The 118,490-nt window shown below is 43.8% G+C and overlaps 1 protein-coding gene across 2 annotated transcripts; it reads right to left on the bottom strand.

Annotated features, from left to right (window-relative positions):
• Positions 1-3,781: 3,781 nt before the first annotated feature.
• On the bottom strand, positions 3,782-115,834 carry slc1a7b (solute carrier family 1 member 7b). 2 transcript variants are annotated; one of them, XM_071346141.1, is made up of 12 exons: positions 115,473-115,834; positions 82,754-82,833; positions 37,965-38,180; positions 26,461-26,503; positions 26,034-26,268; positions 25,603-25,702; positions 25,039-25,272; positions 16,487-16,681; positions 10,056-10,190; positions 6,291-6,388; positions 5,911-5,918; positions 3,782-5,313 (listed from the first exon to the last, which is right to left on the bottom strand). In XM_071346141.1, exons 1-12 carry the CDS (start codon positions 115,611-115,613, stop codon positions 5,041-5,043), a joined length of 1,758 nt encoding a protein of 585 aa, XP_071202242.1. In that variant the 5' UTR covers positions 115,614-115,834; the 3' UTR covers positions 3,782-5,040. The 2 variants fall into 2 exon arrangements, with proteins under 2 accessions (XP_071202242.1, XP_071202243.1); XM_071346142.1 differs by lacking the exon at positions 5,911-5,918 and having other exon boundaries at positions 6,289-6,388.
• Between the last annotated feature and the right edge of the window lie 2,656 nt (positions 115,835-118,490).

Genomic DNA, 118,490 nt, shown 5'->3' with positions numbered 1-118,490 from the left:
GAAAGACCCAGCCACGTTTCATCTTCAATGCCCTTGCTGATGGAAGGAGGTTTTCACTCAAAATCTCACGATACATGGCCCCATTCATTATTTCCTTTACACGGATCAGTCGTCCTGGTCCCTTTGCAGAGAAGCAGCCCCAAAGCATGATGTTTCCACGCCCATGCTTCACAGTAGGTATGGTGTTCTTTGGATGCAACTCAGCATTCTTTGTCCTCCAAACACGACGAGTTGAGTTTTTACCAAAAAGTAATATTTTGGTTTCATCTGACCATATGACATTCTCCCAATCTTCTTCTGGATCATCCAAATGCTCTCTAGCAAACTTCAGACGGGCCTGAACATGTACTGGCTTAAGCAGGGGGACATGTCTGGCACTGCAGGATTTGAGTCCCTGGCGGCGTAGTGTGTTACTGATGGTAGGCTTTGTTACTTTGGTCCCAGCTCTCTGCAGGTCATTCACTAGGTCCCCCCGTGTGGTTCTGGGATTTTTGCTCACCGTTCTTGTGATAATTTTGACCCCACGGGGTGAGATCTTGCGTGGAGCCCCAGATCGAGGAAGATTATCAGTGGTCTTGTATGTCTTCCATTTCCTAATAATTGTTCCCACAGTTGATTTCTTCAAACCAAGCTGCTTACCTATTGCAGATTCAGTCTTCCCAGCCTGGTGCAGGTCTACAATTTTGTTTCTGGTGTCCTTTGACAGCTCTTTGGTCTTGGCCATAGTGGAGTTTGGAGTGTGACTGTTTGAGGTTGTGGACAGGTGTCTTTTATACTGATAACAAGTTCAAACAGGTGCCATTAATACAGGTAACGAGTGGAGGACAGAGGAGCCTCTTAAAGAAGAAGTTACAGGTCTGTGAGAGCCAGAAATCTTGCTTGTTTGTAGGTGACCAAATACTCATTTTCCACCATAATTTGCAAATAAATTCATTAAAAATCCTTCAATGTGATTTTCTGGATTTTTTTTCCTCATTTTGTCTGTCATAGTTGAAGTGTACCTATGATGAAAATTACAGGCCTCTCTCATCTTTTTAAGTGGGAGAACTTGCACAATTGGTGGCTGACTAAATACTTTTTTGCCCCACTGTAAGTGTATGTAAACTTCCGACTTCAACTGTATCCTATGGGACCCTGGTCAAAAGTGGTGCACTATATGGCAGAACAGTAGATCAAATAACATAGGTATGCCTCCGGTCTGCCTGTCTGCCCAGCAGGGAAATCTATCCTCCTGCTATTTACCCTTTGTCCAACTCTACTACTACATTCAATCTAAAAGAGAGCAAAAGAAAAGTCCGGGATGTATGGAGGCAGGAAAGTCATTGAGTACAAAACAGGGTAATAAAACAGAATAGAGATAAACAACTGTGAGTGAGTGTAACGGTCTTCTTCATCTTCCTCCTCCTCGGACGAGGAGGAGCATGGATTGAACCAAAATGCAGCGTTGTAGTTCGACATATTATTTATTTACAACAAACAGACGAAGACGAAAAACTCTTGAATAAAATACAAAACAACAAACGAAGTAGACAGACCTGGACTACGAACTTACATGTAACGAAGAACGAACGAACAAGTACTGACTACAAACAAACGAACGAACGAACGAACGAACGAACGAACGAACGAACGAACGAACGAACGAACGAACGATACAGTCCCGTATGGTGCAACAAACACAGACACAGGAAACAACCACCCACAACACCCAATGTGAAAACCCCTACCTTAATATGATTCTCAATCAGAGGAGATGAAAACCACCTGCCTCTAATTGAGAACCATATCAGGTACCCATAAACCAACATAGAAACACAAAACATAGACTACCCACCCAAACTCACGTCCTGACCAACTAACACATACAAAAACTAACAGAAAACAGGTCAGGAACGTGACAGTGAGTGAGGTGGAGATACATTTCACCAAAAATGCCTGACATTTACTGCTCCCCGAGACAAATCCAATATTTTACTCAGTGGGTAAAATTGTCTCATTCACTTGGGCCAGTTTGATCTTCCTTGTCAAAGCAGTTTGGAGAAACATAATAATTTTCGATTGAATTACACCATCATTGATCTCTCTAAGAAGTGTGGATATACTGTATGTTCAGGACTGGGCTGATGGAATGTAAAGGCGTCGTCCCTCAACACACCGTGAACAGCGGAGAATTACTCAATTGGTGTGCTAATCATAGAGTGATGAGAAACATGCGAGCAGAGCAAAATCCTGAGCCCAATGCTGCACGACACACTTAGAATGTCACAGCCTCTTAGTTCCATAGTTCCTATGATTCCACAGTTCTATATTCCAAACAACATCCTCTGTGACGACAGGCCAACGGATGCTCTACAAAGTTTCTGTACCTGAGCGGAATAAAACGCTGGATGTTGCGCTTGTTTTTTTCAAGACTGCCAATTATAGAAGGGCTGAGTTAGTTCTAGGAAATATATATAATGGAAAGAAACACATGATAATCTAGTGTAGTTGTGTGTGACATAAGAGACCAGCATTGACATAATTGTAATTGATGGCCACTTTGCACAGAACATGATGACTACCATTTAGTACGAAACAACAGGTAACCCAACCAACCAACTAATTCACAGTGGTGGAAAAAGTACCCAATTGTCATACTTGAGTAAAAGTAAAAATACATCAATAGAAAATGACTCAAGTCAAAAGTAAATGTAATTGATCAAATATACTTAAGTATTAAAAGTAAAAGTATAAAACATTTCAAAGTCCCTAAATTAACCAAACCAGTCGGCATCATTTTCTTGTTTTTTATTTATTTACGGATAGCAATGGGCACACTCCAACACTCAGACATCATTTACAAACAAAGCATGTGTTTAGTGAGTCCACCAGATAAGAGACTGTAGGGATGACCAGGGATGTTCTTTTAAAAAGTGTGTGAATTAGACCATTTTATTGTCCTGCTATGCATTCAAAATGTAATGAGTACTTTTGGGTGTCAGGGAAAATGTATGGAGTAAGTACATCATTTTCTTTAGGAATGTAGTGAAGTAAAAGTTGTCCAAAATATAAATAGCAAAGTAAAGTAGAGATACCCCGAAAAACTACTTAAGTAGTACCTTTAAGTATTTTTACTTAAGTACTTCACACCACTTTTAATGAATCATGTCTCGTGTAAGCATCACCTCTATTCACATGTAATTTAAACGTTATATCTTCCAAAAAAGAAAAAAAATGAAATGGGCAAAGCATTAAAAATAATGTAACCTTTGTATATCAGTGCACAAAAAGATTGAGAAGCCTTGATCTATAGGGTAACATCAATGGTATTTCATGATCAGTAGCAAGGTGGTTAAACCTTGAAAATTCCTCTTTCCCCCGCTCAGCACCACCGGCTTCGTTAAGGCAAAACATTTAAATAAATAAAAGAGAAGAAGAAAATGAAAGAAGGGGGCAGTTTTTTGAAAGATCAATGTCTCTCAGATTTTAGCCAGCAGATCCGACCCACTTGCTTACAGCTGCACCAGGGTTGGACAGCATTGCTGTGTGAAAAAAGACACTTCGGAGCCGCCGTGACATATGGCTTGGAAAACGTACCTCAATCCAGGGATGAGAAATGCATTATACTCCGAATTGTCCCATTATCCCAACTGTTACGCCGAGAAGATTGAATGACTGCTTATCACAGGCCCTAAACTTAGCAGTTGTTCAATCTTATCGGTGTAACAGTTTGGATAATGAGACAATTCAGAGTACAAAGCATTTCTCATCCCTGGATTGAGGTACGTTTTCCGAGCCATATCTTGCGCCGGCTCTACGGTGTCAATGTACACAGGAATGCTCTCTGACCCTAGTGCAGCTGTAAGCAAGCGGGTCGGATCTGCTGGCTAATTAGACTTCTGACATCTTGTCGTCCTCTCTCTTTTCTGCTCGGTTTCATGACAAAGAGAGCTGTCTGATTCACTTATTTTATGTTGCAGACAGTGACAGTAGCGAGAGCCACAAAACTTACTCATATGGCCCATTTGCGCTCTTTAGCAGAAATGTTGCTCAGGATGACAATAGAATTATCAAGAAATAAATATTATAAAATTGAAATATCAAAGACAATATCTACGTACCTCAAGCAATGCAAATAGTATTACAAGTATGTACACATTTCTAAGAGTGGAGAAAGTTCTTCCACCTTGCAGAGTGTTCACAGGCCCACACACATACAGTAAGTGCACACAGACTGAGCATCTCCTGCTATGCAGCTATGGGATGTACAGGTAGGTGGGCATGTGTGTACAGGTGGTCTGGAAAGTGAACAGTGTGTACTGTATAGGTAGTCTGGAAAGTGAACAGTGTGTATAGGTGGTCTGGAACGTGAACAGTGTGTATAGGTGGTCTGGAAAGTGAACAGTGTGTACTGTATATGTAGTCTGGAAAGTGAACAGTGTGTACTGTATAGGTAGTCTGGAAAGTGAACAGTGTGTACATGTGATATGGAAAGTGAACAGTGTGTATAGGTGGTCTGGAAAGTGAACAGTGTGTATAGGTGGTCTGGAAAGTGAACAGCATATACAGAACGTCCTCCTTTTGGCCATAAAAATCCACTGTCACGGTGCTTCAGTTATCCCAGCTAGTGTTGTGTCCACTGTAGAGAAGGAGTCTTTGAAGGAATCCTGGAAAATTATTATTTCCCAGTACATCACTGTCAGGTTTCAGAGAATCCTGTACTTCCCCCATCCCGATGCTCCCTACCTATATCCACCATCCATGAAAGCACAGGACAAAGTCTTGTCACAAATCTCACGTTTCTCACAAACAAAACAGAAAATGAAAATGAGTGACTCGATCAGTCAACAATAACAATAAAAAATAAGATGGGATCCATCATTGCTCTCTCTGTTCATCTGTTCATCCATCTTCACCTCTATAAGTTCCAGTGGCGTTGGCCTTTCATTCCGACGTACTGAACCACGAGACTCAGTTGAAAAAGAGCGCCTCCAACTGGTGATGGACTGTGGAGCTTTCCACATCAGTCCTGCTGGGATGAGTGGTGGTGAGGTTTGGGACCTATACGTTGGTCTCCAGGCCATTCATGTCAATGGCACAGTGATCCTTATCCTTCTTCAGCTGCCTGGGAGGCACAGGGGGCTTTTTCCTCTCCGGAGGGGGCGGGGGCCGCACCCCTTCCTCCAGCTGCATGAGGCGGGCCACGTCGGGGGGGAAGGCGTCTGGTTTGACACCTGAGCCCTGGGGAGGTGGCTGGAAGCTACCGTTGTTGTTCTCACAGTTCATATGCTGCTGGATGTTTATCATGGGCTTGGTCTCACAGATCAGAGGTACCTAGGAGAGAGGGGGGGGGGGGGGGTGGAAAAAGAGAAGGAGAGAAAGAAGGAGCAATGGAAATAGAGGGAGAGAGAGAGAGAGCAAGAGACAGGTAGGATGGGGAGAGATTGGAAGAAATGGAAAGAAAGCGAGAGAGGGAGAAAGGGAAAGGGTGAGAGGAAGATGGATTAAGGTACAGATGGGGAAAAATGTAGAGGCATATAGATAGACATTATCAGTCAAACGTTTCCAGACATGCCTCATACAAAACATAGTGAGTGAGTCTCTAGCTTATCCATTTGTGTTGAAAAATAATGTACATCATGATAAGCCCACCACAGTCTATTTTTGTAGATGAAAAAGGTTTGCAAGGTTTTCAACTATAACACAACAAGAACCTTGTCCTTGTCAAAATGTCTCCCTGAATTCAAAATGAAAAAATTAACCGTTTTTTTACATAAAAAATCTCGATTCCTGATAAAGCACTAGTCAGATATTCACACTATTGTTGTTGACAGACTACAGTCATGTCGCTCTGAGCTCTGAGCCATAGCATTAACATCCAGCAGAGTGGGACAATTGGATATAGCAGCCAGGTTACTCAGTGTGTCTTGCCCTCAGCTCTCTTCCTGAGGAAGCTGAATATGACAGGAGTTTGACTCTGTGGGGAACTAGCTAAGTTCCATGATGGCAAAAGTAACACTAATGAGCCAAGCCAAGCCGAGCCGTACTGTGCTGGCTATTGTTGCTGGAACCATGCTGGAAAAGAAAATATCCAAAGCACAGTACGCCTCGGCATGACAGTGTGATTTAAAAAAAATCAGAGCCTCAGCACAGTAGGTCTCGGTTCAGCACAGTACGGCTCTGCTCAGCACAGTACAGCTTGGCTCAGCACAGTACGGCTCTGCTCAGCACAGTACGGCTCTGCTCAGCACAGTACGGCTTGGCTCAGCACAATAGTGTGAAAAGGGTATAAGACAGGCAGATACTCACACCATCTCCTTCCTTGATAAAGTCTTTTCTGCAGATATGGGCCATGATACCTGTGGCCAACGCATCCCCCATAACATTCACCATGGTCCGGAATCTGTCTCTGGAAGCAGGAGAGGAGCAGGAAAGACAGGTTTAGAATAAGAGGAGTGTGAGTGAGTGTGAGTGTGAGTGTGAGTGTGTGTGTGTGTGTGTGTGTGTGTGTGTGTGTGTGTGTGTGTGTGTGTGTGTGTGTGTGTGTGTGTGTGTGTGTGTGTGTGTGTGTGTGTGTGTGTGTGTGTGTGAGAGAGAGAGAGAGAGAGTGAGGACATTTTGTTAGTCCCCACGAGGTCAAATGCTATTTTTTTAGGGGGGTTAGGGTTAAATTTAGAATTAATCTTAGGGTTAAAATTACGTTTAGGGTTAGGAGCTAGGGATAGTTTTAGGGTTAGGAGTTAGGGTTAGGTTTGAGGTTAGGTTTAAGGTTAGGGTTAAGGTTAGGTTTTTGGGTTAAGGTTGGGATTAGGGTTAAGGTTAGGGTAAGGGTAAGAGTATGGGTTAGGGTTAGGGATTAGGGAAAATAGGATTTAATAATATATATATATATATTTTTTAATTTAATCCCCTTTTCTCCCCAATTTTCGTGGTATCCAATCGCTAGTAATTACTATCTTGTCTCATCGCTACAACTCCCGTAAGGTGCTCGGGAGAGAAGAAGGTCGAAAGCCACGCGTCCTCCGAAGCACAACCCAACCAAGCCGCACTGCTTCTTAACACAGGGCACCTCCAACCCGGAAGCCAGCCGCACCAATGTGTCGGAGGAAACACCGTGCACCTGGCCCCCTTGGTTAGCGCGCACTGCGCCCGGCCCGCCACAGGAGTCGCTGGAGCGCGATGAGACAAGGATATCCCTACCGGCCAAACCCTCCCTAACCCGGATGACGCTAGGCCAATTGTGCGTCGCCCCACGGACCTCCCGGTCGCGGCCGGCTGCGACAGAGCCTGGGCGCGAACCCATAGATTCTGGTGGCGCAGCTAGCACTGCGATGCAGTGCCCTAGACCACTGCGCCACCGGAAAATAGGATTTTGAATGGGACTGAATTGTGGTAACCACAAGGTAAGCTGTACAAGACTGTGTGTGTGTTTGTGTTAGTTTATATGAAGAAGTTCACAAACAAAGATGGGAACTGTATCATAATTCGATACAGAAATGAAATGTATTGGGGTAAAAAAGACATCTACTCATTTATAGTTTCACTGTTTAAAAAATATATATCATGAAGAACTGCAAAAGTGTTGCTAATGCTCTGCACTTTCTGGAGGACCAAGTTTTGAAATCAGTGGAATGCCCGGTGGAAGGAGAGTAGGAAAGCTAAGGGCAACCATGGCATCCATGACAGAGAGGGAGAAGTGTTCATCCATGTATACGGACGGGTAAGAGAGTCTAGCTAACTACATTTTCAGATTTTCTAATTTTGTCAGAAAGTTGTTTTTATTACTTATATCTAGCTAGCTAACATTAGCAGGCTGGCTCGCTAGCTAACGTTACGTGTATGATCTGTGTACTGTAGTAATATTATTCGTATCTCAGAGCCATTTGCATTGCTAGTTAAAGCCTACAGTTAGCTAGCTCACGAACATTGAACCTAGTTGGTTAGCTTTAGCTGCCTTCAGATTCATGCAGGGTAGTAAAGTTATGTTGTTGGGATTATGGTTAATTGTTTAGCTAGCTAGCTACATGTCTAAACAAAAGACTCCACTATGCAAGTAACCATTTCACTGTACAGTTTACACCTTCTGTATCCTGTGCATGTGACAAATAAACGTTGATTTTATTTGATATAACGCTTGTTTACAAGAGATGGTAATGTGAAGAACAACATGACTTGCACTAAAGTCAAATTAGAATATAAAGTGTCCAAGTTCTAAAATTCTCTGGTAGGATGACCTGCTATTATTTAGTCACAGTCACAACAGTAAGCTATTTTCCATAATTAGCTTGCCATTTACTTGTATATAATGATCTTCTTGTGATTTTATTATAATTCATAGAAATTAGCTAAAGTTAAGATGTTGTCAGCTATGATATGGTCAATATTTGAACTGGCTAGCCAGCTAACGTAACATTAGCTAGCCAGCTAACAAGATAGAAACTAACCAAAACATTGTATCGAAAGTTGCTTTTAGTTACCTGATTTGCTAGACTGACATATACTAAATTTGTGTTTACACGGATGGGTCTATTGGTGTTAAAATACATGAGTTATGCTATTTTGGACCACCAGGCTGAGGACGCAGCCTGTCGTTTTTGTGTTTATATTTTTTCATAATGACAACGACAAGTTTGATGTCGGTCGACAATAAAATGTTTAGGATGTCACTGCGACAACTGTCTACAGACATGTCGATAGAGGTATTATAAACCAGCCTTTAGTCTTGAAATCTTTGGTTGTTTAGAACTCACTCTGTTTAGCACATGGCCTCAAATGTGAATCCTTAAAGAGATGGGTGGGGCTAAGACTTAAGAGGGTGTGCACAATGCTGAATGAGTGTAGACAAAGAAGAGCTCTCCAGTAGGTGTACCAAAATATTCAAGGGCCATTTTCTCAAAAAGTGGGGATACATGTGTATCAACTTTCAAAGCAGAATTATTTTCCCATTGTTCCTCACCTGTAGTGTATGATATACCATTTTCTAGCTCTGATTTTCTACTTTTATCCAATGTAAAAAACACCACAGATGTGTTCGAATACTCATACTAACCGCACTATTTGTGATGTAAATTGAGTGTGTGGTGTGCTTATTGTTCATAGTATGGATATAGTTAGTACTTCAAAAGTTCCCGGATGTTGTACTAGATTCACCAAAATTTGAAGTATACAAGCAGCCCATAATGTAATTCTTCCGAAAATTTACGTGGCTTCACAACATTTTCAGATTGGAAGAAAATGGCAGAAAATATGCAGTTGAAGTCCGATGAGAGCGGTTACAAATGTAAGTACAAAAAGTAAATATTAATTGCTTTAATTAATTATGACAAATGTTAAGAGAATGTTGAGCAAAGTAATACAAATAAGTTTCAAATAAGTTATGTTGGCTGACAATTTGTTAGCTATGCTAGCCTTACGAACCGCATAGCATATCATTACAGCAGTTGCTTGTATGCACCGGTATGTTAGCAAGCTACCTAACCTTAGTTGGCTAGTAATACATTCAACTTTACAGTATGTTAACTATATGCTATCCAACTAACTACCCAATGTTTATTGACTTGATTATTCACGTCATTCTTAGCTTCGCTAAGTGGTATATTCGTTGGGCGTTCTTAATGGACATTGTTAATGAAGTCGTAACATGTCTAGCTAGTAATTTGTTATGCTAACAAGCTAGCAAGAAATTGCATAGCAACAGCATCAACTTTCGGTAGACAGGCGAAGCGCTAGTACACTCAACTGAAAAGATAGTGTTTGTTTACAGTATACTAAAATGAACTAAACGTATATAGTATATACTCATTAAGTATTTAGTATACAGTATGTTAGTATGGGTATTCGAACACAGCTAATTTCAAGATTTGCTACATAAGACCGAATCGAGCCAGTCAGTCAGATGTTTCCACATGACCATAATTAGGTAGCATCTGAATAATGCTACATAAACAAACTCTCTCTCACACCACTTCAGAAATAATCATAGATGCATCCCACGCACACAAAATGTCACATAACATGGAATGGGAAAACAATTATAAGACTGACAGTAGAGGAAGTGGATCCCATATGGTACTCACAATGCCCAATCCACTGCAATAATGAGAGTGATGTCATCAGTTGGCAACCCAACAGACGTTAGCACGATCACCATAGTGACCAGACCAGCCTGTGGAATTCCTGCAGCACCGATGCTGGCTGCTGTGGCAGTGATGCTGGAAGACAGAGGGAGGTGGGATAAACACCATTATACCATACTCTATACAATAACTGATGTAGCATAAAGAGTTCACTACTAGTTTCTCCATACTTAACAACACCACTTAGCTATGTTCCCTCTGGTTGTATGTATACTAGCATACCACCATAAATGCATGCCCAATACAGTGCTTCTAAGCAGGATCCTCACCTGGATATTGGAAAAGAGCCCATATCTATAAGTTCATATTGTACTTTGTTACTTATTGTCAATGTGGCATAATGTTGCTATATTTTGCATTGGCTGACATGAACCATAATATTTGAATGAACCGTTGTTACATTTGAAGCACATAGAAAGTAGCCCTTTGAAATAAAAGCACGAAGGGACTAAACTGCATCTTCTTGTCTAAAGCTACATAACATACGTGACACACAGTCTCCATTTTGAAAGCAGGTTGTCTTTATGTGTGATATAATATTAATGGAAATCATCAACTGCTTTCCTGGTTGGTACTGTGGTACTGTTGAAGTAAAGTTATACGATTTCAAAGGGATTAGCGCTATTTTCTGATTCACATTGATATTATGAAACACACTTAAAGACAACCAAGACAATCCTGCTTTGAAAATGGAGTCTGTGTGAGTTGTGCATGTTATGTGCTGTAGCTTTAGACAGGAAGATGGAGTTTAGTTTAGTTCCTTCATGCTTTTAGCCTTGTTTGTTGAAAATAGAGACGCAATTCCATCTACTATAATAGCATTAAGCTGGGGTCCCTATGGCAGGGAGGGGATTCAAGGCCAAAACACGACCGGGCTGAAAAACACAGGGACATTCTATTTTGATCCCCAATTACTTTGCACTATCCTGCTTTCCTCTGCCATCACTGAGCACTTTACTCTCTCTGTCCATCTCCCTCGTTCTCTCTCTCTATTTCTCTCTGTCCATCTCTCTCTGTCTATCTCTCTGTCCATCTCTCTCTCTCTCTCTCTCTCTCTCTCTCTCTCTCTCTCTCTCTTTCTGTCTATCGTTCTCTCTTTCTCTCTCTCTCTGTCCATCGCTCTCTCTCTGTCCATCTCTGTCTCTCTCTCTCTGTCCATCGCTCTCTCTCTGTCCATCTCTGTCCATCTCTCTCTCTCTGTCCGTCTTTCTCTACCCCCCCCCCCCCCCCTGCCCTCAGTGTATTTGGAACAGTAGTTCCTCACCCTTATCCCCCCGTTCTTTCTACCCCTACCATGCTCCCTTTCACATCCAGTGTACTTTATGCATAGTCCATCTGTTCATCTAATTCAGGGATGGGCAACTTTGATGGGGGATAGCCACAAAAAATCTGAACTCCCACCCTCCCCAACGTGTTGCGAGCAAAACATTTTTGAAACATGTGGCTTATATTAATGCCATTATACATTAGACATCAGTGTACAGTGTGCCACTGTAAGAGACAGATCATTTTAGATAACTGTTGCCTGGCAGAACATCTAAAAGTATATTCTACTCAGCTGATGATCACCCTTTAAAACCAATGTAGCGTATCACCATCACCTCCCTGCCAGTAGGAGACACCCAGTATGCTATAGGCAAGGATGGGTAACTCCAGTCCTCGGAAGCCAGTTTAGAATACAGTTAGTTTAAATCAGCTGTGTTTCCTCGGGATGGGTGAAAACTGTGACACAACTCTGGCACCCCAACTCCGGCCCCTTGTAGTTGCCCATCCCAAATATAGTTAATTTATGATGGTGACTGGAATCAGTGACTAACATTTTTATATTTCTCGTAACAGATAAATACTCTCAATGTGGGCTAACCGCAGACACCTGTGTGTTTCATTGCGTGTTGCTGGGCTGGAAACACAAAGAGGACCCCTGCATTAAATGCATCTATTCTTGTTTATACAGTATGTTCAAATACAGTGGAATTATGAAGCATTTTACTTCAAACCTGCATCATACAGTACCAGTCAAAAGTTTGGACACACCTACTCATTCAAGGGTTTTTCTTCATTTTTACTATTTTCTTCATTGTAGAATAATAGTGAAGACATCAAAACTATGAAATAACACATATGGAATGATGTACATTTACATTTAAGTCATTTAGCAGACGCTCTTATCCAGAGCGACTAGTAACCAAAAAAGTGTTAAACAAATCAAAACATATTTTATATTTGAGATTCTTCAATGCAGCCAACCTTTGCCTTGATGACAGCTTTGCACACTCTTGGCATTCTCTCAACCAGCTTCATGAGGTAGTAACCTGGAATGCATTTCAATTAACAGGTGTGCCTTGTTAAAAGTTAATTTGTGGAATTTCTTTCCTTCTTAATGCGTTTGAGCCAATCAGTTATTTGGTAAAAGACCAAGTCCATATTATGGCAAGAACAGCTCAAATAAGCAAAGAGAAACAGCAGTCCATCATTACTTTAAGACATGGAGGTCAGTCAATATGGAACATTTTAAGAACTTTGAAAGTTTCTTCAAGTGCAGTTGCAAAAACCATCAAGCGCTATGATGAAAGTAGCTCTCATGAGGACCGCCACAGGAAAGGAAGACCCAGAGTTACCTCTGCTGCAGAGGATAAGTTCATTAGAGTTACCAGCCTCAGAAATTGCAGCCCAAGTAAATGCTTCACAGAGTTCAAGTAACAGACACATCTCAACATCAACTGTTCAGAGGAGAATCAGGCCTTCATGATTGAATTGATGCAAAGAAACCACTACTAAAGGACACCAATAATAAGAAGAGACTTGCTTGGGCCAAGAAGCACGAGCAAGGGACATTAGACCGGTGGAAATCTGTCCTTTGGTCTGATGAATCAAAATTTTAGATTTTTTTCCCAACCGCCGTGTCTTTGTGAGACGCAGAGTAGATGAAGGGTTGATCTCCGCATTTGTGGTTCCCACCGTGAAGCATGGAGGAGGAGGTGTGGTGGTGTGGGGGTGCTTTGCTGGTGACACTGTGTGTGATTTATTTAGATTTCAAGGCACACTTAACCAGCATGGCTACCACAGCATTCTGCAGTGATACGCCCTCCCATCTGGTTTGCACTTAGTGGGACTATCATTTGTTTTTCAACAGGAAAATGACCCAACACACCTCCAGCCTGCATCAGATGACCTGTTCTCCACAATCACCCGATCTCAACCAAATTGAAATGGTTTGGGATGAGTTGGACTGCAGAGTGAAGGAAAAGCAGCCCACAAGTGTTCAGCATATGTGGGAACTCCTTCAAGACTGTTGGAAAAGCATTCCAGGTGAAGCTGCTTGAGATAATTCCAAGAGTGTGCAAGGCAAAGCGTGGCTACTTGAAAGAATTTCAAATATAAAATATATTTGGAGTTGTTTAACACTTTTTTGGTTACTACATGATTCCATATCAAATAAAATTTTATTTGTCACATACACATGGTTAGCAGACTACCTTATACACACAAGTGTAAAAGAATGAATAATAATATGTACATAAAAATATATGAATGAGTGATGGCTGAACGACATAGGCAAGATGCAGTAGATGGTATAGAGTACAGTATATACATATGAGATGAGTAATGTAGGGTATGTAAACATTATATAAAGTGGCATTGTTTAAAGTAGCTAGTGATACATTTTTTACATACATTTTTCCATTATTAAAGTGGCTAGAGTTGAGTCACTATGTTGGTAGCAACCACTCAATGTTAGTGATGGCTGTTTGATGTCTCAGTCTGATGGCCTTGAGATAGAAGCTGTTTTTCAGTCTCTCGGTCCCCGCTTTGATGCACCTGTACTGACCTCGCCTTCTGGATGATAGCGGGGTGAACAGGCAGTGGCTCGGGTGGTTGTTGTCCTTGATGATCTTTTTGGCCTTCCTGTGACATCGGGTGGTGTAGGTGTCCTGGAGGGCAGGTAATTTGCACCCGGGGATGCGTTGTGCAGACCTCACTACCCTCTGGAGAGCCTTACGGTTATGGGCGGAGCAGTTGCCGTACCAGGCCGTGATACAGCCCGACAGGATGCTCTCGATTGTGCATCTGTAAAAGTGTGTGAGGGTTTTAGGTGCCAAGCCAAATTTCTTCAGCCTCCTGAGGTTGAAGAGGCGCTGCTGCGCCTTCTTCACCACGCTGTCTGTGTGGGTGGATCTTTTCAGTTTGTCCGTGATGTGTACGCCGGGGAACTTAAAACTTTACACCCTCTCCACTACTGTCCCGTCGATGTGGATAGGGGGCTGCTCCCTCTGCTGTTTCCTGAAGTCCACGATCATCTCCTTTGTTTTGTTGACATTGAGTGTGAGGTTATTTTCCTGACACCACACTCAGAGGGCCCTCACCTCCTCCCTGTAGGCCATCTCGTCGTTGTTGGTATTCAAGCCTACCACTGTAGTGTCGTCTGCAAACTTGATGATTGAGTTGGATGCGTGCATGGCCACGCAGTCGTGGGTGAACAGGGAGTACAGGAGAGGGCTGAGAACGCACTCGTGGGGCCCCATTGTTGAGGATCAGCGGGGTGGAGATGTTGTTACCTACCCTCACCACCTGGGGGTGACCCGTCAGGAAGTCCAGGACCCAGTTGCACAGGGCGGGGTCGAGACCCAGAGTCTCGAGCTTAATGATGAGTTTGGAGGGTACTATGGTGTCAAATGCTGAGCTATAGTCGATGAACATACCTTACATAGGTATTCCTCTAGATTGGTTAGGGCAGTGTGCAGTGTGATTGCAATTGCGTCGTCTGTGGACCTATTGGGGCGGTAAGCAAATTGGAGTGGGTCTAGGGTGTCAGGTAGGGTGGAGGTGATATGGTCCTTGACTAGTCTCTCAAAGCACTTCATGATGACGGAAGTGAGTGCTACGGGGCGGTAGTCATTTAGCTCAGTTACCTTAGCTTTCTTGGGAACAGGAACAATGGTGGCCCTCTTGAAGCATGTGGGAACAGCAGACTGGGATAAGGATTGATTGAATATGTCCGTAAACCCACCAGCCAGCTGGTCTGCGCGTGCTCTGAGGACGCGGCTTGGGATGCCGCCTGGGCCGGCAGGCTTGCGAGGATTAACTCGTTTAAATGCTTTACTCACATTGGCTGCAGTGAGGGAGAATCCGCAGGTTTTGGTAGCGGGCCGTGTCAGTGGCACTGTATTGTCCTCAAAGCGAGCAAAGAAGTTGTTTAGTCTCTCTGGGTACGCGATGGGGCTGGTTTTTCTTTTGTTGTCCGTGATTGACTATAGACCCTGCCCCATACCTTTCGTGTCTGAGCCGTTGAATTGCGATTCTACTTTGTCTCTATACTGACGCTTAGCTTGTTGGATTGCCTTGCGGAGGGAATAGCTACACTGTTTGTATTTGGTCATGTTTCCGGTCACCTTGCCCTGATTAAAAGCAGTGGTTCGAGCTTTCAGTGTTGCGTGAATGCTGCCATCAATCCACGGTTTCTGGTTGGGGAAGGTTTTAGACGCTGTGGGTACATCACCGATGCACTTGCTTACCGAGTCAGCGTATTCATCAATGTTGTTGTTCGACGCTATGCGGAACATATCCCAGTCCACGTGATCTAAACAATCTTGGAGCGTGGAATCCGATTGGTCGGACCAGCGTTGAACAGACCTGAGCGCGGATGCTTCCTGTTTTAGTTTCTGTCTATAGGCTGGGAGCAACAAAATGGAGTCGTGGTCAGCTTTTCCCGAAAGGAGGGCGGGGGAGGGCCTTATATGCGTCGCAGAAGTTAGAATAACAATGATCCAGGGTTTTGCCAGCCCGGGTTGCGCAATCGATATGCTGCTAGAATTTAGGGAGCCTTGTTTTCAGATTAGCCTTGTTAAAATCCCTAGCTACAATAAATGCAGCCTCAAGATATGTGGATTCCAGTTTACATAGAGTCGAAGGAAGTTCTTTCAGGGCCGTCGATGTGTCTGCTTGGGGCGGAATATACACGACTGTGATTATGATCAAAGAGAATTTTCTTGGTAGATAATGTGGTCGGCATTTGATTGTGAGGAATTCTAAATCAGGTGAACAAAAGGACTTGAGTTTCTGTATCTTGTTATGATCACGCCACGTCTCGTTAATCATAAGGCATACACCCCCGCCCTTCTTCTTACCAGAGAGATGCTTGTTTCTGTTGGCGTGTTATTTCATAGTTTTGATGTAGTTTCTTATTCTACAATGTAGAAAATAGTAAAAATAAAGAAAAACCCATGAATGAGTAGGTGTGTCCAAACTTTTGACTGGTACTGTATATTAAACCAGAGTGATCTACAGAGCGACTGCGCTTCAAATCATTTCATTTAAAAGGGTTCTGTAAAAGAGGGCCTATACTATAAAAGCTGTCCATTTCTCCCTGTTACCTGATGGTAATGATCTGTCCAAAGTCCAGCTCGTAATTATTGACCTGGGCGATGAAGATGGCAGCCACGGCCTCGTAGAGCGCCGTCCCGTCCATGTTGATGGTGGCGCCCACGGGGAGCACGAAGCGGATAATGCGTCGGTCGATGTGGTTGTTCTCCAGGAGGCACTTGAAGGTGATAGGCAGCGTTGCAGAGCTGGGGAGAAATAGAGCGACCGAGGGGGACAACATTACAGCTGGGGAGAGATGGAGGAAGACAACACAGAGTTGAAGGTGGCAGAGCTGTAGAGAGACAAAGGAAGACATCACAGAGCTAAAGGTGATGCCAGTGTGGCAGAGCTGTAGAGAGACAAAGGAAGACATCACAGAGCTAAAGGTGATGCCAGTGTGGCAGAGCTGTAGAGAGATAAAGGAAGACATCATAGAGCTAAAGATGATGGCAGTGTGGCAGAGCTGTAGAGAGATAAAGGGAGACATCATAGAGCTAAAGGTGATGGCAGTGTGGCAGAGCTGTAGAGAGATAAAGGAAGACATCATAGAGCTAAAGGTGATGGCAGTGTGGCAGAGCTATAGAGAGATAAAGGAAGACATCATAGAGCTAAAGGTGATGGCAGTGTGGCAGAGCTATAGAGAGATAAAGGAAGACATCATAGAGCTAAAGGTGATGGCAGTGTGGCAGAGCTATAGAGAGATAAAGGAAGACATCATAGAGCTAAAGGTGATTGCAGAGCTGTAGAGAGATAAAGGAAGACATCATAGAGCTAAAGGTGATGGCAGTGTGGCAGAGCTGTAGAGAGATAAAGGAAGACATCATAGAGCTAAAGGTGATGGCAGTGTGGCAGAGCTGTAGAGAGATAAAGGAAGACATCATAGAGCTAAAGGTGATGGCAGTGTGGCAGAGCTGTAGAGAGATAAAGGAAGACATCATAGAGCTAAAGGTGATGGCAGTGTGGCAGAGCTGTAGAGAGATAAAGACATCATAGAGCTAAAGGTGATTCAAGTGTGGCAGAGCTGTAGAGAGATAAAGGAAGACATCATAGAGCTAAAGGTGATGGCAGTGTGGCAGAGCTGTAGAGAGATAAAGGAAGACATCATAGAGCTAAAGGTGATGGCAGTGTGGCAGAGCTGTAGAGAGATAAAGACATCATAGAGCTAAAGGTGATTCAAGTGTGGCAGAGCTGTAGAGAGATAAAGGAAGACATCATAGAGCTAAAGGTGATGGCAGTGTGGCAGAGCTGTAGAGAGATAAAGGAAGACATCATAGAGCTAAAGGTGATGGCAGTGTGGCAGAGCTGTAGAGAGATGGAGGCGGATGACACATTAAAGGTCAACAGGAAATTAAGTCATGAGACAGGTTATTTGTGCATTTTATTGCCATACGACATAACCACCTGTTCTTTTTATTTCAATATATAAAGAGAAGTGTACTTCATTATGTTAAAAGAGCTTAGAAGAGCAAACAATTACAATGAACCTTTATTCTGCTTTGGGGAGAACAGATGGTGCATTTACAGCAGCTGTTAAGTTTCATGATTAACTCCAAAATAACCCCCTTATGAAACTTAGGATGTACAATCTCAAAGCACAGAGCAAGTTGAGATGTAATGTTTGTTTCTTCTTTGGATGTCTGTCTGCTCAACCTGTCAGTGGACAGACATGAAGGTTACACACACACACACTTCCGCAGCCAACCTTTTGGGGACATACAGTTCAGTCCCATTCAAAATCCTATTTTCCCTAAACCTAACCCTAACCCTAACCTGTACCTAACCCTAACCTTGGTGAACAGCCCACACTTACAGTTGAAGTCAGAAGTTTACATACACTTAGGTTGGAGTAATTAGAACTCTTTTTTCGACCACTCCACAAATTTCTTGTTAACAAACTAAACAAAATTTCACTGTATTACAATTCCTGTGGGTCAGAAGTTTACATACACTAAGTTGACTGTGCCTTTAAACAGCTTGGAAAATTCCACAAAATTATGTCATGGCTTTAGAAGCTTCTGATAGGCTAATTGACATAATTTGAGTCAATTGAAGGTGTACCTGTGGGTATATTTCAAGGCCTACCTTCAAACTCAGTGCCTCTTTGCTTGACATCATGGGGAAATCAAAAGAAATCAGCCAAAACCTCAGAAAAAAAATTGTAGACCTCCTTACTTCATTTTCTCACGCTGTATACAGATATTTCTATAGTGTTATTGACTGTACGTTTGTTAATCCCATGTGCAACTCTGTGTTGTTGTTTTTGTCCCACTGCTTTGCTTTGTAAAAACAATAGTACGCAAGTATAAACACCATGGGACCACGCAGCCATCATACCCCTCAGGAAGGAGACGCGTTCTGTCTCCTAGAGATGAACGTACTTTGGTGCGAAAAGTGCAAATCAATCCCAGAACAACAGCAAAGGACCTTGTGAAGATGCTGGAGGAAACAGGTACAAAAGTATCTACATTCACAATAAAACAAGTCCAATATCGACATAACCTGAAAGGCCGCTCAGCAAGGATGAAGCCACTGCTCCAAAACCGCCATAAAGCCAGACTATGGTTTGCAACTGCACATGAGGACAAAGATCGTACTTTTTGGAGAAATGTCCTCTGGTCTGATGAAACAAAATAGAACTGTTTGGCCATAATGACCATCATTATGTTAGGAGGAATAAGGGGGAGGCTTGCAAGCCGAAGAACACCATCCCAACTGTGAAGCACGGGGGTGGCAGCATTAAGTTGTGGGGGTGCTTTGCTGCAGGGGGTACTAGTGCACTTCACAAAACAGATGGCATCATGAGGAATGACAATGATGTGGATATTTTGAAGCAACATCTCAAGACATCAGTCAGGAAGTTAAAGCTTGGTCGCAAATGGGTCTTCCAAATGGACAATGACCCCAAGCATACTTCCAAAGTTGTGGAAAAATGGCTTATGGACAAAGTCAAGGTATTGGAGAGGCCATCACAAAGCCTTGACTTCAATCCTGTAGAAAATGTGTGGGCAGAACTGAAAAAGCGGGTGCGAGCAAGGAAGCCTAAAAACCTGACTCAGTTACAGCAGCTCTGCCAGGAGGAATGGGCCGAAATTCACCCAATTTATTGACGGAAGCTCGTGGAAGGCTACCCAAAACTTTTGACCCCTATTATTCTGTCATTTCACATTCTTAAAATAAAGTGGTGATCCTAACTGACCTAAGACAGGGATTTTTACTAGGATTAAATGTCAGGAATTGTGAAAACTGAGTTTAAATGTATTTGGCTAAGGTGTATGTAAACTTCCGACTTCAACTGTATTCTTAACCCTTTCCCGATTCTGGGTCCGTATCCCTGTCCCCCCATCCTATCCCTGCACTCCACCCTCATACCTTTCCCAGACCCTCTGTTCCTATCCCTCCAACAGATACAGAACCTCAGATTATACCCCTCATCAGCACCTTCTCAGACAAACAGAATCCTTCATTCCAGACTTAAAGCCCCATTCACCCAAACACAATATACATTTCCCCCACTCCCGGAATTCAGACCTATATCAAACCCAACCTAAGGGATCTCTTAGTCTATGCAACATGTTCCAATAAACCCACTCCTACACTACCTATTGAACAACAGTACTATAGACAACTCCCACTCATTCAAAATCCACATGCACAATCCTCCAGTCCTGTCCCACAACTCATGACCATTCAGAGCACCAACATTGTCTATGCCATAACATGCACATTATGCCACAACATTTCTATAGGAGAAACCAGTCACACATTCTTGACACGCCTCAAACAGCACCACTACACAATTGAAAAAAATAACATATTACAAACACACCTGGTAAAACACTTTCAAAACCACCCTACAACCTCCCTCTGCATCACCAGTCTGGAGATGAAAGCCTCCTGGACCATAAGCCATAGAAGAGCAGCTGTATCCAGTTGGATAGCAAAACTTAAGACCTTGGCTCCACTTGTTATGAATGGTAAAGAGCATTGACGGTGGGAGTTAGTGAGGGCCTAATTAAGAGAGCCAGAGGGGCCACCGACACGAGGAGGAAGTTCAATTAAAAATAATGTATTTATTTGCTCTCTGCCTTTCATGTTCTCTCACCCTCTCCAGACCGGTCGGATGTACAATATAGAAACAGGGCAGAAAGTTGAAATAGGCCCGTGCAACCCATGGTTTGATACCAGCATAAACAGAAAGCTTCTTAAACCTAACCCTAACCTTAACCCTCGGCAGGTAGCCTAGTGGTTAGAGTGTTGGACTAGTAACTGAACGGTTGCAAGATTGAATCCCTGAGCTGACAAGGTAAAAATCTGTTGTTCTGCCCTGAACAAGGCAGTTAACCCACTGTTCTTAGGCCATCATTGAAAATAAGAATTTGTTCTTAACTGACTTGCCTAGTTAAGGTAAAAAAAACTAACCCACTATCCCTAATCCCCCTAGAAATAGCATTTGACCTTGTGTGGACCAACAAAATGTCCCCAATTGGTCAAGTGTTTGTTGGTTTACTATTCTTGTGGGGAATTCTGGTCCCCACAAGTATATTCACACACACACACACACCTCCCGTTTCCTCCAACACTCACCTCTCACCCCTTCTACCTATCCTTAATAAAGAGATACTCTTCTTTTTCGACACCACACTCCAAAAAGCAAGTCCTGCTGGCTCTAGTTTAGTGACCGCATAACTTATTTTTATAATAAACATTAATGTGTTGAAATTGTTTGCCTAGTCAACTTACACACAGATCTGACACACACCCCTACCATACCAGACATGCCACCATGGGGTCTTTTTACCCAGGTCCCCAGGTCCAGAACAAATTCATAAAAGCATGCAGTACTATATAGAGCCATTATTACATGAAACTCCCTTCCATCTCATATTGCTCAAATGAACAGCAAACCTGGTTTCAAAAACAGATAAAGCAACACCTCACAGCACAATGCCTCTCCCCTATTTAACCTAGATATGTTGTGTGTATGTATTGATATGGAGGCTATGTGTGCTGTTTTTAAATGTCCTTGAGCTGTTCTTGTCTATTAATGTTCTGTATTACGTCATGTTTCATCCTAATAAAATACCAAATACCTCCTTTCACCCCCCTCTTCCGTTCTCTCACCTCCCTCTCCCCTCCCCCGTCTCCCCTCCCTCCTCTCCTCCCTCCTCCCTCTTCTCTCCTTTCACCTCACTCTTCTCTCCTCCCTCTTCTCTCCTTTCACATCTCATCCCCCTCCTTTCACCTCCCTCCTCTAACCTCCCTCCTTCCTCATCTCACCTCCTCTCACCTCCCTCTCCCCTCCCCCGTCTCACCTCCCTCCTCTCCTCCCTTCTCCCTCTTCTCTCCTTTCACCTCCCTCCTCTAACCTCCCTCCTTCCTCATCTCACCTCCTCTCACCTCCCTCTCCCCTCCCCCATCTCCCCTCCCTCCTCTCCTCCCTCCTCCCTCTTCTCTACTTTCACCTCACTCTTCTCTCCTCCCTCTTCTCTCCTTTCACATCTCATCCCCCTCCTTTCACCTCCCTCCTCTCACCTACCTCCTTCCTCATCTCACCTCCTCTCACCTCTCACCTCCCTCTTCTCTCCTTCCTCCTCCTCACTCTTGTCTTCTCCCTGCTCTCTCCTTCCTCCTCTCACCTCCCTCTTCCCTCCCACCTCCCTCTTCACTCCTGTCTTCTCCCTGCTCTCTCCTTCCTCCCAGTCTGACACACGTTTCAACTCTGGAAACATACAATGTGTGGCATCTGAAATATCTGGGATGGTGTGTGTGTGTGGTATGTGTGTAATTAATTACATGAATAGGATCTTAACCTTGGAGTTAAACACATTATAGCCTCTAGCCTATTCATGAATGCTCCAAGGCCTTTTACCTCATTGTCATGTTTTACCATGCTTTGATTAGCAGGCTCTTTATTTTTAGAGAAGGGCATATTTGAAGGCTGTTGCTAGGTTATGATTATGTACCTATGAAATGTTAACACGGCAATGGGTACTGTACTTGACTATTGTTCCGGTTTGGTGCCTTTCTTACATATGTTTTTAAGCCTTTCTTACGTCAAACACACTACAGAAACCCACCCCTTTTGTGACATAAAAGGAAGCTCTAGTGCATACACTGGGAGAAAAAAAAGATGGTGATTCAACTTACAATTGTAAGGCAACCAGCTGAAATAGGATTGTGAGTTTACTCAACATTTGGGACTATATAGCTGAACAAACATACATTCTCAAGTTGAATGTTAGGTTGAGTGAACATACACTGAGTGTACAAAACATTAAGGACACCTTCCTAATATTGAGTTGCACCCCCCTCTTTTGCCCTAAGAATAGCCTCAATTAGTCGGGGCATGGACTCTGCAAGGTGTCGAAAGTGTTCCACAGGGATGCTGGCCCATGTTGACTCCAATGCTTCCCACAGTTTTGTCAAGTTGGTTGGATGTCCTTTGGGTGGTGGACCATTCGTGATACATACTGGAAACTGTTGAGCGTGAAAAACCAGCAGCTTTGCAGTTCTCGACACCAACCGGTGTACCTGACACCTACTACCATACCCTGTTCAAAGGGGGCTCCCGAGTGGCGCAGCGATCTAAGGTACTGCATCTCAGTGCAAGAGGCGTCACTAATCCAGGCTCTATCCCATCCAACCGTCATTGTAAATAAGAATTTGTTCTTAACTGACTTACCTAGTTAAATAAAAACATAAAAAGGCACTTAAATCTTTTATCTTGCCCATTCACCCTCTAAATGGCACATATACACAATCCACGTCTCAATTGTCTCAAGGCTGAACAATCCTTCTTGAACCTGTGTCCTCCCCTTCTTCTACACTAATTGAAGTGGATTTAACAAGTGACATCAATAAGGGATCATAGCTTTCACCTCGTCAGTCTGTCATGGAAAGAGCAGGTGTCCTTAATGTTTTATACACTCAGTGACCAATCTAAATTGAGAATTTATTCTACCTTTATTTGCATATTTACCAGTGTGCCTTTCAAGTAAATTGTAGTTACTTACCACCCATGACTGCATTTGTTAGTGAAACATACATGTTGTATTCAGTCCTCTAGCCTTCACCAAGTAAGTCTCAAAGTGAATATGTTATCTTAAAAAAACTATTTATGACAATATATTACATACAGTGTCACGGCTGTTGAAGGAACTGGACCAAGGTGCAGCGTGGTGAGCGTACATTTCCCTTTTATTTATAAAAATGACGCCGAACAAAATAATAAACACTACAAAAACAAACCGTGAAGCTGAAGTCTATGTGCCCTAAACAAAGTCAACTTCCCACAAAGACAGGTGGAAAAAAGGGCTACCTAAGTATGGTTCTCAATCAGAGACAACGATAGACAGCTGCCTCTGATTGAGAACCACACCCGGCCAAACACAAAGAAATAGAAAACATAGAAATAAAGAAACTAGAATGCCCACCCTAGTCACGCCCTGGCCTAACCAAAATAGAGAATAAAAGCCTCTCTATGGCCAGGGCGTGACATACAGTAATAAGGCCTTTCTTTGAGGGCCTACTTTCACCCTAACAAAGGGGTCTGAAGCTCCTGGTTTACATGCCACATCAAGCCTGCAAGTCACAAAGTGATCCAACAATTTGAACTTTTTAATCACCCGCAAACTGCATTGAGAATGATTGCCGGGTAGGGAAGATCACTTATTGAGACTACCTAAATCAAATAAACTGGAACTGCCATATCAGTAATGGGTGCAATAAGTCCAATAACTAACAGATTGTATTAATTTAGGAAAATGCTTATTATTTATGTTTGTGTAGCGTAAGATTAATCAACCAATCAATGTACATGCAAAAACACAGGTATTAAACAAACAATTATGAAAATCAACCTGGTATAGAGCATGCCTGGAAATATGGTAATGATGGGCATGGTTTTCAGTGGTTTTGAGCAAACGTGGATTTGTCATTTTACTTAACATGCTTCTTCAAATTCAACTCACTTCGAGCAGAGTTTGTTGAGTAAACAAACTAACATATATTAAGCTAAAATTCTTGTATTTTTGAAGTCTACTCAACTCACAAAATAACACTGATTAAGCAATTAGTTAAGTTGGCTTTTTTACACTGCACATGCCCTGAGTCTGATGTCAATGTGTTGCTTAGCAGTACCATTTTCTCCTACTCACACCAAGACTAGAACCCAGGACCTCTGCCTCCCAAACACACACAATGACCCTCCTGAAACAGTCTTAGCCAGTCACACCACCAAAAAGCTGGAGACATTTCAGGCTGAGGAGTGAGGTTATAGATGCCCATCTGTTACATGTTCATGAGGAGGCTGTTGCCCCAGCAATGTGCCTTACCTGGAGGATGATGCCAGGGCGATGAGAAGCGCCTGCAGGATGCCTCAGATGTAGACAACGGGTTAGGGTAAGAGCTAAGGTTAGGTCTAGGATCAGAGTAGGTTTGTTGTTGTTATTTACCTGGATGAGGTTTCCAGGGCGGTATGCAGGGCCTGCAGGATTCCACTGATGCGCATGATGGGTTAAGGGTCAAGGCTAGTGTTAATGTTCGGGTTAGAGTTGTTGTTTACCTAGAGGATGTTGCCAGGGCGATGAGCAGGGCCTGCAGGATGCCCCTGATGTAGACGATGGGGCTCTTCTTGGTGATGAAGAAGTACATGGCCGGGAGGATGAAGAGCCCGTGGAGGATCAGACCGAAGACCACCGTGACAGCGTAGAAACCCAGCTTCTTACCCATGGCCGACGGATCGCTCATCTCCAGGATCTTACCGGCCACCAGGAACACGATGCCGAATGGGAAGTACCTAGTCAGGAAAGGAGGAGCAGGGTCAGAGGTCATACACACAGCCATACAGAATTTGTAACAAGGATCCTAGACACTATTCCATGGACACTATTCCATATTTACTGCACTCATTTTGGCAGTAGCGCACTACGTAGAGAAATAGGTTGCCATTTCAGATGTAACCCTAGGGTGATGGGCTGTTTGTGATGAATGCAGGTAGAAATGTCTGTGCTGTCTCCACATCTATGTGTTACGGTTAGGACCTGGAGTTTTTCCTGATAAGGATCACTTCATATGGTCTGGAAAAACTCCATGTCCTAGTTGCTGTATAGTGTAGTCAAATCTTTACCAGATGACGATAGCAACGATCTTCAGGACAGCCTCGTTCAGGCTCTGGCAGAAGTTGACCAAGGCGCTGCCGTTAGGCCCCATCCTGCCCAGCATTATACCTGTCGAAATAAACAGCATGTCAGTGATGCAGGACAGGACGCTGCTCACATAGTACACATCACTAGACATCAACTGAGAAAAGTGTTAATTTCTCCTGACAGTGATTTAGGCCTTGCTTGACATCCGTACTTGGTCAAATACAAAAACAACAACGTAATGTAAGCAAAAGATTTCAGGAAATGTCACAAGTAATAGCGATGAAGACAGAGTGGCTCAGTTGGTAGAGCATGGCGCTTATAATGCCAGGGTTGTGGGTTTGATTCCCATGGCGGACCAGTATGGATGAAAAACAATGAATTAAATGTAAAATAATGTGTGTTTGTTTATTACCCATAGTGGCTGAGAAGATGACGATTCCAAGGACGTTCATTCCGTCACTGGTTCCCGGTAATGTTTTGAAGTATACGTCTGGGGGAGGAGTCAGGTCCAAGGAGAAGTTCTGGAGCTCTGTTCCGTTGTCGTCCTGGATACCGTATATGAGTGCTCGCCGTGTGGTGGACTCTGATAGGCTCTGACTCACTGTGGCCTTCGGCGTTTTCATAATGGGAACACTTCTCGTCCGGTACTGTTCATATGAAGTAGAGCAGAGAACAGGGACGATTAAAGATTATTCATGGTTTACTTCCTTAATTAGAAGACAGAGAAAGAAACTTGAACTCAATAGAGGTCAAATAATCAAAACACTGAGAACTGAATCCAACTGGAACACATGGAGCGTGAAGTCCTACAGGAAAGCGTATGATTTAAAGGGGCTCACCTGTTGAAATGTGGCTTGAACTAAGTTGGCTGGAAACATGTTGCTGGAAGGGAAAGAGAACAAAAATATACAGTACCAGTCAAAAGTTTGGACACACCTTCTCATTCAAGGGTTTCTTTATTTTTATTATTTTTTACTATTTAGAGAAATCAAATCAAATCAAATGTTACTGGTCACATACACATACTTAGAAGACGTTATTGCGGGTGTAGCGAAATGCGTATGTTCCTAGCTCCAACAGTGCAGTAGTATCTAACAATTCACAACAATACACACACTGGGATGGCGTATCACTTCAGAATGCTGTTGTAGCAATGCTGGTTAAGTGTTTCTTGAATTCGAAATAAATCACAGACAGTGTCACCAGCAAAACACACCCCAATTCATCACACTTCCTCCTTCACGCTTTACGGTGGGAACCACACATGCGAAGATCATCCGTTCACCTACTCTGCGTCTCACAAAGACACGGCTGTTGGAACTGAAAATCTCAAATTTGGACTCATCAGACCAAAGGACAGATTTCCACCGGTCTAATGTCCATTGCTCGTGCTTCTTGGCCCAAGCAAGTCTCTTCTTATTATTGTTGTCCTTTAGTAGTGGTTTCTTTGCAGCATTTCGAACATGAAGGCCTGATTCACACAGTCTCTGAACAGTTGATGTTGAGATGTGTCTGTTACTTGAACTCTGTGAAGCATTTATTTGGGCTGCAATTTCTGAGGCTGGTAACTCTAATGAACTTATCCTCTGCAGCAGAGGTAACTCTGGGTCTTCCTTTCCTGTGGCGGTCCTCATGAGAGCCAGTTTCATCATAGCGCTTGATAGTTTTTGCGACTGCACTTGAAGAAACGTTCAAAGTTCTTGAAATTTTCCGCATTGACTGACCTTTATGTCTTAAAGTAATGATGGACTGTCATTTCTCTTTGCTTATTTGAGCTGTTCTTGCCATAATATGGACTTGGTCTTTTACCAAATAGGACTATCTTCTGTATACCACCCCTACCTTGTCACAACACAAATGGTTGGCTCAGAAAAATCCACAAATTAACTTCTAACAAGGCACACCTGTTAATTGAAATGCATTCCAGGTGACTACCTCATGAAGCTGGTTGAGAGAATGCCAAGAGTGTGCAAAGCTGTAATCAAGGCAAAGGGTGGCTACTTTGAAGAATCTCAAATATAAAATATATTTAAATTTGTTTAACACTTTCTTGGTTACTACATCATTCCATATGTGTTATTTCACAGTTTGGATGTCTTCATTATTATTCTACAATGTAGAAAATAGTGAAAATAAAGAAAAACCCTCGAATGAGTAGGCGTGTCCAAACTTTTGACTGGTACTGTATACATATAGAAATATATAACAAACTCTAATAAGTCATTTTGTTTTATCTGTTCAATGTCAATCGCAAAACTACATGATATTGCACAGTTATTTTTGTAAAGATTTATTCTGTCCATACATGTGACTCTTTAAAACCTCATGCACTTTTCACAGAAGCCAGACTTTGCTGTGTGAAAAACAGCCATAAGAATTGTCATGCAATTACATTACATGAACTCCAGGAACTGTTTTATTTGTGATTATCTACAGCACAGCCATTACTTAAAAAACCAAATGGGGAAGGGTCAACATCCAACACATGTACTGTAGTTTCTTCTGAGTAGGAGCAATAGGCCTTCATCTTCTGTACAGCTCCTGTTCTGTTGTGTTGGATGAACAAAAAGCCTACGGTATAACCTTGTGGTTATATAAATGTTTCTTTCAAAATAAAATGTACTGCATTGTGAAAGTAAACTCTGAAGAAAGTTTTCAGATAATATTTTGTCATGTCATTGAAAGTCAGGATGTTCAGTTAAAAATTGTTGACCCTTTGAATTATTGTAAAGAACATTTAGCTTTCCTCAGCTTTTGTTGTTGTGTCTGTCTTAACAATGACGTTTTCATTGAAATAGTTGAAGTGGTCGAACTGATATCATTAAAACATACCATTATTTTATTATGTTGACATAAAATAGTCTCTTGCCTACAAACTATCTTAACTTTCTGTTAACTACCCACCGGCCAAAACCTGGTTAAATCCACGTAATTTCAAGAAAAAAATTAAATGCGATGACGTTGAATCAACGTGGAAAACTCATTGGATTTGCAAAAAATAATTAACATAAGGGAATTTAGTATTTTAACATGACATGGTAACATTTTTTGTTGATTTCATGTTGAATTCACGTTAGTTGATAACTCAACCACATGTAAATTAAAACGTTGAACGTTAGACGTTGAAATGACGTCTGTTCCCGTTGGGTAAGTAATTCTAACTTCTCACTGAGCAGGGCAACAGATCAACTTTCTGGAAACTTCACAAACAGAGACAGAGAGAGAATACAAATATCACAATGAAATACCATTCAAATATTTGTTCATTTTCCTGTCAAAAGCCCAGAAGGACACAAAAATGGGACAGAGGCTCCAGTTGCTTTAGTGTGAATAGAATGTCCATGATTCATACTGTATCTTTCAGCTCCACTCGTGTGTGTGTGTGTGTGTGTGTGTGTGTGTGTGTGTGTGTGTGTGTGTGTGTGTGTGTGTGTGTGTGTGTGTGTGTGTGTGTGTGTGTGTGTGTGTGTGTGTGTGTGTGTGAGAGAGAGAGAGAAAGAGAGAGAGAGAGATAGAGAGTGTGCGTGCATGTCTGTGTGTGTGCATGCATGTCTATGTGTGTGTGTGTGTGTGTCTGTGTGTGTGTGTGTGTGTGAGAGAGAGATAGAGAGTCTGTGTGCATGTGTGTGTGCGTGTGCATGTGTGTGTGTGTGTGTGTGTGTGTGTGTGTGTGTGTGTGTGTGTGTGTGTGTGTGTGTGTGTGTGTGTGTGTGTGTGTGTGTGTGTGTGTGTGTGTGTGTGTGTGTGTGTGTATGAGTGACTGCCTGTCCAAACAGTCAGGCAGTGTATCTGGGACCTCTCAGCCCTCTCAGCTCAAACACTAAAACACACATGAATGTGTACACTCTTTCTGCAGCTTCCAATCAGTCAGATGGAATGTTCAGACATGATGGCGCTCACATAAAGCACACATACAAAGGCAAACAATAGCAAACACAGGGGCTAAAGGAGGTCCATTTGAAAAGCCTACATCTTCCACGCCAGGATTCTGAAAGTGACAAATGTGAGGTGCAACTAACAGGGACATGTTATGAAAGTGAATCATTCCCATACTTCAAAGAGATGTTTACCATGACATGTAATGTAGCTGCTCTATTCAGTGTGGGACAGACAGCTGTTGGGATTAACATTAAGTGGACAGTACTGGACACTATGTGGCCGCTACAGTATATGTGAACATTACAGATGTAGGATCTTCATTTTATCACCTGTTGCAACACAACTTTGCTGCAATGCACGACCATAGCCATGAGAAGTAGGGGTGCTGAGAGTGCTGCAGCACCCCCTGAAAAATCGGAATCAAATAAATAAATATGTATTTACAATATATAGAGATATTTTTTTTTAAAGTTTCACAAAAGGTGTGCGTGCACTGGGCCTTTAATAGTATTGTATTAGCGGACCCATATAGCAGTCTGCAGCGCAGGGAAATACTATTCCCCCTTTGAAGAAAGAAATAACCCTCACCCCCAAACTACTTCAGGCGGCTATGTGCAGGACATTTCAAACTCGTAGTGTATTTGACGTTTAAAAAGGCTTCTGAAGTGTATAAATTCCACTTTGAAATGTGATTTTCTCTTATGAAAGTATCATCGACATAATAATTCACATATCCTGTTACCTCAGGATTATATTACTACTGTAGCAAAATGGCTCAAATTAAAATCCTACATCTGCAGGTCAACAACTGTAACGATCGTCTGGGGTGGTAGAAGGATCGGATCAAAGCGCAGCGTGGTAAGTGTTCATGATGTTGTTTAATAAACCAAAACTGAACACTGGAACAAAACAATAAACGATGAACAAACGAAACAGTACCGTGTGGCGACAAACACTGACACGGAAGACAAACACCCACAAACCAAAAAGACAAAACAGGCTACCTAAATATGGTTCCCAATCAGAAACAATGACAAACACCTGCCTCTGATTGAGAACCATATCAGGCCAAACGACAAACCCAACATAGAAACACAAAACATAGATAACCCACCCAACTCACGCCCTGACCACACTAAAACAAAGAAAATACAAAAGATCTATGGCCAGAACGTGACAACAACATCCCTGTCTTATGTGTCGGACGCGAAGGATTTACTTCAGACACTGGACAAGCCCCAAATCCCTGTCATTCGCATGAAGAAGAGACTGAGATATTGGGGATGTACACAAACCGATGCTGGCACTAAGACCACACTCAACAAGCTGTATGAGGACTAAAGCAAATGAGAAAATACTCATCCAGAGGCGGTGCTCCTAGTGGCCGGCGACTTTAATGCAGGGAAACTTAAATGTGTTTTACCTCATTTCTACCAGCATGTTACATGTGCAACCAGAGGAAAAAACCCTCTAGACCACCTCTACTTCACACACAGAGATGGTACAAAGCTCTCCCTCGCCCTCCACAAAGCTCCCCCTCGCCCTCCTAGCCGTGTCTGAATCCTGGCTTAGGAAGGCCACCAAAAACCCTGAAATGTCCATCCCTAACTATAACATTTTCCGACAAGATAGAACTGCCAAAGGGTGCGGAGTTTCAATTTACTGCAGAGACAGCCTGCCGAGTTCTGTCTTACTATCCAGGTCTGTACAAAACAATTTGAGCTTCTACTTTTAAAAATCCACCTTTCCAGAAACAAGTCTCTCACCGTTGCCGCTTGCTATTGACCACCTTCTGCCCCCAGCTGTGCCCTGGACACCATATGTGAATTGATTGCCCCCTATCTATCTACAGAGCTCGTGCTGTTAGGTGACCTAAACTGGGACATGCTTAACACCCCGGCCATCCTACAATCTAAGCTTGATGCTCTCAATCTCACACAAATTATCAATGAACCCACCAGGTACAACTCCAAATCCATAAACACAGGCACCCTTATAGATATTATCCTAACCAACCTGCCCTCCAAATACACCTCTGCTGTCTTCAACCAGGATCTCAGCGATAACTGCCTCATTGCTTGCGTCCTTAATGGGTCTGCGGTCAAACGACCACACCTCATCACTGTCAAACGCTCCCTAAAACACTTCAGCGAGCAGGCCTTTCTAATCGACCTGGCCCGGGTATCCTGGAAGGATATTGACCTCATTCCGTCAGTAGAAGATGCCTGGTTATTCTTTAAAAGTGCTTTCCTCACCATCTTAAATAAGCGTGCCCCATTCAAAAAATGTAGACCACTCCAGACCTGACTGCCCTTGACCAGCACAAAAACATCCTGTGGCATACTGCATTAGCATCAAATAGCCCCCGCAATATGCAACTTTCAGGGAAGTTAGGAACCAATATACACAGGCAGTTAGGAAAGCAAAGGCTAGCTTTTTCAAACAGAAATTTGCATCCTGCAGCACAAAAAGTTGTGGGACACTGTAAAGTCCATGGAGAATAAGAGCACCTCCTCCCAGCTGCCCAATGCACTGAGGCTAGGAAACACTGTCACCACCGATAAATCAACGATAATTGAGAATTTCAATAAGCATTTTTCTACGGCTGGCCATGCTTTGCACCTGGCCACCCCTACCCTGGTCAACAGCCCTGCACCCCTCACAGCAACTTGCCCAAGCCTCCCTCATATCTCCTTCACCCAAATCCAGATAGCTGATGTTCTGAAAGAGCTGTAAAATCTGGAACCCTACAAATCAGCAGGTCTAGACAATCTGGACCCTCTCTTCTAAAATTATCAGCTGTCATTGTTGCAACCCGTATTACTAACCTGTTCAACCTCTCTTTCGTATCGTCTGAGATCCCCAATGATTGGAAAGCTGCCGCGGTCATCCCCCTCTTCAAAGGGGGAGACACTCTAGACACAAACTGCTACAGACCTATATCTATCCTACCCTGCCTTTCCAAGGTCTTCGAAAGCCGAGTTAACAAACAGATCACCGACCATTTCAAATCCCACTACACCTTCTCCCCTACGCAATCTGGTTTCCGAGCTGGTCATGGGTGCACCTCAGCCGCGCTCAAGGTTCTAAACGATATCATAACCTCCATCGATAAGAGACAATACTGTGCAGCTGTATTCATAGACCTGGTCAAGGCTTTCGACTCTGTCAATCACCACATTCTTATCGGCAGACTCAACAGCCTTGGTTTCTCAAATCACTGCCTCGCCTGGTTCACCAACTACTTCTCAGACAGAGTTCAGTGTGTCAAATCGGAGGGCCTGTTGTCCGGACCTCTGGCAGTCTCTATGGGGGTGCCACAGGGTTGAATTCTCGGGCTGACTCTTTTCTCAGTATACAGCAATGACGTCGCTCTTGCTGCTGGTGATTCTCTGATCCACCTCTACGCAGACGACACCATTCTGTATACTTCTGGCCCTTCTTTGGACACTGTGTTAACTAACCTCCAGACGAGCTGCAATACCATACAACTCTCTTTCCGTGGCCTCCAACTGCTCTTAAATGCAAGTTAAACTAAATGCCTGCTCTTCAACCGTTCGCTACCAGCACCTGCCCGCCCGTCCAGCATCACTACTCTGGACGGTTCTGACTTAGAATATGTGGACATCTACAAATACCTAGGTGTCTGGTTAGACTGTAAACTCTCCTTCAAGACTCACATTAAGCATCTCCAATCCAAAATTAAATATAGAATCGGCTTCCTATTTTGCAACAAAACATCCTTCACTCATGCTGCCAAACATACCCTTGTAAAACTGACTATCCTACTGATCCTTGACTTCGGCGATATCATTTACAAAATAGCCTCCAACACTCTACTCAGCAAATTGGATGCAGTCTATCACAGTGCCATCCATTTTGTTACCAAAGCCCCATATACTACCCACCACTGTGACCTGTATGCTCTCGTTGGCTGGCCCTTGCTTCATATTCGTCGCCAAACCCACTGGCTACAGGTCATCCATAATTCTTTGCTAGATAAAGCCCCGCCTTATCTCAGCTCACTGGTCACCATTGCAGCACCCACCCGCAGCACGCGTTCCAGCAGGCATATTTCACTGGTCACCCCCAAAGCCAATTCCTCCTTTGGCTGCCTTTCATTCCAGTTCTCTGCTGCCACTGACTGGAATGAACTGCAAAAATCACTGAAGCTGGAGACTCATATCTCCCTCACTAACTTTAAGCACCAGCTGTCAGAGCAGCTGACAGATCACTGCACCTGTACATAGCCCATCTGTAAATAGCCCAATCAACTACCTCATTTTTTTTTCTCCTTTGCTCCCCAGTATCTCTACTTGCACATTCATCTTCTGCACATCTATCACTCCAGTGTTTAGTTGCTAAATTGTAATTATTTTGCCACTATGGCCTATTTATTGCCTTACCTCCCTTATCTTACCTCATTTGCACACACTGTATATAGACTTTTTCTATTGTGTTATTGACTGTATATTTGTTTATTCCATGTGTAACTCTGTGTTGTTGTTTGTGTCGCACTGCTTTGCTTTATCTTGGCCAGGTCGCAGTTGTAAATGAGAACTTGTTCTCAACTAGCCTACCTGGTGAAATAAAGGTGAAATAAATAAAAAAAATTTTTTTAAATGGGCAAATCTGACCATAATTCTATCCTCCTGATTCCTGTTTACAAGCAAACACTAAAGCAGGAAGTACCAGTGACTCGCTCAATACGGAAGTGGTCAGATGACATAGATGCTAAGCTACAGGACTGTTTTGCTAGCACCGACTGGAATATGTTCCGGGATTCTTCCCGATTGCATTGAGGAGTACACCACATCAGTCACTGGCTTCAACAAAAAGTGCATTGATGACGTCGTCCCTACAGTGACCATACGTACATACCCCAACCAGAAGCCATGAACTACAGGCAACTTCTGCACTGAGCTAAACGGTATAGCTGCCGCTTTCAAAAAGCCGGACGGTTATAAGAAATCCCGCTATGCCCTCCGACAAACCATCAAACAGGCAAAGCATCAATACAGGACTAAGATCGAATCGTACTACACCGGTTACGACGCTGGTTGGATGTGGCAGGGCTTGCAAACTATTGTGGACTACAAAGGGAATCACAGCTGTGAGCTGCCCAGTGACACGAGCCTACCAGATGAGCTAAATTACTTCTATGCTCGCTTCGAGGCAAGCAACACTGAAGCATGCATGAGAGCCCCAGCTGTTCCGGACAACTGTGTGATCACGCTCTCCATTGACGATGGAGAGCGGTCAACATTCATAAGGCCGCCTGGCCAGACGGATTACCAGGACGTGTACTCTGAGCATGCGCTGACAAACTGGCAAATTACTTCACTGACATTTTCAACCTCTCCCTGACCGAGTCTGTAATACCAACATGTTTCAAGCAGACCACCATAGTCCCTGTGCCCAAGAACACCAAGGTAACCTGCCTAAATGGCTACCGACCCGTAGCAGTCACGTCTGTAGCTATGAAGTGCTTTGAAAGGCTGGTCATGGGTCACATCAACACCATCAACCCGGAAACCCTAGACAGAGGTCAGAGACCTAACAGTGTGGTGCCAGGATAACAACCTCTCCCTCAAAGTGATCAAGACAAAGGAGAGGATTGTGGACTACAGAAAAAGGAGGGCCGAGCACGCCCCCATTCTCATTGATGGGGCTGCAGTGGAGGAGGTTGAGAGCTTCAAGGACCTTGGTGTCCACATCATCAACAAACTATCATGGTCCAAGCACACCAAGACAGTCGTGAAGAGGGCACGACAAAACCTATTCCCCCTCAGGAGATTGAAATGATTTGACATGGGTCCTCAGATCCTCAAAACGGTCTACAGCTGCACCATCTAGCGCATCCTGGCTGGTTGCATCCCCGCCTGATATGACAACTGCTCGGCCTCCGATGGCAAGGCACTACAGAGGGTAATGCGTACGGCCCAGTACATCACTGGGGCCAAGCTTCCTTTCATCCAGGACCTCTATTCCAGGCGGTGTCAGAGGAAGGCCCTAGTCATAGAAGGCCAACCTAGTCATAGACTGTTCTCTGTGCTACGGCACGGCAAGCGTTACCGGAGCGCCAAGTCTAGGTCCAAGAGGCTTCTTAACAGCTTCTACCCCCATGCCATAAGACTCCTGAACAGCTAATCAAATGACTACCCAGGCTTTTTGCATTGACCCCCCCACCCCCCATTTTTACACTGTTTTACCTCGACTAACCTGTGCCCCCGCACATTGACTCTGTACCGGTACCCCTGTATATAGCCTTGCTACTGTTATTTTATTGTTGCTCTTTAATTACTTTTTACTTCAGTTAATTTGAGCAAATACTTTCTCAACACTTATTTTTCTTAAAACTGCATTGTTTGGTTCAGGGATTGTAAGTAAGCATTTCACTGTAAGGTCTACCTGTTGTATTCGCCGCATGTGACAAATACAATTTGATTTGATGTGACAAATCTCATTAAAACTCCTCAATAAACGCAGGAGACCCAAACAGACCGATTTCTATTTCTGAGCTGTGTGGTGGTGTGGTAATATAATGAGTCAGAGTCTTAAGTAATATAACACTTATTTTAAGCGTGTACCTCCAACTGCTGCTCAGCTGCTCCCCACTGACACTATGTACTGTAACCCTGACCCATCAGGCTAGTCATCTACTTTTTTCCTCTCTCAAGGTTCACCCCAAAAGCCACTTAGTCTCTCAGATATACACTCCCCTACGTATTTATTTGGACAGTGAAGCTAAAATGTTTAATACTCCAGCATTTTGGATTTGAGATCAAATGTTTTATACTGTGAGGCGACAGTACAGAATGTCTCCTTTTATTTGAGGGTATTTTCATACGTATCCGTCTTACCTTTTTGAGTGAGAAAGTTACGGAGGCATAAATATCATACCCTCCCCCCCAAAATGCTAACTTCCTCTGTTATTGGTAATGCACTATAAATGCATTTGACACCTTCAAACAGTGGTGGAAAAAGTACACAATTGTCATACATGAGTAAAAGTAAAGATACATTAATAGAAAATGACTCAAGTAAAAGTGAAAGTCACTCAGTAAAATCCTACTTGAGTAAAAGTCTAAAAGTATTTGGTTTTAAATATATTTAAGTATCAAAAGTAAATGTTATTGCAAAAGTAAAAGTATAAATAATTTCAAATTCCTTATATTAAGCTAACCAGACGGCAACATTTTCTTGTTTTTTTTATTTACGGGTAGCTAGGGGCACGCTCCAACACTCAGACATAATTTACAAATGAAGCATGTGTTTAGTGAGTCTGCCAGATCAGAGACAGTAGGGATGATCAGGTATGTTATCTTGATAAGTGTGTGAATTAGACAACTTTCCTGTCCTGCTAAGCATTCAAAATGTAACGAGTACTTTTTGGTGTCAGGGAAATGTATGGAGTAAAAAGTACATCATTTTCTTTAGGAATGTAGTGAAGTAAATGTAAAAGTTGTCAAAAATATAAATTGTAAAGTACATATACCCCAAAAAACTACTTAAGTAGTATTTTCAAGTATTTTTACTTAAGTTCTTTACACCACTGCCTTCAAATTGGGGGTCTAGATACATAAAGTGCTTTAATTTCTAAACAGTAAAACAGATATGCATGAAAATACCCTCAAATAAAAGGTGACATTCTGTTTTGTCATGTTTTTGACATCATATCCAAAATGCTGGAGTATAGAGCCAAATTAAATGTTTTACCTTCACTGTCCAAATAAATACATAGGGGAGTGTAGCACTAATTGTCTTGGTGCTGTGCATGCTGTTTTTCTAACACCATGACATAATGATTGCATCCCAAATGGCACCCTATTCCGTTTATAGTGCACTACTTTTGACCAGGGCCCATAGGGCACTATTTTGGGAATATGGTGCCATGTCTTTAATATTCCACAGACAGAGATAGCCTAGCTGTTGAGATATATCATTAATCTCATCTGCGATTCAATCACTAGGTTCAGTTCTGAACGTGAGAATATGTAGTACAGTGAATCAACACCATCTTGTGGGGTCCTGGCCCATCGTCTCTATCCGTAGTGTTAATAAGGTTGGCTGGTGATACTATGTACATGTACTGTATGAGCATGTTCAGCAGCAGACCTGGGTTAAAATACTATTTGAAATATTTCAAATTCTCAGGCCACGCACATGATTGCTCGCTAGTACAGTACAAATTACTCTATTTACTTTCTACACGTTTTCTTCAGGCGAACATCCAAAGGAAGTGCATTGGTCTACACAGACGTAAAATGTGTGAATGAGTAAGTGCTAAAGTGTGCGTGGTGAGTGGGCGGGTGCGTGGAGGGTGATTGTGTTGTGAGTGGGTGGTGGGTGGGTGGTGAGTGGGTGGGTGGATGGGTGGGTGGGTAGGTGGTGTGTGTGTGTGTGTGTGGATCGGTGTGTGGGTGGGTTTGTGTGTGGGTGGTGAGCGGGTGGGCCATCTTACCGGATGAGGTCAAGCAGGGCGTCGGCAGAGCTCATGATGGCCTTGCCGCTGTCCTCGGAGTCCTCCTTCTGGGCCGCTCCTCCAGGGTGGATGACGGACACCATGATGATGCCCACCACCACTGCTACAAAGGTGGTCCACAGGTAGTAAGACACGGTGATAAGGCCCAGTCTGCTGGAACACTTAGCATCCAGGGCTGCTAGCCCTGACATCAGACTGGAGAAAGGGAGGGGGGAGAAGAGAGAGAGAGGGAGAGAAAGAGGGGGGAAGAGAAAGAGAGAGAGAGGAGGAGAAAGTGAGAGAGGGGGAGGAGAGAGAGAAGGAGATAGAAGTGGGAGAGAGAAAGAGGGGGAGGAGAGAGTGAGGAGGGAAGAGAGAGATGGGTGAGATAGAGAGAGGGGGGAGAGAGAGAGTTAGGGAGTGAGAGGGAAGAAGAGAGAGCAGGGGGAGGAGAGAGAGGATGAGAGAGGGGGAGAGAGAGAGTGAGAGAGGGGTGGACGAGGGAGAGGGAGAGAGAGAGAGAGAGGGAGGAGAGAGTGGGCGAGAGAGAGAGAGAGAGGGAGGAGAGAGTGGATGAGAGAAAGAGAGAGAGAGGGGGGGAGGAGAGAGTGGATGAAAGAAAGAGTGAGCGAGAGAGAGAGAGAGAGAGAGAGAGAGAGAGAGAGAGAGAGAGAGAGAGAGAGAGAGAGAGAGAGAGAGAGAGAGGGGGAGGAGAGAGTGGATGAGAGAAAAAGAGAGAGAGAGAGAGAGAGAAAGAGAGAGAGTGGTTGAGAGAGAGAAAGAGAGAGAGAGAGGGAGAGACAGAGACACACACACACACACACTGATTAGGCTTGAGGCAGGTCTTCGTACGTTAAGTGACATTTGTCAATACTTGGCAGGTCTTTATGACGTATTCCACTTCAGGTCCACATATTGCATTCATTATATAGTGATAATTGGATACGATACGCACTTCCGGTTTGGTTTGGAGCGAGTAGTTGCATTCCGCTTTGCTCCACAGGTAGTATTACAGGTAGTATTACATTTCATTTCATTACAGTACAACAGTTTGATTTGTTTGATCTTAGCTGGCTACATAGCCGTCTTTGTATCCAAGATAATTGTGTAGTCTAGAGTAATTGTCGAGGTTACCTAGCCAGTTAGAGGTTACCTAGCCAGCTACACTTTCAAACAAAGTCAACAACGCAGCCACTGCTAGCTAGCCTATTTCACCAGCCAGCAGTACTATATCATTTTAGTCAATAAGATTTTTTGCAACGTAAGCTTAACTTTCTGAACATTCGAGACGTGTAGTCCACTTGTCATTCCAATCTCCTTTGCATTAGCGTAGCCTCTTCTGTAGCCTGTCAACTATGTGTCTGTCTATCCCTGTTCTCTCCTCTCTGCACAGACCATACAAACGCTTCACACCGCGTGGCCGCTGCTACTCTAACCTGGTGGTCCCAGCGCGCAAGACCCACGTGGAGTTCCAGGTCTCAGGCAGCCTCTGGAACTGCCGATCTGCGGCCAACAAGGCAGAGTTCATCTCAGCCTATGCTTCCCTCCAGTCCCTCGACTTCTTGGCACTGACGGAAACATGGATTACCACTGATAACACTGCTACTCCTACTGCTCTCTCCTCGTCTGCCCACGTGTTCTCGCACACCCCGAGAGCTTCTGGTCAGCGGGGTGGTGGCACTGGGATCCTCATCTCTCCCAAGTGGACATTCTCTCTTTCTCCCCTGACCCATCTGTCTATCGCCTCCTTTGAATTCCATGCTGTCACAGTTACCAGCCCTTTCAAGCTTAACATCCTTATCATTTATCGCCCTCCAGGTTCCCTTGGAGAGTTCATCAATGAGCTTGACGCCCTGATAAGTTCCTTTCCTGAGGATGGCTCACCTCTCACAGTTCTGGGTGACTTTAACCTCCCCACGTCTACCTTTGACTCATTCCTCTCTGCCTCCTTCTTTCCACTCCTCTCCTCTTTTGACCTCACCCTCTCACCTTCCCCCCCTACTCACAAGGCAGGCAATACGCTTGACCTCATCTTTACTAGATGCTGTTCTTCCACTAATCTCATTGCAACTCCCCTCCAAGTCTCCGACCACTACCTTGTATCCTTTTCCCTCTCGCTCTCATCCAACACTTCCCACACTGCCCCTACTCGGATGGTATCGCGCCGTCCCAACCTTCGCTCTCTCTCCCCCGCTACTCTCTCCTCTTCCATCCTATCATCTCTTCCCTCTGCTCAAACCTTCTCCAACCTATCTCCTGATTCTGCCTCCTCAACCCTCCTCTCCTCCCTTTCTGCATCCTTTGACTCTCTATGTCCCCTATCCTCCAGGCCGGCTCGGTCCTCCCCTCCTGCTCCGTGGCTCGACGACTCATTGCGAGCTCACAGAACAGGGCTCCGGGCAGCCGAGCGGAAATGGAGGAAAACTCGCCTCCCTGCGGACCTGGCATCCTTTCACTCCCTCCTCTCTACATTCTCCTCTTCTGTCTCTGCTGCTAAAGCCAATTTCTACCACTCTAAATTCCAAGCATCTGCCTCTAACCCTAGGAAGCTCTTTGCCACCTTCTCCTCCCTCCTGAATCCTCCTCCCCCTCCTCCCCCCTCCTCCCTCTCTGCTGATGACTTTGTCAACCATTTTGAAAAGAAGGTCGACGACATCCGATCCTCGTTTGCTAAGTCAAACGACACCGCTGGTTCTGCTCACACTGCCCTACCCTGTGCTTTGACCTCTTTCTCCCCTCTCTCTCCAGATGAAATCTCGCGTCTTGTGACGGCCGGCCGCCCAACAACCTGCCCGCTTGACCCTATCCCCTGCTCTCTTCTCCAGACCATTTCCGGAGACCTTCTCCCTTACCTCACCTCGCTCATCAACTCATCCTTGACCGCTGGCTACGTCCCTTCCGTCTTCAAGAGAGCGAGAGTTGCACCCCTTCTGAAAAAACCTACACTCGATCCCTCCGATGTCAACAACTACAGACCAGTATCCCTTCTTTCTTTTCTCTCCAAAACTCTTGAACGTGCCGTCCTTGGCCAGCTCTCCTGCTATCTCTCTCAGAATGACCTTCTTGATCCAAATCAGTCAGGTTTCAAGACTAGTCATTCAACTGAGACTGCTCTTCTCTGTGTCACGGAGGCGCTCCGCACTGCTAAAGCTAACTCTCTCTCCTCTGCTCTCATCCTTCTAGACCTATCGGCTGCCTTTGATACTGTGAACCATCAGATCCTCCTCTCCACCCTCTCCGAGCTGGGCATCTCCGGCGCGGCCCACGCTTGGATTGCGTCCTACCTGACAGGTCGCTCCTACCAGGTGGCGTGGCGAGAATCTGTCTCCGCACCACGTGCTCTCACCACTGGTGTCCCCCAGGGCTCTGTTCTAGGCCCTCTCCTATTCTCGCTATACACCAAGTCACTTGGCTCTGTCATATCCTCACATGGTCTCTCCTATCATTGCTATGCAGACGACACACAATTAATCTTCTCCTTTCCCCCCTCTGATAACCAGGTGGTGAATCGCATCTCTGCATGTCTGGCAGACATATCAGTGTGGATGACGGATCACCACCTCAAGCTGAACCTCGGCAAGACGGAGCTGCTCTTCCTCCCGGGGAAGGACTGCCCGTTCCATGATCTCGCCATCACGGTTGACAACTCCATTGTGTCCTCCTCCCAGAGTGCTAAGAACCTTGGCGTGATCCTGGACAACACCCTGTCGTTCTCAACTAACATCAAGGCGGTGACCCGTTCCTGTAGGTTCATGCTCTACAACATTCGCAGAGTACGACCCTGCCTCACGCAGGAAGCGGCGCAGGTCCTAATCCAGGCACTTGTCATCTCCCGTCTGGATTACTGCAACTCGCTGTTGGCTGGGCTCCCTGCCTGTGCCATTAAACCCCTACAACTCATCCAGAACGCCGCAGCCCGTCTGGTGTTCAACTTTCCCAAGTTCTCTCACGTCACCCCGCTCCTCCGCTCTCTCCACTGGCTTCCAGTTGAAGCTCGCATCCGCTACAAGACCATGGTGCTTGCCTACGGAGCTGTGAGGGGAACGGCACCCCCGTACCTTCAGGCTCTGATCAGGCCCTACACCCAAACAAGGGCACTGCGTTCATCCACCTCTGGCCTGCTCGCCTCCCTACCTCTGAGGAAGTACAGTTCCCGCTCAGCCCAGTCAAAACTGTTCGCTGCTCTGGCACCCCAATGGTGGAACAAACTCCCTCACGACGCCAGGTCAGCGGAGTCAATCACCACCTTCCGGAGACACCTGAAACCCCACCTCTTTAAGGAATACCTAGGATAGGATAAAGTAATCCTTCTAACCCCCCCCCCCCTTAAAAGAGTTAGATGCACTATTGTAAAGTGGTTGTTCCACTGGATATCATAAGGTGAATGCACCAATTTGTAAGTCGCTCTGGATAAGAGCGTCTGCTAAATGACTTAAATGTAATGTAAATGTAAATGTAAATAATTGACAGAGAGAGTGACACCATTTTTACAACAATCTATCCAGCTTTCAAAGTTCATAAATATATTATAAGCTAACAGTACCTATGATCACAGTATGGCTTTGACAGATTGAAGACAATGTGACCTTTTGAAATGCTACAGTTATTGCAGAACATCTGGATACTACACAGCAACACCATGGATGTTGCATGCAAATTCCGACTTAAATTAACACTTTATTAGAGTTGATGCTGTTACACTTTTTTTGTTTTAGGGAGGGGGTGCGTTAACATTGTAGGTTGTAAAGCCGTATTTGCATATTTCCCAGCACGCCATTCAAGTAAATGTGAGAGACACCCACCCAATGACCGTGTTTGTTAGTGACATGGTTGTTGCATTCAGTAACTTCTAGTCCAGAAACCTTCACCAAGTGACTGCCAAAGTGAAAGTGCTCTCTACACGCAGAGAGTGCAATGGGAGAGAGACTCTAAACAAAGACATACACGCTCACTGCAGCAATAGATGGATGTTGGTCCGGTCCAAATGCACCCCTTTGATGAACGCGTTTGACTGGTTCATTCGAGTCCAGTAGCCAAGAATGTTAAAACACCCTGCCACACTTTATAGCATGACATTTGCTTCTGAATCATTTCTGAAGCATCTTTATAGCCTTCTAGGCCTTAGCTCAATTGGATGGTTCAGTTGTGTGGCCCTTGTAACTCCAGGAATGTGGATTTGATTGCCCCCAAGAATGTATGCACACATGACTTTAAGTTGCTTTGGATAAAAGTGTCTGCTAAATGGCATACAGTACATTATATTATCAAGGGATAATGAAGGCTTAATTTCAACTTATTGTGTCCTAAGAGTTATTCTCCTTTTATTACCAGGCCATGCTCTGGCCCCTGTTCAAATTCTGTCCAATATCCTTTTCATGAGTCAATGTTCTGTATGAAATATGTCATTATAACCAATCGATTGAGAAAATATAGTCATTTACTCAACATTCCATTCTTTCAACTGAGAGGCATATAGCCCTGTACCATGACCTGCTAAAAGAAGCTTCAGTTAATGTCCTCTCTAATAACCTGTAGACAGCTATTCAATTAGCTGTTCATTGGTTTCTAAAAGACTGCAGTTAGGTAATGACAGAGAGTGAGTCAGTCGTGTTGTCAGTGTGCTGGTTTGGTTTGGTTCAGAGAGTGAGTCAGTCGTGTTGTCAGTGTGCTGGTTTGGTTTGGTTCAGAGAGTGAGTCAGTCGTGTTGTCAGTGTGCTGGTTTGGTTTGGTTCAGAGAGTGAGTCAGTCGTGTTGTCAGTGTGCTGGTTTGGTTTGGTTCAGAGAGTGAGTCAGTCTTGTTGTCAGTGTGCTGGTTTGGTTTGGTTCAGAGAGTGAGTCAGTCGTGTTGTCAGTGTGCTGGTTTGGTTTGGTTCAGAGAGTGAGTCAGTCGTGTTGTCAGTGTGCTGGTTTGGTTTGGTTCAGAGAGTGAGTCAGTCGTGTTGTCAGTGTGCTGGTTTGGTTTGGTTCAGAGAGTGAGTCAGTCATGTTGTCAGTGTGCTGGTTTGGTTTGGTTCAGAGAGTGAGTCAGTCGTGTTGTCAGTGTGCTGGTTTGGTTTGGTTCAGAGAGTGAGTCAGTCGTGTTGTCAGTGTGCTGGTTTGGTTTGGTTCAGAGAGTGAGTCAGTCGTGTTGTCAGTGTGCTGGTTTGGTTTGGTTCAGAGAGTGAGTCAGTCGTGTTGTCAGTGTGCTGGTTTGGTTTGGTTCAGAGAGTGAGTCAGTCGTGTTGTCAGTGTGCTGGTTTGGTTTGGTTCAGAGAGTGAGTCAGTCTTGTTGTCAGTGTGCTGGTTTGGTTTGGTTCAGAGAGTGAGTCAGTCGTGTTGTCAGTGTGCTGGTTTGGTTTGGTTCAGAGAGTGAGTCAGTCTTGTTGTCAGTGTGCTGGTTTGGTTCAACGGGGCATGGAATGCATGTAAATGGAGGAGGAATGTAACATCAGATAAGTAATTGTTCAGCAACAGTACCAGTTAAAAGTTTGGACGAACCTACTCATTCAAGGGCTTTTCTTTATTTTTACTATTTTCTACATTGTATAATAATAGTGAAGACATCAAAACAATGAAATAACACATATGGAATCATGTAGTAACCAAAAAAGTGTTAATCAAATCAAAATATATTTCAGATTTTAGATTCTTCAAAGTAGCCCCCTTTTGCCTTGATGACAGCTTTGCACACTCTTGGCATTCTCTCAACCAGCTTCACCTGGAATGCTTTTCCAACAGTCTTGAAGGAGTTCCCATACAGCATATTGTTCCCATACAGTATAACCCTCAATTGGGTTGAGGTCGGGTGATTGTGGAGGCCAGGTCATCTAATGCAGCGCTCCATCACTCTCCTTCTTGTTCAAATAACCCTCACACATCCTGGAGGTGTGTTGGGTCATTGTCCTGTTAACTCTGGTTCTTCCTTTCCTGTAGCGGTCCTCATGAGAGCCAGTTTCATCATAGCACTTGATGGTTTTTGCAACTGCACCTGAAAGTTCTTGAAATTTTCCGCATTGACTGACCTTCATGTCTTAAAGTAATGATGGACTGTCATTTCTCTTCCCTTATTTGAGCTGTTCTTGCCATAATATGGACTTGGTATTTTACCAAATAGGACTATCTTCTGTATACCACCTCTACTTTACCTTGTCACAACACAACTGATTGGATCAAACGCATTAAGAAGGAAAGAAATTCCACAAATGTACTTTTAACAAGGCTCACCTGTTCATTGAAAAAATGTCAGGTTACTACCTCATTTTTTATTTATTTTCTATTTCACCTTTATTTAACCAGGTAGGCTAGTTGAGAACAAGTTCTCATTTACAACTGCGACCAGGCCAAGGATAAAGCAAAGCAGCGTGACACAGACAACAACACAGAGTTACACATGGAATAACATGGAATAAACAATAAACAAGCCAATAACACAATAAACAAGTCAATGACACAGTAGAAAAAAAGAAAGTCTATATACAGTGTGTAAAAAAAGGCATGAGGAGGTAGGCAATAAATAGGCCATAGTAGCGAATAATTACAATTTAGCAGATGAACACTGGAGTGATAAATGAGCAGATGATGATGTGCAAGTAGAGATACTGGTGTGCAAAAGAGCAGAAAAGTAAATAAAAACAGTATGGGGATGAGGTAGGTAGATTTGGTGGGCTATTTACAGATGGATTATGTACAGCTGCAGCGATCGGTTACCTGCTCAGATAGCTGATGTTTAAAGTTGGTGAGGAAAATCGAATTCTCCAGCTTCAGCGATTTTTGCAATTCGTTCCAGTCACTGGCAGCAGAGAACTGTAAGGAAAGGCGGCCAAATGAGGTGTTGGCTTTGGGGATGATCAGTGAGATATACCTGCTGGAACGTGTGCTACGGGTGGGTGTTGTTATCCTGACCAGTGAACTGAGATAAGGCGGAGCTTTACCTAGCATAGACTTATAGATGACCTGGAGCCAATGGGTCTGGCGACGAATATGTAGCGAGGGCCAGCCGACTAAGCATACAGGTCGCAGTGATGGGTGGTATAAGGTGATTTGGTAACAAAACGGATGGCACTGTGATAGACTGCATCCAGTTTGCTGAGTAGAGTATTGGAAGCTATTTTGTAGATGACATCACCGAAGTCGAGGATCTGTAGGATAGTCAGTTTTACTAGGGTAAGTTTGGCGGCTTGAGTGAAGGAGGCTTTGTTGCGAAATAGGAAGCCGATTCTAGATTTGATTTTGGATTGGAGATGTTTAATGTGAGTCTGGAAGGAGAGTTTACAGTCTAACCAGACACCTAGGTATTTATAGTTGTCCACATATTCTAGGTCAGAACCGTCCAGGGTGGTGATGCTAGTCAGGCGGGCGGGTGCATGCAGTGAATGGTTGAAAAGCATGCATTTGGTTTTACTAGCGTTTCAGAGCAGTTGGAGGCCACAGAAGGAGTGTTGTATGGCATTGAAGCTCGTTTGGAGGTTAGTTAGCACAGTGTCCAGGGAAGAGCCAGAAGTATACAGAATGGTGTCGTCTGCGTAGAGGTGGATCAGGGAATCACCCGCAGCGAGAGCTACATCATTGATGTATACAGAGAAAAGAGTCGGCCCGAGAATTGAATCCTGTGGTACTCCCATAGAGACTGCCAGAGGTCCGGACAACAGGCCCTCCGATTTGACACACTGAACTCTGTCTAAGAAGTAGTTGGTGAACCAGGCGAGGCAGTCATTTGAGAAACCAAGGCTATTGAGTCTCCCGATAAGAATATGGTGATTGCCAGAGTCGAAAGCCTTAGCCAGGTCGATGAAGACGGCTGCGCAGTACTGTCTTTTATCGATGGCGGTTATGATATCGTTTAGTACCTTGAGCGTGGCTGAGGTGCACCCGTGACCGGCTCGGAAACCGGATTGCACAGCGGAGAAGGTACGGTGGGATGAAGCTGGTTGAGAGAATGCTAGGAGTGTGCAAAGGCAAACGGTGGCTACTTTGAAGAATCTCAAATATCAAATATATTTTGATTTGTTTAATACTTTTTGGGTTACTACATGATTGCATATGTGTTATGTCATAGTTTTGATGTCTTCAATATTATTCAACAATGTAGAAAATAGTAAAAATAAAGAAAAACCCTTGAATGAGTAGCTGTGTCCAAACTTTTGACTGGTACTGTACATGCTATGTCTGTGTGTGTGGGCATAATATTGTAAGAGTTTGATGTGTGTGTGCGCACTTGCCCTTGTGTCAGCATGTGGTCGTGCACAATCTGATGTGTATGTGTAGTGACTGAATGTAGCCAAGTGGTTTAAGAGTGTTGGGCTAGTAACTGAAAGGTTGCTGGTTTGAATCTCTGATCTGATTAGGTGAAAAATCTGCTGATGTGCCTTTGGGCAAGGCACTTATTCATAATTGCTCCTCTAAACCATACGTTTGAGGTGTTTATACAGGGCATTCGGAAAGTATTCAGACCCCTTGACTTTTTACTCATTTTGTTACGTTACAGCCTAATTCTAAAATTTATGAAATATTTTTTTCCCTCACCAATCTACACACAACATCTCATAATGACAAAGCAAAAGCAGGTTTTTAGAATTTTTCACAAATGTATATTTAAAACAGAAATACCTTATTTATATAAGTATTCAGTCCCTTTGCTATGAGACTCAAAATTGAGCTCAGGTGCATCCTGTTTCCATTGATTATCCTTGAGATGTTTCTACAACTTGATTGGCATCCACCTGGTAAATTCAATTGGATGGACATTAATTGGAAAGGCACACACCTGTCTATATAAGGTTCCACAGTTGAAAGTGCATGTCAGAGCAAAAACCAAGCCATTAGTTCAAAGGAATAGAGCTCCAAGACACGATTGTGTCAAGGCACAGATCTGGGGAAGGGTACCAAAACATTTTTGCAGCATTGAAGGTCCCCAAGAACACAGTGGCCTCCATCATTCTTAAATGGAAGAAGATTGCAACCACCAAGACTCTTCCTAGAGCTAGCCACTCGGCCAAACTGAGCAATCGGGGGAGAAGGGCCTTGTCAGGGAGGTGACCAAGAACCCGATGGCCACTCTGACAGAGCTCTTGAGTTTCTCTGTGGAGATGGTAGAATCTTCCAGAAGGACAACCATCTCTGCAGCACTCCACCAACCAGGCCATTATAGTAGAGTGGCCAGATGGAAGCCACTCCTCAGTAAATGGCATGTGACTGCCCACTTGGAGTTTGCCAAAAGACACCTAAAGACTCTCAGACCATGAGAAACAAGATTCTCTGGTCTGATTCAACCAAGATTGAACTCTTTGGCCTGAATGCCAAGTGTCATGTCTGGAGGAAACCTGGCATCATCCCTACGGTGAAGCACTGTGGTGGCAGCATCATCCTGTGGGGATGTTTTTCAGCGGCAGGGACTGGGAGACTAGTCAGGATCGAGGGAAAGATGAACGGAGAAAAGTACAGAGAGATCCTTGATGAAAACCTGCTGCAGAGCACTCAGGGCCTCAGGACCTCAGACTGGGGCGATGGTTCACCTTCCAACAGGACAACGACCATAAGAACACAGCCAAGACAACGCAGGAGTGGCTTTGGGACCAGTCTCTGAATGTCCTTGAGTGGCCCAGTCAGAGCCTGGACTTGAACCCGATCAAACATAGCTTGAGAGGATCTGCCGAAAAGAATGGGAGAAACTCCCCAAATATAGGTGTGCCAAACTTGTAGCGTCATACCCAAGAAGACTCAAGGCTGTAATCACTGCCAAAGGTGCTTCAACAAAGAACTCAGTAAAGGGTCTGAATACTAATGTCACGCCCTGACCTTAGTTATCTATGTTTTCTGTTTTATTTTGGTCAGGTCAGGGTGTGATGAGGGTGGGTATGCTTGTTTGTCCTGTCTAGGGTTTTTGTATGTCTAGGGGTGTTTGTTAGTCTAGGCATATTGTAGGTCTATGGTGGCCTGAATTGGTTCCCAATCAGAGACAGCTGTTTATCGTTGTCTCTGATTGGGGATCCTATTTAGGTTGCCATTTTTCCATTTAGGTTTTGTGTGTTATTGTCTATGTGTAGTTGCATGTCAGCACTCTTGTAATTTAGCTTCACGTTCGTTTTGTTATTTTTGCTAGTTTGTTTAGTGTTCTTCATTTATTAATGAAGAATGTATTCTTATCACGCTGCGCCTTGGTCTCCTCCTTACGACGAACATGACAACTAATGTAAAAGTAATATTTCAGTTTTTTAAATTTTATTACATTTGCAAAAAATTCTAAAAATCTGTTTTTGCTTTGTCATTATGGGGTATGGTGTGTAGATTTTAGAATAAGGCTGTAAAGTAACAACATGTGGAAAAAGTAAAGGGGTCTGAATACTTTCCGAATGCACTGTATGTGTCAATATAAAGATCTGACTATAATCCCTCTATGCTCTCCTTCAGGGGCAGCAGGCATACAGAGATCCCCAGTGATGAACACACACACATACAAATCAGATGCTCTCTCAATGACTCTGATGCTTACTGTCAGATGGTCTCATCCATATTCACTGGTACTGTACATGGATGTAATCATCATTTTCAGTCTCCATTCTCGTTCTGTTTTGTATAAACTCATGCCTCATCATCACGTTACGGGATAAACATTCCATTTTCCTTTTAACCACAGACCCTTTCTGGCCCCAATCTGCAGCACTGCTGTGACATCATGAACTTGAGCCAAGCATAATTGCAATATTCAATATTCGTTGAGTTTCAATCATCCGAACATCTGCAATCCTTATCCTCCTGACGCTTGTGGTGCATCCGTCCACTCCATTTCCCTACAGTGACTTTCATCATCATAATTCCAGACATACAGATGCCACTGTGACTCAGTGACTGCCATACATCCCCCAATAGCTTTAGCAGTCAGCCAGGTCGAATGAAAAATATGCATTTTGAATGTTTCCAACAGGTGTGTGTGTGTACATGAGTAAAAGAGAGAGAGAGAGATTGAGAGAGCATTTGGTGTGTGTGTGTGTGTGGTGAGTACACTCAGTGTACAGTTTTTTAGGTACACGAAAACAGTTCGGTCCTACATACAGAGAGTCACGTGGCCGTGGCTTGCTACATAAAGCAGGCAGACAGGCATCAAGGCATTCAGTTAGTGTTCGATTGAATGTTAGAATGGGAAAAACGAGTGATCTAAGTGACTTTGAGCGTGGTATGATCGGTGGTGCCAGGCGCGCCGGTTCCAGTATCTCAGAAACGGCCGCCCTCCTGAGCTTTTCACGGACGACAGAGTCTAGTGTTTATTGAGAATAGGTCAACAATCAAAAAACATCCAGTCAGTGACAGTCCTGTGGGCGATAACAGCTTGTTCCTGAGAGGTTGAAGGAGATTGTCAAGAATCGTGCAAGCTAACAGGCGGGCCACGAACAGGTAAATAAAGGCTCAGTACAACAGTGGTGTGCAGAACGGCATCTCGGAACGCGCAACTCGTAAGGTCCTTGTAACAGATGAGCTATTGCAAAAGATGACCACAATGGGTTCCTCTCCTACCAGCTAAAAACAATAAGAAGTGGCTCCAGTGGGCACGCGATCACAAACACTGGACAATTGAGGAGGTGGAAAAACATTGCCTGGTCGTATTGCTTCATGCTGATGGCAGAGTCAAGATTTGGTGTAAGTAGCATGAGTCCATGGCCCCATCCTGCCTGGTGTGGGGAATCATCCCTTGATACCAATTAAGTAACGCTTCCATGCCCCGAAGTATTCAGGCTGTTCTAGAGGCAAAGGAGGGTCCGACCCAGTACTAGATGCCACTGAGTGTTTATCTGCGGTTCTGTGTGTGTCACATCTTTGAAGAAGTTTTATAGAAGATTTTTAATAGGACATTAAGCTGAGGCTGTGTCAAGCAGTGGTGGTGTTCATCAGCTCCCATCAGGTTGATAAGTTGAGGAAATTGTAGACACTATACAGGGGAGCTATCTGCTCTCTGCCAGAGGGATCTGGCAAAACACCTCATTATATACCATGATGCATCGCAAGCTTGCTGCAAATTGAGGTTATCACCCACTCCAAGGGTTTAACATACTGCTTAGCAAACCTGACAAACTCCTCTCCTCTCCCCCTCCCCTATCCTCTCCTCTTCATTGACGACCTTTTCTACCACCGTATTACCAATGTCTGCTCACATTCCGGCACACTGATGTCTCACACTCACACACAGTAATATTACAGTATGATGTGCCTCTGAAAACACACACTCACTTTCACATGCACACACGCACACTCACTCACTCACACGCACGCACAAACACACGCACGCACGCACGCACGCACGCACGCACGCACGCACGCACGCACGCACACACACACACACACACACACACACACACACACACACACACACACACACACACACACACACACACACACACACACACACACACACACACACACACACACTACATACCACACACACACATTATCAACTTGTGGTATTGGTCCTCCAGATATGTAGTTGTGATGGGTTACTTGGTGGTGGTCTGGTATCCTGAAGGTTATGAACTATGTAAACTGATTTCCATTCCACACACATTGTGTCAGGTACAGTTGAAGTCGGAAGTTTACATAAACCTTAGCCAAATACATTTAAACTCAGTTTTGCACAATTCCTGACATTTAATCCTAGTATAAAATCCCTGTCTTAGGTCAGTTAGGATCACTACTTTATTTTAAGAATGTGAAATGTCAGAATAATAGTAGAAAGAATGATTTATTTCAGCTTTTATTTCTTTCATCACATTCCCAGTGGGTCAGAAGTTTACATACACTCAATTAGTATTTGGTAGCATTGACTTTAAATTGTTTAACTTGGGTCAAACGTTTCAGGTAGCTTTCCACAAGCTTCCAACAATAAGTTGGGTGAATTTTGGCCCATTCCTCCTGGCAGAGCTGATGTAACTGAGTCAGGTTTGTAGGCCTCCTTGTTCGCACACGCTTTTCAGTTCTGCCCACAAATTGTCTATAGGATTGAGGTCAGGGCTTTGTGATGGCCACTCCAATACCTTGACCTTGTTGTTCTTAAGCCATTTTGCCACAACTTTGGAAGTATGCTTGGGGTCATTGTCCATTTGGAAGACCCATTTGCAACCAAGCTTTAACTTCCTGACTGATGTCTTGAGATGTTGCTGCAATTTATCCACATAATTTTCCATCATCATGATGCCATCTGTTTTGTGAAGTGCACCAGTCCTTCCTGCAGCAAAGCACCCCCACTACATGATGCTGCCACCCGCGTGCTTCACGGTTGGGATGGTGTTCTTCGGCTTGCAAGCCTCCCCCTTTTTCCTTCAAACATAACGATGGTCATTATTGCCAAACAGTTCTATTTTTCTTTCATCAGACCAGAGGACACTTCCCCAAAAAGTACGATCTTTGTCCCCATGTGCAGTTGCAAACCGTAGTCTGGCTTTTCTATGGCGGTTTTGGAGCAGTGGCTTTTTCCTTGCTGAGCGGCCTTTCAGGTTATGTCGATATAGGACTTGTTTTACTGTGGATATAGATACTTTTGTACCTGTTTCCTCCAGCATCTTCACAAGGTCCTTTGCTGTTGTTCTGGGATTCATTTAGGTTAGTATTGTGGAGTAACTACAATGTTGTTGATCCATCCTCAGTTTTCTCCTTTCACAGCCATTAAACTGTGTAACTGTTTTAAAGTCACCAAGATCAGGGTGCCTTGTGAGGACCAGGCGACGAGTGGCTAATCTGCCCTTGCCCTCCGTTCTGCTAGCTAACGTTTAATCGCTAGAAATGAAATGGGACGAACTGAAAGCACGTATATCCTACCAACGGGACATTAAAAACGGTAATATTTTATGCTTCACCGAGTCGTGGATGAACGACGACATTAAGAACATTGTCACGTTCGTTTAGAGATGGATTGGACCAAGGTGTAGCGTGGTAGGCGTACGATCCAAGGTCCGGAGTCTCCAGCGACGGTCTGCAGTCCAGAGTCTCCAGCGACGGTCTGCAGTCCAGAGTCTCCAGCGACGGTCTGCAGTCCAGAGTTTCCAGCGATGGTCGGCAGGGCCAGAGCCTCCAGCGACGTGTCGTTTATTCTTTCTTGTTTTTGGTGTTCATTTAATAAATGTATGATGTGTGCCTACCACGCTGCACCTTGGTCCAATCCATCTCTAAACGTACGTGACAGAAGATCCCACCACCAAAGGACCAAGCAGCGTGGCCAGGAGGAGCAGACAAAAAATTGGGGTGGGGGGGGGGGGGCACACGGGTTGGTTGGCAAAGCCGAGGGGCGAGTCTGAGAGCGAAGAGGAATATTGGGAGAGACTGAGCGAGGAGTATTGTGGGATAGTTGAGGGGAGTGATGAGGTAGAGTGGATGGTTTGGTGTCTGAAGCAAGACAGTCGCCGTGAGGAGCGTGGGACCAGTCAGGCACCATGTTTTGTGGAGATAAGCAATGTGTCTCCAGTGCGCATCCACAGCCTGGTGCATTCTGTGCCAGTTCCTCACACGTACCGTGCGAAAGTGAGTATCCAGCCAGGACGGGTTGTGCCGGCTCAGAGCTCCTGGTCTCCATTACGCCTCCTCGGTCAAGGATATCCTGCGCCGGCTCTACGCATTGTGTCGCCAGTGCGCCTTCACAGCCCAGTGCGTCCTGTGCTGGCGCCCCGCACTTGCCGGGCTAAAGTGAGCATCCAGCCAGGACGGGTTGTGCCAGCTCTACGCTCCAGGCCTCCAGTGATGATAAATGGCCCGAAGCCTCCAGTGATGATCCATGGCCCGGAGCCTCCAGTGATGATCCATGGCACGAAGCCTCCAGTGATGATCCATGGCCCGGAGCCTCCAGTGATGATCCATGGCCCGGAGCCTCCAGTGATGATCCATGGCCCGGAGCCTCCAGTGATGATTCATGGCCCAGAGCCTCCAGAGATGATCCAAAACGTAAAGTTTTGTAACGCTAACACAGCAACTAACCAAAAACAAGATCCCACAAACTAAAGGTGGAAAAAAGGCTGCCTAAGTATGATCCACAATCCACGTTCATCCAGAGGCGGCGCTCCTAGTGGCATGCGACTTTAATGCAGGGAAACTTAAATCAGTTTTACCGAATTTCTGTCAACATGTTAAACGTGCAACCAGAGGTAAAATAATTCTAGACCACCTCTACTCCACACACAGAGACGCGTAGAAAGCTCTCCCTCGCCCTCCATTTGGCAAATCTGACCATAACTCTATCCTCCTGATTCCCGCTTACAAGCAAAAAGTAAAGCTGTTTTGCTAGCACAGAATGGAATATGTTCCGGGATTCTACCGATGGCATTGAGGAGTACACCACATCAGTCACTGGCTTCATCAAAAAGTGCATTGAGGACGTTGTCCCTACAGTGACTGTACTTACATACCCCAACCAGAAGCCATGGATTACAGGCAACATTCGCACTGAGCTAAAGGGTAGAGCTGCCGCTTTCAAGGAGCGGGACTCTAACCCGGAAGCTTATAAGAAATCCTGCTATGCCCTCCGACGAATCATCAAACTGGCACAGCATAAATACAGGACTAAGATCAAATCGTACTACACCCGCTCCGACGCTCGTCGGATGTGCCAGGGCTTGCAAACTATTACAGACTACAAAGGGAAGCACAGCCGCAAGCTGCCCAGTGACACAAGCCTACCAGACGAGCTAAATAACTTCTATGCTCGCTTCAAGGCAAGTAACACTGAAACATGCATGAGAGCATCAACTGTTCCGGACGACTGTGTGATCACTCTCTCTGCAGCCGATGTGAGTAAGACCTTTAAACAGGTCAACATTCACAAGGATGCTGGGCCAGACGGATTACCAGGACGTGTACTCCAAGCATGCGCTGACCAACTCGCAAGTGTCTTCACTGACATTTTCAACCTCTCCCTGTCTGAGTCTCTAAAAACATTGACCCCTAGTGGTCTGAATATTGACTTTGATCTCAGATCCTTCTTATGAACACATTTTCCTCTATGTCTTATAAATGTAAAAATTATTTTTGCAGCTTATTAGCATACACCTAATATGTTCCCCCTGTTGATGATGTTCATTATATATTAAGGTTGAACCAAAAGATTACATGTAACAAAAATGAAATACGAAATTATTATGTGAAATTGAATGATACAATAATGTTAATTGATGCTAATATGATGTGCAATATTCGATTATGTTTCTATAAAACAACAATAGCATAATATATTTAATATGCCATATACTATTTTTTTAACAGTTTCACTAATTACTTTGAATTAACTTAATCATTATGACACACCCCTCATTACTGTCATTGGTTACACTAATTGCACTGTGTGTTTACATAACCTGGCTCAAGTATTAATGACATTACCTTGAGGAAGGCACAGTGATGCCAAAACGTTGGTAAATGCCTATTAAATTGCTGGGAGATTACACATGGAGTGTGCGACTTTCTTTATTTTGATAGTTTATTTTGTGAGTCTGTAATACCAACATGTTTCAAGCAGACCACCATAGTTCCTGTGCCCAAGAACACTAAGGTAACCTGCCTAAATGACTACCGACCGGTAGAACTCACGTCTGTAGCCATGAAATGCTTTGAAATGCTTTGAAAGGCTGTTCATGGCTCACATCAACACCATTATCCCAGAAACCCTAGACCCACTCCAATTTGCATACCTCACCAACAGATCCACAGATGATTCAATCTCTATTGCACTCCACACTGCCCTTTCCCACCTGGACAAAAGGAACACCTATGTGAGAATGCTATTCATTGACTACAGCTTTGCGTTCAACCCCATTGTGCCTGTCAAAACTCATCACTAAGCTAAGGACCCTGGGACTGAACACCTCCCTCTGCAACTGGATCCTAGACTTCCTGACGGGCTGCCCCCAGGTGGTAAGGGTAGGTAACAACACATCCTCCACGCAGATCCTCAACATGGGGGCCCCTCAGGAGTGCGTGCTCAGTCCCCTCCTGTACTCCCTGTTCACTCATGACTGCACGGCCAGGCATGACTCCAATAGCGTCATTAAGTTTGCTGATGACACAAAAGTGGTAGGCTTGATCACCAACAACGTCGAGACAGCCTATAGGGAGGGGGTCAGAGACCTGACCATGTGGTGCAAGGACAACAACCTCTCTCTCAACGTGATCAAGACAAAGGAGTTGATTGTGGACTACAGGAAAAAAAGGACCGAGCACGCCCCCATTCTCTTCAATGGGGCTGTAGTGGAGCAGGTTGAGAGCTTCACGTTCCTTGGCGTCCACATCAACAACAAACTAGCATGGTACAAGCACACCAAGACAGTCGTGAAGAGGGCACAACAAAATCTATTCCCCCTCAGGACACTGAAAAGATTTGGCATGGGTACTCAGATACTCAAAAGATATTTATAGTTGCACCATTGAGAGCATCCTGAAGGGTTGCATCACTGCCTGGTATGGCAACTGCTCGGCCTCCAAGGCATTACAGAGAGTAGTGCGTACGGCCCAGTACATCACCGGGGCCAAGCTTCCTGCCATCCAGGACCTCTATACCAGGCGGTGTCAGAGGAAGGCCCTAAAAATTGTCAAAGACTCCAGCCACCGTAGTCATAGACTGCTTTCTCTACGGCAAGCGGTACCGGAGCACCAAGTCCAGGTCCAAGAGGCTTCTAAACAGCTTCTACCCCCAAGGAATTAGACTCCTGAACAGCTAATCAAATGGCTACCCAGACTTTTTGCACCCCCCCCATGCTGCTACTACTCTCTGTTATTATCTATGCATAGCCACTTTAACAATTACCTCGACACAGGTGCCGCCGCACATTGACACATTGACTCTGCAACGGTACCCCCTGTATGTAGCCCCGCTATTGTTATTTACTGCTGCTCTTTAATTATTTGTTTTTCTCATCTCTTACTTTTTAAAAACTTTCTTAAGTTTCTTAAAACTGTATCGTTGGTTAAGGGCTTGTAAGTAAGTATTTCACTCTAAGGTCTACACCTGTTGTATTCGGCGCATGTGACAAATAACATTTGATTTGATTTGATTTGATGGTGAAATCCCTGAGTGGTTTCCTTCCTCTCCGGCAACTGAGTTAGGAAGGACGCCTGTATCTTTGTAGTGACTTGGTGTATTGATACACCATCCAAAGTGTAATTAACACCTTCCCATGATCAAAGGGATATTCATGTGTTATTTTTATTTTTTATTTTTACGCATCTAGCAATAGGTTCCCTTCTTTGCGAGGCATTGGAAAACCTCCCTGTTTTTTGTGGTTAAATCTGTGTTTGAAATTCACTGCTTGACTGATGGACCTTACAGATAATTGTTTGTGTGGGTTACAGAGATGAGGTATAGTAGTCATTCAAAAATCATGTTTATCACTATTATTGTGCACACAGAGTCCATGCAACTTATTATGTGACTTGTTAAGCACATTTTTACTCTTGAACTTCTTTAGACTTGTCATAACAAAGGGGTTGACTACTTTTTGACTCAATACATTTCAGCTTTTCAACTTTTATTAATTAGTAAAAATTTTAAAAAGCATAATTACACTTTGACATCATGGTGTATTGTGTGTAGGAAAGTGACAAAAAAATCTAACTTTAATCTACTTTAATTTCAGGCTGCCACAACAAAATGTGAAAAAAGTCAAGGGGTGTGAATACTTTCTGAAGGCGCTGTGGACATCTATGGCATGAAGAGTGCCTGTAGTTGCCTGTGTACCTCAGCATAGTTGTATCTATCCAAGGCTGCTCCTCATGGACTAGCATTATGAGGTCATTGTTGCTGCTTTAGCCTTGTTCGTCAAAAGATTGTATTTCTGTGAGGGAAGAGCACTCTACTATATACCTTGTCATTGACAAAATATGAAGGACGCACGCACGCGCGCGCACGCGCGCACGCACGCACGCACGCACCCACCCACACACACACAGGAATAATATTATTTACATGTTCTCTCCATGAGGTGGTGCGTTTAAGCCAATATAGAAAAAGCTATTGTACTGTATGATGTGACCAATACCAAAACCACAAATGGTTTGACCAATACCAAAACCACAAATGGTTTGACCAATACCAAAACCACAAAATGGTCTATAAAAAAAACGAACCAAAAAATGAATGAGTGCTTTGCCATTTGATTTAGATGTGGGCAGTACAATATTGCTTTGACATTTGCCAGTAGGAAGAAGAGTATTTTGGATTAGGTTTTAAGAAATCAGATGAGCTGGGATACAGACAGTGACTTTAAGCCCACGCTGTAATTTTTCCATTCTATGATTAAATCAAACAACACTAGAGAAGCTTCAGAGAAGTGGACTGAGTCAGCCAGTCAGCAAGTCAGCCAGCCAGTCAGCCAGCCAGTCAGCCAGTCAGCTAGTCAGTCAGTCAGCCAGTCAGCCAGTCAGCCAGCCAGCCAGTCAGTCAGTCAGTCAGTCAGCCAGTCGGTCATAAATATGAACTGCAAAGGAAACAATACAATAATCCTGTTTCTTTCTTCCTGATAGTTGACAGAAATGATAGTACAACAACACAATAACCCGAGATCAACTGTCCACAGCTTAAATCCTGGAAAACAATACAAGTATGAAGAGTACATAAGGATCCGTGGAGGCTGGTGGGAGGAGCTATAGGAGGATGGGCTCATTGTAATGGCTGGAATGGAATCAATGGAACGGTATCAAACAGATCAAACACAGAAATCACGTTTGACTCCGTTCCATTGACTCCATTCCAACCATTACAATGAGCCTGTCCTCCTATAGCTCCCCCCACCAGCCTCCATTGATAGGGATTGTAGAGAACTGACTTATCCTGTTTCTAGATCACACAGTATGATTTTTAGAGTTGTTTGTTCAGTAGCTGTGTTTTTGCATGTACATTGATTGATTAATGAATCTGATGCTAAACAAATATAAATAACATACATTTTTCTAAACTAATCACATTGCGTAGACTTATTGCACCCGTTACTGTAATGGTTGCTGCAGTTTAGATGGTTTAGGTCGTTTCATATCTCAGTCTTCCTAACCCTGGCAGTCATTCTGAATGCAGGTTCTGGGTAAATAAACATTCTGATTGTTGGACATCATTACTCTGGCTGGATTCCAATAGGAATTACAGATCACTTTGCAATCCAGCTTAATGTTTTATTTATTATTTGAGTAACCTATTTTTTAACAGGGTGTCATATTGAGACCAAGTCCCCTTTTCAAATGAGCTCTGCACAATACAAACACACACATCAATACAAAACACAATACAATACAAAATTACAAAACATGATTATAAAAAAACAAACACAATCTTCATGTAGAGCATTCCCCACTAATGTTTTAAATTCCTTAAAGGCATTCAACAGGTATTCAAGCCTGAGCCTCCCCTTCAACACATTCCACATCTGTGGAGCACAAAAACCAAAAGCAGCTCTCCCTAAATCGGAAGCCATCCTTGGAACCTCTAGCACTATCCAATCTTGTGCTCTTGTGCTGTATGCTATTGTTTTGACCTTGACGAGTGTTGTCAGATACATTGTAAGTTTCTGCAGGAGCTTTGTAAATAAACAAAAGGGAATGCTGTTCTCTTCTTACAGAGAGAGAGGCCCAACACACCTTTTGATACAATACACAATGAATGGTGAGTTCAAAAATGATCTCCAATAATGAATCGAAGGGCACAATGGAAAACAATAGAGGTTTAAGTGTGGAAGCTGCTGCGTGCATATATCCCTGTAATCTAAAACAGGCATAAAAGGGGCCTGGACATCTTTGTTTCTATTATCAATAGACTGACATGCTCTATTTCTGTAAAATAATAAACACACAAAAAACAAACAAATGAAAGCCCCACCCCCCAACTGGCAATCTGATAGCATGTAAAATCAATCATAAAATGAAAACATTTTGATATTCCATTTCTTTATCAGCTCAGTAACATGCATTTTAAATGCCAATTTATCATCTAGCGAGATACCAAGATATCTATAAGAGGGAACTCGTTCAATTTGTGTACCGTTCAGGATAGTAATTTCAAGGTCACTTAAGTTTAAGTTAATGGACCTAGAAAATAGCATTTATCCTGTTTGATTTGCTTTAAGTACTAACTTAAGATCCAAGAGTGACTGCAAATGTGTCAAGGCTTGGTTTACAAAAGAGTACAATACTATGTCATCACCATTTAAACCGAATAAATACGTTTTTCCCTGAAACCTCTGCTCTCTGCGCCTGATTCCATACCTACCACTCCTAGCTACGTGACAGGCCCCAGAATCGAACCTGGGGGTACCCCTTTATGCACTTCAAGGAATTCAGATTTGACCCCCTCTGTCACAATAGCCTGAGTTCTATTACTGAGATAGTTCTGAAACCACATACAGACGTCACTGCCCAGGCCTATTGAGGACAACTTACTCAATAAAATAGAATGATCAACTGTATCAAATCAAATCAAATCAAATCAAATCAAATCAAATTTTATTAGTCACATACACATGGTTAGCAGATGTTAATGCGAGTGTAGCGAAATGCTTGTGCTTCTAGTTCCGACAATGCAGTAATAACCAACAAGTAATCTAACCTAACAATTCCACAACTACTACCTTATACACACACACAAGTGTAAAGGGATAAAGAATATGTACATAAAGATATATGAATGAGTGGTGGTACAGAACGGCATGGCAAGATGCAGTAGATGGTATAGAGTACGGTATATACATATGAGATGAGTACTGTAGGGTATGTAAACATAAAGTGGCATAGTTTAAAGTGGCTAGTGGTACATGTATTACATAAAGATGGCAAGATGCAGTAGATGATATAGAGTACAGTATATACATATGAGATGGGTAATGTAGGGTATGTAAACATTATATTAAGTGGCATTGTTTAAAGTGGCTAGTGGTACATTTTTACATAATTTCCATCAATTCCCATTTTTAAAGTGGCTGGAGTTGAGTCAGTATGTTGGCAGCGGCCGCTAAATGTTAGTGGTGGCTGTTTAACAGTCTGATGGCCTTGAGATAGAAGCTGTTTTTCAGTCTCTCGGTCCCTGCTTTGATGCACCTGTACTGACCTCGCCTTCTGGATGATAGCGGGGTGAACAGGCAGTGGCTTGGGTGGTTGTTGTCCTTGATGATCTTTATGGCCTTCCTGTGACATCGGGTGGTGTAGGTGTCCTGGAGGGCAGGTAGTTTGCCCCCGGTGATGCGTTCTGCAGACCTCACTACCCTCTGGAGAGCCTTACGGTTGTGGGCGGAGCAGTTGCCGTACCAGGCGGTGATACAGCCCGACAGGATGCTCTCGATTGTGCATCTGTAGAAGTTTGTGAGTGCTTTTGGTGACAAGCCGAATTTCTTCAGCCTCCTGAGGTTGAAGAGGCGCTGCTGCGCCTTCTTCACAACGCTGTCTGTGTGGGTGGACCAATTCAGTTTGTCCGTGATGTGTACACTGAGGAACTTAAAACTTTCCACCTTCTCCACTACTGACCCGTCGATGTGGATAGGGGGGTGCTCCCTCTGCTGTTTCCTGAAGTCCACAATCATCTCCTTTGTTTTGTTGACGTTGAGTGTGAGGTTATTTTCCTGACACCACACTCCGAGGGCCCTCACCTCCTCCCTGTAGGCCGTCTCGTCGTTGTTGGTAATCAAGCCTACCACTGTAGTGTCATCCGCAAACTTGATGATTGAGTTGGAGGCGTGCATGGCCACGCAGTCGTGGGTGAACAGGGAGTACAGGAGAGGGCTCAGAACGCACCCTTGTGGGGCCCCAGTGTTGAGGATCAGCGGGGTGGAGATGTTGTTACCTACCCTCACCACCTGGGGGCGGCCCGTCAGGAAGTCCAGGACCCAGTTGCACAGGGCGGGGTCGAGACCCAGGGTCTCGAGCTTGATGACGAGTTTGGAGGGTACTATGGTGTTAAATGCTGAGCTGTAATCGATGAACAGCATTCTCACATGGGTATTCCTCTTGTCCAGATGGGTTAGGGCAGTGTGCAGTGTGGTTGCGATTGCGTCGTCTGTGGACCTATTGGGTCGGTAAGCAAATTGGAGTGGGTCTAGGGTGTCCGGTAGGGTGGAGGTGATATGGTCCTTGACTAGTCTCTCAAAGCACTTCATGATGACGGAAGTGAGTGCTACGGGGCGGTAGTCGTTTAGCTCAGTTACCTTAGCTTTCTTGGGAACAGGAACAATGGTGGCCCTCTTGAAGCATGTGGGAACAGCAGACTGGGATAAGGATTGATTGAATATGTCCGTAAACACACCAGCCAGCTGGTCTGCGCATGCTCTGAGGACGCGGCTGGGAATGCCGTCTGGGCCTGCAGCCTTGCGAGGGTTAACACGTTTAAATGTTTTACTCACCTCGGCTGCAGTGAAGGAGAGCCCGCAGGTTTTGGTAGGGGGCCGTGTCAGTGGCACTGTATTGTCCTCAAAGCGGGCAAAAAAGTTGTTTAGCCTGTCTGGGAGCAAGACATCCTGGTCCGCGACGGGGCTGGTTTTCTTTTTGTAATCCGTGATTGACTGTAGACCCTGCCACATACCTCTTGTGTCTGAGCTGTTGAATTGCGACTCGATTTTGTCTCTGTACTGGGACTTAGCCTGTTTGATTGCCTTGCGGAGAGAATAGCTACACTGTTTGTATTCGGTCATGCTTCCGGTCACCTTGCCCTGGTTAAAAGCAGTGGTTCGCGCTTTCAGTTTCACGCGAATGCTGCCGTCAATCCACGGTTTCTGGTTTGGGAATGTTTTAATCGTTGCTGTGGGTACGACATCGTCAATGCACTTCCTAATGAACTCGCTCACCGAATCAGCATATTCGTCAATATTGTTGTTGGACGCAATGCGGAACATATTCCAATCCGCGTGATCGAAGCAGTCTTGAAGCGTGGATTCAGATTGGTCGGACCAGCGTTGAACAGACCTGAGCGCGGGAGCTTGTTGTTTGAGTTTCTGTTTGTAGGCTGGAATCAACAAAATGGAGTCGTGGTCAGCTTTTCCGAAAGGGGGGCGGGGGAGGGCCTTATATGCGTCGCGGAAATTAGTATAACAATGATCTAGGGTTTTTCCAGCCCTGGTAGCACAATCGATATGCTGATAGAATTTAGGGAGTTTTGTTTTTAGATTAGCCTTGTTAAAATCCCCAGCTACGATGAATGCAGCCTCAGGGTGTGTGGTTTCCAGTTTACAAAGAGTCAGATAAAGTTCGTTCAGGGCCATCGATGTGTCTGCTTGGGGGGGAATATATACGGCTGTGATTATGATTGAAGAGAATTCCCTTGGTAGATAATGCGGTCGACATTTGATTGTGAGGAGTTCTAGATCAGGTGAACAGAATGACTTGAGTTCCTGTGTGTTGTTATGATGATCACACCACGTCTCGTTAATCATAAGGCATACCCCCCCGCCCCTCTTCTTACCGGAAAGATGTTTGTTTCTGTCGGCGCGATGCATGAAGAAACCAGCTGGCTGCACCGACTCCGTTAGCGTCTCTTGAGTTAGCCATGTTTCCGTGAAGCAGAGCACGTTGCAATCCCTGATGTCTCTCTGGAATGCTACCCGTGCTCGGATTTCGTCAACCTTATTGTCAAGAGACTGGACATTGGCGAGTAGTATGCTAGGGAGTGGAGCGCGATGTGCCCGTCTCCGAAGCCTGACCACGAGACCGCCTCGTTTGCCCCTTTTTCGGCGTCGCACAGGGTCGCCGGCTGGGATCAGATCCATTGTATTGGGTGGAAGGCAAAACACTGGATCCGTTTCGGGAAAGTCATATTCCTGGTAGGAACGATGATGAGTTGACGTTAATCGTATATTCAGTAGTTCCTCCCGACTGTATGTAATGAAACCTAAGATTACCTGGGGTACCGATGTAAGAAATAACACATGAAAAAACAAAATACTGCATATTTTCCAAGGAACGCGAAGCGAGGCGGCCATCTCTTTTCGGCGCCGGAAGTTGGAAAGAAGCCTTTGACAAGTCAACAGACAAGGCAGCACAATTCATTTTAGCATCTAAAGCAATGTTTCTTAATCCTGGTCTTGGGGACACAAAGGGTTGGACATTTTTGTTTTTGCCTTCCTACTACACACTTGATTCAAAACATCAAAGCAATTGATGATGATTTTATCATTGGAGCCTTCCATACTTTTGGAATATTTCTTGATATCAGTGTTCTGTTTTTAATGTGGGTTATTGAGCCAGCGATGAGGGGTTCTGCACACTTAAGCAGACACGATTTCAGTTTGTCGGCCCCATGGACTTCTTCATGTCTATAGCTAGCAGGGCTTCAAGAACTTATTTTTCTGTAAATTGCAGGAAACAATTTTTGCGACTACCATTTTCCAAATCATTCCGCAAATTTCCCCTATCATTATTAAGCCCAGTCTCATAGAGAGTAGTCATAGAAGTTATTTCAAAGATATGGCCAGCTGAAATAAAATGGTGATTAAATGCACCAATGATAGCATGTGACTTGCAGGCCTGATGTGGCCTGTAAACCGTGTTTAGAAGGCCACTGTTTTAGGGTAAAACTAGGCCCTAAAAATAAGACCTTATGAGATATGTAATGTATTGTCTTGAAGTGGCAATCAGCAATAGAAACAATAACAAAGTGTTTCCTACCCCCGCCCCTGTTTCGGTAAAAACTTGAGGGATGGGCCTGGAGAAATGTAACCACTCTCAAATTCATAGACAGAGCTGTGGATGCAATAACTGATCTTCCATGGTATCAAACTTATAGTTTTAACCATGTTTTGAGGCTATATAGTGTTGGTTTACATTTGCTTTGATAACAAGCTTATATTGTTGGTTCTGATGGGCTATGACAGTAACCCGTAAATAAGCTCATGAGTTATATTCTACAAGATTCAATGGGTACATATCATTAATTTAAAAGTAGCAACTGTAGATTGCCCCTTTAAAGAATTTGATTTGAATGATAACATGTGCTTAAGTTGCAATAGAGGCTGTACTGGGTTCTACTGATGTTTCTTTACTGTTGAACTGTTTCATATTCCACAGACCTATTTCCACAAAGTTGCTTTGCTATTTATGTCATTAATAAATAAAAACTCAATTATAGCTATTATTAATGTTATTGCCGTATTTTAATAACATTCTAATTCAAATTAATTTTGACCTGTCAAATCATTTGAAGCTGTCATAACAACAACATTTGATTACAGCAGAGTGTTAGAGAACGCTTTTCCTATATGATGAATAAATTAGATCAATATAGATGTAGGATCTTAATTTGAGCCAGTTTGTTACAGCAGGAAAATAATCCTGCAGCAATGGGAAATGTAAATTATTAGTGGATTATAATTAATGGACATTTCTGTAGAGGCTGATACATTTTCCTTAAGGGAAAATGAAGTCTGACATTTCATATGGAAATATGTCATGCCCTGATCTGTTTCACCTGTCCTTGTACTTGTCTCCACGACCCTCCAGGTGTCGCCGATCTTCCCCACTTATCCCCTGGGTATTTATACCTGTGTTTTTTGTCTGTCTGTGCCAGTTCGTCTTGTTTGTTCAAGTCAACCAGCGATTTGTCTCAGCTCTTGCTTTTCCTCAGTCTCTCTTTTTCTCGTCCTCCTGGTTTAGACCCTTGCCTGTCCTGACTCGGAGCATGCCTGCCGTCCAGTGCCTTTGCCACTACTCTGGATTATTGACCTCTGCCTGACCTGACCCTGGGCCTGCCTGCCGTCCTGTACCTTGGCCCCACTACTCTGGATTATTGACCTCTGCCTGACCTGACCCTGGGCCTGCCTGCCGTCCTGTACCTTGGCCCCACTACTCTGGATTATCGACCCCTGCCTTCCTTGATACGTCATTTGCCTGTTCTTGTTGTTGCAATAAACATTGTTACTTCAACACAGTTTGCACTTGGGTCTTACCTGAAACCTGATAAATGTTTAAAAAAGTTATCCTGCAACAGGGTGATGAAATTAAGATCCTACATTTGTATGACCTGGTGATGTGACAACAAGACGCCATGTTTCTATTTACATATATATGAGGGGATTGCCAAGGTGGACAAGGGTGAGGTCAACCCAGACTTTCTCGTTTTTCCATTTCAAATCATGTCAGTTGATTTGATTTGAATAATGGAGTTGAACATCTAATGGGAAAAGCAAGATTCCACTCAATGACATTTCTTTCTATTGATAGGCTGGAACATCTTCACCTCTTTCTTATAGCTTATCTACTAAACATAATCTATAGTGAATCTTAGACTAACAGACAATGTGATTCACCCTATTCCCTATATAGAGTACTACTTTTGACTAGAGCCCTATGGGAAAAAGGGTGCCATTTGGGACGCAGACAAGGTGTTATCCTTCTCATCCTACTAGTTATGGACTGGTATTAAATCAACATGATCAGACAAAGAACGCTCACTACATCAAGTTGCTGATTCCTAATTCTGCTCCAGCAGCAGCTGGTTAAGTGTCATTTATCTCCAGCTCTGTTAATTGTCTCCACACCTCTCTCTCAAGCTAGTGATGGTGTTAATGACTAGCTCAAATGGTTGATGAAACACTAAAGAGACACTACAGACACAAAGACTGCTAAAAAACAGGCTGAAAGAGCACTTTATACAAGCACCATTGTGTGTGTGTGTGTGTCTGTCTTGTGTTCTTATGGTTCTATTAAGTCCTTTTCCTTTCCCCCTGTGTGTGCTTTATTTTGAATTGATTTACTTAAAAGTGCTTTAATATTGATTTATTCCTCTGGTGTGCTGTGTTGTGGTTTACTTCTTATTGACTTATCTGAGTGACTTCCTTTCCTTTGAATTGGCTAACCCCTTTCGCGTGCTCGTCTCATTGTGAGGGAACGAGTCTGTTAATTAGGGACCTGAGCATTGCCCCCACACCTGAGGACTATTGGGGTTAATGAGCTGCCCCTGCACTCTCAGAGACTGTTCAAGACTTTAAGCCAGCAACTGGAGAAGACAGTTGCCACAGGCTGTGCTCAGCCACACCACTACCGTCAGGGGAGAGGGGACTGGATGAGTGTGACCCTGCTCGGGAAGAGCTGAACGGAAAACAACTCTGCTTGGGATGAAGAGCCGAACGACATGTGAGTGCGTACCAATGGTTTCCAGTATGATGACATTACTGACATTACCGAAATATTTAGGGCTAACTTATTCCTTGCCACCCACTCTGAAACTAACTGCAGCTCTTTGTTGAGTGTTGCAGTCATTTCAGTCGCTGCAGTTGCTGACGTGTATAGTGTTGAGTCATCTGCATACATAGACACTCTGGCTTTACTCAAAGTCAGTAGCATGTCGTTAGTAAAATTTGAAAAAAGCAAGGGGGCTGAACAGCTACCCTGGGGAATTCCTGATTCTAACTGGATTATATTTGAGAGGCTTCTATTAAAGACCACCCTCTGTGTTCTGTTAGACAAGTAACTCTTTATTCACATCATAGCAGGGTGTGTAAAGTCATAACACATATGTTTTTCCAGCAGCAGACTATGATCGATAATGTCAAAAGCTGCACTGAAGTCTAAACAAGACAGCCCCCACATTAATTTTATTATCAATTTCTCTCAGCCAATCATCAGTCATTTGTGAAAGTGCTGTGCTTGTTGAGTTTCCTACCTTATAAGCGTGCTGAAATTTTGTTGTCAATTTGTTTACTGTGAAATGGCATTGTATCTGATCAAACACTATTTTTTCCAGAAGTTTACTAAGGGTTGGTAACAGGCTGATTGGTCGGCTATTTGAGCCACTAAAAGGGGCTTTACTATTCTTGGGTAGCGGAATTACTTTAGCTTCCCTCCAGGCTTGAGGGCACACGCTCTCTAGTAGGCTTAAATTGAAGATGTGGCAAATAGGAGTCGCAATATCGTCTGCTATTATCCTCAGTAATTTTCCATCCAGATTGTCAGACCCAGGTGGCTTGTCATTGTTGATAGACAACAATAATTGTTTCACCTCTTCCACACTTTACGGAATTCAAAGTACAGTTCCTGTCTTTCATAATTTGGTCCGATATAATTGGATGTGTAGTGTCAGTATTTGTTGCTGGCATGTCCTCTCTAAGTTTGCTTATCTTGCCAATGAAAAAGTCATTAGTAGTTGGAAATATCAGTGGGCTTTGTGATGAATGAGCCATCTGATTAATAAAAAATAAAAAATCACCTTTATTTCACCAGGTAGGCTAGTTGAGAACAAGTTCTCATTTGCAACTGCGACCTGGCCAAGATAAAGCATAGCAATTCGACACATACAACAACACAGAGTTACACATGGAATAAACAAAACATAGTCAGTAATACAGTAGAACAAAAGAAAACAAAAAGTCTATATATACAGTGAGTGCAAATGAGGTAAGATAAGGGAGTTAAGGCAATAAATAGGCCATGGTGGCGAAGTAATTACAATATAGCAACTAAACACTGGAATGGTAGATGTGCAGAAGATGAATGTGCAAGTAGGGATACTGGGGTGCAAAGGAGCAAGATAAATAACTAAATACAGTATGGGGATGAGGTAGGTAGATAGATGGGCTGTTTACAGATGGGCTATGTACAGGTGCAGTGATCTGTGAGCTGCTCTGACAGCTGGTGCTTAAAGCTAGTGAGGGAGATATGACCCTCCTGCTTCAGAGATTTTTGCAGTTCGTTCCAGTCATTGGCAGCAGAGAACTGGAGGGAAAGGAGGAATTGGCTTTGGGGGTGACCAGTGAGATATACCTGCTGGAGCGCGTGCTACGAGTGGGTGCTGCTATGGTGACCAGTGAGCTGAGAAAAGGTGGGGCTTTACCTAGCAGAGACTTGTAGATAACCTGTAGCCAGTGGGTTTGGCGACGAGTATGAAGCGAGGGCCAACCAACGAGAACGTACAGGTCGCAATGGTGGGTAGTGTATGGGGCTTTGGTGACAAAACGGATGGCACTGTGATAGACTGCATCCAGTTTGTTGAGTAGAGTGTTGGAGGCAATTTTATAGATGACATCACCGAAGTCGAGGATCGGTAGGATGGTCAGTTTTACGAGGGTATCTTTGGCAGCTTGAGTGAAGGATGCTTTGTTGCGATATAGGAAGCCAATTCTAGATTTAATTTTTGATTGGAGATGCTTAATGTGAGTCTGGAAGGAGAGTTTACAGTCTAACCAGACACCTAGGTATTTGTAGATGTCCCCGTATTCAGAGTCAGAGCTGTCCAGAGTAGTGATGCTGGACGGGCGAGCAGGTGCGGGCAGTGATCGGTTGAATAGCATGCATTTCGTTTTACTTGCGTTTAAGAGCAGTTGGAGGCCACGGAAGGAGAGTTGTATGGCATTGAAGCTCGTCTGGAGGTTAGTTAACACAGTGTCCAAAGAGGGGCCAGAAGTATACAGAATGGTGTCGTCTGTGTAGAGGTATATCAGAGAATCACCAGCAGCAAGAGCAACATCATTGATGTATACAGAGAAGAGAGTCGGCCCGAGGATTCAACCCTGTGGCACCCCCATAGAGACTGCCAGAGGTCCGGACAACAGGCCCTCCGATTTAACACACTGAACTCTATCAGAGAAGTAGTTGGTAAACCAGGCGAGGCAATCATTTGAGAAACCAAGGCTGTCGAGTCTGCCAATAAGAATGTGGTGATGGCCGAAAGAAGGAGCCGAGTTGGCTTTTTTCCCCAAAATGTCATTTAAGGTGCCCCAAAGCTTTTTACTATCATTCTTTATATAATTTATCTTTGTTTCATAGTATAGTTTATTTTAATTTTTATTTAGTTTAGTCACATGATTTCTTAATTTGCAGTACGTTTGCCAATCAGTTGGGCTGCCAGACTTAATTGCCATACCTTTTGCCTCATCCGTCTCAACCATACAATTTTAAAATTCCTCATCATTCCAAGGTGATTTAACACTTTTTACAGTATTTTTCTTAATCTTAATCGTTTCATAAATGCTTAAAGTGCAGCGTCTGGTTCCTCCTCATTAAACACCACAGACCAGCAAATATTCTTTACATCATTAACATATGAATCAACTCAAAACTTCTTGTATGACCTCTTATACACTATATTAGGCCCAGCCTTGGAACTTCGGTATTTCTAGGTATGGCTATTATATTGTGATCACTACATCCTATGGATTTGGATAGTGCTTTAAAGCAAATTTCTGCAGCATTAGTAAAGATGTTGATGTTTATGATTTAATTCCTGTGCTGTTTGTAACTACCCTGGTAAGTTGACTGACAACCTGATCCAGGTTGCAGGCACTGGTTACAGTTTGAAGTTTTTTCCTGAGTGGGCAGCTTGATGATAGCCAGTCAATATTTAAATCACCCAGAAAATATACTTCTCTGTTGATATCACATACGTTATCAAGCATTTCACACATATTATCCAGATACTGTCACGACTTCCACCGAAAGGTGGTTCCTCTCCCTGTTCGGGCGGTGGTCGGCGTCGCCGTCCTACTAGCCATCACCGATCCATTTTTCCTTTTCCGTTTGTTTTGTCTTTGGTTCTTTCACACCCGGTTTCATTTGCTTTAATTTCAGTGTGTATAATAATCCCTGTTGCCTGCTTAGGTTTGTGTGGGATTATTCGTGTCATGTTGCTCGTTGAGGTTGTGCCTTAGTTATGTTCACGTATTATACCGAGTGTGTATACGTTTAAGGAGCGTTGTTTTTCCTCCTTCCGTGAGTATCTGTGTTCTCTTTTGTCGAGGGCGTTTATTTGGTATTGTACCTGACCTTTTGTTGTGGACTTGCCTATTAAAAGACGCTACTTGGACATCTCTGCTCTCCTGCGCTTGACTCCTTCACCTACCTCTAAACACAATAACGTAACAGATACTGTCTGTTAACTCTTGGTGGTCTATAGCAGCTTCCCACAAGAATGGACTTTAGGTGAGGCAAATGAACCTGTAGCCATATTACTTCAACAGTATTTAACATTAGATCCTCTCTGAGCTTTACAGGATTGTGGTTCTGAATATAGACCCCAACACCGCCTCCGTTGGCATTTCTGTCTTTTCGGTAGATGTTATAACCATGTATTGCTACCACTGTATCATCAAAGGTATTATCTAAGTGAGTTTAGAGATAGCCAGAATATGAATGTCATCTGTTACAAGCAAGTTATTGACTTCATGGACCTTGTTTCTTAAGCTACATTTTTTTACCACTTTTATGGGTTGCTTGATTGTTTTTAATGCTTTACTGAGAAGCTTATCAGAGCTAGACTTACTCATGTTATTTACATTGGAGCTGATAGTGCAGCGTGAGCTGCATAAAGTGGTCTTCCTAATAGTGCACACCGCCTCAGTGCTAACAGTGTAACTCTGGTTTATAGGCTCATGATTACTGCTTACAACAGCTGTAGGATAAACAGATGTATTCGGTGCAATTAGGGGTACATAAATTAAATTACTTACATTGTGTTTGCCAATGCCCTCTAAGATCATGTACATTTGATGCAGCGTTATGACGACTCATTGTCACAATGGTAGTGATTAACTGAGCTGGTCTTGGATCGTTTACCAGTCATTGTTTCAACGCAGCCTTGAAATGCGTGGACAGAGTCCAGGAGCCAAGATGATTTGCATGGACTCCGTCATTCCTGTAGAGTATCTTCTGTTTCTAGAAGGTGTCAAAGTTATCAATTAAAGTGACTCCAGCAGATCTACAGTAGTCTTTTAGCCAGATGTGTAATGCCAGCAGTCTGCTGAATCTTTCACACCCGCGGCCCAACGATGGTAGTGGACCTGAAATTATTGGCCTTTATTATTATTATTGAGTCTTTTAATGCTAAAATCAGTTTAAAAAAAATATATTTTCAAATGTTCAGAGCTAGCCCTCCTGATGTCGTTTGGCCCCGCATGACCTACGACAGTGTCAGCTTCCGGCATCTGTGGTAGCACAGGGTTTTTGCCTTAGGGACCGAGATGTTTCTTACCATAGAGCTGCCTATGATGACAGCTGGTGATGTTGAATGGGCCGGTCTCTCAGGCAGCCTCACGCAGGTACCTCCAGATCCGATCTTGATTGGGAAGCCACAAAGGAAGAATGCGCCGGAACCCCCGGATCTAGGGTGGCAAAGCTGTTTCTGGTCTGTGTCAGTTCCGGGCTCAACATCTCCATGGAGACCCCCTTTGCCAGAGGACGCCTTCTTCGACGAGTGACGTACCTCCATGGCTGGTTGGTTGGGTCGAGAACAGCTCCTTTCTCCAGGGAAGGGGGAGACCCCTTCGGGGATGGAACCCTGCCGAGCTCCGGCCAGTCGGCTGTGGAGAGCTAACACGGCGGCGAAACTTCCACCAGACCAGAGCGGCGTCCGGCTACTGGGGTGGTAGAAAAATAAAAAGTAGGTGGGCGTGGGTTCCCCAGTAGCTTATGTAGGTTTGCTACTTGCTTGCTAAGAGTATCTACTTCGCTCCTGTAGTCCTCCACAAGCAAGCAGTTGCTACATTGACAGTCAGCAAGGTCCACATTGTCCCAGAACAAAGCAAAGTAAACACAGCTCCTGCAACGCTGGAAACGTTCAATAGCGGTCTCCATTTGAGATGCCGAGCCAGCTAGACTAGCTGGGCTTTCGCGTCTCTCCCCCTATACAGAATCTGGCAGGATCCCGGGACAGATAGCTGCGCTCACAGCAATTTAGCCCAACAGAGCCGCAGGATTCAAAATCAAATAAAAGTATATAAAAATACTGTCAGCTTTTAAACCAAGGCCTTTAATTTAGGTTTTGACGTTCGACAGCGTTCAACAACAAACATACGTCGCGCTCTGATGACGTAGTGACATTGAGTAGGTGTGTCCTAACTTTTGACTGGTACAGTCGTGGGGGAGATCTTGATGGGCTATACTCGGCCTGGTCTCGGGGTAGTAAGTTGGTGATTGAAGATATCCCTCTAGTGGTGTGGGGGCTGTGCTTAGGCAAAGTGGGTGGGGTTATATCCTGCCTGGTTGGCCCTGTCCGGGGGTATCGTCGGACAGGGCCACAATGTCTCCCGACCACTCCTGTCTCAACTTCCAGTATTTATGCTGCAATAGTTTATTTGTCGGGGGGCTTGGGTCAATCTGTTATATCTGGAGTATTTCTCCTGTCTTATCCGGTGTCCTGTGTGAATTTAAGTATGCTCCCTCTAATTCTTTCTCTCTCTCTCTCTCTCTCTCTCTTTCTCTCTTTCTCTCTTTCTCTCTTTCTCTCAGAGGGACTGAGCCCTAGGACCATGGCCTGATGACTCCTTGCTGTCCCCAGTCCACCTGGTTGTGCTGCTGCTCCAGTTTCAACTGTTCTGCCTGCGGCTATGGATCCCTGACCTGTTCACCGAACGTGCTACCTTGTCCCGGACCTGCTGTTTTCGACTCTCTTTCTCTACCGCACCTGCTGTCTCTAACTCTGAATGATCGGCTATGAAAAGCCAACTGACATTTACTCCTGAGGTGCTGACCTGTTGCACCCTCTACAACCACTGTGATTATTATTTGACCCTGCTGGTAATTTATGAAGGTTTGAACATCTTGGCCATGGACTGTTATAATCTCCACCCGGCACAGCCAGAAGAGGACTGGCCACCCCTCAAAGCCTGGTTCCTCTCTAGGTTTCTTCCTAGGTCCTGCCTTTCTAGGGAGTTTTTGTATTGCTTGCTGATTGGGGTTTTAGGCTGGGTTTCTGTATACCACTTTGTGACCTCGGCTGATGTAAAAAGGTCTTTATAAATACATTTGATTGATTGATACTACTACTTCTACTGCTGGAACTACTGCTGCTGGTACTACTACTGGTACAACTATTACTGGTACTACTACTACTGCTGCTGGTACTACTACTATTACTGGGGCTACTGTTACTACTACTACTACTGCCTCTACTGCCACTACTACTACTGGTACTACTACTACTACTACTAACACATTTTTACAGCTAAATCGGCTAATTACACCTGCTTCTGCTATTGATGTGCATATAATACAACACTTCCACCTGTTGTCAGACGTACCAGTGAAAGTGCCTGTCTCTGATGTTTACAGTCCAACCTATCTCAGATCTACCCCACTCTTCTTTCTGTTTCTATAGATCTCTGGAGACGTATAGATAATACATCAAATTAAATTGTATTGGTCGTGTACAAAGTGTAGGAGGTGTTATAGTGGGTGAGGCAAAATGCTTATGTTCCCCCTATAAATCAATGCAGTCAATCGAAACAAGCACTCAACAATAAACCATTTAGTACAGCATTAGATAAATAGCATATAAACATGATTAACGTTACCAGTGTTCAATTACCATGGGGCAGCAGTCCCTTATTTGCAGGGTAGAGTACCTGGTGGTAGCCAGCTGGTGGGCAGGGGGCAGGGTACTAGGCAGAGGCAATGATATACAGTAAGTATTCACACCCCTTGACTTTTCCAAATTTTTTGTGTTACAACCTGAATACATTTTTTATTTAAAAAAAATTGTCACTTGCCTACAAACAATATCCCACAATGTCAAATACATTTTTACAAATTTATAAAAAATGTAAAGCTAAAAAGTCTCAAGTCAATAAGTATGTCTACAGCATTGAAGGTCCCCAAGAATACAGTGACCTCTGTCATTCTTAAATGGAAGAAGATTGGAACCACCAAGTCTTCCTAGAGCTGGCTGCCCGGCCAAACTGAGCAATCGGGGGAGAAGGGCCTTGATCAGGGAGGAGACCAAGAACCCGATGTTCACTCTGACAGAGCTCCAGAGTTGCTCTGTGGAGATGGGAGAACCTTCCAGAAGGACAACCATCTCTGCAGCACTCTACCAATCAGGCCTTTATGGTAGAGTGGCCAGACGGAAGCCACTCCTCAGTACAAGGTACGACAGCACGCTTGGAGTTTGCCAAAAGGCACCTAAAGACTCTCAGACCATGAGAAACAAGATTCTCATTTATTTATTTTTTTATTTTTTTTGCATTTTCCAATTAACAACATTCAAAACAAAAGTGAAAAGATATTAGACAGCAATAGGACAAAGTGACAGTAACAGATGAGCGTAACAATTTTTTTTTTTAATAATAATTGTATATACAAACATACAATAAATAAGTCATAATAAAGAGTCAAATTAAAAATAATAATAATGAGACATTGGATCATATGGTCACCTGCCGTAAGCTACATATTATACATTACGTGTGAAACATTATATACGTGTTATATAGAGATTCAATCAATGTGATGTGAGGGGAGATTCTCCATATAGTCAATAAAAGGTTGCCAAATTCTGTAAAATGTCTCTAACTTATTCCTCAAGCAGTAAGTGATTTTCTTCAGTGGGATACAACTATTAACTTCCGATAGCCACATTGCAACTGGCAGGGGGGAATCCGATTTCAATTTCAAGGCAATACATTTCTTGGCAATCGCTAGCAATATTTCTGTTAGCTTTATAGTATGGCTTTGCCTAAGATTGGAGTTAGTAAAGTTATCCAGTAGACAGACCTCCGGGTCTAAAGGGAATGCAACCCCGTGAATTGAGGATATGGTATCGCATACCCCCTGCCAGAAACCGTGTAGTTTTGAACACTGCCAAGTGGAATGGAGGAATGTTCCTTCATCTGAGGAGATATCAGGGTTGAACTTGTGCAGTCTAGATGGGGTGATATAGAGCTGATGGAGGAAATTATACTGGATCAGTCTGTATCTGGAGTTCAATGTGGATGTAACACCATCCCTGCATAGGTCACTCCATAGACCCTCATCAAGATCAATACCCAGATCTTTTTCCCATCTAAGTCAGGGTTTATCTAGCTCAGGCAGTGTTAGTCCTGACATAAGAGCATCGTAAACACGGGAAATGGTCTTGAATAGTGGTTGGTCTGCGTGGCAGAGTTGTTCAATAGGTGACATCTTAGGTAGGTTCCATTGTCCCTTGAGAGTCACCCTAATAAAGTTTCGTAGTTGTAGGTAGCTAAAGAAGTCCCTGTTAGGCAAGTGGTATTTCTGTTTCAGCTGATCAAAAGACATAAGAACTCCCTCCTCATAACAATGTTCCAGAAGAGTGATCCCCTTATCAGACCATGGTCTAAAGTTACTATTCTGGAAAAACATAGGGATCAATCTATTGTTCCATAAAGGGGTTTTAGGGGAAAGAAATCCCTCTCGTCTGAACAGCTCATGCAGTTTGCACCATGCCAGGACAGAATGTATGATTAAAGGGTTGTCTGTGATGGTTTTTATAGATTTTCTGTCCCATTTGTAAAACAATTCTGCCCCAGTGTCATCATTTACCTTAAACTTTTCAATGTTCAACCATGAGGGAGAGGGACCATTATCAAACCTCTGAGCCAGAAACCTAGACTGTGCAGCTCAGTAGTACACTCTAAAATTGGGGAGGTTTATGCCCCCTTGACCGTAATCAAGGGTCAGTTTATCCAGGCCAACCCTAGGGGTTTTGCCGTGCCAGATAAACCGTCTGGTCAGCTTGTCCAGAGAGGAAAAGAACAGGGATAGGGAGAGATTGAAACAAATATAGAAATCTGGGCAGGAAATTCATTTTAATTACATTGATTCTACCCAGTAGAGTGAGAGGCAAGTCCATCCATTTACAAAGGTCACCTTTTGCAACAAGCTGGCCAGGTGGAGTTTATATAGGTTGTTCAGGTTACCATTCACCATTATGCCCAAATATGTGAAGCCCATAGGAGACCATCTAAAAGGAAACTTGTGCTTGATGGTATGGTGGTCAAAGACAGACAACGGTAAGATTTTGCTTTTATCAAAATTGACCTTATATCCAGAGAAAGAACTATAACACTGTAATAGGATCTGCAAGTGAGAGAGGGAGTGTTCTGGGTTTGTTAGAAATAAGATAAGGTCGTCCGCAAAGAGTGATAACTTATGGGTATGGGGGCCCACCTCAAAGCCATGTATGTCAGGGCACGTTCTAATAGCCTCAGCCAACGGTTCGATGGCAAAGAGGTGGGGGCTAATTGGGCAACCTTGTCTGTTCCCCCTATAGAGAGGGAAAGAGAAGTAAGTAATCCCATTGGCAGCAATCCTAGTTAAAAGGAGATTTGTAGAGTGATTTGATCAAATTTACAAACACGGTACCTAAACCAAACTTTTCCAAGACGCGAAAGAGGTATGGCCATTCAACCCTATCAAAGGCCTTTTCAGCGTCGAGGGAGACTGCGACACTAGGTATTTTGTTTTTGTTAGCAAGGTGAATTATATCAAAGAACCTTCTGAGATTATTGGAGGACAATCTATTAATTATGAAGCCAGTCTGATCCGGGTTGACCAACAGGGGAAGACATGACTCCAGTCTCTTAGATAGCATCTTGGTGACCAGTTTACAGTCAGTGTTAAGGAGAGAGATTGGTCTATAGGAGGCGCACTTTAGCGGGGTTTTCACTTTCCCTTTCAGTAATCACTGCTTGACAGAAAGACTGGACAGCAGTTGTCCTTCCTGGCTTTTTTAAGTACCTCCATAAGGTAGGGGACCAACAGCTCCCTAAATTCTTTATAGAACTCTGGAGGGAAGCCATCCTCACTAGGAGATTTATTAGAAGGTAAGGATTTAATGGCCTCCAACAATTCAGGAACTGAGAACTGTTCACTCAGGCACTCTCTGTCTTCCTCTGACAGGCATGGGAGGTTGAGAGTGGAGAGAAAGGAGTCGATCTCTGATAGATCATCACTTGAATGGGAAGTGTAGAGGTCTTCGTAGTATCTCTTAAAAGTATCATTAATTTCAGTAGGGTCGAAAGATATCTCATTAGTAAGAGTTTCTATAGCATTAATTGTCCTCTTACTTTCCTCTGCTTTCAGTTGCCATGCCAATACTTTGTGTGCTTTCTCTCCAAGCTCGTAATAACGCTGTTTTGATTTAGTGATGGCCCTCTCAGCTTGATATGTGTTCAGAATATTATATTAAATTTTTTTATTTACCAAAAGCCTGTATAGATCTTCAGTTGGGCCTCTTTGGTAGGCTTTCTCTAGCTTCGAGATTTCAGATTCAAGGACATTCAGTTCCGCACCATGTTTTCTCTTCAGCCCTTTAGTATAGGAAATGATCTGTCCCCTCAGATAGGCCTTCAATGTGTCCCAAAGAATGAAACTGTCAGGAGCGGAGGGTTTGTTTGTCAAATTAAAAATATTGATCTGCTCTTTGATGAATGCACAAAATTCAGGTTGCTTTAGGAGTGTAGAATTTAGTCTCCATCTATATGCTCCATTTACCTTGGTGGGAATGGAGATTGATAATACCAGAGGAGAATGGTCACTAAGCAATCTGGGGAGATACTCGATAGCTAACACTCTATGAAACAGTTGTGTCGATAGTAAAAAGTTATGTATGCGTGTGTGTGTCTTGTGTGGGTGTGAATAACAAGAGTAGTCCCTATCCTGTGGGTGCAACTGTCTCCAGATGTCTAGTAAATTGAGATCTTTCATGAATGCCATGGTGAGCTTGCTGGCTTTGGTAAGAAGTGAGGGTTTATCAGAGGACCTATCAAGAACTGTATCTAAACAAAAATGTAAATCTCCTCCAACCAGTAGCCATCCTGGTGGTGCTTGAGCAACCTGAAGGAAGACATTCTGAATAAACATATGGTCAACGAAGTTAGGAGCATAAATATTCAATAGTGTCCAAGACTCCGAAAACATATGCCCCTGCACCAAAACAAACCTGCCCGAGGGATCAGAGATGGTGTTGTTGATGCAGAAGGGGATGTGTCTACTTATCAAAATTGCAGTTCCTCTTGCTTTGGAGTTGAAAGAGGACGCAAAAACTTGTCCTACCCATTCCCTCTTCAATTTCTTGTGTTCACTGGCTGTAAGATGTGTTTCTTGTAAGAGCACAATGTCAGCCTTTAATTTCTTAAGTTATGTATGGACTCTTTTCCTCTTAATCGGGCTGTTAAGACCTTTTACGTTGAATGTGACATATGTTAGTGGATTAAGCATAGGTTGGGTTTCAAATATGTAACCGAATGCAAATCTCTCATATGTAAATAGTCAGGAAATGTTTCAACTTTAGTTTGAACACTGAAGTGACCTATGTGTCTCTTTAGGAAGGAAACAACAATAAACATAGATTATTTGTTTTTAAACAGAAACCCCACCCACCCCGACTGTCGGACTAAAACAACAATCCCAACAATCAAACATGAATACACTTGTAGAGATACGTTGTTGCTCGCTTTCCATCTTGCTCTTACTAGCTAAACCTTGGCGTAAACTAAAACCAGCGAGCTCTCTAAGTTGAAAACAAACGTTGTGAATAGACATATATGGCTGAATATTTACTGCCCACAGTAAGGGCTGCTTGAGTCTCTTTTCAGGAGAGGAGAAACATAAATGGGGGGGAAAGCAGTGGGCCTAAGCCCACTAATTTGCTTCGCCCAGTGGATATTGACTATACCAAAATATACTCTCCTGTAAATGTAATAGAACTCAACCCGGGGGGAAAAAACGGTTAGTTGAAAATGTACAAATCAATTATAGCGACCGGATAGCGGTGTAAACGGATCCAAATTCCAAGAAGATATCAGCAGTTCAGTCCCAGGACAGCACGGATAAAAAAACACACAAAAAAACGCATCTTATCCCCCAGAGAGACCATCCTGGTTCAGACGTGGTTCAGTTCTTTGAGAAAAGTGAACACTTCTCCCGGTGTGTTGAAGAGATGGCTTCGGCCTTTGTACTGAACTTTCATCCGTGCAGGGTGGATGAGGTAGCCGGTGATGTTCTTCTCCTTCAGCTCCTTTGGCGGCAGGTCTGAACTGTTTGCGACGTCTGGCGAGATCCGCGCTCATATCCGGGAAAAGGCTGACCCTCTTGCCATCGATGGTGATGTCCCCTTTGGCTTTTGCAAGTTACAGTATCTTCTCTCTGTCCTGGAAACGGAGGAACCTGATCAGGACGACCCGTGGGGGCACATCTGTCCGGGGTTTCGGCGCTGATGTTCTGTGGGTGTGTTCGATTTCCAACGGCTTGGTGAAGTTGATTATGCCTAGAACATCAGGGATCCATTGAGTGAAGAAACGGACCGGGTCACGGTCCTAGCTGTCCTCTTTCAATCCCAACACACGGATATTGCTACGTCTGTTCTGGTTCTCCATCTGGTCTACCTTGTTTTTGAGGTAGGCATTGTCCTACTGCAGTTGTATCAGAACCTGGTCATGTCGAGTGATGGTATCTTCAACTGTGCTAATGCAACTCAGCCTCAGTCGTTCTCAAAAGGAGATCATTCATCGAGGATTTCAGGTCGTCAATGGAAGAATGGAGTTCAGCCGATTTCTTGTCAATGTTCAGAGAAAGACCTTTGTTACCATCCTGATTTTCCCTGTGGAGAGTAGCCAGCATGTCGGCAGGCTCGCAAGAGGCCGAGAGCAACAGTCTGGAACTGTCGTCTGAGTTATGAGGGCTAATGCTAATCTTGCTAGCTGTAGCATTATCGATATCTTGGGAATCAACAACGTTTTGGTCGTCCTTCTTGCCTCTTGGTCGGAGGTCCATGGCTCTTTGGGAAGGTAAGTACTTAACAATTTATCAGCCGATGTTAGAATATTGTTACAATGTTGTTATTTAGGTAATAATGGAATAACTTTGAAGAGCTCGGTTTGTCAACGTCTGCTCAGCTCCGCGGCATCACGTGCTCATTACTTTTATTTCTGAATCCATGAACTCCCACAGCATCTTACGATTCTCTGGTTTGATGAAACTAAGATTGAACTCTTTGGCCTGAATGCCAAGCATCATGTCTGGAGGAAACCTGGCACTGTCCCTATGGTGAAGCATGGTGGTGGCAGCATCATGCTGTGGGGATGTTTTTCAGCGGCAGGGACTGGGAGACTAGCCAGGATCGAGGCGAAGATGAACGGAGCAAAGTACAGAGAGATCCTTGATAAAAACCTACTCCAGAGTGCTCAGGACCTCAGACTGGGGCGAAGGTTCACCTTCCAACAGGACAACGACCCTAAGAACACAGCCAAGACAACGCAGGAGTGGCTTCGGGACCAGTCTCTGAATGCCCTTGAGTGACCTAGCCAGAGCCTGAACATCTCTGGAGAGACCTGAAAATAGCTATGCAGCAACGCTCCCCATCCAACCTGAGTTCGAGAGGATCTACAGAGAAGAATGGGAAAAACTTCCCAAATACATGTGTGCCAAGCTTGTAGCGTCATACCCAAGAAGACTCGTAAATGTGATATTTCCATTCTTTAAAAAAAAAGCTTTGCTTTGTTATTATGGGGTATTATATGTAGATTGATGAGGGAAAAAAACGATTTAATCTCTTTTTAGATTAAGGCTGTAACGTAACAACATTTGGAAAAAGTCAAGGGGTCTGAATACTTTCCGAATGCACTGCAGGTATTCTTCTTGTCCAGGTGGGATAGGGCAGTGTGCAATGCAATGGCGATTGCGTCGTCCTTGGATTTGTTGGGGTGGTATGCAAACTGTAGTGTGTCTAGGGTGTCAGGTAAATTGGAGGTGATATGGTCCTTAACTAGCTTATCAAAGCACTTAATGATTACAGAAGTGAGTGCTACGTGGCGATAGTCACTTAGTTCAGGTATTTTCTTTTTCTTGAGTTCAGGAACAATGGTGGACATCTTGAAGCAAATGGGGACAGCAGACTGGGATAGGGAGAGATTGAATATGTCCTTAATCTCTCCAGCCAGCTGATCTGTACATGCTCTGAGGACGCGGGTTGGGATGCCGTCTCCGCCGGCAGCCTAGCGAGGGTTAACACGCTTAAATGTCTTACTCACATCGGCCACAGAGATCAGGAGTACACAATCTTCATCAGTAGGACTGTACCAGTAGGTTGCATCTGACACTACACCCTATTCCTTATGTAGTTTACTTTATTTTGACTTGATGATAATCATAGCTCATAGATAATACTTCAATCACACTCAGCCGGGTGAAGCAACACATCCAAGGATTGGCTCCTCTCTCACTAATCACTCTCAGTCAATATTATACCTCCACTCTGCAGGATAATACTACTGTAATTTAACAAAACCTATATCATTACATTTCTTTGCACTTTCCCAACGAAGCGCGAGGAGGGTTTCTATGATAGACGTGTGTTTGTGTGTTTCTATGATAGATGTGTGTGAGATGGTTTATATAATAGATGTAAGTGTGTGTGTGTGTGTGTGTGAGGGGGTTTATATGATAGATGTGTGTGTGTGTGTGGTGTGTGTGTGTGTGTGTGAGTGGGTTTATATGATGTGTGTGTGTGTGTGTGTGTGTGTGTGTGTGTGTGTGTGTGTGTGTGAGTGGGTTTATATGATGTGTGTGTGTGTGTGTGTGTGTGTGTGTGTGTGTGAGTGGGTTTATATGATGTGTGTGTGTGTGTGTGTGTGTGTGTGTGTGTGTGTGTGTGTGTGTGTGTGTGTGTGAGGGGTTCACATGATAGATGTGTGTGTGTGTGTGAGGGGGTTTATATGATAGATGTGTGTGTTTGTGAGGGGGATTTCTTTGATAGATGTGTGTGTCTGTGTGTGAGGGGTTCATATGATAGATGTGGGTGTGTGAGGGGGTTTATATGATAGGTGTGTGTGTGTGTGTGTGTGTGTGTGTGTGTGTGTGTGTGTGTGTGTGTGTGTGTGTGTGTGTGTGTGTGTGTGTGTGTGTGTGTGTGTGAGGAGTATCATATCATCTACAGGAGGACACCAGAATAGAGCTGTGACTGTAGTTACATCTGAAATTTCACACCATTCCCTATATTAAAATAGTGCACTACTTTTGACCAGCAGGGTCCATAGTAAGTAATGCACTATAAAGGTGCCATTTTAGCCACACCAGAATAGAGAGCTGACTGTGACTGTACTTTACTATAGATGGTAGGCTCTATAGACTCTATAATGTCGTAACAGGCTTTGACTGTAGCCTACCTGGACACAACAAGCGGAAGGATGAGCATCTTCAACATCCTCATCAGCAGCTCTCCAGGGAACTGGAAATACTTCACTTCCTGTGGGGGGCGAGTTGGGGGGGTGGGAGGAGGGGTGGAGAAAACAAACAAGCCGTTATTGAAGATGACCAGTATTGAGGATGACAGGTATTGAGGATGACAGGTATTGAGGATGACCGTTAGTGAGGATGACAGGTATTGAGGATGACCAGTATTGAGTATGACAGGTATTGAGGATGACAGGTAGTGAGGATGACAGGTATTGAGGATGACCAGTATTGAGTATGACAGGTATTGAGGATGACAGGTAGTGAGGATGACAGAGGGCTATTGACATTTCACATGCAGTAGTGAAGTACTCGACAAAAGGAAAATGTACTTTCAGGTACAATTCGGGTAAAACATTTTAGAAATGCTAATGGTTTCATATTTTAAAGAGGTTGTGCAATGAAGTTACTTTTCAAGGAACTCTTATGTCATTGCAAAAAGTACATGCAGTACTCATGCTAAAAGTTAAATGCAGAATTCTGAGAATTTTGTTCTGTTCCTCAAAGACGACCTCTAGTGTGTGTCTCATGCAGGGAAGTGTGTGTTTCATTCTGTCCATAATATTTTCCCTTCAGTGTCTGCATGAGTCAAGGTACAGTCAAGGCTCATTAATTATTCAATTTCTCTTTCTAGTCATGTAAATTCTACAGCCAACATACAATGGTAAGAGGTTTTTGTGAAAGTGTGTGTGTGGGGGGGGGAAGTATATACTTTAAGTGCATATTATGTTGTAAGAATGAGCTGGCCCTTGCTGTCTATGTGTGGGAGTGTTTGTGTATGAGGGAGTGTTTGTGTGTGTGGGAGTGTTTGTGTTTGAGGGAGTGTTTGTGTATGAGGGAGTGTTTGTGTGTGTGGGAGTGTTTGTGTTTGAGGGAGTGTTTGTGTATGAGGGAGTGTTTGGGTATGAGGGAGTGTTTGTGTATGAGGGAGTGTTTGTGTGTGTGGGAGTGTTTGTGTTTGAGGTAGTGTTTGTGTATGTGGGAGTGTTTATGTATGTGGGAGTGTTTGTGTATGAGGGAGTGTTTGTGTATGAGGGAGTGTTTGTGTATGAGGGAGTGCTCGTGTGTGTGGGAGTGTTTGTGTATGTGGGAGTGTTTGTGTATGAGGGAGTGTTTGTGTATGTGGGAGTGTTTGTGTATGAGGGAGTGTTTGTGTTTGTCGGAGTGTTTGTGTGTGTGGGAGTGTTTGTGTATGAGGGAGTGTTTGTGTTTGTCGGAGTGTTAGTGTGGTGGGAGTGTTAGTGTGGTGGGAGTGTTTGTGTATGAGGGAGTGTTTGTGTTTGTCGGAGTGTTTGTGTGTGTGGGAGTGTTTGTGTATGAGGGAGTGTGTACATCTGTGATCAAGGTCATTGTATAAAATAACATAGCTGGAGATGGTGGTCCAGAATATAGGTCCGTTTCAGATACTGGCAGTAGGTTTCATCCCACTAGGCAGTCCAATTCAACGTCTGGTTTTGATTTACATTTGGTTGAGTTGTCAACTAACCTGAATTCAACATAAAATCAACAAAAAATGTCACCATGTCATGGGACTTAGGTTAAAAGTTGGATGAAGAAAATACGAAATTCCAATCAGTTTTCCACGTTGATTCAACGTCATCACTGTCACGACCTCTACCGAAGGTGGCTCCCCTTCCTGTTCGGGCGGTGCTCGGCGGTCGTCGTCACCGGCCTACTAGCTGCCACTGATCTTTTCCTCCCCCTCATTGTCTGTTTATTAGTTACACCTGTTTTTAGTTAGGTTAATTAGTTGGGCTTTATTATCCAGCCGGCCCGCCTGCTGGGTGTGCGGGATTGTTTTATGTGTACTCGTGTACACGCCTGTAAGTCACGGTTGTTCGTGTACATGAGTTATTTTCGGGACTGTTTAGTTCCCCTGTGTTTTGGGGCATTTGTTTTGAGTGGCGTCGTTTTCACCGGTGTGGTGAATAAAGAAGTAGCGCTACTCTGAACTCTCTGTCTCCTGCGTCTGACTTCTTCCTCCACTACACCCCGGGCATTACAATCACATTCATTTTTGTTGTTGAAGTAACGTGGAAACAATGTTGATTCAACCAGTATTTTTTCCCAGTGGGATGTATTGTATTGCATTGCAACAGGTGTTGGAGTGGTCTTGAATTTATCAGATTATAGTTTTTGCTTAGATCTAACACATTAACTCCGACTGACTGCTGACAGTTGTTATGAAGTTAGCTTCTGATGGCAGCTCAGTATTTAACAGGTGTAGCCAATAGCGCAGAGCGATATCCTAGGCTGACAATTACTCTGAATTACTGAAAAGGAGAGCTAACAGTGAGGGATAGTAGAATGGACAGTAGGACAGAAAACTCTGCAGACTTAACAGACAAGCTTCTCCGAAACATCCCAAAGAAAATCAACTCTTTAGATGAAAGTAAATCTTGACAAGAGAATCAGGCAGCCCTGATTGTACTTTCATGTACTTTCATGTACAAAACCTCAGATTTAACCCTCGACACATAGACACTTCCACACCACACGTCCTAAAACTGGCCTTGATCCAGAGCACCCATCAACAACCCACCGTTCCTCTCTCTCTCCATCTACCCCTCCCCCCTAACTCAAGTCAACCTCCATCCTCCATCATGTTTAGCCCAGTCAGAGGGAAGTTGGCAGTTTATCAAAACTTTGAAAAAGCTTCTTTACTCTACGCTAACACTTTGGTGGCATGGCTAGGTGAATCTGCCACAGGAGTCGATGGAGCATTATCCATTTTATAGGTCACAGCAGGGGGAGGCTATCTTCTCCTGTCCACAGAGGAGATAGACGAGAGAGAGAAGTAGAGAGATGGAGAAAGAAATGGATGGGGAGAGAGGGAGAAAGATATGGATTGAGAGAGGGAGAGAGCAGGAGAGAGACACATACATATCCACGTAAAGACGAAAAGAGAGTGAGTGAGCGAGAGAGAGTGAGAGTGATGGATAAAACGTGACATGACGTAAATCTCCATACCCTGCCATGTCTGTGAGATAAACATATATTTTTTATGTAAGGCCACAGTCATAGTCTGCTTATGTTTACCTGCACTTCGGTGTTCAGAGCAAAATACACACTGGTCACACACTGGTTGACTCAGTTATTTCCACATCATTTCAATGAAATGATAATGATAAACTGATAAAATAAATAAATAATATTTATAAATAAATGATAAAGTAAATGATTTTCGCATAGTATTCGCATCTCTGCATGTCTGGCAGACATATCAGTGTGGATGACGGATCACCACCTCAAGCTGAACCTCGGCAAGACGGAGCTGCTCTTCCTCCCGGGGAAGGACTGCCCGTTCCATGATCTCGCCATCACGGTTGACAACTCCATTGTGTCCTCCTCCCAGAGTGCTAAGAACCTTGGCGTGATCCTGGACAACACCCTGTCGTTCTCAACTAACATCAAGGCGGTGACCCGTTCCTGTAGGTTCATGCTCTACAACATTCGCAGAGTACGACCCTGCCTCACGCAGGAAGCGGCGCAGGTCCTAATCCAGGCACTTGTCATCTCCCGTCTGGATTACTGCAACTCGCTGTTGCCATTAAACCCCTACAACTCATCCAGAACGCCGCAGCCCGTCTGGTGTTCAACTTTCCCAAGTTCTCTCACGTCACCCCGCTCCTCCGCTCTCTCCACTGGCTTCCAGTTGAAGCTCGCATCCGCTACAAGACCATGGTGCTTGCCTACGGAGCTGTGAGGGGAACGGCACCTCCGTACCTTCAGGTTCTGATCAGGCCCTACACCCAAACAAGGGCACTGCGTTCATCCACCTCTGGCCTGCTCGCCTCCCTACCTCTGAGGAAGTACAGTTCCCGCTCAGCCCAGTCAAAACTGTTCGCTGCTCTGGCACCCCAATGGTGGAACAAACTCCCTCACGACGCCAGGTCAGCGGAGTCAATCACCACCTTCCGGAGACACCTGAAACCCCACCTCTTTAAGGAATACCTAGGATAGGATAAAGTAATCCTTCTAACCCCCCCCCCCCTTAAAAGAGTTAGATGCACTATTGTAAAGTGGTTGTTCCACTGGATATCATAAGGTGAATGCACCAATTTGTAAGTCGCTCTGGATAAGAGCGTCTGCTAAATGACTTAAATGTAAATGTAATGTAAATGGTAGTCATTTAGGCAGGTTACCTTCACTTTCTTGGGCACAGGGACTATGGTGGTCTGCTTGAAACATGTAGGATATTACAGATTCGGTCAGGGAGAGGTTGAAAATGTCAGTGAAGACACTTGCCAGTTGGTCAGCGCATGCTCTGAGTATATGTCCTGGCAATCCATCTGGCCCCGCGGCCTTTTGAATGTTGACCTGTTTAATGGTCTTGCTCACATCGGCTACGGAGAGTGTGATCACACAGTTGTCCGGAACAGCTGGTGCTCTCGTGCATGCTTCAGTGTTGCTTGACTCGAAGCGAGCATAAAAGGCATTTAGCTCGTCTGGTAGGCTCGCGTCACTGGGCAGCTCACGGCCCTGCCACATCCGATGAGCACCAGCTGCCACATCCGATGAGCGTCAGAGCCAGTGTAGTAGGATTCAATCTTAGTCCTGTATTGACCCTTTGCCTTTTTATGGTTCATCTGAGGGCATAGCGGGATTTCTTATAAGCGTCTGGATTAGTGTCCCGGTGCTTGAAAGCGGCAGCTCGATGCGGATGTTGCCTGCTTTCCATGGCATTGTCGATGAACTTATTAATGAAGCCAGTGACTGATGTGCCATACTCCTCAACGCCATTGGATGAATCACGGAACATACCAGTCTGTGCTAGCAAAACAGTCCTGTAGCTTAACATCCGCCTCATCTGACTACTTCCGTATCGAGTGAGTCACTGGTACTTCCTGCTTTAGTTTTTTGCTTGTAAGCAGGAATGCTAAAATGTCTAAAACCTATTTTGCTTTGTCATTACAGGCTCTAACTATTTGTTAGAGCCTGTAAGTAAGCATTTCACCTGTTGTATTCGGCGCACGTGACAAATAAACTTTGATTTGATTTGATTTGTATTGTGTGTAGATTGATGAGGGAAAAAACAATTTAATCAATTTTAGAATAAGGCTAAATAAGGCTACATAACAAAATGTGGAAAAAGTGAAGGGGTCTGAATACTTTCCAAATGCACTGTATATGTTATGTCACTCAGCCTTAAAACCACACACTAAAAGTAATCAGTGGAGTGCTACTACTCTCACAACTAAGGGATGTTTACCGGCATACAGAATTCAGTTTAGCAGAGTAACACGATTACACAGCCACACTTCCAAGGGGTTTTTAGAAAACAACTTGAGCATGGCTTTGGCAGGTCTAGGGTTTGCCTTTAATTTGGGTCTTCTTTAGAAAGCTGAGCACTCTGATCATAACTGTAGACACTGGTTATACCTGTAGAGTTCTCTGGTAGATATGGAATGACATTGAGCATGAAAGGAGAAAAGAGAAAATAACAGCAAAGAATTGTATCTCAGTGCTTTGAGTCATATTGATTTATGTCCACTTTCAAAAGGGAATGCAAACAGAGCATTGTTTTGGCAATGTTAACATATGTATCCCATGCCAATAAAGCCCCTTGAATTGAATTGAATTGAGAGAGAGAGAGAGCGAGAGAGAGAGAGAGAGAGAGAGAGAGCATGAAAAGAGAATATAACAGTAGAGTTGTGTCATGTTGTCACGCCCTGACCTTAGAGAGCCTTTTTATTTCTCTATTTGGTTAGGTCAGGGTGTGATTTGGGTGGGCATTCTAATTTTCTATTTCTTTGTTGGCCGGGTATGGTTCCCAACCAGAGGCAGCTGTCTATCGTTGTCTCTGATTGGGAATCATACTTAGGCAGCCTGTTTTCCACCCTAGTTTGTGGGATCTTGTTTTTGCACAGTTGCCGTATAGCCCTGCAGAACTTTACGTTACTAACTTTTCTTTACTATTTATATTTTTTGACAACTTTTACTTTTACTTCACTACATTCCTAAAGTCAATAATGTACTTTTTACTCCATACATTTCTCCTGACACCCAAAAGTACTTGTTACATTTTGAATGGCTAGCAGGACAAGAAAATTGTCAAATTCATGCACTTATCAAAAGGTCATCCCTGTTGTCTCTGATCTGACGGACTCACTAAACACAAATGCTTCATTTTGTAAATGATGTCTGAATATTAGAGTGCCCCTGGCTATCCGCAAACAAACAAAACAAGAAAATGGTGCCATCGGGTTTGCTTAATTTTACTCAAGTAGTATTTTACTGGGTGACTTTCACTTTCACTTGAATTATATTCTATTAAGGTATTTTTACTTTTACTCAAGTATGATAATTGGGTACTTTTTCCACAACTGACAAACTATCTGTTGATAAGCAACTGCTTGCTACGGTTATGGTCAGGTTTAGGGTAAGGGTTGGGGTTACGTTTAGGGTTAGGATACATGTTACTGATAGTTTGTAGATAATCTGTAGAGGATCCAAATGAAGTGTTACCGGGAATACAAACAGATCGAGAGAAAGAGAAAGAGAAAGAGAGAGAGAGAGAGATTAACATTCATACTTAGCATTGATTGATTTTCAAGAGGCTTTTGGGGTTACACAAATTAGAGTGGGCTTTGACTTAGTCATACTGGTGGTTGATTTGACAAGAGTTCTTATATTGGAAAAACAGGACCCATTATGATTAAATGAGGTTCATATCAATGTCATCCATAAGAATTATGTTTTTCATTTCTCAGCTAGCTACCCAAATAGAATAATCATGTGTAAACGGTGTTCTATACAGTGTCTTGTGAATGGCTCATGGCCAAATATTCCTCAACGTGCAGTGAGGGTTACACAGTCACACATAGCAAAGCAACGGGAGAGAGAGAGAGCGAGAAAGAAGAGGGGGACACAGAGAGAGAGAGAGAGAGAGAGAGAGCGAGAAAGAAGAGGGGGACACAGAGAGAGAGAGAGAGAGAGAGAGAGAGAGAGAGAGAGAGAGAGAGAGAGAGAGAGAGAGAGAGAGAGAGAGAGAGAGAGAGAGAGAGAGAGAGAGAGAGAGAGAGAGAGAGAGAGAGAGAGAGAGAGAGAGAGAGAGAGAGAGAGAGAGAGAGAGAGAGAGAGAGAGAGAGAGAGAGAGAGACAGAGAGAGAGACAGAGAGAGAGAGAGAGACAGAGAGAGAGAGAGAGAGAGAGAGAGAGAGAGAGAGAGAGAGAGAGAGATGGAGAGAGACATAGAGAGAGAGATGGAGAGAGACATAGAGAGAGGAGATGGAGAGAGACATAGAGAGAGGAGATGGAGAGAGACATAGAGAGAGGAGATGGAGAGAGACATAGAGAGAGGAGATGGAGAGAGACATAGAGAGAGGAGATGGAGAGAGACATAGAGAGAGGAGATGGAGAGAGACATAGAGAGAGGAGATGGAGAGAGACATAGAGAGAGGAGATGGAGAGAAAGAGAGAGGAGATGGAGAGAAAGAGAGAGGAGATGGAGAGAAAGAGAGAGGAGATGGAGAGAGACATAGAGAGAGGAGATGGAGAGAGACATAGAGAGAGGAGATGGAGAGAGACATAGAGAGAGGAGATGGAGAGAGACAAAGAGAGAGGAGATGGAGAGAAAGAGAGAGGAGATGGAGAGAAAGAGAGAGGAGATGGAGAGAAAGAGAGAGGAGATGGAGAAAAAGAGAGAGGAGATGGAGAGAAAGAGAGAGGAGATGGAGAGAAAGAGAGAGGAGATGGAGAGAAAGAGAAGAGGGTGAGAGAGAGAAAGAGAGAGAGAAGAGGGTGAGAGAGAGAGAGAGTGAGAGATAAAAAAGCCTTTGACTCAATTTGGCATGAGGATCTGCTATAAAAAATCGATGGAAAGTGGTGTTGGGGGAAAAACATGCAACATTATAAAATCGATGTACACAAACAACAAGTGTGCGGTTAAAATTGGCAAAACACACAAACATTTCTTTCCACAGGGCCGGGGGGTGAGACAGGAATGCTGCTTAAGCCCCACCCTCTTTAACATATATATCAACGAATTGGCGAGGGCACTAGAACAGTCTGCAGCACCCGGTCAAAGTCAAATGCCTACTGTTTGCTGATGATCTGGTGCTTCTGTCACCAACCAAGAAGGGCATACAGCAGCACCTAGATCTTCTGCACAGATTCTGTCAGACCTGGGCCCTGACAGTAAACTCTGGGTACTATGTAAAACACCAAATAATGCATGCAGAGCAGAACTAGGCCGATACCCGCTAATTATCAAAATCCAGAAAAGAGCTGTTAAACTCTACAACCACCTAAAAGGAAGTGATTCACAACAGTGGTAGGCGTGATCACCGACAATGACGAGACAGCCTATAGGGAGGAGGTCAGAGACCTGGCCGGGTGGTGCCAGAATAACAACCTATCCCTCAACGTAACCAAGACTAAGGAGAGGATTGTGGACTACAGGTAAAGGAGGACCGAGCACGCCCCCATTCTCATCGACGGGGCTGTAGTGGAGCAGGTTGAGAGCTTCAAGTTCCTTGGTGTCCACATCAACAACAAACTAGAATGGTCCAAACACACCAGGACAGTCGTGAAGAGGGCACAACAAAGCCTATTTCCCCTCAGGAGACTGAAAAGATTTGGCATGGGTCCTGAGATCCTCAAAAGGTTCTACAGCTGCAACATCGAGAGCATCCTGACCGGTTGCATCACTGCCTGGTACGGCAATTGCTCGGCCTCCGACCGCAAGGCACTACAGAGGGTAGTGCATACGGCCCAGTACATCACTGGGGCTAAGCTGCCTGCCATCCAGGACCTCTACACCAGGCGGTGTCAGAGGAAGGCCCTAAAAATTGTCAAAGACCGCAGCCACCCCAGTCATAGACTGTTCTCTCTACTACCGCATGGCAAGCGATACCGGAGTGCCATATCTAGGACAAAAAGGCTTCTCAACAGTTTTTACCCCCAAGCCATAAGACTCCTGAACAGGTAATCAAATGGCTACCCGGACTAGTTGCATTGTGTGCCCCCCCAACCCCTTTTTTTACGCTGCTGCTACTCTCTGTTTATCATATATGCATATTCACTTTAACTATACATTCATGTACATACTACCTCAATTGGGCCGACCAACCAGTGCTCCCGCACATTGGCTAACCGGGCTATCTGCACTGTGTCCCGCCACCCGCCACCCGCCACCCGCCAACCTCTCTTTTACGCTACTGCTACTCTGTTCATCATATATGCATAGTCACTTTAACCATATCTACATGTACATACTACCTCAATCAGCCCGACTAACCGGTGTCTGTACGTAGCCTCGCTAGTTTAATAGCCTCGCTACTGTATATAGCCTGTCTTTTTACTGTTGTTTAATTTCTTTACTTACCTATTGTTTACCTAATACATTTTTGGCACTATTGGTTAGAGCCTGTAAGTAAGCATTTAACTGTAAGGTCTACACCTGTTGTATTCGGTGCACGTGACTAGTAAACTTTGATTTGATTCCCAAACCTTCCATAACAAAGCCATCACCTCCAGAGAGATGAACCTTGAGAAGAGTCCCCACAGAGCCCCAAGACAGCAACACATTTAGACCCAACCAAATCATGAGAAAACAAAAAGATAACTACTTGACACATTGGAAAGAATTAACAAAAAAACGGAGAAAACTAGGATGCTATTTGGCCCTAAACAGAGAGTACACAGTGGCAGAATACCTGACCACCGTGACTGACCCAAAATTAAGGAAAGCTTTGACTATGTACAGACTCAGTGGGCATGGCCTTGCTATTGAGAAAGGCCGCTGAAGGCAGACCTGGCTCTCAAGAGAAGACAGGTTATGTGCACACAGCCCACAAAATGAGGTGGAAACTGAGCGGCACTTCCTAATCTCCTGCCAAATGTATTACCATATTAGAGACACATATTTCCCTCAGATCCACAAAGAAATCGAAAACAAATCTAATTTTGAATAACTCCCATGTCTACTGGGTGAAATACCAGAAAGAGAAAGGTGGATAGAGGCAATATAAGAGACAGAGAGGTGGATAGAGGCAGAGTGAGAGAGAGAGACAGAGTGAGAGAGGAGGAGAGAGGCAGAGTGAGAGAGAGAGGTGGAGAGAGGCAGAGTGAGAGACGGAGAGGTGGAGAGAGGCAGAGTGAGAGACAAAGAGGTGTAGAGAGGCAGAGTGAGAGATGGAGACGTGGATAGAGGCAGAGTGAGAAAGAGATGTGGATAGAGGCAGAATGAGAGAGAAAGGTGGATAGAGGCAGAGTGAGAGACAGAGAGGTGGATAGAGGCAGAGTGAGAGAGCCAGAGTGAGAGAGAGGTGGAGAGAGGCAGAGTGAGAGAGTCAGAGAAGTGGAGAGAGGCAGAGTGAGAGACAGAGAGGTTGATAGAGGCAGAGTGAGAGGAAGACAGACCTAGAAAAGGTCTATAGAGAAAGTGGAGTAGAGACACATATAGGAGTGGAAGAGAGCGATGGAGAGAGAGGATGGTACATGATAATGACAGCTAAAGAGCTTTTCTGCTCTGCATTAGGCCGAGAGAGCTTAGTTTGCAGTTTAAGAGCAGGATCAGCACTTGCGTATGGCCAGCGGATGTGTATCTGAGAGGGTGTTTGTTTGTGTGTATATGTGTGTGTGTGTGTCGTGTGTGTGTGTGTGTGTGTGTGTGTGTGTGTGTGTGTGTGTATGTGTGTGTGTGTGTGTGTGTGTGTGTGTGTGTGTGTGTGTGTGTGTGTGTGTGTGTGTGTGTGTGTGTGTGTGTGTGTGTGTGTGTGGCACTGCCAAAGGTCCATTTAAGAGATACTCGTTTTTAACAGCCAAGTGACACAACAAGGAGAGCCAGAACAGCTTGAAAAACAACATCCCTAACCCACTGCCATCGCCTCCCAGGGCATCCAAACCCCCTGGATTCCAGCCAGGTCACCTTGATATAAGTCAGTCTGCATTAGATGTCTGAGGATGTTAAACAGGTTGCGAAATGTTGCAAGTTCGAATCCAGCAATAGAAAGTTGTTTTTGAGATTTTTGGTGCCAAAGGTTGCAAGTTCAAATCCAACGATAGAAAGTTGTTTTATAGGTTTTTGTTGTTAGGGAAACATCTGCTTCTGGTGCCAAAGGTTGCAAGTTCGATACCAGCGATGGAAAGTTGTTTTTGAGATTTTTGTTTTAAGCCTATCCTAAACCTTAACCCTTATCTCAACCATTTGGAGTTAAATCCTAAATATAACCCTAACCTTAAAAATTCAGACTTAGTGCCTACATTTAACACTTTGAAATTTGATGTTTGGAACAACTTTGAAATCTGACGTTTCAGAAACATGGATGAACGTCTAATTCTGACGTGAGACTGTGAGAGCTTGTTGATTCAGTACACCAACCATTCATCTGTGGGTACCTGACTGTATACAGCAACATTCATCATTGCCTTTTTGGCAAGATAGTGACAAGTGGGCTAAACAGAAACTCTGGCACCCAGTCCCGTGTAAGGTGATCTGTAAAGCTCTGCAGTAATCATCAACACTTTGCAAGAACAATGAATAAACAACTATTTCGACTGGAGGTACAGCTTTTACTGTAGCTGGTGTGGTTGTAAAATCCTCCATCTCTTCAAAGCAACAAGCCCAAAGTGTAGATATGGATTATTTAATACATTGTATGCTTTTTCATACAATGGACTTTTCCATCTCAATTTGATATTGAATCAGAGTACTTTGCTAGTGTCACGGTCACCTTGCACTCAACTCTCCTTCTTTTGAGTTTGCATCGAGCAACGTATGACATACTGTACATTAGCTAGGTTTCCATCCCAATTGGTGACAGATTTTCATGCTAATATTCTAAAATCAGCATATAAAGAAAATATGTACATTTTCCCACCAGTGCTAACACCAAACGGACTTGTTGCGGATAAAAATCAGTGCGTGATGACGTAGTGCACACAAGTTGTACTCATTCACTTAAGTTTTCATGTACCGAAAAAAAGATCTAAAGTTCAATGTGTTTCCATCTAATTTTCAACTCTACTGAAAGTTTTATCACAAAAACGTTTCCGGTAAATAGCAAATGTGCCTACTCTGGCACGACCGCTCGAGTCAACAGCTCGCAGATATAGTGCGGGTAGGCTGTTTGGGTAGGTTAGTCTACATGATGAGATTATTTTGAAGAAGAGAGAGAATGTGTTTATTTGTCAAACGGCAGTCGAGCATCGATCATCATGTCACCAGAATCAGACCTTCCATATTTATTGGAAAGGAGCATCATCATTTCTTCATTCTGTAGATGAATAAACTGCATGCTTTCCCAAGTCCTAGTGGGAGGACCACACACCATGTCACTGTGTGACTCCAACTTTACTTCGATATGACGGTTATTTAATAAACATTTGCGCATAATGACGTTTCCACCGCCATTTCTCACATAAGGAATTTTACAGACACAAAAAATTCCCACCATGTTCCCACCAATTGTACTGAAACTTTCTGTTTCCATCAAAGCTGTTATGATTGTTTTTTTTTATATGGTAGAACTTTCCTCAAGGTAAAACTGTGGATGGAAACGTGGTTACTGTAGGCAACAAGTGTTTTGCCATTGTGTTACTTTGACAACATTCGTGACTATATAACAATAAAAAGCATATTTGTTACTGTCTTTTACAAGGAAACAGACGTCAGTACTTACACTTTGCCATTGACTGTTGACCTCACATATTAAGTTGACATGGGTTATTGCATTAACATGTCATCAATTAAAAATGAACTCCGTTTTAACCTCCTTCTGTCTGTCTTGTCCTCTGCAGCTCACAGATCCCTCTCTAACACAAAAATAATACATCTGCCTTATTTGAACTTGCTGAACTTGCTTCTTGCTCAATGTGTGCATCATGTTAGTTCAGATTCCTATTCCTGATTCCAAAGACCTATTACTTAACACTGCAAGGCAAGAGGGGAAGAGTGTACAACTTTCATGTTTGTGTTCTGAGTTCTGATTCTGAGCCTGTTTACAAATGATGCTGAATCCCTATAGAAAGGGAGTATGTCATGTTTTGTCATTGATTATCATGTCTTGTCTCTGTGCTTCCCTTCTATTCGTTTCCCTCTGCTGGTCTTATTAGGTTCTTTCCCTCTTTCTATCCCTCTCTCTCCCTCCCTCTCTCCCTCTCTCGCTCTCTCTCTCTATCGTTCCGTTCCTGCTCCCAGCTGTTCCTCATTCTCCTAACTACCTCATTTACTCTTTCACACCTGTCCCCTATTTTGCCCTCTGATTAGAGTCCCTATTTCTCCCTCTGTTTTCCGCTTCTGTCCTTGTCGGATCCTTGTTTGATGTTTGCTGTTCTGTGTCCTTGTTCCGCCCTGTCGTGTTTTTGCCTTCTTCAGATGCTGCGTGTGAGCAGGTGTCTATGTCAGCTACGGCCTGTGCCTTCCCGAAGCGACCTGCAGTCTGTGGCCGCGTCTCCAGTCGTTCCTCTCTACTGACGAGAGGATTTCAGTTTTCCTGTTTTGGATTTACCTAAGATAATATCCAGGAGTATCGGTTTTTGTTTAAGACTGGAATAAAGACTCTGTTTCTATTAAGTCGCTTTTGGGTCCTCATTCACCAGCATAACAGAGTATCTACAGTATGTACCTTAAAGGCTCTACACAGTCTATGCAACGGATCTGCAACGGATCTGACGGAGGCTCGTTTGTATAGCTCTCTACGTAGGTCTACGAACTTTTGTGCTACTGAATTTTTGCAACACGATGCAAACGGAGCTCCGTTCGTGTAGACTGTGAAATCACCGTGGAGAGCCCTTTAGACTCAGTGTAGAGAGGAGAACGTGTGTTGGCTAAGCAGTGTGTTATTGAACACAGTTCTGCTTACGGATCAGTTTGCATGCAAGAAGCTAAACATATTTGTGTTGTATTTCATTCTGTTCTTGGCTGAAATCGGACAAATGTGATGTGTCATGACTATTAAGCTTCCTCACTCCACAGTAAATTCTCAGATTATGGAAATATTTTATGCCATGATATATTGTTGATAACTACATTTACACCATGTTGAATTCTGAATTTTAGTCTTCATGCAAAGTTATTTAGACTCTCTCCACCTGTGGAATAAACTTTGATGGAATTTTAGACCATAAAGAAGAGAGAAGAGACAAGTACAACATCCGGGTGTCAGATCTCTGATAATGATATTAAGGAGACCTCTGTAAACCCTGCTACTCTACTCCAGTCATTACAGTACATTATCCTGTTCTATCAATAAACTCTCAAGGAGAACTAACAACCAGCAGAGACTTTCACTCCATGCACCTGTCCCTGTTGTGAGGGCAGATGCTCAAGGACAATTAAAAAAGAAAATGTTTAGCCCCAAAGCAGCTTTTAAACCCAAGCCAGTCGGGGTCTAAACAAGAACAAACTTCAACAGACCTCTCCTTATTTAAACTACCCCTAAACACAGTTGTTGGCACCGCCTGCTAGTCTGCCACTATTCATTGGCACAGCAAGCACATAGCCATTACCGCATGGTCCAGAAATAGTCGGTAACACTTTACTTGACACCTAGTCTCATAACACATTATGACACGGTCATAGCCATGTCATAATATGTCATAACAGCTGGCATTTGTCATAACCTGTCATAATATGGTCAAAACACTGTCATGACCCATATATATATATATATATATATATATATATATTTGTATATATATATTTACACCTGGAGTGACATATATTGCTATATTTTATGGCTGGTTATGACACCTACATAAGAGTGTCAAAACCCCCATTTATTCAAATGTATTTTTTGCCTGCGAAGAAGTTTCCTTTTGTTTGAAAGTTTGTTTCTTAAGTCCTTTGCTATTGTTGTAATGAATTCTTTACAGTCATGTTTTTTTCCCATCATATTTTAAATAACTTGCATGAAATACACTTTACGACACTGTCAAGAAGCATTATGACCATCCTGTGTCACTTTACTTGGACTAAGAAAATACACTTTATGACACTGTCAAGAAGCATTATGACCATCCTGTGTCACTTTACTTGGACTAAGAAAATACACTTTATGACACTGTCAAGAAGCATTATGACCATCCTGTGTCACTTTACTTGGACTAAGAAAATACACTTTATGACATTGTCAAGAAGCATTATGACCATCATGTTGTAGCGGTATTAATTAGAGAAAGGTATAGAAGATTTTGTTCGGGCGCCAGGCAGGTATTAACCCTGCCGAAAGAAAAGAATAGTAGAACAGCGAGAGTACCACTACCAGACCCACACACATCAACAGAAGAGACTGCCTAGAGTGTAGCCTGTTGACCAGATAGCCAGCGGAGAGAAAAAGAATACACACCCTATAGATCACACATCACAGTCCTTCCACAATTCTTGGTAACCCCACCAAACATACCTCATATAACAATAATGCCAGAGCAAATAATCAGCAACTTCATACAATACGAATGAAACCAGTCATCACACAGAGGATTTTCAAGAGTTTGTATTCTCTTCCAGGGAAGGAGTGCAGAGGGTATGAAGGGGTGGTGTTCATATACACACTAGTCCAGCTCCAATGAAACTTCAATGTACTTAGGAAATAGAGTCGGTTTCAGTGTAAAGCACTGGGACATAGTGGGAAAAGAGAGAGAGAAAAAGAACAAGAGGGCTTAGCTGAGATCTGGAGGGTGCAGGTATCCGGTCTGACTGTCCGATGGTATGTTGGGTTGTAGTTGAACGCTTCACAACCATGTTGCTACTAATCCATTGGATCCATAACCATCGCAGTCCCAAATGAGAACAACCACGTCGTCGAGCGATCACACCGAGGATTGATCCAAACACTGTACAACCACATACGCTGAAGACAAACAAAACACCTCTGCAGCATAGCACACAACAAAACTGTCGCGGTCCCAAAAGAGAACAAACACGTTGTCGCATAGCACACACAAACCAAACTGTCGCGCCAACAAGAGCTCTCTCCAATAGAGCTTAACGAGCTCTTTTATCTCCTCCTTCCTACTGCTCATGAGCTCTTAAAGTGGCAGTGCACTTAAGTGCAGGATTTCGCCACACTCCTCCCCCCATGAAAAAACAAAGCCTGTAGAAACAGAGAGGATGCAGACTTTGACAAGTTAATGTTCCTGCTATCCAAAACCAGGGAAGTCCTCATCATCAGAGTCCTCCACGAAGAGTTCCTGCAGGTGTTGCTTTTGCCTGCGATCCAGCTCTTCTGCCGTAGGGTAGCAAGGCTTTAGGTCAACAACATGCACCGTCCTGACATCTTCCCCAGTGTCCTCCAAACAGACCAAGTAGTTCACTGGTCCCAACTGCTGCACTACACGGTATGGGCCTTTCCATCTCGAAGCTAGCTTGGCAGTGAACTTCTTAGATGCCTTCGACAGATGATGGGAACGTACCCAGACACGAGACTGGGGTGGGAAACACACGTCTCGTCTATGTTTATCATAGTTTCTCAGCTGTCGTTGTTTGGCTTTGGTTTTGCTGGCCTCCACTCTGGCTAGCAAGGTGTGGTGGTGTTGTACGGCATCAAACGCTGGGCAGTCAGGTGAAACATTAGAACTTTGCAAGACTCTGTCCATCGGACCTTTTAGTGGTCTTCCCAGGTGGAGTTCAGCGGGAGTGACCCCAGAAGTCTCCTGCACGGCAGAGTTCAGTGCAAAGCGAAATTCAGGAAGATGTTGATCCCACCTTGTGTGCTGATCCCCCACGAATGAAGCAATCATCCCTTTCAGGGTACGGTTTACCCTCTCGGTCAGGTTGGTCTGAGGATGGTAGGCTGTGGTCAGCTTGGCAATTACACCCCAGTAGGTACAAAGCTCTTTGTATATTCCTGATATGAACTGCGGACCTCGGTCAGAGAGGATTTGGTCTGGAATTCCGAATCTGGTAAAGACCTCCCGTCGCAGAATTAGAGCAATGGCTGATGCAGTGGCTTTGCGGAGTGGAAACAACTCCACCCAGTGTGTGTAGTAGTCCACTACCACCAATAAAAATTCATTCCGGGTTCCCCGGCTGGGAGGAAAAGGTCCCATGAGGTCAATTCCCAACATTTCATTTGGATGGTTTACCACGGTCTGCTGCATTTTTCCAGCAGGTCTGCCAATGTCTGGTTTGTATTTCTGGCAGACTTCACACTGCTGTACAAACTTCCGGGTATCAACCCACATGCCTGGCCAGTAAACCACCTCTTGTAGTCTTCGATACGTCTTAAAAACTCCAAGATGGCCACTCATGGGGTTAGCATGATAAGCTTGGATTATCTGGTCACTCAATGTAGAGGGAATGAAGACGCGATAATGGGAGCTGTGTATTCCCTCTCCTCTTGGAGTTTTTCGATACACTTTATCCTGAATTATGCTATACTTATCATTGAAACGACTCTTTGAGTCTTCTTCAGACAGACTCTTGTGGATCGCCATGATGGCAGCATCCTTCTGCTGGGCTCTCCATACACTCTCATCATCCAGAGGAAAGGAATCATCCCGACACTTAGCGGTAGTGTAAGTGCTGCACAAGGGAGGACAAACATTGGCAGTCTCTGTAATCCGAGAAAGGGCATCTGGTACAACGTTCAGTTTTCCTTTGCGATACTCAATGATGAAGTCAAACTTCTGCAGTCGGATAGACCAGCGAATAAGACGGCTGTTGGTCTTGCCTGATGCCAAAACCCACTGCAGAGCAGCGTGGTCTGTGACAACGGTGAAGATCTTCGCCTCCAAGTAGTAGCTCCATTTCTCCAAAGCCCAGACCACAGCGAGGCACTCCCTTTCAGTCGTTGAATAATTCCTCTCGGCTGAATTAAGGGTGCGACTTGCATAGGCAAGAACTTCTTCTGTTCCAAGTCCTGGTTGTTGAGCCAAGACGGCTCCAAGTCCTGTTTGACTTGCATCCGTGTACACAATGAAATGAGCATTCAAGTTAGGATGTCCAAGCACTGGAGGAGTAATGAGACTGTTTTTGAGTGCTTCAAATGCACTTTGGCATGCAGAGGTCCATTGGAATTTCACACCCTTCTTCTTAAGGTGGTTGAGGGGTTCAGCGACCTTTGAAAAGTCAGGCACAAACCTGTGGTACCATCCAGCCATACCCAGAAAACGCTGAACAGCTTTGAGGGATGTGGGAATTGGGAATTCCTGCACGGCTGCAACTTTAGCTGGATCTGCATGGATACCTTCAGCATTAACCACATGACCAAGGAACTTGAGTTCTGGCAAACAGAAACGACACTTCTTCAAGTTCAAGGTCAAACCTGCAGCCTTTAGTCTGTCGAAGACGGACTGTATGTCTTTCAGATGATCCGCGACAGAGGAAGAGTAGATTATGATGTCATCCAGATACACAAGACAATTTCTACCCCTCAGATCTCCCAGGACAGTCTCCATCAACCTTTGGAAGGTTGCTGGAGCATTCTTCAAACCAAAAGGCATGACTTTGAAGGAGTACAAACCAGCAGGGGTGACAAAGGCAGTCTTGTCCTGACTAGCGGGATCCATTGCCACCTGCCAATAACCACTGTTCAGATCCAGATGACTAAAGATAGATGCTCCTGCCAGAGATTCCAGTATGTCATTTATGTTTGGTAGAGGGTAGGCATCGCTTTCTGTTATGGCATTCGGCTTCCTGTAGTCCACACAGAATCGATACCCACCATCTTTCTTAGGAATCAGGACAACCGGAGAAGCCCATCCGGAAAAAGACGGTTCCACAATTCCATTCTCCAACATGCTTTTGAGCAGTTCATTGAGGATTGCCAGTTTGGCGGGGGACAACCTGTAGGGACGCTGCTTAATAGGGACATCATGCCGGGTATAGATTTTGTGTTTGAAGACGGTTGTACGGCCGAGTGTAAGAGTGCAGACCTCACTGTTCATCTCCAACATCTGGGAGAGCTTCCACCTTTCCTCATCCGACAGACATGCCTGTTCCACTGCTTGTTTGATGTAGAAATCAGCATCAGGTTTGCTTTTGCTCTCGGATAGAAGGGGGGGTACGGCGGTAATCAGGGTGACAGTTGGGTTCTCCGACTTCACTGGTGGAACATGTTTTTGTCTTTGTCTTTTTATATTTTCTCGGTCTCTGACTTGACCTTGTCCGGACTCTGCATAATGTAGCAGGCTCCAGCCTGAAATCAGTGCATTACCAGGTTGAAATGGATGAGGCTGGGAATAGTCAGAGTGCAGCCGATAGGAGGGTTCGGACATCGAGATGGTCAGTCCACTGAAGAACAGGAAGTCTAGACCAAGGACTACAGCAAATGCAAGGCTTGAATCTGCAAGAATAGCCACAGGAAGTTTAATAGTCTCATCATGCAGTTGTATGATTATACTAATCCAGCCCAAAGGGGTGGTAGGTTCTCCATTGGCCAAGTACAATGGTCCCTCCTCCCATGTTTGTAGCTCCTCATGAGGTAATGCCATGTTCTGCCAAAGGGCCTCTTGCATCAGGGTGTAAGTTGCTCCTGTGTCAATTATGGCCTTCCCTCTCCAGTTCCTAACAGTCAGGGGCACCAATAGTTGTTGCGGAATAGGAATAAGACCGCTAGGTGTGATTTCTAAAGGCTTCATGGGCATTAAGGCTGACCCAATGGTATGCAAGCCACCACGTCTGTCTAGGCTGTCGGTCTTCTGTCCTTTCTGACCTTTTCCAGCATCCTGACGCTGGACATAGAGCGGGCAAGAACCTGGAGGATGTTGAACTTTACACCTCCAACACATCACTGGATATTTGTCTTGGCTCTTCGGTACAAATATCTGAGATGGTTTAGCCCTAGGAGAGCTATGGGTATACTGGGATGAAGGAACAGGGGTTTTAGTTTGAAGGTGGTGCTTCCAGTCCTTCTCAAACTGAGTCCCCAGACGCACCAGATCATCCACATTCTGCACACGTTCTCGAAGTTGACTAGCAAGGCGGGGAATCATGTTCTTTAGAATGAGTTTGACCATCTCCGGCTCAGTAATGTCAGCCTTCCATCTCCTACATAGAACTCGATAGGAGAAAGCAAAGTCCCGTATTGGCTCTGCTTCACCCTGGACTCTGTTACGAACACGTTCCGCCAGTTCATCCCCATAATCCTCTGAGAGGAAGGCTGAGAGGAATATTTTTTGAAACTCCTCCCAGGTTTTCACATGTTCACAGGCTATCTCCCACCAGTCTCTTGCTGTACCATGGAGAACACTGCGGAGGGTGGCAAGAACCTCCCAGTCAGTAAGGGGCCGGATAGAAAGAAAATCATTACACTTAGATAAGAAAAACAGTGGATCAACATCATCTTCTGGGCTGCCAAAAGTGGGGAAAAGTAGTTTGATAGGGAGGGAGCGCTCTAGAGGAGGCATGGCAGTTTCAGCGGGAGTTCTGTTTAACAGTATCTTCATAGGGGGTTTTGTAGTGCTACCTGTTCCTATTCCGTTACTGACCAAGCCAGTGGCAGAGGTAAAACCTGAGGGAGGTACAGAAGATTTGTCCAGAAGGGAAAAGCCTTTCATTTCCTCCTGGTGCAGCTCTTCCATTTGAAGGTTTGTGGCCTTCTGTGCTTTTTCCATCTCATTAACGGTGTCCTTTTTAGTTTGTTCAAACAACAATCGTAGTTCCCCTGTGAGAGAGTTCTTCATGTCCTCCATAACTTCCTTCAGATAAGAACACACTCCCTTCACAACAGAGGCTGACTCCTCTGCTCTCTGTTTTTGTTCCTCCTCAAGATAGATTAGGACTTGCTGATGGTTAGATTCCATTTGCGTTTTGAACTGGTGCAGTTGTCCCTGAATATCCTGTTTCAGAGAATCGTGTGAATATTTCTGTCTCTGAACAATTTGTTGTTGGTTTTCCTCCATTTGACAGGGAAGGTAATCCAACCTCCGCTGCACATCTGTCTGATGAGCCTCCACACATTCACTGAGTTTGCGAATGGCATTCTCCTGCATTGTCAAACTATGATTGGTGTGGGTCCATTGATGTTCCAGTCGTCCAGTGATCACAGAGACACCTCTCCCAGTCTCTCTGGGCAGGGTAACAGGAAGAGGTTGAGGTGAGGGTAATGGTGGAGAGGTTATAGGCGAAACAGAAACCTGGGGATTAGGGTCAGTGCTATCCAACTCCATTAGTTCATCTAATCCTTCCACAATGAAAGAATCTTGAACACGATTACCATTAGGTGTGTCCACATTGACACAGTATGGGGTTCCAACAAAAGACATGATTTCAACTTTGTGTGGATGGTGTCAGGGGTGTTTCTGTTCAAGTCCCTGTTCGGGCGCCACTTCTGTAGCGGTATTAATTAGAGAAAGGTATAGAAGATTTTGTTCGGGCGCCAGGCAGGTATTAACCCTGCCGAAAGAAAAGAATAGTAGAACAGCGAGAGTACCACTACCAGACCCACACACATCAACAGAAGAGACTGCCTAGAGTGTAGCCTGTTGACCAGATAGCCAGCGGAGAGAAAAAGAATACACACCCTATAGATCACACATCACAGTCCTTCCACAATTCTTGGTAACCCCACCAAACATACCTCATATAACAATAATGCCAGAGCAAATAATCAGCAACTTCATACAATACGAATGAAACCAGTCATCACACAGAGGATTTTCAAGAGTTTGTATTCTCTTCCAGGGAAGGAGTGCAGAGGGTATGAAGGGGTGGTGTTCATATACACACTAGTCCAGCTCCAATGAAACTTCAATGTACTTAGGAAATAGAGTCGGTTTCAGTGTAAAGCACTGGGACATAGTGGGAAAAGAGAGAGAGAAAAAGAACAAGAGGGCTTAGCTGAGATCTGGAGGGTGCAGGTATCCGGTCTGACTGTCCGATGGTATGTTGGGTTGTAGTTGAACGCTTCACAACCATGTTGCTACTAATCCATTGGATCCATAACCATCGCAGTCCCAAATGAGAACAACCACGTCGTCGAGCGATCACACCGAGGATTGATCCAAACACTGTACAACCACATACGCTGAAGACAAACAAAACACCTCTGCAGCATAGCACACAACAAAACTGTCGCGGTCCCAAAAGAGAACAAACACGTTGTCGCATAGCACACACAAACCAAACTGTCGCGCCAACAAGAGCTCTCTCCAATAGAGCTTAACGAGCTCTTTTATCTCCTCCTTCCTACTGCTCATGAGCTCTTAAAGTGGCAGTGCACTTAAGTGCAGGATTTCGCCACAATGTGTCACTTTACTTGGACTAAGAAAATACACTTTATGACACTGTTGTCACGACTCCTCCTCTGCAGTGCAGGGGGCGGTTCCTCCTGCAGGCAGAGGAGGGTCGTTAGTGATTGGAGCCACCTGGGCTCAGGGTATTAAAGCTGTCACTAATCTCTCTCTCTCTCTCTCTCTCTGCTCCTCCAGGTATGCTCATGATTTGTTTGTTCCTTTGAAGTTTTGCATAGTTTTCACTCAGTCATGTTAACACACACATATTCACACATCCATGCACTTTACATACACCTTACATCATGATACTTCCACACCTCATTCCTTTTTCTTAGTTTAAGTTAATAGTTTGTTTATAATAAAGAACACTTTTAAATTGGCCTATACCTGTTGTTCGTGTCCCCTCATTTTTGTCACAGGCTATGAGCCGGCTTGTGACAAGATATTATGGTGATGGAGTGTCAGAAAACAAAACAGGGTAGTTTCTAATAAGAGCTACCAATTTATCACATTTCTCAGAGTCTAAATGGTCTACCAAAACCCCAAGGTTTTGCAAAATCTGGGAGTTTTTCAACCGACCTTGTAAGACCTCATCCGAAACTTTAACTTCCTCCTCTTCTCCCCCCTCCACCAAATTAAAGCCATAAGATGCAGTGACTGGAGCATCAGTTAACGCTGACCTCACCGCTGGAGTGCCTTCAACTGTGCTTAGATCACAGTAGTGATAAGATTTTAACAAGTTCACATGGCATAATTTAGAGGACTTCCTATGACTAGGGGTTTCAATAAGATAGTTCAAATCTGACACTTTACGCAACACAGTGAAAGGACCACAGTATTTTGCATGAAAAGGTGAACTTACAAGAGGCAGAAGAGCAAGTACACGATCACCGGGACTAAACTCACGCAGCTCAGCCTGTCCGTCATATTTCAGTTTCATTTTCCGTTGAGAACATTTTAGTTTCTCTTTCGCTAGTTCACCAGCCCTATACAACTTCAACCTAAAACCATTTACATAGTCAATAAGATTCCGAGGTGGTTCCTCAGGCAAACAACCATCCTGCAACACTGCTAAAGGTCCACACACCTTATGACCAAACACTAAGTCATTTGGGCTAAACCCTGTGCTTTCCTGCACTACTTCACGAGCAGCTAGTAACAGCCAAGGTAACCCCTCCTCCCAATCTGCAGACAGGTCTGTACAGTATGCACGAAGCAAAGATTTTAATGTTTGATGAAAACGTTCCAAAGCTCCCTGGCTCTGGGCATGGAACGCAGTAGACTTGTTGTGTTTGATTTTAAGCTGTTTGAGAACCTGAGCAAATAAATGGGAGGTAAAGTTAGACCCCTGATCTGACTGGATGGTTTTTGGAATCCCAAATGTTGAAATAAATTGAGTTAACGCTTTAACTACTGATTTTGAAGTTATGGTACGCAAGGAAAAAGCTGCCGGATATCTGGTTGCTTGACACATAACAGTTAATAAGTAGCTATGACCTGACTTGGACCTTGGTAATGGCCCAACACAATCGATAATAAGATGCTCAAAAGGTTGCCCTACGGCTGGTATTGGATACAACGGTGCAGGCTTTACAACCTGATTTGGCTTGCTTGTGCGCTGACACGTATCACAAGTTTTAATAAACTGAGATACATCCCGCTTTAAACGTGGCCAGAAAAAATAACGAAGTATGCGATCATAAGTTTTACGAACACCCATATGACCTGCCACATCACCATGTGAAGTTTGCAACACTTTATTTCGCAAAGTAGTAGGTACAACTATTTGAAAGACTGGTTCTCCTAAACCCTTATCATAGTGTGGAACCCATTTCCTGACCAACAGCCCATCAAGAAGAAAATAACACTGAGCACTATTCCTCACCACTGAATCAGGAACCACTTTATCAAACAGATCAGCTAAAGTAGTATCGGCCTTTTGCTCAGTCATCAATGAATCTCTAGAACTAGTCAACTGTTCTGTCTGGAGTTTGACTGGCAACTCAAGACTTTCTGGCTTACTCTCAATCTCCTTACGAGAGGCTGCGCGGGTAACCGCACAGACTGGAAATATCTCAGGAGACACACAATTTTGATCCGGAGATTCCCTTGCAGGTGACACTGAAGGTTGCTTCTTACAGATGTTTAGTTTGCCATCTGCCCACACCTTACTACCTGCCAAGTCATTCCCCAAAATCATGTGGACTCCCTCTACTGGCAACTGGGGTCTAACCCCAACATCTACATCACCCTCTACCAGACCACATTTTAGGGTAACTTCATGTAAAGGACAAGAGAATGGAACTAAACCCATACCACATACCATTACACAACGGCCAGTATCAGACTCTTTAGAGAACGGCAAAACAGATTCCAGAATAAAAGAATCTAAAGCTCCAGTGTCTCTTAGGATCTTGATTTTAACATTATGGTTGCCATCTACCAGGGACACTAAACCATCTGAAATAAAGGCTGAAAAATCACAACGGAAAGACTGAGAATCAAACTCAACTACTGGCTGAAACAGCTCACCCTGGTGGTCAGAGGCTGTAACAGGACTTGCCATCACAGCAGGTTTAACTTGACCTGACTGTTTTGATTTAAGCAGAGGACAATTTTTCTTCCAATGTCCTTCAACTAAACAGTAGCGACAGGTATTAGCATTAACCGGTGCTTTAAGTCCTCCAGACCCAAACGTCTGCTGAGGCCTTTGGAAAGAAGCCCCCAAAAAAGGTGACTTACTATTCCTAGGAGTAAAGTTAGTTTTATGGTACATGTCACTGTTTGACTCAAAATGGCTTTTATGTGTTAGCCTGTACTCATCTGCAAGGATTGCTGCATCACTTGGAGACTTAACTTTACGTTCATTCATATATGTAGCAACCTGGTCAGACACAGAATTTTTGAACTGTTCTAACACAATCAAATTAGACAGACCCTCAAAAGTACTAACTTCAGAAGCTATACACCAACGATTAAATGCAGAAGTCAAATCACGAACAAACTCAGAATAGGTTTGTGAATCTAACTTTTTCCTGTAACGAAAACGTTGACGATATGCCTCTGGCACAAACTCGTAGACCTTCAGAACTGCTGATTTAACTTTAGCAAAAACTTTACTGTCAGCTACACTCAGTGCTGCAAAAGCCTCACGTGCTTTACCTGTAAGTACACATTGCAACAACATAGTCATGTCCAAATCTGACCAAGCTCTAGCTTCCGCAATACGCTCAAATAAAGTAAAGTATGTGTCTAGATCTGACTCATCAAATTTAGGCAACAAATGAAGATTCTGTGAAACATCAAACTGTGGTAGTCTTTCTGGTCTATTAGCATTTCTCAATCGCTCTATCTCCAACTGCATTTGCAACAGTTCCCTCTGCTGCTCAAAAGTTAATGAAGGGCTAGACTGAAAACTTGCACCCTCACTACTAGTAGACTGACCGTCAAAAACACCCATTTCCCTAAGACCCTGCTTTAAGCTAGTTTTAACAGTCTCTTTAATTTTTTTTATCAACAATCTCAATCTGATAATGTTCAGCAATTTCAATTAACTGCTCCTTAGTACACAACTCTAAGGCTACCTCTGAAGGAGCTTGAACAAAACTACACAAAATGGAAGACATTTTCCTCAACCAATACAACTATTACAAATGCTCAAAAAAACACAACTCACCTGCTGTCAATCTGGGTTCAAGGACAGGAGCCACACCCCACTATCCTCCAAAACTACTAACTAACTGGCCCTGGTCTTCGTGCAGTCACATGTGGTGGGGTTTTATGCACACAAAACCAGTGGAGTGGAAAAGACAACCAGAAACTGGCGGCCCTCCCATAACCACGGAGGTGCTCCCGAGCCGATGTAGGGGAAAAGGGAAAGGGATGCTCTACCCACGTTCACTGCCACCTAAAACAAAAACACCACAAGCCTCCTATGGACACTTGCTGATATGCCTGAACAGGAGAGGACTCCCACCTGAACAAAACCCAGAAAAACACAGAATGAATTGCTTAGCTACCAAGCTAACTGAACCAAAAGAACACATGGCTCTCAACTCTCTCTTAAACAAAAATTGGCCCAACCAAAACATCCACTCAAACAAAAAAACATTTGGCAAACTAAACTAAACTAACCCAAATTAACTACTATCCCGGATGAGCCCCCACTCGTCACAAGCCGGCTCATAGCCTGTGACAAAAATGAGGGGACACGAACAACAGGTATAGGCCAATTTAAAAGTGTTCTTTATTATAAACAAACTATTAACTTAAACTAAGAAAAAGGAATGAGGTGTGGAAGTATCATGATGTAAGGTGTATGTAAAGTGCATGGATGTGTGAATATGTGTGTGTTAACATGACTGAGTGAAAACTATGCAAAACTTCAAAGGAACAAACAAATCATGAGCATACCTGGAGGAGCAGAGAGAGAGAGAGAGAGAGATTAGTGACAGCTTTAATACCCTGAGCCCAGGTGGCTCCAATCACTAACGACCCTCCTCTGCCTGCAGGAGGAACCGCCCCCTGCACTGCAGAGGAGGAGCCGTGACACTGTCAAGAAGCATTATGACCATCCTGTGACACTTTACTTGGACTAAGAAAATATATGTTTATGTAAGACGTCAGTCAAAAAGATTTTGTCTTGTCTATCTGCTCCTGCATTCATCCCAGTCATCAGCAACAGAGCATTGGGTTAGGCATCATTTAATATGGTATATTTCAGAAAAATGTCATATAACATATACATACTGTTGACAAGTATGCTATAGTGGAATGGAATGTCTTGCCTTGTGTGGTAGGTTATGTGGGTTTTGACACTCTTATGTAGGTGTCATAATCAGCCATAACGTAATGCAATATATGTCACAACAGGTTTAAATATATGTGTCATGACAGTGTTTGGACCATATTAGTGGCGTAGAGCTCTAAGGCAGTGCATCTCAGTGCTAGAGGCGTCACTACAGACCCTGGTTCGATTCCAGGCTGTATCACAACCGGCCGTGATTGGGAGTCCCATAGTGCGGCGCACAATTGGCCCACCGTCGTCCGGGTTAGGGTTCGGCCGGGGTAGGCCGTCATTGTAAATAAGAATTTGTTCTCAACTGACTTGCCTAGTTAAATAAAATAAAAATATATATTATGTTATATTATGACATATTAAGACATGGTTATGACTGTGTCATAACACGTTATGATGCTGGGTGTCAAGGGAAGTGTTACCAAATAGTCATTCACTTTGCTGTTCATGAAAGTACTCTAACCCTGCTAAAGAGGTTGGCCATGATTATAAACTGTTACTGATTGTAATGGTAGGCTATGCAAGATTATTGTCTATTAATAAGAGTTCCATAACTATGGTCCCAAACTGCTGACCCTGTGTCTCAGTGAGTGGCAGTGCATTCCCCCCATGCTGACTCTGATGAATTGCAACGATCACTTCTACACTTGAATACTCTTGAGTCCTTAAAGGGTTCTTCAGCTGTCCCCATAGGATAACCCTTTGGAGAACACTTTTGGGCTCCATGTAGACCCCTTTTGGGTTCCATGTAGAACCCTCTGTGTAAAGTGTTCTATAGTACATGGAACCAAAAAGGGTTCTACATGGAACTGAAAAGGGTGTATAGTTGAGGAAAGCTTGAGCATCAATTAAGTAATTGTGTTATAGTCACATTCATCCCAGATATAGCTACTGTATGAAAACCCCCAACTCACTCCACTGATCTCATGTGCCCTTCCTCTACACCTCAGGCCATCCTGCCTGATAGGATTGGACAGACTGGGCAGCAGCAGCACCCTTTGGTTCCCCTGGTGTAAATATCCTGACAAACTGGGTCTGAGCCAAGTCTGCTGTCTGCCTGCCCGATCCCTCCTCTTCTATCCTCAACCATTTCTCCCACTGCGCCCGTCATCACGTCTAAGATCACTATTCGGAATCAAATCAAATGTTATTTGTCACATGCGCTGAATACAACAGGTGTAGTCGACCTTTACAGTCAAATGCTTACTTACAAGCCCTTAACCAATAATGCGGTTTTAAGAAAATACCTTAACAACGTAAGAGATAAAAATAACAAATTATTAAAGAGCAGCAGTAAAATAACAATAGCCTGCTCCATCAGTGCTCAGACTGTCCGCAATAGGCTGAGAGATCCTGGACTGAGGGCTTGTAGGCCTGTTGTAAGACAGGTCCTCACCAGACATCACCGGCAACAACGTTGCCTATGGGCACAAACCCACCGTCGCTGGACCAGACAGGACTGGCAAAAAGTGCTCTTCACTGACAAGTCGCAGTTTTGTCTCACCAGGGGTGATGGTCGGGATTCACATTTATCGTCAAAGGAATGAGCGTTACACTGAGGCCTGTACTCGGGAGCGGAATTGATTTGGAGGTGGAGGGTCCGTCATGGTCTGGGGCTGTGTGTCACAGCATCATTGGACTGAGCTTGTTGTCATTGTAGGCAATCTCGACGCTGTGCGTTACAGGGAAGACATCCTCCTCCCTCATGTGGTACCCTTCCTGCAGGCTCATCCTGACATGACCCTCCAGCATGACAATGCCACCAGCCATACTGCTCCTTCTGTGCGTGATTTCCTGCAAGACAGGAATGTCAGTGTTCTGCCATGGCTATCGAAGAGCCCGGATCTCAATCACATTGAGCACGTCTGGGACCTGTTGGATCGGAGGATGAGGGCTAGGGCCATTCCCCCCCAGAAATGTCAGGGAACTTGCAGGTGCCTTGGTGGAAGGGTGGGGTAACATCTCACAGCAAGAACTGGCAAATCTGGTGCAGTTCATGAGGAGGAGATGCACTGCATTACTTAAAGCAGCTGGTGGCCACACCAGATACTGACTGTTACTTTTGATTTTGACCCCCCCTTTGTTCAGGGACACATTATTCCATTTCTGTTAGTCACATGTCTGGGAAACTTGTTCAGTTTATGTCTCAGTTGTTGAGTCTTGTTATGTTCATACAAATATTTACACATGTTAAGTTTGCTGAAAATAAACGCAGTTGACAGTGAGAGGATATTTTTTTGTTGTTGCTGAGTTTAGGTAGATCATCACTCGTTGAACCAGGGGATTCGAGCACCTGCAGCAACACAGGGTGTGTGAACAACCATCTTATTGAATCAGATACTGAATCAGATACTGATTAAAAGCAATGTGCATGGTTCATAAGGGTTATTTTGTAATCTCTCTTCATTTATATGTAGGTGAAGTGGAGGCTGGGCATTCAGGTAATGGTCCTTGCAAATCCCAAATTCTTGGGACGTCCATACCCCATTGAAATTTAAAATGGTTAAGGTAATGGTTAAGGTTAGGGTTAGGGTTAGGTAAGGGTTATGGTTATGGATAAGATTAAGATAAGGGTAGGGGTTAAGGTTAGATTTTAGGGTAGGGATGTCCCAAGGATCCCAGATAGCACTAACCTTCAGGTAACACAGCCAGGGTTCTTAAACCACTGAACTGTGAGAAGTGGGGGCTATTGGAGAGAATATGAATAGGATCATATTGATATATTACAATACCTTAACATGCTGACCAGACCTGACACGTCGCGTGAGCGAGCGTCGCAAAATAAATGTAGAAATCTATGTTATTCAATTATTGCCCCCACACTGCTCGCGCGCACCAACGAGCGTCTGCGTTGGTGCGCTGACGCAGATCGCGCTGAAAGTCCTGCCTCTCCCATCTCCTCATTGGTTTATAGAAGCAGGTACCCACGTGCCATCTCCTAATTGGTTATACCCACGTGGGTGATTGAAAGACTAAATGTTTTGCCGGTTGTCGTGGTAAAAGTGTAGATGCCAATCACCATATAATTTCAAAGATGAAAAAGCCTGGAAGGAGGAGAGATGACTAGAAACGATTCGGTTGACCGTTTTCTGTGTGGATTAATTGGTGGAGTAGAGAACCTTGTGCAGTTCAGGTAAAATAACAACTCAATGTTTATATCCCAGGACAAATTAGCTAGCAACAGCAAGCTACCTAAATAGGACAAATTAGCTAGCAAGTGCAAACTAACTAGCTAAATTGCCATACACGTTTAATGCTTTTCGACCTGTCCCCAAATTAATGTCATTGGTTCAGAGTTTGTTTTGATATTTTAACCTGCGTGTCGTGATCGCGTTTGGTGTAGGGGGACAAAATACATTTATGCACGATAGCGCACGATGGCGCATGCGCGCAGCCGGTTTGGGTTCCGTTAGGATATGCCGTGAAGACACTAATGCCAATGTAGCAGGCTCTAAGAGATGTCATCAGCATTGAACAGCAGAATAATAATAAACCATAAGCAGTCTATTTAGTCTCATACTCAACAGTACATTAAGTCTCTCTTCCATTTTCTCTCTCTCGTTCTCTTTTTAATTATATTTCTTTCTCTCTTTCTCTTTCTCTTTCTCTTTCTTTCTCTCTCTCTCTCTCTTTCTCTCTTTCTTTCTCCCTCTCTCCCCTTTTCTCTTTGTGGTGTGGAACTGTGTAACCTTCACTGCAAATTGAAGAGGATTTGGCACACCTCCAGCCCCCATACTTTTTAATAAATAAAGCACCAGCATGACTAAATCAAAGCCCACTCTAATTTCTTCATCCCTCTAATGACAGGGCCCATTTCACCTCTTTATGGTTACATGTTAGCTTGTCCCTCTCATTGCCCTTCTTCTCTCCATCTCTCCATCTCTATGTCCATCTCCAGCCCCCAACTCTACTCAACCACCAACATAAGTACAGCCCACTCAACCCATCTAACCTGTTCACAGTCATGTCACTGTATCTCCCCCAGCCGTCAACTCAACAACCAAAAGGACTAAAAGCCCACTTTAATTTACATGAAACCTCAGGAGCCTTCATCTATCTCCAACATGTCAGAAATGTACATCTAGAGACACTGTAAAAAACACTTATTACAAATAATAATTATATCTAGGTATCTACTTTCAAAACTAATGCAAACAGCTCCCAGCCCTCAACTCAAGTCAACCAACATTTCCAGCCTAAAGCCCACTGTAATTTATCAGACATCACAGAGGCCTTCTTCACTCTATATTTCCAACATGTCTTTCAAAATGGAGAGGCTAAGAGGCACTTTTGGCTAATGTACATTGCAGATAGTATAGTCCACTGATTACACATAATAACTGTAGGTAGCTAGCTACCTTCAGAATCAAGTAAAAAATAACAGTCCCCAGCCCCCAACTCAACTCAACCAACAAAATGACTAATCACAGTCAGAGGCCTCCAGCAATCTCCAATCTCCAACTTGTCTTTCAATATGGAGAGGATAAGAGGTTTTCAGGCCTTCATTGTAAATACAAATTTGTTCTTTATTGACTCGCCTGGATAAATAAAGGTTAAATAAATAAACAAAAGGTACTTTTGGTTATTGTAGTTACGACGGAGGGATAGGAGGAAAGCATTTGTTTGATTGGATGATAATCCTCCATAGTCAGAGTGAAGGACTATCCTGCTATATTTAAGCCCTATTCCAGAATATGATATAGCTTTACTCACAGGGGGTGAGGGGGATAAACACTGAGGTGGGAGAGAAAGCCGCCGGCCCTCATGCGTATGGGACCTGGACCTTCTCCATGGGGAAGCTGTGATCAGGGGTGGGGGGCAAGTGTCACATCTGCTTTGAGATGTAACGTACGGTTCTGTCAGGAGACAATAGTGCACGGAAGGCCACCTCCACCTTTTTATACCGACTAATATTGGACCAGGTCTCTCTTGAAAAAGAGATTCTCAGTAGAAAAAGAGAACTCTAGATGAGACTAGACTGGATAAATAAAGGTTAATATTATGGATGGGGTGGTGTCAGTGATCCAGTCAGCTTATCAAAGGTCAGAGTAGGTGTTTCAATAAAGCTGTACATGTAAGTTAGACCTGGATTTGGCAACCCACTCCTCACCCTACACCTTGTCGTACTATGAAGCTATTGAGCTGCCATGTGGTGCTTACTACAATACATTTTAATTAACATATCACTCTGTCTTTTTTAACACATTCAGTGGATCTCTTCTTGCACATAGCGGCCAGGGTGGGGAATGATGGGAGTCTACATAGATAGGACCTTATTTTGGGATAGAGGAACACAACCACACAAGGTTAGGAGGTGGGCACACAACAAATAGTATTTTGGCCTTTTGGACCAGTGATTTGGGTGTACATTGACAGGTTTGTGGGAAGGGTAGAGTATAGGTTTTATACTGTAGATAACAGCACATGTTGGACCATGGCATCACACGGGGGGGAATGTGGAGTCGCTGGGTTTAGTATTACTTCCACAGGTTCATAGGTAGGGTATAGCAAAGAAGGGTTTATAGGTATGGTATAGGAAGGGGCTCATAGGTAGGGTATAGGAAATAGTTTATAGGTAGGATATAGGAAAGGGTTTATTGGGTAGGGTATAGGAAAGGATTTATAGGTAGATCATCGTTGGACCAGGGGATGACAGCGGGAGGGGTGTGGCTGATGGAATACAATCAAGGAATCACATAGAGGAGTTGGGAGTATGTAGGAAGGAGACTGACCTGCTCTGTGAGCCTTTTAGTCCGTAGGAAGAAGCCCAGCAGGCATCCTATGACCACAGCCAACACAGACAGAATGAGGAGTCCATTCTGTTTGCACACCCCCTTCACCCTCACCCACACTGCATCCAGAGCCACAACCATCACAAATCCCTAGTCTTTCCCAGTCCACGCTGTATCAGCAGCAACCCATAGAAAAGCACTGACCCAACCCAGGATGGAAGAGGGTGAAAAGAGAGGGAACGAGAACGAAAGAGAGAGAAGAGGACAGAAAATAAGAATGGGAACGGATGAGATGGGCAATTCTTGATCTCCTTTCACGCTCCAGGTTTAAAGATACTTTTGGACCGTCCGAATGGGCGTCCCTCTCTCCTTTCTGCCTGGTGATCTGTGCTGGACTAAGGAGATCAACACACTTTCCAGGCATCCCCTCCCTTTCTCTTCCACCCATCCCATCATACCCAACCCAACCCTCCCTTCCATCCATCCCCTTTCTGCTCTGCCCCACCCATCCATCAAGAGACACAGCCCTCCCCTCCAGCCCTCTATTCCCAGCCCTCCCATCCCTCCCTCTCTGCCTCCCATGCCTGCATCCACTCCCTCTTTTCCCCTCCAATCATCAGAGTTCCAGCCCTCTCCTCTATCCCTCCATCCCCACACTGTGACCAGCCCATCCAGCCCCTCCTCAGCCCAGCCTGTGACGCCGCCAGGGGTCTGTGAGAGTGTGACAGCTGGCAGTATTGTTCTGAGGGTTAACATCAGAAATCCTCTTACAGAGACACCATATTTAAAGGGAGCTGAAGGCTGGATTAAAGATCCAGCAACAATTGGACAAGGAAGGTTACCTGCAAGTTTATCACATAGAGATCATAGATGGCGTCCTTTCAGCCTGTTGAATTAAGCTAATGGATGGAAAGGAAAAAAAGTCCACTGACTACACTAATCCTAACAGTATCTGGGCGATTCCAAGGGAAAGTCAACCTGAGCACGCCGCCCAGAAAGTTAGTAATTTCTAAATTAAACCACATTCAGAACTTTGTATCATCATGATGATGTGGCCGGTGACACTTTGCTTTATGAACATCCAATATCTTGAAAACTTGACTGCTGCGATGCAAAACATTTTAGGGCAGTATTAACAGTGCACTAATGAAAAAAGTACCAAAATATAGATTTGGAGTGAATTATCTGTATCACAACCGGCCGTGATTGGGAGTCCCATAGGCCCACAATTGACCCGGTGTCGTCCGGGTTAGCGTTTGGCCGGGGTAAGCCGTCATTGTAAATAAGAATTTGTTCTTAAACTGACTTGCCTAGTTAAAAAAAAAAAAATACAAAAATAACTTTGATTGGAGATATTATATGATGATGTAACCTTTGGCAAGCTAAGTACTGCAGCAAAATATGCAAATAGTAGATGGAAATAAAAGTAATGAAAGGTAACATACAGTGCCTTCAGAAAGTATTCACACCCCTTGACTTTTTCCACATTTTGTTGTGTTTACGGCCTGAATTTAAAATTGATTACATTTAGATTTTGTGTCACTGGCCAACACACAATACCCCATAATTCCGTAAGTGAAATTATGTTTTTAGAAATGTTTAGAAATGAATTACAAATAAAAAGCTGTATTGTCTGGAGTCAATAAATATTCAACCTCTTTGTTATGGCAAGCCTAAATAAGTTCAGGAGTAAACATTTGCTTATCAAGTAACATAATGAGTTGCAAGGACTCACTCTGTGTGCAATAATAGAGTTTAACATGCATTTTGAATGACTACCTCATCTGTGTACCCCACACATACAATTATCTGTAAGGTAATTCAGTCCTGCAGTGAATTTCAAATACAGATTCAAGCACAAAGACCAGGGAGGTTTTCCAGTGCCTCGCAAAGAAGGGCACCGATTGGTAGATGGTTAAAAATACAAAAAGCAGACATTGAATATCCCTTCGAGCAAGGTGAAATTATTAATTAAACTTTTGATGGTGTGTCAATACACCCAGTCACTACAAAGAAACAGGGATTTCACCATGACGCCAATAGTGATTTTAAAACAGTTACAAAGCTTAATTAATGGCTTTGATAGGAGAAAACAGAGGATGGATCACCAACACAGTAGTTACTCCCCAATAATAACCTAAATGACAGAGTGAAAAGAAGTCTGTACAGAATAAAAATATTCCCAAACATGCATCCTGTTTGCAATAAGGAACTAAGATAAAACTGTAAAAAATGTGGCATAGAAATGAACTTTATGTCCTGAATACAGAAGTGTTATGTTTGGGCAAATCCAACATATTGAGTACCACTAGTCATATTTTCAAGCATGGGGGTGGCTGCACCTTGTTATGGGTATGGTTGTCATCCGCAAGGACTAGGGAGTGTTTTGGGAGATAAAAATAAATGGAATAGATCTAAGCACAGGCAAAATCCTAGAGGATAACCTGTTTCGGACTGCTTTCCAACAATGGGAGACAAATTCCCCTTTCAGCAGGTGAAATATACAGTTGCTTACCAAGACGAAATTGAATGTTCCTGAGTGGCCTAGTTAGTTTTGAATTAAATCGATTTGGAAATCTATGGAAATACTTGAAAAATGTCTTCAAGCAGACCAATGATCAACAACCAACTTGACAGAGCTTGAAGAAGAAAAAAAAAATATATATTGCACAATCCAGGTGTGCAAAGCCCTTAGACACCCAGAAAGACTCACAGCTGTAATTGCTGCCAAAGGTGATTCTAGCATGTATTGACTCAGGGTTGTGAATACTTATGTAAATGAGATATTCCTGTATTGCATTTTCAATAAATTAGCAAACATTTCTAAAAACATGTTTTCACTTTGTCATTATGGGGTATTGTGTTTAGATGGTTGAGAAAAAAAATATTTAATCCATTTTGAATTCAGGCTGTAACAACAAAACAAGGAAAAAAGTCAAGGGGTATGAATACTTTCTGAAAGTTTTGATTTGATTTATTAGGATCCCCATTAGCCGATGCCAGTCAACGCCAATGGCG

The sequence above is a fragment of the Salvelinus alpinus genome, chromosome 16 (genome assembly GCF_045679555.1).
Source record: "Salvelinus alpinus chromosome 16, SLU_Salpinus.1, whole genome shotgun sequence".
Taxonomy (NCBI): domain Eukaryota; kingdom Metazoa; phylum Chordata; class Actinopteri; order Salmoniformes; family Salmonidae; genus Salvelinus; species Salvelinus alpinus.
Note: the sequence above shows the minus strand (reverse complement) of the source record. Positions and strands in the feature narration are given on the sequence as shown.

Coding starts and splice junctions, on each gene's coding strand:
- slc1a7b (XM_071346141.1), bottom strand. CDS start 115,613: ATGGTTGTGGCTCTGGATGCAGTGTGGGTGAGGGTGAAGGGGGTGTGC. Junction 82,834..115,472: donor CTAAAAGGCTCACAGAGCAG/GTCAGTCTCCTT, acceptor CGCCCCCCACAG/GAAGTGAAGTATTTCCAGTT. Junction 10,191..16,486: donor GGACAGATCATTACCATCAG/GTAACAGGGAGA, acceptor TCTGTCTTCCAG/CATCACTGCCACAGCAGCCA.